Source organism: Chenopodium quinoa, unplaced genomic scaffold, assembly GCF_001683475.1.
Source record: "Chenopodium quinoa cultivar QQ74 unplaced genomic scaffold, ASM168347v1, whole genome shotgun sequence".
Lineage (NCBI taxonomy): Eukaryota > Viridiplantae > Streptophyta > Magnoliopsida > Caryophyllales > Amaranthaceae > Chenopodium > Chenopodium quinoa.
The window spans coordinates 156,961-301,139 of NW_018744504.1; the positions used below are offsets into that span (position 1 = coordinate 156,961).

The 144,179-nt window shown below is 33.5% G+C and overlaps 7 protein-coding genes and 1 long non-coding RNA gene across 12 annotated transcripts; 2 read left to right on the plus strand and 6 right to left on the minus strand.

The window, feature by feature from the left end:
- Positions 1-24,643: 24,643 nt before the first annotated feature.
- LOC110698285 (E3 ubiquitin-protein ligase XBAT32-like) lies at positions 24,644-32,894 on the plus strand. Of its 2 annotated transcripts, XM_021875686.1 has the most exons (13): positions 24,644-25,332; positions 25,419-25,501; positions 25,672-25,758; positions 25,970-26,167; positions 26,256-26,315; positions 26,581-26,652; positions 26,762-26,937; positions 27,030-27,190; positions 27,919-27,977; positions 28,318-28,364; positions 29,796-29,936; positions 31,337-31,428; positions 32,016-32,894. In XM_021875686.1, exons 4-13 carry the CDS (start codon positions 25,973-25,975, stop codon positions 32,543-32,545), a joined length of 1,533 nt encoding a protein of 510 aa, XP_021731378.1. In that variant the 5' UTR covers positions 24,644-25,332; positions 25,419-25,501; positions 25,672-25,758; positions 25,970-25,972; the 3' UTR covers positions 32,546-32,894. The 2 variants fall into 2 exon arrangements, with proteins under 2 accessions (XP_021731378.1, XP_021731376.1); XM_021875684.1 differs by having other exon boundaries at positions 24,644-25,501.
- Positions 32,895-39,794: 6,900 nt separating this feature from the next.
- LOC110698286 (nucleolar GTP-binding protein 1-like) lies at positions 39,795-43,115 on the minus strand. Its single transcript, XM_021875687.1, has 2 exons — positions 42,946-43,115; positions 39,795-42,002 (listed from the first exon to the last, which is right to left on the minus strand). Exon 2 carries the CDS (start codon positions 41,978-41,980, stop codon positions 39,959-39,961), a length of 2,022 nt encoding a protein of 673 aa, XP_021731379.1. The 5' UTR covers positions 41,981-42,002; positions 42,946-43,115; the 3' UTR covers positions 39,795-39,958.
- Positions 43,116-47,136: 4,021 nt separating this feature from the next.
- On the plus strand, positions 47,137-69,460 carry LOC110698288. 4 transcript variants are annotated; one of them, XM_021875690.1, is made up of 6 exons: positions 47,137-47,498; positions 48,397-48,552; positions 51,268-51,363; positions 53,242-53,362; positions 54,918-55,103; positions 69,206-69,460. In XM_021875690.1, the coding sequence occupies exons 1-5, from the start codon at positions 47,193-47,195 to the stop codon at positions 55,088-55,090; spliced, it is 852 nt and encodes a 283-aa protein (XP_021731382.1). In that variant the 5' UTR covers positions 47,137-47,192; the 3' UTR covers positions 55,091-55,103; positions 69,206-69,460. The 4 variants fall into 4 exon arrangements, with proteins under 4 accessions (XP_021731382.1, XP_021731383.1, XP_021731384.1 ...); XM_021875691.1 differs by lacking the exon at positions 69,206-69,460 and adding an exon at positions 56,827-59,121; XM_021875692.1 differs by lacking the exon at positions 69,206-69,460 and adding an exon at positions 55,288-55,504.
- LOC110698287 (VAN3-binding protein-like) lies at positions 65,167-71,018 on the minus strand. The gene is made up of 8 exons (XM_021875688.1): positions 70,627-71,018; positions 70,386-70,466; positions 68,458-68,523; positions 67,626-67,989; positions 67,314-67,487; positions 65,964-66,013; positions 65,744-65,801; positions 65,167-65,652 (listed from the first exon to the last, which is right to left on the minus strand). The coding sequence occupies exons 1-8, from the start codon at positions 70,801-70,803 to the stop codon at positions 65,435-65,437; spliced, it is 1,188 nt and encodes a 395-aa protein (XP_021731380.1). The 5' UTR covers positions 70,804-71,018; the 3' UTR covers positions 65,167-65,434.
- Positions 71,019-87,156: 16,138 nt separating this feature from the next.
- LOC110698321 (transcription factor IBH1-like 1) lies at positions 87,157-88,679 on the minus strand. Its single transcript, XM_021875734.1, has 2 exons — positions 88,539-88,679; positions 87,157-88,020 (listed from the first exon to the last, which is right to left on the minus strand). The coding sequence occupies exon 2, from the start codon at positions 88,017-88,019 to the stop codon at positions 87,384-87,386; it is 636 nt and encodes a 211-aa protein (XP_021731426.1). The 5' UTR covers position 88,020; positions 88,539-88,679; the 3' UTR covers positions 87,157-87,383.
- A 4,047-nt stretch (positions 88,680-92,726) lies between these two features.
- Positions 92,727-97,503, minus strand: LOC110698322. The gene is made up of 4 exons (XM_021875735.1): positions 97,065-97,503; positions 95,231-95,389; positions 94,268-94,489; positions 92,727-93,020 (listed from the first exon to the last, which is right to left on the minus strand). Exons 1-4 carry the CDS (start codon positions 97,291-97,293, stop codon positions 93,016-93,018), a joined length of 615 nt encoding a protein of 204 aa, XP_021731427.1. The 5' UTR covers positions 97,294-97,503; the 3' UTR covers positions 92,727-93,015.
- Positions 97,504-101,347: 3,844 nt separating this feature from the next.
- Positions 101,348-108,219, minus strand: LOC110698289 (protein ECERIFERUM 3-like). Its single transcript, XM_021875693.1, has 11 exons — positions 107,841-108,219; positions 107,364-107,584; positions 107,025-107,263; positions 106,371-106,590; positions 105,451-105,578; positions 104,603-104,859; positions 104,332-104,439; positions 103,982-104,188; positions 103,198-103,308; positions 102,667-102,840; positions 101,348-101,550 (listed from the first exon to the last, which is right to left on the minus strand). Exons 1-11 carry the CDS (start codon positions 107,889-107,891, stop codon positions 101,395-101,397), a joined length of 1,872 nt encoding a protein of 623 aa, XP_021731385.1. The 5' UTR covers positions 107,892-108,219; the 3' UTR covers positions 101,348-101,394.
- A 6,571-nt stretch (positions 108,220-114,790) lies between these two features.
- On the minus strand, positions 114,791-115,689 carry LOC110698323. Its single transcript, XR_002506696.1, has 2 exons — positions 115,544-115,689; positions 114,791-115,331 (listed from the first exon to the last, which is right to left on the minus strand). It is a non-coding gene; the product is annotated as an uncharacterized LOC110698323 (long non-coding RNA).
- Between the last annotated feature and the right edge of the window lie 28,490 nt (positions 115,690-144,179).

A 144,179-nucleotide genomic window follows, 5' to 3' on the forward strand; every position in this document is an offset into this window, starting at 1 on the left:
TCCTCAAAACAAAAATTAAACTAAACTAATCAGGTCTGATAAAAACACGCGCCCGATCGGGCTAGAGGCCGCCCGATCAAGCGCCTTTTTCTTCGTGCCCCTTCTCAACAGCGTCGCCCGATCGAGCTAGATGCTCGCACGATCGGGCGCGCCTTAGGCCACGCACCAGCACCATGCATGCCGCGCCCGATCGTGCTAGCTTGCCCGATTGGGCCCTTGCTTCTCTTCGAGGTTTGGACTTCGATTGGGCTTGATTCCTCGGCTCAATCCGGATTTCCTCTTTGGGTCTTGAATACTCGGTCCAAGTACCTCGGTATCCCAATTACTGTGCCCTTAATCACCGGCTCAATGACTCTAACCGTCCTTGGGCTTCAAAGATGGTCGTGCTCTTCTAAATTTTGTAGTCGCTCCATGAAAAACCCGAGAAAATGCTCCAAAGGTGCAATTTCCTACAAAACTCAACAAAGACTACGAAAACACTAGAAAACACCAATTAGCAATAAAAGTGGCTCGAAAGAGCCAAAAACACTACTAATTATGACTAAGGGACGGGGGTAAATTACTATATAAAATGGACATATCACTAACTCGACTCAAAATTAACACGACTTGTTATTGACGTGACCTAAATGCAACCCAAATTGTTCCTGACTCGATTTCAAATCACCGTAAACGCAATTTAGACACCTTATTATTGTTGATCAAAGCATTTTGTCTAGGGATATTAAGGCCATGTTCTTTAGAGTTTCTCTGTCCTGCTCTGCTCTACTCTTCCCTGCCCTGCTCTGCTGTGTTATACTCAGTTTGCTGAAATCTGCTCTGCTTTGTCCTGCTCTGTTCTGTCCTGCCCTGCTTTGCCTTGCTCCGCTCTGCTCTGTTCTGCCCAGAAGCTCAAAAGAACAGGGCCTAAGTTGATCCAGCCGTCCAGGCCAGCAAAAGAAAGGAGCATCATCCTTAAATTTAAGAGTTAAATATAGTATATATTTGTTGTATGGTCAAAGGAGATAATTATCTTCCTAAATTATAGACTATAGTTCCCTAATATATTGTCATATATATTATAGTCAAAGGAAATAATTAGCTTGATAAAAATGATAATTATCTATTTATAGTTAGTTGAACCCGAATATGACCTAACATGAAAATGACCTAACCTGATTGTAACTTGCAAATTATTGACTTGAACATAACCTGACTTGAATTCGAGAATGATCCGACTTGGAAATGACCCAATAACATGATTATAACCCACAAATTATTGACTTGAACTGAACCCGACTTGAACCCGAGAATGACCCGACCTGATTATAGTCCGCAAATTACTGACTTGATCCGAACCCGACTCAAACCCAAGAATGACCCAACCTGATTCTAACCCGCAAATTATTGAATTGAACCGAACCCGACTCGAACCCGAGAATTACCCTTACCCGTTTTAACCTCTGGAAACCCAAATTAAACCCAATCTATTGTTCACCCGACCCGAATGTAACCCGACTTGTTATTAACCCGACCTAAACCCGACCCAAACCCGATAAGAAGTATGACCCGACGTGACCCCACTCAAGCATGACCCAACCCAAACCTAACCCGCATAGGTTATGTAATTAATCCGAATTGATCCGACCCGAGTTGACCTGACCCACTCTTACCTGACCCAAACCCGACCCGTTTACCCGAATTGACAGCTCTACATCTAATGTAAGGGGCCGTTTGGTTGGGGGTAATAATCAAAGGGAAAGGGAATGAACATGCCCCATTTCCTTTGTTGTTGTTTGTTTGTTACTATCAATCATTCCCTTTACCCTCTTTCATTATTGACTTTACCCATTTTTCCTCTAAAGTGATTCCCCACCCCCCCTAGACTTTTCCATTCCCTTTCCCTAGCCACCATACCCACCACCATATCCAACGTAGCTAGCAACCTTCTACAGCAGAACCACCACCCAGCCACCACGTCGTCCCTCCGCCGGCAAGCGCCGCACCTCCCCCACCCTTTGCCTAAAAAACACGGCGCACCTCCCCCACCCACCCCTTCCCCCCGGAAACATCTCCCTTCCTCAAAAAAACGTCCCCCCACCCTCGAATAACCCTAAAAAACCCTCCCCCTCCCCTTAAAACCGTCGGCCGCCCCTCCCCCCACCCTCAAACCCTAGCGGCTAGGGTTTCGAGGGTGGGGGGAGGGGCGGGCGGCGGTTTTAAGGGGAGGGGGAAGGTTTTTAACGGTTATACGTGGGTGGGGGGGTAAGTTTTCCGGTAAATGAAGGTCAGAGAACGGAGGGTGAGGGGCAGCGAGGTCGGAGGAAGAAGGGTGAGGGGCGGCGAGGTCAAAGGAAGGAGGTTGAGGGGCGGCACGGTGGTGGTTGAACTGTAGGGTGGCTGGGAATTGAAGAAAAAGAGTGTTGCTATGGTGGATGTGGTGGTGCTATGGTGGAGGTGATTCCGCTGTATTTTTTTATAAAACAAACAACATGCTAAATGGAAAGGGATTCATTCCATTCTCTTTAATACCCTTTCTCTATTTCATTCTGATTCCACTGTGCAAACCAAACAACCCCTAACTATGTAAGTATAAAGGAAAGAAAGTTGACGATTATACTGTTTAGAAAAATGTATGTAACGTGGATTACATATTTACTACTCTGTAGTAACTACTACAAAACAATATTAAATTTCCTTTTTTTTTATTTGGGTGTCTTAGTAGTTAGTAATCTTAGGACATATTCTAATTTACTAAACTTGACTCAACTGAACTTAATTGATTGGAGCTGAACTAAACTGAACCGAAATGAATTGTTTATGAGAGAAGGAAATTAGAAACTGAACTGAATTGATTGGAGTTGAAATAAAATGAATTGAACTGAAATTAAGCTAAAGAGAACAAGCCCTTAAATCATATACGAAGTACCAAGTAAGGAGTACCACTACTATTGGAGATTTGGAGTACTGGTATAATGGGTCAATGGCACTAATGCACTATAAGAATGCATGAGCATTATGCATTTATGCCATTATGTACTTTTTTTTTTCTGATATTTGGATGAGCATATTGTAGTACGTGTGGTGTAATATATTAATCCTAGTAGTTTGTAATTTAATTTTACTGAATACTTGACTTTCTTCTGCCTCATTTTCTGCCGATCAATTCGAAAAACTAGCAGATCCCAACTCCCTTGTATTAAGACGCATGTTTTGGTATCAATGCATGCCATCAATTTCGCCAACCTTAAAAATAGCATGGGTAGAAATACTATAAGAGCCCTCACCTTCTATCTAACTTTTTTTTAGGTTGGTAAGAAGAAAAATCCTATTAGACTGGAACTTCTCACAGGTTCTCCCGCTTCAGGATAGTGGGCTAGCCACTTTGGGAATGAGGGGGAAGGGTTAGAGAATCCCCACCCCCTAAGTGTCTCTAATGAGGTTTGATCCTCCAATATCTTGATTGTCAGATACAAACTTACCCACTAGCAGACCAAGCTTGGCTTGGTGATCTACCCCTTTTTTTGTCATCCGATTATGATACATACTTTGTATGTACCAAATTCGTTACATTTATCTACCAGAGTAGTTGATACAATATTAATTTATGAATGCATAACAAAATTACACGCATAGTTCGTTGTAAACAATATACAATATTAATTTATGAATGCATAACAAAATTACACGACATAGTTCGTTGTAAACAATATATTGTATTTAAATTAACATAATATACATACATAGCATACACTTTTAGGCTCAACTCTAAAATATTATAAAACCCTAAATGTAATCTCTCTGACTCTTTTTGTTTTCCTAATTAATTTGACTTTTCATGCTTGAATTAATCTTCATTACGGAGTAGTATATATAAATAGTCATATAAGATATTGTTAAATTCATCTTGGTGTATACTTTTATAACAGTAATTTTGTATAATTTTGTTAAATACATAATAAACATAGTGATAATTTAAGGTAGGTTTTGAAAACCACACGAAGCTAAAACAGGAATTACAAAGAGAGACGAAGTGTACTCCGTATTTTTAAAATGTTAATAAATGCATGTAAGACATAGCAATGCATGTTATCAATTTTTGAATGTTTGTTTTATGTTTAATTGGGAAAAAAAAGGAGCTGAAATTTATATGAAAATTAAGTTACGTAGATAGCTAAAAGCCTAAGTATTACTCCGTATTGAAAAGATGATAGCTAATTTACTTTAGATGGATACATTTGGATAAACACCATGAAAGTTGAAATTTTTGACCTACCAACATGATTTTATCATTCAGTTTAATTTAATTAGCTTAATTAATTTTTTGGGTCATATTATTGTTTTCATACCTTTATTGTTTTTTTTCCTAATATGAATGGAGGAAGACTTTGACCCAAGAAATTTAATATTTTAGCTGTTCTTATAGTACATATGAACGATCGGAGAGTGTGCTTTAAGGTGGCTGCTAAATTGATCTTACAACTTAAGCATACCCTTGAGCAATAATCAGTTGTTTTGAATGGGGCTAAGTAAGTATGTCACCAACTTCTTTTTGACCAACTTTTAGTAATAGGTTTGCCAAGCTATCTAAGGAATTAATTAATATGCAAGAAAGCAATAATGCCCCAATATATCATCCATCCTCTCCCAAGTTAGGGCTAATTAATAGTGTAATATTCATAACACTGTGATAATGAAACGTCGTAATTTCAATATTATTATGAATTTTTCATATGAACTTGCCTAACCTAAGCTTATTTTGATTCAATTCAAGTCTTTATCTTTTTAGCTCAAGATTATTGTAAAAATAGTTGGATTGAAAGTGCGGATTTCTTTAATTAGTTATGATATTGCTAGACAAGTTTATCTTAAAAATACAAAATTTAGGATTATTAAAACTAACACATGACCATGTTGGCATGGCCTAGCAAGCTAGGTTTTCAATTGACCTAGTTAGCAGGTTGGTCTCACTCTAATTTCTATTAAATTGGGGACAAAACTGACCCAAAATACGGATTTTAACGATTGTGAGTTAATCTCCTATTGTCAAAACTAACTGGACTAAGTTTGATGGCTTATTTACTCTGATGTAGCCTAACATGTAATGTAAACACCTTTATTGGTTATAATAAAAGAAAATCGATTAATTTAATTGGTAGTCATGCTCGCTCATCAACATATATAGATTTTAGACATCATCTTTTGATTTTTATTTATATTTTGGTTTATAAAAGGAGTTAATTAATATAGTATAATATAGTAATATACGTAGTACTACTTTGAGTAATATCAATTGTTTGTTTACAATGGGAAAAGAGGATTTGTACTTGTAACCTAATTTATTCATCAATGGGTCAATATGCATTATTATTAATTTTCCACGTTTAAGGATTTGCTTCATAGTTACATCCTGTATGTAAGACTCAAGTTTAACGTAGAAAAAGAGTAGCACCAAAGTCAAGAAAATCCTAACACTAGAATGTCAAGCGAGTAAGCCATATTGAGATCTTCGATAAATAAGTAATTAATTAAGGAAAACGGAGATGTAACATCAAACCAAGACACTAATAAAGCCGTTAAGTAATATTTTAGTAACATTGGGCATAACAAAATGTGCATAAATTTTACTAAAATTTCGTAATTAGAGGTTTTGGATAAGCATTATTAATAATTTTTTTTTTATAATTACGAAAATTATAACAAAAAAAAAATACTAAAAAACCTCTAATTACAAAATTTTACTATTTTCCAGGATAAGCATTATTATAATAGCGCTTTTTCTGTGCCCCCTGCTGCACCGTACGGCAGGGTATCATATTAGTAACCCCTAAAGTAACCCCCCAAGTAACCCATTTTAGTAACCCCTCTAGTAACCCCCAAAGTAACCCCTGACCGTACAAAGTAACCCCCAAAGTAACCCCTAAAGTAACCCCTGACCGTACCAAGTAACCCCCAAAGTAACTCCTGACCGTACCAAGTAACCCCCAAAGTAACCCCTGACCGGACCTAGTATCCCCTTAAGTAACCCCTGACCGTGCCTAGTAACCCCCTAGTAACCCCTAACTAATCCTACAGCACCTCAAAGCCTTAAACTCCAACACACCATCACCACCTCTCGTACTCACTACCCCACGTCACTAGCCCCAACGCCACCAGCAACCACCAACCACCAGCAACCACACCCAACAACCCACACAACCAACCACCACGCGCAGCAACCCTAACCAACCACGCGCAACAACCCTAACCAACCACGCCCAGCAACCTAACCACCACTCGCAGCAACAAACCCAAATCCAACCCACCCTAACCACCACGCGCAGCAACAAACCCAAATCCAACCCACCCTAAATCCACCACGCGCAGCAACAAACCAAAATCCAACCAAAACACAACCTAACGGGGAAAAAAAAAAATTAAATCTAACAAATACCTTAATTATTAACAATGGCTTCAAATTTCACTTCAAATAGGCTAAAAAGGCCAAATTCGACCAAGAAAACACTAGATCTAGGGTTTTCATGGCTGAATTTGGCCTTAAAAACCTCTATCGGCGACGGAATACTACGAAGAGCTTCACGACGACCACGAGGGTGAGAAAACGGAGTACGAAGAGCTTCAAGGGTGAGAAAATGGAGGAGAAGAGGTCGACGACGATCTGAGTTTTCGGTGCTTCAAGGATGAGAAAATGGATCGGAGGAGATGAGAGGAGAGAGGAGAGAGAGAAGAGAGAGAAAATTATTTTTTAAAAAAAAAATTGCGGCTAGCCGTACGGTGCGGCCAGCCGCATATAAAACTTTGTGTTATTATAATTACGAAAATTATAACAAAAAAAATATTTACTAAGCATTATTTATTCATATATTTTCCAGGATAAGCATTATTATATTTTTTTTTTTTGAGGGGAGCATTATTATAATGAAGTATATAATTATAGTGATAAATCTGTTAATCACCCCTTAATTCGTTTAAAGTTACTTAGCACATTGTTCGGACGGATATTAGGAATATGACTTGAATAAAAATAATTGTGTCTTCCGAATTATCACTCAATTTTAATTAATTAGAAGCTAAGAATTTGTATAAGTTAACTTAATTTTTTTTTTCTATATATCTACGTAGAATTAATTCTCGATGGATGAAGTACAAAGTAAAAAAAATCAAATCCAAAGTACAAAAAAGTTTTAATAATTAAAACTTAAATCTATAATTGGTTAGTGCATTTTATTGCCATATCTTTGAACATGTTCATGAAATCATGAATAGTATGAAAACCAAGTGTCCTACTTAAACCTAAGAGTCCAAAAGTAAACGCAGCTATGATCTTATTTGACATTGCTTAATTTGCTGCAAATTATCAGTTATGTGTACCTAATCTAAACAACTCTACGTATACCAATATAAAATTTCAAAAGATAAGATTTGAAAATGAGTCAATAATCTTTGTATCGAGATCCAACCGCAAAATCGCTTTATCAAATTGATCATATACACGTTTATTTCAGACATTAATATATAATATTTGGTTTTACACTTAGCCAAAGAACTATTGTCAATTGTCAAATAAAAAATTTAAATTGTATGATAAATTGATAACCAAACATTTCAAAAGAGGACACATAAATTCATAATTCAAGCATATACATACCGTACATTCTGTAAAATCCATGCATATTTCCATTTGCATTTTACGCGATTATTTAAATTCATGTAGTGATTATAATTTCTTCAACTAAAATATGTTCTAACGTATAATGAAAAATCTAATTGAATCAAGATTAACAAGATTTCACATATAGTATTTTAACTCATACTCCACTATTTATATAAATTATCAAATATTGTATATTCAAGATTATTATGAATGAAAGGTGAGGAAAAAAAATCTATGAAAGGTGAGACGCGTACTGTGACCTAAGATGAGTATGAGAGGTTGTTGTAAGATGGCTTGACAAGTTTTAGTACGATACTTAATAAAATTGTGGAGGACGATACCAGGGATATATATGTGAAGTATATGATCAAATCTCATTTTTACTTTTTTAATTTAAAAGAAAGCTTTAGATAAAGTATACTCCATACTTCGTAATTAGAAGTATAATTGTACAGTATAGTATAATTTCAATCTAAGTAAAGACACACTTGAACAAATATAGTCCTCAAAGTCAGAGTAAGCATATGGTGTACGACGTAACAGTCTTAAATTTTGCAATCCCAACTTTAGAGACACACTCCTAGTGCTTTGTCAATTAATACTCTTTTTTAATACGAAGTATCTAATTATGCCCTGTTTGGTTTGACGTAAAATGTTTTCATGGAAAATGAATTTTCCATTTTTTTCCCATTTTCCTTTGTTTGGTTTGTTAAGGAGTGGAAAACAATTTTTCAAGGGTGAAAAATTTCATCCATAATGATGGAAAACATTTTCCTTCTAAAAACAAGGGAAGTCATATTTTCCTCTCTCCTCCTTACCTCTTTTTTTACTTCTCTCTCATTCATCCTTACATTTCCACTCTTATTTTTTATTTTTCTTGGACTTTTCTTGTATGCAACCAAACAAAGGAAAACTAATTTGCAATTGTGTTTTTCCTTGAAAATATGTTTTCCATGAAAATTAATTTTCCATTGAAAATGTTTTACATTAAACCAAACGGGGCCTAGTATTAGTCATTTGGGCGTCCCTATGTTTTTGGCCTTTTGCGTTTATAAGCATAATTTCATAATATTTCCACATTCTCCGGATCAGACCTATGCATTTTTCAACTCTACAGTATTTTTTAAAATAATAAATTTAGTGTTACAATCTTTATGATCTACAAACTTAATTATATGTTTATATAATTATATACTGTCTCCGTTTCTTATTATGTACAACAAAGGGGTATTATTTGTGAGACATAAAATATTCCTTTGTTGCACATAATAAGAAACGGAGGTAGTACATTTAAAAAAAAAAAAAAAAAAAAAAAAAAAAAAAAAAAAAAAAAACCTCCGTAAGAAACTAAAGAATTAGGCCCTAAGTAAAAATAATTTCAGTTCAGTAAAAATAAGTTCAGTTCAGTAAAATTAATTTCAGTTCAATAAAAATAATTTCAGTTCATTAAAAATAAGTTCAGTTCAGTAAAATTCAGTTTTCTTAAAGAAGAATTATAATAGAAAATCAGTAAAAATAATTTCAGTTCAATAAAAATAATTTAATTTCAGTAAAAATAATTTCAGTTCAATAACATTAAGTTCAGTTCAGTAAAAATAAATTCAATTCAGTAAAAATAATTTCAGTTCAGCAAAATTAAGGTGAATCAAATAGGACCTTAGTAGCAGCATTATTTATATGAAAAAGATATAAGTAAAGAAATATTTTTAAAATTACTTTTTGTAAAAAACCAATTAACATTAATAACATTTATATATGAGCGCAAATAAGTAAACAAAATATTCAGGGGTATAAAATGGTAAAGATTACACGTACAATTGTTGTATGTAGCCCACAAATACAACTTTAATTTGTCATGTTTTTATTGGCTAGAATAATGGATCCAAGTTTGATTAAAATTTAATTTATATTTAACTCCTACTTTTCTCCCTTCTGTTGATGTTGTGTCAAATTTCTAGTGGTGTTATATATAGGGACAACATACAAAAGTTATATGTGTATCAGCTTTTGGTAAAATCCACACACTATTACTGGTCCTATTTTTTTTAGCTGCTGTGATCTGCTCTGCTTTGCTAAAATCAACTTTTGCTGAGCCTTGCTCTGCTGAGTATTAGTAATCTGCCCTGTTTGTGCTGAAACCTACTTTGCTCTATTGATATATGTTATGATATGTTGAAATTTGTTTTGCTCTGTAACCTCTGTTTAGAAGCTCAAAAGAACAAGGCTTTTAACTTCTTAAAAGGGAAGGATATGAGCTATCATAAAAAATAATTAAAAAAAAAAACCGAATAGATGGTCCTTTAATTAGCTTCAAAAGTACTTTTTATAATAACTACAACTTATATAATTTGTTTGTCTAAGAACTGGGGAGTTGGGAGATAGCTTGATGTTAGTTAATGTAATTACTATATAGAATTTGTTTGTCTTGTTTGTGCGAAAATGATATGTCTATATAGACAATAATGGAAAATGTGACTTTTATGGAATACTTGGGAAGCTTTCTATTGTCAATTTATAATAATGAAATTTTAAGCACATTGACCCCCTTTTAATTTAATCATGATAATTGTAGACCCAAAACTTTTCAATATCATATTAGACATCCACTTATATAGTTTTATTTCAAACTATACTCCCTATTAGATTTTTATTAATAAGAGACGTCATATAACTATATTAGTTTAAGGAAAAATATAATTCATTTATTTATAGAATTTGTAATGATAGTTTAAGCCAAAAAAAAACCTCCAAATTTGAATACTACGAAAGTACGAAGTAGTATGTAACTTGAATAGTTGATAAACCTGGTCTATATATAAAGAGAGTTATGATGCTATAAGGCCCAACAGCCCAGGTTTGATGGCCAGTGGAGTTATGCAGATTGGCCCAATAACCTGGTAAACACAATTTATCTAACTTTCGCCTTTCGGTTCAGTTTTTTTTGAGAGAAAGCGGTTAGTGGTTTAGTGCATTAATTCATAGTAAGCGTATCCAAAAGTACATACGGGGCAATCTCATTTGGCACGAGATTTTCCCAACATTGTTCACCACACAACGGCACTAACCTAGCAAGATGGTGGGCTACGAAGTTCCCATCTCTCTTTACATGGGACCAAATAATGGAAGAAAAATAAGAAGCAACCATACTAATATCTTCAATGATGTTGTCAACGGTAGCAAAAGCAATTGAATTCTTCTTAAGCTTTGAGACAAGGAGCAAAGAGTCAGACACTCAGACTCTTGGATAATATCATGCAGCCCATAGTCTCGAGCTTTCCTCAAGCCAAACAAGGCAGCTCTCGAACTTTCGGTTCAGTTGAATACCCAATTATTGTGCCGCAATATTGTCATCTTGCATGTAATTGTAAAACCCAAATACTCGCAAATGATACATTGATACTAACACAGAGCTTTGATAATCACTCCTTTTAAATAAAAGAAAAAAAAAAATTGGTATAGAGGACCTAATCAGACCAAAGCTCTCACGATTTTTCGGCCTAATATTTGTAGACCAAACTATTGGGAGTAAAGGGGAGGGCAAAAGAATCCCTATCCCAAGTCCTACCACTTGGTATTCGAACCCCATACCTCTAACTAGAATTTGCTTACCAAGTGAATCAACAATGTGTTGGTGATAATTGATATAATACAAAACATGATCTTGTGCCTCAACCATTAGTTTAAGGTTTTAGTTTAGTTGGTCCTTTAACAATAATCACTCCTATAGTCCTACGTAGGGTTGTTCATCAACCCAAGATCGGACTGGACAACACCGGACCAGATCCAAGAACGAAAAATTAAAGTTTAAGAAGAAGACCAGACGAATTAAGCTAGGAGTACCGATCCCGGACTGAATCGAAAATATTGGTCCAAAACCAGGACCGGACCGGGTTGGGCCGATTTTAGAATTTTAAAAAAAAATCCTAAATTTTAAATAATTTATGGGAAATATGGAAAAAAAAATATAGGAAAAACAGTATTTTTAACGTCTTTTTTGCATGTTTAGTACAAAAAGGCTTATATGACTAAAGTTTTTCAAGCTTGTTAAGGATAATTTTAATCATTATTAATTTATTAAAGGTTTTATGTATATTTTTAAGCAAAAATATCGGCCCGGTCCAAGACCAATTTTTATAAGATTTTGGACCGGATTGAACCAATGATCAGAAAAATAAATTTCTCGACCTGGAGACCGGACCAATTAATTTAGTCCGATTTGGTCCTTTTTTTCGATGCAAACCAATTTTTGAACACCCGTACTCCTATAGTCCTATGTAGGAATAATCCTACGTGACTTTAAAACTTAAGAGAAAAGGAAGAAAGTACTTCATACTACAAATGAAAAGAAACTTAGTTTCTTAATTACAAACAATAATTTAAATGTATCTAGATCTATTTCTTTGTAATTGTTATTACGGTGAAATATATATTTAATGCTCAAAAGAGTATACACTACTTAAAGATAGTAATTATTTGTAACCAACTAAGCACGAAATTGATAGGGATAGGTACATGTTTGTGTTAAATTTGAAAGTGTAAGCAGAGCTACCTATCAAGGAGTCCAATATTTTGCATACATTTGACAAAGCAAATAGGTTAAACGTCATTAAAGGTGATCCTATATGTTAGATCTTAGAAAGTAATTGTCTTTAAATTATGTTTCATTCTGAAAGCAATTAATCCTCCTATATGCATCCTAAACATATAAGAGCTATGCGCCTAGTTGCACTTGAACTATTAGCCCCACGTCAATTAGAACGTTACCCCCAAGTACAATCACTTGCACTCTTTAAAAGATAATGACTTTACTAACTATTATTAGAACTAGAGTGTGGTAAAGTAATGGTTGACCACCATGGCCCACGGAGTGAACAAAATTAAGCATCTAAAAAAAGAAACTCAACATAGAATAATTAATAACAATAATGATAATTAATGCTACACTACTTGAACATAATATAAGGTCTAATCATTTCATAATGTCTAGCATTATCTATAATTTAATCAAGTTGGACCGAACAGTCTGATTTCTGATGTTTTAATGCTAAGTTGCTAACTGATCGTGAAAAAGCTCACGTACACTACTAAGGTGGCACTTAATCAGTGTCCTGCCCAAAAGTTTTTATATCCTTTGAAAAATGAATTCTTTCGCATTATAAATGATTATTTAACAACAAAACTTATCAGGTTAACATGTTTGGTACGTTTTAACTTTCATTTTTAATAAAAGGTTCAAGATATTCTATTATTCAATAGGCAGCGGTGATAGTACGGACTAATAAATTTAGACATATTTGTTTTAAAAAATTTATGTCAATGTTCATGATAATGTTTGTTCAATAAGAATTTGGGCCTAAACAACGAAATACATATATATTCATTATCGTTGTTATCTATGTGTATTAATTTTAACAAGACTACAAGAGTTCCTTTAATATACAAAATATTGAGTACTAGTCAAGTATTTGAAAAGATACTCTTTTTTTTTTTTTTTTTTGAAAACAATTTAAAAGATACTAATAAAGCAATAAGTGAGTTTTTGAGATTTGCAAAATGCAATCCAATTCATCTATTGTTCTCTATTTTTTGTTCTTGACATGAATCATGATATCATTTAGCACCTCTAAAAAAACTGACTAATTGGTATCTAGCTTATACTTGCAAATTAAATGAGTAACTCTTACTATTTTTTAAAAAACTACTGGGAGTATTTTATAAGATAATTCATTTAATTAATCATCAAAATGTACTACAAGTAGGGATTGTTGTGAGTTACAATTGTTAATAGTGACGCACAAGACCAAACTAATTTAGCATGGATTTGAAGTAAAGCGCAAATGAGAGCTTAGATTATGGGCCAAATTTAACGTTTAAATCTCAAAATGTTGTCAAAGGGTTGCGTTAATCAAACCATATAAAATAGGATAGCTATTTTAAAAATTAAAAGTTCTAAAAGATGTTTCTTTATAAATAGAATTATTGTATACAAATAGCATTTTCTCATAGTTTTACTTAATATAGTGAATTAGTGATGGGTGTCTAGGAGAAAAAGTGGATAGATACTGATATCCATATATAGTCCTATTCCTTTAATGTGGGTACTTAAATTATACTCTATACTTTTACGGAATAATAATTTTGTTATAAAGACATACCCTTTAAATTATATGTTTAATCCATATAAACTATTTAAATATACATTTGAAAATTGAACAAACTCAATGTTAAGTCTTGTTTAATTAACGAATACCAACTATCTTATTTAGGGCCTGTTCACTTTTACTTAATTTCAGTCCATTTTAGTTCAGCTCCAATCTGTTCAGTTCAGTTCATCTCCTAATTTCACTCTCTTATAAAATATTCACTTCAACTCAGTTTAGTTCGGTTCTGTTCAATTCAACTCCAATTAGTTCAGTTCAGTAAATATGAACAGACCCTTAGTCTAATTATTAAATGTTTTATTGCGGTAAGTACAAGATCACACTACTAGAAAACACCTTAATTGCGACGGAAAAAGTTCGTCGTAAATTATGTAAATTCCGTCGTAAAGTTGGTTTACGACGGAATTCCGTCATAAATGGTTGTCGGAAAACCCTTTGTAGGAAAATGGCCATTTTACGACGGAAATTCCGTCGTAAACCAACTTTACGACGGAAATAATATCGCCGGACTTGGAATTGGCCTTTGATGAAGTTCCGTCGCAAAGCTACATTACGACAGAATTTTCCCTCGCAAAATATAATTTGCGACGGAATTTTCCCTTGCAAAACACAATTTACGACGGCAAATTCCCTCGCAAAATATAATTTACGACGAAATTTTCCCTCGCAAAATATAATTTACGACGGAAAATTCCGTCGCAATGTATATTTGTACGATGGAAAATTCCGTCGTAAATCAAATTTTGCGAGGGAAAATTCCGTCGCAAATTATATTTTGCGAGGGAAAATTCCGTCGCAAATATGTAAATTACGACGAAATATTCAGTCGCAAATTGTATTTCCAGCCCAAAACAAATTTTTGTAATTTTCTGCATTTTCAAACCTGAATTTTTTTAATGATAAATTGACAAAAAAAAAACTAAATATTGGGTCCTAAAATTGTTGTTTTAAAAAAATTAATTACCGACCTACGAAATTAGGGTTATGTACATATATATATAATAATTATGTCCTAGTAAAAAAGATAGTCCACATTTTGGTATCTATACCAAACAAAGGCTAGGTTAGAGTGATTCTATGCTAGACTAAAGCTAAGCTACGCAATCGCCTGGAAACCCTGGCCTGCTCCACCACCACCCGGGTCGTTCCTAGGGTCTCGATGCTGAGGATGAATGGTGGAACATGAGTCGTTGTTGTTGAGACGACTCATCATCTCATCGAAACTCTCCTTGTATCTCCTCTCCATTTCAGCCATTCAGGCTTCCATTTGAGTTTGGAGAGTTTGCACCCTGTGTTCCATCTGGTCTTGCATTTGAGAAATGACAGACGGCGTGTATTGCTGTGAAGAACGGGAACCTCGACCCTGTTTGCCATAGTAGAGCTCTGCACTTTGGCCAAGTCCCTTCACACGCCCCTTCTTATTGCGCCCACCCACCGACTCCCAGTACAACTCATTGGGACTCTTCTGAATCCCCTGACTCATTGTTTCTTCGAGCTTCTTATGGTAGGTGTCCTACAAAATATTGAAGATAAAATAAAATATTGTTAAAAAAACAACCAACAATATGGAGTTATATCGCATACTTTTAGGTGCCTAAGGATAGAAAACCAAACCAAAGTAAACTAATATATCATATTAAACTAAACCAAACCAAACTACCGTTTTATATATTAAATTAAACTAACATATTTCTAAAAAAACTAAACTAAATTAAGATACTTTATATTAAAATAAATTAAACTACAACACATTATATTAACATAATATTAACTAAACTACATTATGTTAAACTAAACTAAACCAAACTAACATTGTTTATTTTAAAGATCAAGGGAGCAATTAATTAATTATAAGATTTATTTAAAAATATATATACTTAACTAACATACATAATATTAAACAAATATATCAAGATTAAACTAAACAAGAGAAACATATCATAACACCATACTATTAATATAAACCAAATCAAACCAAACCAAAGTAAACTAATATATTATATTAAACTAAACCAAACCAAACTACCGTTTTATATATTAAATTAAACTAACATATTTCTAAAAAAAAACTAAACTACAATAAGGTACTTTATATTAAAATAAATTAAACTAAAACACATTATATTAACATAAACTTAACTAAACTACATTATGTTAAACTAAACTAAACCAAACTAACATTATATTGTTTTTTTAAAGAGAAGGGAGCAATTAATTACTTATAAGAGATCACCAATGTCACTAAATTAACCAAACTAAAAGTTATTGAATATCTAACAACCAAAGTAAGATACACATATACATTATATTAGGGTTTGTAATGTAACTAACCTTTAGATCTGCACTTCTTTTTAACAATTAAACCAACAAAATTGTACAAATCCTACAACAAAATTAAAAAAAAAAAATAATTAAGGGTTTATAAGTAAACAAAAATAAATTGAAAAAAAAGGGAGAAAGCAAAGGCAACTTACTGTCAGGCGGAGGTGGGGCGTCGCTGGAAACAACCAAGGGCCGATGGGTTCAGTCACGGCTAGGGGACGGAGGTGCGGCTGCGTTGTGGGTTCAGCAAATTTTACCATGTTATTCCGGTAGTTTTTTTGCAAAAAAAAAAAAATTAATTGACAATTGCACACAGTTACCTAGACGCGGCGGCTCGCCGGAAACCTCCAGGGCTCGAAAGCTCGCCGGAAACCTTCCTCCCTTCCTCCTTATCTTTCTCTTTCCCGTTCTCTTTCTCCTCTCTCTTTCTTTCCCGTTCTTTTTCTCCTCTCTGTTTCCCGTTCTCTTTCTCGGCGGCTGATGTGCAGGCGTCGCCGGCGTAAAGAAATCACCACCGCCGCCGCGACTTTCTCCTCTCTCCTTCTCTCTCTCCTTCTCTTTCTCTCTCTCCTCGCGCTGCTTCACTTCTCTCTCTGATTTTCAATTATTTCCCCCTTTTTTTTAGGGCAAGGTCGCAATTTCAATTTTGAAAAAATGATAGTAGAATTTACGACGGAATTTATTTCCGTCGTAATTTAAAACTTACGACGGAATATTCCGTCGCAAAACACTTTACGACGGAATATTCCGTCGCAAGTTTTAAATTACGAGGGAAATAAATTCCGTCGTAAATTTTACGAGGGAAAAAGCGTCGTAATCGAAATTTTCCGTCGCTAAATTGCGACGAAATATTTTCCGTCGAAAATATCCACCTTTACGACGGAAAATCATATCCGTCGTAAGCATTCCGTCGCAATTTAGCCTATTTCTTGTAGTGTCAAATCACGGCCTCAATTTAATTTTCTACTCTGTATTTTTACTAGAAATTCTTGGTCTCAAGTAGGTAGAGACCAAGGTGGTCTCTAGTAAGGTCATTCTCGTAATTTATAAAAAATAAAAAAAATAAAAAAAAATAAAAAAAAAAAAGAGTACCTTATCTGTACATATCAACAATATACATAGACAATACCATCTTGAGTAGTATCAAAATACCATCCTATAACTCGTTGGTATCATCATAATACTGCGGTTGGTATCATAAAATAACAAGTATTGTTGTTGGTATAAGTAACTTTATAGTTGGTATCGTAATTAAAATTTTGTTGGTGTCTAGTAGCGTTCGATTGGTATCAGAGCCATACGGTTAAAAGCTAAATTAAGTTATTAATAATTAAGTAAAACTGGAGAATACTAGGCCATCCACTGAGTGTAAGAAACTTGATTTTAAGCATTATTATCATATTCTTGAAAATTACTGAAAAGTAGTAGATCAAATTGGCGAATTAAGATCGGAAGTTGATAACATACATGCTCGTTGTATTAATATCGAAAATAAGATATCAATAACCACAACAGATATTAATAAAAAGGTAAGCGATCTAAACGAACAGGTTAAACAAGTTCAACTTGTTTTAACAAACGAAGTTAGGCATCAATTTGGAAAAGGAGCATCACCTATATATTAAAGATAAAATCGTCCCATATAAATATAAATATCCTTTTCAAAACCTAGATAAAAATAAAAAGTTTATTGTAACACTCCCTAAAAGACCTACTAGTAACCAAGAAAAGAATAAAGAAACTAAACTTGAGCCTTCATCTTCAGGAGAAAACAATAAATAAATTACAAGTTCTATTCGACAAAGAAGAAGACCCTAATAAGCTTAACGAAATCATGAATTTAATTTCTAAAAAAGGGATTGCTTCTGATAATGAAATAGAGGGAAATAATTATGCTACTTTAGAGGAAGATTTATATCAACAAATGGGATTAATGAAGTTAAATGATCTAGACTTTCTACCCATAGAAGTTGTTCAACAAAAGATCGAAAATAAACTAGGTAAAAGAGTAATGAATAATAATGATGTTGATGAGGAAATTATTAATGAAAATATTAATGTAAACAATGTTATCCAAAGACCTAGGTACCAAGGAGAAGGAAGTTGCACCCGACCAAGATACATACCAGGGAAGACTACCCGGTTTAGTGTCAAGGTTATGCCTAATCATATACCTAAACAGGAAGAAGTGACTCTTGAACCTATAAGTCAAACTGGTTATAAACTTAAGTTAGACGGAGTAAGAGATAGACAAAATGTTCTAGATCAGTGGAAAAAGAGCATGAGTAGTGTACTCAACCTAAACATTGACTGGGCTTCTGAAAATTTCTTAAATTATATCGAGCATAGTTTTTATGGCTGTGTAGAAGATTGGTATGATGGTATAGATGAAGAAGTTAAAACTACATTAAGAGCTAGTGAATCACCTACTAGAATGTTTAGGCAGTTATGTCAATATACTGAGTTAGAGTTCATTGGTCCTAGAGCCGATCCTAATGAGAAACGAATGGAATATCAAAGAAAGTTAAGTAACTTGTCCATCTGTAATATGAGATATGTTGATGAATATATTATGGAATTTGAAACATACTATTATAAAATTGGTGAAAATGAAACAAATCTTGGAATGTTCTATGATAAATTACCAAGTCCCCTTAATGAAGAAATCAGTGAAAAATATCAAGAATGGAGAGAAAATTTTTTAGCTAGGGATGCCCTAGGTAACAGGATTGCTTTCCTTAGAAAGTGGATTGAAAAGAAGTGTAGAGAGGTTGCAGGAACTCAACAAATGAAGAGACAATTTCTCACTTGTTGGGATTTTCCAAATAACTATGGATGTGAAAGAAAAAACTATAATAAAAGAAAGAACTATAAGAAAAATAAATTTGACCGATCAAGAGGAGAAACCTATAAGAAGAAGTATTATAAACATAAATATAGAAAGCCAAGTAGGTTTTTCAGAAAGGCAACATATTGTCCTGAGAAAAAGAAAACGTGCAAGTGTTGGTCTTGTGGAGAATTAGGACATTATGCTAATGAATGTAAGAAATCTAATCATAAACTAATGGAAGCCTTAGGAAGTTGGGATTACATAGAAATACCAGAAGACGAGGCTTTAGAATTGGCTTTAAGTAATAATAAAGGAATAGTAGAAATCGTAGAAGAGGAAAATGAATATAATGAAGAACCTGAAGTTAGTGATGAGTTTGAAGATGAAAATTATGAAGAAATAAATCACATGATGGAAGGAGAAGAATTAGGAAATTCAGAGTCAGATGACAATGAGGAAGATAAAAGCAAAATGAAAATAGGTCAACTAAAAAGAGCTGAGTATTCATTTGAAGATAACGACCTAGATCAAGTAAACAAAGAAAGTTGGAATTTTCCCCAGATTACTAAAGATAAAATATTTAAAACTTCTTTCTTTAAAACTAGAACTAAATATGTATGTGAAGAAATGGAAGGAAGCATAGTAATCGAAGATTGTGAACAAAAGGCAGCCGAAATTAATATCATAAATTGCAAAAGTATTAAAAAAACATAAAGAAAAAAGAAATTATAGCTATATTTGTATTGGTGCAGTACAGGTATACATAACTCATTTGCAAGATTTTGGCAAGGATGTTAAATGCTTGAGTTTTATTTGTGATATTAGACATAAAGAATTTTATGATCAAATAATTAGTGGTATCACATGTAACTTAAGTCAAGGAACGGTAAGCTATATATGTGAACCTAGATATTATGTGAGCTTAGAGGATTCCTTTGTGAACAAGTTTTTAGCTATTAAGTTATTAACAGAAGGAGTGAAAATGCATAAAGGAACACGACCCATACAACTAAGATGGAAGGTGTTTTATAAGTTGGCAAACACTATAGACTCATCTTTTAAGAAACAAAGTCGATGCCCAGAAATATGAGCAAGGAGGAGTACCTAAGAAGAAAATTACACCTATAAAGGTAAATCCTAATGAAATTGAAATTGAAAAAACTTGGGAGGAATTCTTTATGGACCCTGCAGTTAGTAATAGATCAAGTAAGATGTTAATTGATGAATCAGGATTACTTCATATTGGAATGAATACAAAACCTAAAATACAGAGAAATTTGAGTCTTAGAACACCAAGTCTAAGTAGACAAAATTCAACAATAATAAGAATGAAAAAACAAGGTGATGAAAAGCCAGAAGAGGATGAAGAAGAAATATTAGTTCTACTAAAGAAACTAAATGAAAAATATGAAAGTAAAAAGGCCTTAAAACAACCAGCAAGACATAGCATTGATATGGGATCATGTTCTAGTTTCGAGTTAAATGAAGATCCAAATAATCATATTGATAAAAGGAAGGTAATTGGATATAAAATCAAAACTGTGAGTGAACCAGTATATGAAGATGAAGTTAATATGCAAATGGAAGCTCATAATGAAATATCCAGTAGTAATCCTAATAGCATTTATATTCCAATTGATATATGCATTGAGGATTAAAATAAATATAAATTATGTGCATATATTGATAGTGGTTGTTCTACATGTTTTGGAAAGAGATCATTATTTCCAGAATTCTTGTGGAAAAAAGCCAAAAATCCTATGCAAGTTAGAATTGCTAATAATAGTGTCATGATGCATACGGAGATAATTGAAGATTTAAAGATAGAAATTGGAGGAATTCAGTGTGTTATTCCTATTTTATGGGCAACTGATCAGCCTAGTCATGATATGATAATAGGAAATAATTTTCAAAGGTTATACTCTCCATGCACTCAAACTATTGATCAAATAATCTTTACTATTAATGGTCATTCTGTTCCCATACAGAAAATAACAAAGGCATATACTCATCAGACAATGGAATTTACGCACAGCCAGCGTGGTGATAGGGTTACTCCTACACAACGAGAGGTTGCACTTAGAAATTCTGAGTGTGATTCATCATTAATATATCAGATAAATAAGCAACAAGAAAAACTATGAGAAAAATTATATTCAACAAATCCTTTAGAACATTGGGAAAAGGATAAAGCATTTGCTAAGATAACTCTAACAAATCCCAACAAGATTATTAGAGTGAGACAAATGGTTTATACCTACCAAGATATTCAGGAGTTTGATGAACAAATAAAAGAACTACTTAATAAAGAGCTAATTAGGAATAGAAAAAGTCCTCATAATAGTCCAGCATTCATGGTAAGAAATCATGTAGAAGGAAAAAGAGGTAAAGCTAGAATGGTTATTAATTATAAACAACTAAATGATAATACTGTTTTTGATGGCTATTATATTCCTAATAAAACTGTGTTATTTAATAGAATACAAGGAGCCACATGGTTTTCTAAAATGGATTGTAAAAGTGGCTACTGGCAAATTAAAATGGAAGAAGAAAGCATTCCATTAACTGCATTTAGTGCCCCTCAAGGGCATTATGAATGGCTAGTAATGCCTTTTGGATTAAAAAATGCTCCACAAATATTTCAGAGAAGAATGGATAATATTTTTAGAGAACTTAATCATTGTTGTTTGGTCTATATAGATGATATTCTAATATTTTCAAAAGATTTAGAACAACATAAAAATGATCTTAAAGCAGTAACTCAAAAATGTGCAGAGCATGGTATAATCCTTGGAAAGGATAAATGTGTTTATGCTAAACAAGAAATTGAGTTTCTAGGATTAGAAATTAAAGCTGGACAAATAATACTACAAAAACATATTCTAGAAAAGATTGAAAAATTTCCCGATAAAATTGAAGATAGAAAACATCTAGAAAGGTTTCTAGGGTGTTTAACCTATGCTTCTGATTTTATAGAAAAACTTGCTTTATTAAGAAAGCCATTACAACAAAAACTCAAGAAAGAAATAACTTGGAACTGGAAGGAAAGTGATTCCAAAATTGTTCAAGATTTAAAAGCTATGTGTAAAGATCTTCCTGTACTAACACTACCTACTAGTGAAGATGATTTAATTCTTGAAACATATGCTAGTAATGAGCACTAGAGTGATGTGTTAAAAATAAAAGAAGGAGAAAGACTTTGCAGATATAGCAGTGGAAGTTTTAACAAAGCTGAGTTAAACTATCCTACAATGCAAAAGGAAATCCTTGCAGTTATTAGAGGGATCGAGAAGTTTCTAATCTTCTTAGCCCCTAAACGGTTCTCAATAAGAACAGATTGCAAAGGCATACTCGGTTTTGTTAAAAAGAATTTGTCTAATATGCAAGCGCAAGGGAGACTCCTGCGTTGGCAATTATGGCTTAACCAATTCTCTTTTAATGTTGAACATATACAGGGAACAAAGAATTATTTGGCAGACAGCTTGACCAAAGAATTAGCTAATGTCGTCCAAGAAGCTCAAAGACTACACAAAAACCTCCTGCATACCAACTTCAAAAGATGGATGTAGAGAGGAAAACTCTCATTGATGAGACCGAAAAGGCAATGGAGCGGGTTTCACCCTCCAGTTGGGCCTTAATGCAAGGCTTGATCATATCAGCAAAACAACATTCGCGAGATGGTTTAATTAAGGGTTGCCATCGGGCAGTCCAAAGGTTATTGATGTTCGAAATAACAATTATGTTATTTCAGCTCATTCCTGATGTATGAAATACAATATTAAACAAAATAAGAGATAACGATTTTAGGACATGGTACGAGTTGATGGCTACAAGGTCCAGTAAATTCTTTGATCGAGATATATGGGGAGAAAGAGTAGAGTTTCCCAAAAACTCTAAAGTTGCATCATTGCGAATCTACCCATATCCTCTTAATAAAAATGCTCCATTCATTAGTATACATTACAAGGCTTGGGATTATGGAATGGTACATGATTTCTACGAATTCCCTATGCCTAATGACTCTTTCTTTCCAAGACTTACAAAGTTCCAGCAGTACGCATTCAACAAGGTTCGAAAATATTGTGATGACAAAAAAGACGAATTTCGGTTAAGCGTAAAGGTACAATGTGCTAATATTGAAGTTAAAGAAGGAAAAGTTAGTCCCCCGCATTACTTAATAGTATTTGGGGGAGTGAGGTATTGCAAAGATCCCATACTAATTCGTCAGAAGACTGTTAGAAATCCAACTGAAGCAAGAGCATTGGGATTTTTCTACATTTCACAATATCTTAACGATTTTATAAAAAGAAAAGAAATTCCTCTTGTCATGTTTCATGTCGGTAACACTACAATTGTGGCGCCAAACGAGATGAAAGAATATTTAGTAGATGACATAAACAACACCGAGTCAATCTACAAATACTTAGAAGATATCGAAAGTGGAAAGTTTACGTCATTTGAAGGCTATGAGTATCTGTTTGAAGCATTCATGAGTTGGGATGAAGAATATTCAGCCAAATGTGTCGCAGACCTTTGTAGAGAGAATCCTATTTACGAAGACAGTAAAGATAGTGAGGGAGGCCTACAAGAAATGATGATGGATGAAATTATGAATGCTTGAGCCCACACCAGCAATAATGCAAGGAATCTTCATTGTAGCCACGTTTTATTAATTGTTTCTGTATCTTTGTAAAAAGCAATGGTGTAAAATTGCTTGCTGAGTCAGGATAAGGATCCTATGTAAGTTTGCTTCCCTATATAAAGGGACTTAGGCCAAGAAGTGAAGGCAGAGTTGGAAGAGTTAGCTAGAGAATTACTCTGAAATATTTAGAGAGTCCTCTAGAGAAAAAATACTCACCTTAAGAGAAAGATTGGTTCTCCATCTCTCTTAAAGTAGAGAAAACTCTAGTTCAGCTTATGTCTGTTTAAGCTTTCAGTTTGTGTGTGTGTGTGTGTTGTAATATATGAGTGTTATAATCTTTTCAATTTAAATAAAAACTTCGTTCAAGAAGGGAACGTTATCCCCTTGAACCTTATATATCAAATGAGTTATCTTTCCGTTTAAAAAAGTTCCATCATAAACACAGTAAGGATTGTTTAATTAGAGTTTACGGTCTAAGGTAGGAAACGAATTAGATCTGTGCTGAGCCTGATCTAAGGAAGACAAGGTTGGGGTTAGCTACCTTGATAAAGCTGGAAGCTCAGAACGCCGGAGGTTCCATTGTCGACTAAGTTCAGGTATTGGTCAAAACTCTCTAGTTAAAGAATTATTATTGCGAAGCATGGTGGACTATTAAACTGTTAAAAATAACTTATTTTGATGTATAAGTAGTAGAGTTGTGATAACTAGTATCGTTAAAAGTCATTAATCGAGAAACAAGTAAACATCAGTTGATATTAGTATATAAATAGGCTCGTTGGTATTGAAAAGGTGTTAGATAGTATCAAAAGTAATACCATCTAAGAGTTTGTAGGTATCAAAGAAGAATATCATCTAAACTTAACTTGGTTATTGTTGGTATACCATCCACGTTAAAATCAGTACCAAACCACTACAAACAAACGTGTCGGTTATAGTATATTTGGTCTCCACTTGGTAGAGACCAAAGTGGTATCAAGTAGGTAGAGATTTAGAAATCCTCGTATTTTTACACCAAAATCTGTTTTCATTATCCAATTGCTCAAAGTAAACTGAAGGATACGAAGAAGAAAGCAACATCCAAACTACCAACGTTGACTAAAACACAATGTGTGAAATTTAGGGATTTTTTTTTTCCAAATCCCAAAAATCCAATCATCAACACACGCTTTTCGGTGCAGGCGTTTGTTGGATTGATTATTACTTGTATTTCAGTAAAAAAAAATCGCACATCTTTGTTCATTCTCTCTCCTCAATTTCTTATGAACATTCCTTTTTTCTTGTCCAAATATATTTAACATGTTTTGCTTCTTTTGCAAAATTATAATAATTGATTTGATTAATCGTGTGAATGTTTTGTATTAATAATTAGTAGACAAAAGGCATCATTTTGCTTCAATTTTGTTTAGTGTTTCTTTTTTGTTTTTATTTTTTAGGGACAATTACACCTTATTTCCATTGGATTTGAGGTGGACGTCCTATCTTTGTAGAGTGTTGAATTTCCCCCTTTTTTCCGGGCTCTTTCTTCAAGAAAACAATAATCCATTTTGCAAAATTTGTTCTTTTCTTCTTTTTCTTAAAGAATTTATAAATGGGTACATAGTATATTCATCAATTTACAATTTTTTGTGGGTGTTTGAGGTGACAGTTGAGGTGATTATTTCTGGTTGGATATTGGGTGAATTATGATGATTGGGTTGTTGGGTATTAGGGTTCTAAGATTTTGATCCCTATACGAAGAATTGTGGTGGGTATTGCTCAGTTTTTGATATTTTGGAGGAGAATTGTGATGATTGGATTTTTGATTAATTTTATTTGGAAATTGAATACTAGGGTTCAAAGATTTTGATCCCAATATGAGGAATTTTGTTAGGTGTTACTCAATTCTGATGATTTGAAGGAGAATTCTAAAATTGGTATGTAATCTTTTACTTCATGAAATGAAACCATATGTTATACTTCGTATTTGTTTAATGATTTGGTTTGTTTGATTGTCAAAGAAATCTTCTATATTTGGGTAAGAATTTTGAGTTGCCTGTTATTTTTGGTTGTGAATTGTGATGCATCTATACATATTGTATTATAGGGATTCAAATTGAAGAGAGATCAGCAGTAATTTTTGGTCGTTACACCAAACAATCTCGTACCTTGATGTAAAAAAAACAGTTCGTTGGTGAGTTGTTAGTTGCTTGTAGAAAATAAGGAGGCAGAATTACTTACTTGTACTTTGTTTATGTTATCCAAATTCTGGGATTCTGGGATATTTTAATGATGAAGAACAAGAATAACAATAATACTTATTGTTGTTAGCAACCTAAGGTGAAAAAGGAGGAGAAATTGGTGGTTTGTGGAGTAATTTAGTTTATAATCTTCTCCTTCTACAGGCAATGAAGTTCTTAAGCATTGTTGGAAATTCTTTAGGCTGCTCTGCTTCAGGAGAACGCCTGGTTTCGGCTGCTAGAGATGGTGATTTACAGGAAGCCAAAGCGTTATTGGAGTACAATCCTCGTCTTGTGAGGTATTCGACTTTTGGTGTTAGGAACTCCCCTTTGCATTACTCTGCAGCTCAGGGCCACCATGAGGTAATTGATTGCCTCTCAAGAATTGTAAAATTCGTGTGTGCTTTTTAAATATGCAAGTGTTTGAGACTTTGATTGATTTGATGGTTAGATTGTTACTCTTCTGCTCGAGACTGGTGTTGATATCAATCTTAGGAATTATCGTGGCCAGGTAACTGCATTATCTATGATTATTATCATACTCTTTAATCAGTTGTAATTCTCAATAGTCGATAGATTGTATGGAATATCATTTCAACTTGCTTGTGAGGATCCTACATGCTAGTTCTGTAGGAAAGAATCCTGGTTATCATTCTTTTCATTATGTTAAAACTTGATAAAAATGGCAGTATATAGTTTTTACAATGCACAGTTATTCATGTTAGATTAGCTATTCAATCTTCTGTGCTGAAAAGAAAATACGATTTGATATACAGACTGCTCTGATGCAAGCATGTCAGCATGGTCATTGGGAGGTTGTACAGACTCTGGTTCTTTTCAAAGCCAATGTATGTTCACTTCTTCTGCTTTAGGTTTTGGGAACTAAAACAGAATTAACTACTTTTAGGAGTGGGTGTATGCAAGTTAATTAATGCTCTGTAGTTGTTTGAGATGTAGATTCACAGAGCAGATTATCTTAATGGGGGTACTGCTCTTCATCTAGCTGCTTTGAATGGGCATACTCGGTGTATTAGGCTCCTTCTTGCTGATTATATCCCTAGCATTTCTGTTACTTGGAATCTATTACAAAAGAAATCAAAAAATGAATATGGAAGCTCAGAGTTTAATGCAAGGTATTATGGCTCAATAGTGCCTTCATCTTCTTGTTAGTTTTCCAAACATGAATATACTTTATTGATTTCTGTGTTCTGCTTTCCTGGACCAGTGCCCTCCGCCAAGTAATTAACAAACCTGCGGATGGAGGGATCACAGTACTTCATATGGCTGCCTTGAATGGGCATTTTGAAACTGTCCATCTACTTTTGGATCTTGGAGCTTCTGTTAGTGAAATAACTGTGGAAGATGGGACTACAATTGATCTCATAGGTAAAGCTATCAGAACTCCTTTCTTTTTCTTCAACTATCGTTAAAATTTTTGTGCAATTTGTTACAATAGCCAAAGTCTGCAATTTGTTTGCTGAATTGGATCTTAAGATTGATGTGATCGCGGGGGTGAGGCAGGTGTAATAAACTGACCTTAGGAGGGACATTATGGCTAATCTAATATTATTATGTTAATAGTCTTCAGATTTATTATAAATAGAGATAGACGAGGAAGGAGGCCAGCAGAAAGTCACTATTTGGAGAGTGGTAGCATAAAGCTACCGTTGTAAAAAATCTTTTGGCTTAATCTTAATCAAAGATTCTATCTTTCTTTCTAACTCTTTTTGATAAATCTCAATTTGTGAGCTTGAATCCATTTCAGCAGGGGCCTTGGGTTCTGATATACATAATTGAGACTTCTTTCATTCTACCAACTCATGCCTTTGTTTCTTTGTTCAAGTGCCACAACTATATTTTTACTTAGAGTAGTCCTTAGGTGTGGCCTTCCACCTAAAAATACATGTATTCCGTGACAGGTTACTTAAAGTGCAACGATATGAAATTTCTGTCAGTCCTGCAGATCTTATGTAAAATGAAATAACATAAGTTATTTAGTTCTTAATTGTACAATCTGATGTCTTAATTGTGTATGCATAGCATCAGAGTTTAACCTGCATATGCTTTTCATAGTAGTTATGTTCTCAACAAGTTGGGTTCAATTTATTTTGCAGGTGCAGGAAGCACTCCTCTACATTATGCAGCTTGTGGTGGAAATCAACAGTGTTGTCAAGTAGGGTCCTTTATTCTAATTGAAATGTCTAATTTATGACATGTGCATCACACGGGTTGTATCAATAGAAAGAGTGGAGAAAGATGATAAATATAGTGAGGGAAAGGAGAAAAATAATTGAAGCCTTTGAATCGAATGAGATAAAATAGGAGAGAGATACAAAATAAACAACTAGTTATGGCTTGATATTCATTTTTTGATAGAAAAATTGGAAAATTTAAGAGAACGACACATTTACCTTTGGCCCTTTGGGTTTGTGTACTAGGTATAGTTTAGTTTTATATTGACCTTGGCCACTGTAATCTGACTGATCTTCCGAATTAAACTTTCCGTGTTTCAGCTTTTGATTGCGAGAGGTGCCAGTCTGACAGCTGAAAATGCAAAAGGGTATGCGTTTCCTTTGCCATCAATCTTCTCATTGGTCTTGTGTTTTTACTACTTAAATGCCTCAAAGCCACCTCTTTTTTCATCAAATAACAGTTATTGGTAATAAATTATAGCTAATTATACACGAATTATGAAGTAACTCCATTATCTATCTGTTATAAATGAAAACTTGTGTTGGTTGACCCCCCTCCCTCTCTTCTGAGGCTAGTATCATTACTCTATTATGATGGTTAACGTGGCTAATACTTGTGATCAGTGGCGGAGCTATTAAGGGGGCCTGGGTGGCACCGGCCCCCCCATTTTTTTTTTATTAATTTATTAAGTTAAAAGTTGTAAATTAATAGGTTTAATACAATTTTAATGCAATAAATAACATCAAATTAGCTTTGTCATAGTGGTAATGCATTAAGTTTGATGAAAAGTCTAGGGTTCAAGTCTTCATACAAGCAGTTTATTTATTTTTTTTATTTAGTGCCCCTCCACCTTAAATATTCTACATCCGCCACTGCTTGTGATACAAGGAGAAGATTTTTTTTTTAAAAAAAAGTACTGAGTTTGACAAAGTCTAAGGTTATACCAAGGACACTCAAAAGTTTTAAATGTATCAGAATGGAAAGCCAAACATCTGAAAGTTGTGACTTCAGAGTCACTGACTAGTGACTACCTGCTGCCACTAAAGTTATTTTGTATATACACTATACCATTATGGCTTGATTAGTAATGCAAAAATTGTTTCGTTGAATGTCTTATAAGCGATCAATGTCGTCTGGTTATCTAGAATTTGCTTGAACAGTAATAATAGCTGTCTGATCACCCATCTTTTTGGATAATGATCAATGACCATGTTTCCCTTAGTTAATGCTTCTATGCATCATATGGGATAATTCTGGCCGTAGATTTGTTGCCTTTATATCTTTAGGGAGACTACAACCTCTTATGTTGCTTCATCTCCTTGAGTACCTTCATTGATTTGCATAACTATGTGTACTTTTGATCTTAAGTTCTTAACAACTCTTTGTTTCAATGCTGTACACTTGAATCAAGATCTAAATAATGCTAATGGAATGAGGCTTGCATCTTATCTTTGTTGTCTCTATCTGTTGGTCTAATGGTTTGTATCAGAAATAGTCTTATGCTCTTTGACTTTAGTGACTATGAAAAATAATTAAAAAATAAAATTTTCTCTAGAGGCACAGTTTACAGCATAATGCAGGCTCTTATTTATTAATTTGGTGGCTCTATCTTGAAGCTACATTTTGGAGATCACATATCATATATTAAATACTTTTATTAACTTGATCTCTTGACTTGTTAGATGTTGCATATGCGTATTGTGAAAACCTTGTGAATGTGAGTCGGTTTTTGCACACAATCTTGTTTACTCAGTAAACTAATTTTTTGTAAAATATTCCATTTTTCTGCATGTTGTAGATGGATTCCATTGATGGTTGCTCGTTCATGGCATAGAGATTCAATTCTAGAAATTCTTTCAACACCTCAAGACATCCTATTACCATCTATTCCTTCCCCTTTTCTGTCTCTTCCCCTGATGAGCATTATCAAAATTGCAAGGTAAGCAAACTTCTGTTTTGGCTTGGGGGTGCATTTCTAACATTTAGGTCTGTGATTTGGTAATTCTTTCGGTCTGGTAGGATTCTAGAAAATCCTTATGGTACAAGGTCATATTTTTTGACTGTTAGCTTTGTACTTGCATTATCTTGATCTTGCCTTGTACAAGAGGGCTACGCAGGAAACAACCCGCATCACAAATTTAAACCCCCTATCCTGATTCAGGCATTAGTTTAGACTATTATGGCTGTTTCCAGATGCTTAGAAGTTTAGGGCATAGAGGGGCTAGAATGTGACTTGCTTCAAGGATATTTGAGTCATTTTTGTGAAACACGCTAGTCAATTTTGATAAAATAATTAGTAAATGAGGAATTAATAACATTTGTTGACCGCTTATGGACTTTTCAGCATCAGCTGTTCATTACAGTTACAGAAGATATGGTCTGGCGGAATTCATTGATTAATATTTTAATAAGAGGATTTTGTTGAGTTAGTAAATTAGTACTCTTAATCAATGTGTAGGTTACTTGAATATTTCTCTTCATAGGTTGGAGATTATCTCAATATCTTGCAAGTTGAATTTGTAAAACTTCCTTCATTAGTGAACATACCCAATTTATTGTCTTAATAAGTATTACATTGCCTCTTTCTTACTCCGTACATGACATGCATATCCCTCGTGTACGCTAATGTTGTATTTGAGTATTTCCAATGAACCATTTCTGTTTTTGGCCTGTTTGAATTGTTGGCGTGACATGCTTTATGTAATTTGAACAAGCAGAGCTGCAGAGGGATAGAATATATCGACTGTTCCTCAAACAATTGAGCTAACAGGGTAATTATTAGATACCACACTGTCTGTTGCCATTAACCAACTTGAAACCAATTAACTTTTCCCATAACCATTCTTAATCCTAATCAACCCTCACCCTTCCCCTTAGACTCTTCTGTGTCTTTGATAACTTCGGCTGATGGTAATTAGTGGAATTGATAGACTGGGGTTCAATTTTAGTGTCAAATATTGTTTACACATTTGAAACTAGATTTTAGTATGCATTAACTGTGAAAAGCAACATAAATAATAAAGAAAATGGAAGCAGAAGTAAATAGGAAAACAAATTTTATACGGAGTAATAATGTTATAACTACTGAAAAGGTAATGGAACCAAAAGTAAATCAAGAGAGTTTCAAATATTTGTTGCATTGAAATCCATAAAGATTCTAAGTGAGAGATCTTTTAACTACTACGTATTTCAACTTTTCAGATCTAGATACATGACCATGATTTCAGGCTAGTTCTGGATATATAAACCCTGAACTTGGAGAGTTTGTTCTCCTCTTCCTTAAAAGATAGTTTATCTGAGGGCTAACTCATTCCCTTTCTTTTTCTTTGTGGTTCACAGAGACTGTGGTTGGCGAAATCCAGACTTGGTACCAGCATGCCAAGATCCTTGTGTGGTCTGTCTTGAAGGGAGGTGCACTGTAGCTTCCGAAGGTATAGCATCAAGTTTTATTTGTCTTTGTTGTTTCCAAAAGTTTTTTACCATTTGTTTTTCATTATTATTTGTTAACAGCTCTTTGAATCTTTGACCTCCATTCTACCATTCTAAATTCAATCTTAAGTAAAATAAAATAAAATAGTCTTTATTTTCATCTTCATCTTAACCTGGCTTAAATACAATGAATTTAATGGATTGATTAATGACATTAATCCATATTATTTGGTGAGAGCAAAGTGTATGAATTACTGGACAGTTGAACATTGGTAAATGATTTGCATCTTAGAAAGCTAGAATAGTGATATGAGGATTTATGAGCTACATTAGACACAACTTTGATTGACACTTTGGTGAAAGTCACCACCTTGTACATGCTCTAAGAGCAATCGTGAATGACTGAACGTAGACAATCCATGTTTTATTTTCTGCTCATGGACTATCTTTTCTCTTTTGATTTTTTTGTGGGAGTTACATAAATTTTTGGATGACAAGCTTATATCTACATTTTAATAAATCGAATTTGCATTAGTTTTGTCCCTGGGAAAGAACCTGTGAACATCAATGTAATATATGTTCTGTACAGGTTGTGGTCATGAGTTTTGTGCTCGTTGTGCGTTATACCTTTGCACCATGAACTGCTCCTCGACTGTTGCCAAAGGTCCTCCAGGCTCAATCCCATGTCCACTATGCCGGCATGGCATTGTCTCATTTGTAAAACTACCCGGGACAAGATCCATACCCAAGGAGATTGGGAGGACGAGCTTGTCATTGTCTTTTTGTGGGTGCTCATGTGAGAAAAACGAGCGTGCCTCTCTGACAATGCCTCTTTGCATGCCACCTCCCGTCTCTTCCACCTCCAGCCGAGTCTCCCCTTTAAGTTCCTCATTCCGTTCTTTGAGCTGTCAAAGGTTTCCATCAATGAAACTCAACTCTGGTTGCTGTATGGGAGGATCAGAGACTAGTCCCTCTATCATTGGAGGGCCCGTGAACCAGAGTTTAAGGAATCAGTTGGGTAGGTGCGGAAGAGTGAGATTACGTCGATCATCATCTCATTCCGAAGGCCGCAAATCTTGGTTTTGTTCTCTCAACCAATATGCTGCTGCTAGTAATTGATTCATCCTTCTTTTTGCTATATTTAGAGCCAATCGACAAAGCACGGCCCGCTCATCTTAGCCTGACACGGCCCATTGTCAGCTCTAATCCTTTTTTATTCTTTCCTATTTCCTTACAGAGGCATGTCTTGTGCTCCTTTTTTTTCCAGGTTTCTTGTATTAGTTGTATAGAATTTGATATTGTAATCCCCAAAATTCTAGAAAAATAGAAGGGAAAATATAAAAGGTCATCTAATATATTCATATGTTGTAAATACTTGTATTGAATACTCCTTGTGTAAAACTTACAAGAGACATTGAGCTATATAAAAAAAGACGATTTTGCTGTGTACAAGGCAAAATTACTTCAATTTTTTTGGATATACCACAAAATCCCTCAAAAGTAGAAATATTGAACTTTTTCTGCTATAAATAATTAATTATTTCAGGAAATGTGTTAAAATAAGGAAATATCCCAAGTGAAAACTTTCAGTTTTTTAAGTTTACAAAAGATTGAACCTATTTTCTGAGTTCTGACAATCTCTTTCAATATTTTTTTTTGAGGGAAATCTCTTTCAATATAGCTGTATAGGATTTTGATGTTACATTATCAGTTTAAAGGGTTAAGGCGTTGGACTTGAGCCATGATTTCTGCCAGTCAAATTTATTACTATATTGGTGCAAATCATTTTTTTTATATATTTTTTTTATTTTTTTTTTGGCTACGAGTATTAAAAGTCAAAACCTACACATGCATTTGGGAGATAACACTTTCATTGAGCAATTTGTTTCACACATTCACGCCTATCACAAATGACTTGTTTCACCCCGTTTGTTGTAGCCCGATTTGTTGTTATCCAATTTGAATCATGTGATCTAAATTCTCTAAATTTATTTAACTAGATTATTGATTATGTTATCTGAAAGAGCTCATAATAGACGGGATATGACTTAAATAAAATCGAGCTAAACCAGATAGGTATGTTTGGATTGAATATGATCCAATTAAACTCAAACTTAATTAAATCGAACCGGAAAGCGACTCATCTTTGAGTACGACTAGAAACATACTTCCACCATTATTTCTACAAAGATCATGAATCAATACAAAGTGATTTGACTAAACCATCAAAATTTCTCAAAATTATTTATGACTTCCAAAAAAAAGATTAAATTAGTAAGTAAATTTTCCCATAATCATAAATCTTTCTTCTGGTGTGATTTGACAGTCGGATTTTAAAATACATTTGAAGTGATTTTCCTAACCAGAAAACATACATTCTCATTCAGTCATTCATTCCTTTATACTCTAAACCACTCAGTAACGCCATGCATCCTACTAAATGTACACCATATACCAGAATTAGATGTAAAAATTAGTTCTTTACCCCTGTGCTTTAATTTTTTCCGCTGAATTTGGATAAATTAGTTGATGGTTAGATATTACCAATACAATTTAACAAAAAAAAAAAAAAAAAAAAAAAAAAAAAGATATTACCAATACAATTGAAAATAACAATGGTGCTTGTCTGCTTGATTTAACAAGATTCAACCGATAATGTAAAATAAAAATATAAATCTCATTAATTCAATTTCGCATTTTTCTTATTTAATAAATGCCATGCATAGGATTACATAGGGTACAGTATAACAAAAGACCTAAATAGACAGTACATACTATCTTTCAAACGAAAGAGGGGAAAAATTATGAACATGTATATATATCTGCCTATGAAGAACTAAGTACAAGTTCGTGAATACGAAGCATATTACAACCTCAACTCTGCTTAAAAATTACATGTAATCTTACAATAACATCTCAAGAAGAAGCTCAGAAGGGACAGTCAGCCAAAATTAGTATGGGAGATTTGATTAAGATGGAGAGAAAGACAAACAAAAGGAGTGGAAAGAAAGGTGGTTATGTGGAAGAAAAAACATAGAAAAAGCCTTGCAAGGCCAAGAAAAACACGTGATAGTCAAAGAGTAAATGATTACCCTTCAACATGAATGTGCAGAATAAAAAGAAAATGCTGAGAGAAAAGAGATCACGACACTAAAATAAGTAAAATAAGAAAAACAAAGAAACGATATGTGTGGAAGGAAGCTCAGCAGCGATAGCGCCTGTAGATGGCTTATTCAATCTTCATTGGTGTGAACATAAACAATGTTGCTCTCTCTATTTTGGTGACAGCAAGGAGAAAGCATGGTAAGAGTAGTAGTTCAAAGGAACTATTAGTACCCTTAATAGGCATATGAAAATGAAGAGAAACTTGTATCATAATGTTGTGAAATGAAATGATAAAATAACTTAGTTGATGTAATATTGAAGAGACTGATACATAAATAGTTAAATTACTCGTATATATATAGGGAGAAAGTAAGATATGAAGGTAAATAAATAATTGTGAGCTACAATTGCTGACATATATTCCAAATAGGTGTAAAGGAGGTTTTTGCAATGTACTGACGAAAGCTGAAACAGTAAATAGATATAGTTAACCGTAGTAATTGAAAGCCAAATTTATGTAAATTTACTGTCTTTTGAACTAACTCTAATACGGTAAATAAAAACATTAATTGCTTGTTACTTATTTTATGTAAGAGTTTAATTTTTATCTTTCAATTCTATGGTTATAAATTTATGATGCATGTCTAATTTAATTTTATGGAGTAGTCTAGTTGTGGTTGCTTTAATTTTAGGGATAGATTCGTCTATTATCCTAATACCTTGTAGATTAACCATGTATGGGTGTGTTCGATAAGATTAAATATTATCTATTTTGATACTCGTAAGTTGTACATATTAGAGGTTGGATATTAAAAGTGTTTTAATATGGCTAATGGCTAGAATTAGATATTTTGATAGCAATTAGCCAATTATACTAAACCCTACTTAGATGTTTGATAGCAATTATACTAAACCCTACTTAGATGTTTGATAGCACTTATACTAAACCTTACCCTTGTTTATCCTCTATATCTGTCAACCTCTTTTATAATAATCGTTGAGTTGACATATCCAGTAGCATCGACATATAGTGTAACGTAAATTTATCCTCTTCACGTTGATAATCTCTTATTGACATTCAAATTAAGTCGTTAAAGTATTTGGAAATTGGTAACCAAATTGCATATGTACCCTTAGGGGAGAGCAAACCGGGTTTCCGGTCAAAATTTTAGGATCCAGACTTGGAATTGGTTGGAATCGGGTCCTAAAATTCGGATCATCGGGTATTGGAATTGGTTCAACCGGGTCCTAAAATTTAGGAATTGGTATTGGAACCACTGGATACCGGTTCCGGGTACCCACTTATGTATGTAATTGTTAAAATATAATACAAATTATAATTCTTATTTTAGTGTTCATTTTTAGCGTTAAATACTTATATTTATATTTGCATTAAGCTATTTGTATTTATGTTAGGTATTAATAATACTTTTTTAATTTACAAATTAAAACATATTTTTATCATTTAAAATTTGTTTAATTTAGCATATATTAGGTAACCGGGTACCCAACCGGTTTCGGTTCCAAACAGTTGAGAATTGGAATTGGTTATAACCGGGTCCTTAATTTATTACCCAGAATTGGAACCACCGGATCCAATTCCGGTTCCAGACCCACCGATTTCTAACCGGTTCCGGTTTCAATTCCGGGTATCCAGAATTTTTGCTCACTCCGGTACCATAATGGATATAAGTTCATAAAACATTTAATTTGAATCTACTAGTACCCCATATTATATTATAGTATTAAAGTGTATTAAGACATTGGAATAAATAAGATAAAATGATTTTTACAAAAATAAAAATGTAGTAGCATACTAGCATTACCAAAATTGTAGCAGAAGAATGAATGAGATGTCAATAGGATTATATAGGGAGAGTGATGTGTCCAGAGAAAAAAAAGGACAGAAGCAAATTAAAGGCAAAGTCTATAATGTGACTGAACGAATTAAAACAACAGGTCTGATCTGATAAATGATAAAATGGTGTATCTCTAATCTCTGTATCACATCTTTTGCCTTCTAACTCACGTTACATACTACTCGTAGAGAATAACTTAGCAGAGTAGTGTTTTAGACATGATGCATGATTCCCATCTACGGGAGTACAGTAGAAGAAAATAAGATCAAGGTTCCGGCAAATATATGCGATATGAATTAAACTTGACACAAAACGTTTAATTAAACAAATTGAATTAGTGTTGAGACTTTCAACACAAAAGTAACACAACTTAATAATCTGCAAAGGGAAAAATTACGGAGTACCATTATTGCCGAACATGATGATAAATCTTATGAACGAGCTAGAGGCTAGCAATTTTAATACGTACAATATGATAACATGACACAAACCGAACTACCAAACATGAATATAGTGAGTTAGCGCAACTGCGCAGGTGTTACCGACACATTTAATTCAATAGGTCAACTTGACTCTACACATTTAATTGTTTGTTAGTGTTGAGACTTGAGACTCCTATACCGATTTAGCTACGTACACGAACCCAACATGACCTGACAAAGTTTGTCAACTCTTCAAAATAATGAAGTACTATTACTTCATCCAGTTCATAAATAATTAGTTTGCATGCATAAAAATGTTATTAGTTCAAATCAATATCATCAATATCAATATATATTATTAAAACTCATGGCAAAACATGTTATTTTACCATATGTCACCAATTTTGCCATTTGGCATATGATGTGACGTAACATCATACCAGTCCATTAATGATTGAAAAACTCCATGCATTAACCTTCATATATTAATGTTTAACTTAATTGAAACATTCTTCATATGCATAACACCCTATTTAAATTTCTCGTGGAATGTAACTCCTTAATAATTACACAATAATAAATTTGAAAGAAATTAAACATTACTCTTTCTTTTTTTTTTTTTTTTGTGCGCATTATGGAGTAGTATATACGTACTGTAGTATATTGAGTTATTGACATCAAATTTATACATTGATTTATCACTTTTTATTTTCTTCACAGCTGATTGATTTATCATTTACACTATATTTATTAATGCAAAAAGTATTCTTATAGTCAAACCAGTTCATACAAGCAACAAACTAATTAAGTTGTCGTCTTTAAAAAAAACCACCACATAAAGCCCTCACTAAAATAAGCCAAAATATATATAGTTCGATTAAAATAATAAATTTATAATGACCCAAATTTATAATGACCCAAGACATCGCCCGGACCAATAACTAGTTATATAACAATTAGGCTTGGACAAAAATTAGAAAATGCACTTAATTATACATTAATATATATCTCACTTTAATTGGAGATGTAACAAATTTTATTAGTATAATATTGTATTTATTGAACTTTTTAAAGCTTTTGTGACGCTCAAAATGGTGCTTTTACAAAAACTTATATGATCAAATTCAATTTAATTTTAGGGTATGAGGTATATTTTGGTATTGACTAAGATTTTTTTTAGTATTTGTCAAGATTAATTGTCTCCTGTTTATGAGTTGGTTGAAATAAATCCTAAACAATGAAGCTTATTAATATCTTACTACCTTTGTTCTTTTATGTTCTACTCACTTAATTACTAATTACTTATAAATACGCAACTTTAGAAATTGAAAAAGGTGAATGAGTATAAGATAAAGAGAAATTGTAAGAAAGTCTGATTGCATAAGATAAATATAAATAAAATAAGAGAGTATGAGAAAAGGTGCAATTATGAAGTAGAAGAGGTAAGATGGTAAAAAATATACTACCTACGTTACAAGTTATGTGCAACGATTTGATATAAAGCAGAAAATGAAAATGTCTAATTGTTGCACATAACCTGCAACGGAGGTAGTAAAATAAAACACCTACCCAAGTCTGAAGTACGTGCTGCTTAACATTACGCTGCCTCCCATCAGGAATTGGGAAAAGAACCATTGGCTTAGATAACCCTTTCTCTCTAACTCTAAGAATTAGGTTAGTGCCTCAATCTTAAAAGACCTCTACACACCATCCCTTGGATAGTTGGCAGACGAGGATCATCCCATCCATCAACTCTTTCATTATTCACAAACCACAGAAGCTTAAGCCAGTTTAAAAGTGTATAGGCCATACTCAACCTGCACATTATGAGCATATCCTAAACCTAACCAGCAATTACAATTAAGGTTGAAGACAACAACTGAAGCTTTAAATTATAAACTGTAAAGTGAGAGAAGGAGCTCAGACCTCATCCAATAGAATGAAGAGAAAAATTAAAGCTAGAAAACTTAAAACCCCAAAAGAATTGGAGATCGAATGAACAAAAGTAAATTAAAATGGGTATAATTCAACAGCAGCAAAAGAAGTCATACATATTGAAATCAAACGAAAATAATCAAGCACAAAAACAGAAAACCAAGTAATAAACAAAATTTGGAATTACAGCACAACTTTACCTTACACAGCCTCCCATCTGGAATTGCAAAAGGAACTAAGTTAACCAAGTGAAAGCGGGAATTCAGCTGCAGAAGGTTCAACAAGTTACGAGAATGATAATCGTAGTTAAGATGTGAAAATTGTGTAAATCCACACAGATACACATCTCACAAAATCAATGAGTTATACCTAAATAAAATATGCTAATCACAGTCGAATATTTCTATTATCTGGACTACCAACAAACTAAAAGGCTACTGGCAAATCATTTCTACTTAGCAGTCCTATAATATCAGTTAGGAAATAACACAAATGTTCCTGATATTAGACACCCTTAAGAATTCTGCAACTTGCTACTTAGTCCTTGGCTCCTTGCAAGCACAATCAAACAAGTTGTACTCTTATATAAACTTAGAGGAATTTTCTGCATACCCAAGTCTGAAGGAGGTACTGCACAACATTACGCTGCCTTTCATCAGGAATTGCAAATAGAACAACTGGCTTTGAATGTTTCACAAACGGAACATCGTATCTGATGTAACCCATTCTCTTTAACTACATGAATTGGGTTAGTGCCTCAATCTTAAAAGACCTCTATGCACTATCCCTTTGTTAGTTGGCAGACGAGGATCATCCCATCTGTCAACTCTTCCATTATTCACAAATCACAGAAGCCTAAGCCATCTTAAAAGTGTATAGACAATACTCAATATCCACATTATGAGCATATCTAAACCTAACCACCAATTACAATGAAGGTTGAAAACAACTGCAGCATCAAATTATAAATTGTAAAACGAGAGAGGGAGCTCAGACCTCATCCAAAAGAATGAAGAGAAAAATTGAAGCTAGAAAACCCCAAAGAAGTGAAGATTGAATGAACAGGAGTAGATTAAAATGGGTATAATTTAACAGCAGCAAAAAAGAGTCATACATATTGAAATCAAATCAAACGAAAATAGTCAAGCACAAAAACAGAAAACCAAGTAATAAACAAAATTTGGAACGACTTTGTAAGAGCCAGAAAAGTCCTAACGCCGATCAGTTTTACCAATGGAGCGCTTCCCAGAGAAAAGATGTTTAGGTTTGAGATTAGGAATGACTCTATCTCCTTCTCCCTTACGAGCATCCTTGTTCCTTTTCTTGGCAGATTTTTTGGCAAGATTAATAGCTTTGCCCTTCTGGATTGAGTCCTTGAATCCTTCTCCTGGTACAAGTTCGCCAATTGGTGGTCGTGATCTCGACCTAGACCTGGATTGAGACGCAGAACGCATTTTCTTGTTGGATTGCTCAGTATCCATATCCATGGCATCTCCTCCCATATCTGGTGACCTCTGCCTCTTCCGACCCCTTGACTTGCTACGAGCTCTGTCGATTGCAGCAGACGGGTCGATGCCTAGTTTTGATAATTGCCTACCCATTCTCTCGGTTGTAAACTTCCTATCCTTGTCAAACTTCCTCGGCACAATAGGTCTGCTCCCAGCAGTGCTCTTTTTTAACCTGTGTTCTTGAATGAGCAAGCTTTTCTTTCTCCTGATTTCTGCCAGTGCCTCTTTCTCTTCTGCTGTCAATTCTTCACCATCCATCTCAAAGTCTTCCTCAGCCTCATCAGCAAGACGAAGCCCTTCTTCTCTCTCCAACTCTTCAAGTCTATGCAAGATATCAGGATCAACAAAATCATAAACATTGTGCCCATCAAGAAATTCTGGCATAATATCTTCTTTCCATTCATCATCTGCCAAGATATAATGCTTCTTCAAGCTAGCAGAGTATACACCAGCACCACCATTCTCATCCTCCAACTGCCTTTCAGTTATTCTTTGTTCCTTCTCCGCCTTTTCCATTGCTTCCTTGGCCTTGGCTTCAAGAGCCCCGGGAGGTATGCAAGGTGGTCTTTCCTTCTGGTCTCGAGGCTTTGGAACCGCCACATGGAAACGGTTCAAGCAGTCATTTATCTTCTTAGACTTCATCTTCAGTTCAACCCTCTGATCCAACAGCCTGTCACAGGCCGCATTCTTCACTGCAATAACCCCTTCTTCAGTCAGAGTACTCATGGTTAGAAGAACTCCCTCTTCAGTAGCCTCGCCTCCCTGGCCTACCACTGTTTTCAGAGCCTCAGCTTTCATTTCCATGACCAGCTTCTTATCTTCCTCAGGTATATTATCAAATGACTGCAAATCTGTCTTGTTGCACACTATGATCAATGGCTTATTCATGAAAAGAGATTTGATACTGTGGAAGAGGGCAGCTTGCTGGGCAATAGTATATCCACATGATCCTGAGATGTCCAAAAAGAAGAGCACTGCAGCTCGCAGATGTGCAAGAGCAGTGATACTGCACATCTCAATAATATTCCTATCTTCAAATGGTCGGTCCAGAATCCCAGGGGTATCAATCACTTGATACCTCAAATACTTGTAATCTGTATGACCCACAAAGAGTGATTTTGTTGTAAATGCATACGGTTGCACATCTACATCAGCCCTAGTAATCTTGTTCATGAACGAACTCTTCCCCACATTTGGGTAACCACAAATTAAAATTGTTCTTGTGTTTGGGTCAATGGAAGGCAACCTTGCCATATGTTGCCGAACTTGCTCAAGATAAGCCAAACTTTGGCTGATTCGTTTCATCACAGTGCACATTCGACCAAGAGCAGCAACTTTAAGGCACTTACATCTGTACAGTGAATCACCATACTTCAACAGCTTAACATAATCCTTGGAGATCTTTGAAATCAGATTTCTAGCAGTATTCACTTGCCCAAGAGCAAGCTTGTAATGATCCTTGTTGTAAAGAACATGGAGGAGATCACCATAAAAAGGATGGATATCGTCAAGCCTAGGGAACTCGTCAATAATAGCTGACAACTTTTCCTGAAAATTCTGTTGTGTGTATTTCACTTTCCGCATGTAAAACTGCCTAAGCCGAGAAATTGCATAACCTTTGTGGACAACTGTTGGGGTTTGTCGTTGAGTTCTAGATAGAACAATGTCTATCATTTCTTTCCCATTGGGAACCACAGTTATTTTCTTAAGATTATACTGCACCATTTTTACAAGCTTCTTATCAACCCTGAAGATAAAAAATAAAATCATATGATGGTTGAAATCAAAATGTTCACTATAGATTATAGAATAGAAAAATAAACAGAACACACATGAAAATCGAAAATCTGATTATTCCAGGTTTTTCACTATAGAATAGAAAAATACATTGAACACACATGAAAATAAAAAATCTGATCATTCCAGGTTTTTCAATATAGAATAGAAAATTAAACAAAACACACATGAAAATCGAATTTATCCAGGTTTTTCACTATAGCATAGAAAATTAAACAGAACACACATGAAAATCTAAAATCCGATTTCATTCGAGGTTTCTCACTATAGAATAGATAATTAAACAGAACAAACATGAAAATCGAAAAATCAATTTCAATTTAAGGTTACTCCTCAACCTCCACACTACGATTGACAAATCAAGAGCTCTGAAATCCATTTACCCCACAACTTGAACCATGGGATTAAAAATAAGGCAAATTTAGAATAAATTTGTACAAAGTAAAGCCTTACTTGAACAAATAATCTACTTGCAAACACAAAGATTAAAACTTTACCTAAAACCCTGAATATTTAGGGTTTAAGAGGGACAAATAATTTAACCAAAAATATAGTTTTAGCACTTAGACTATAACCATGTAACACTTTTTTTTCTTATCAGATTTCGGAGAAAAGTTCCATTTTCATAGCTCAGATGATATTACAGGAATAAAGGTTTATGTAAACAAATAATTGCAACCAAATTTGACTCAGTTTTCAAATTAAACTATTCTCACATAATAATATGAATAGCAATGAAATTCAAGCTATAATCCTTCTGTAATTACAACCAATTATTCAATAATCAATCCACCTTAATTAATTAAATTAACGATTAACAGTACTAGAGTGTAAAATTGATATTCAATTATTACAAAGAAGAAGGGGAAAAAAAAAAAGAAAGAAAAACATACCTCAGAAGTTGCTTCAATGGAGGGGAGAAAGCTTGGAGTGAATGGTAGAATCAAGAGCACAATGAAGAGGAAACGTTCTTCTGTATGTTGTGTGTATTGCCTAGCGGCTGCTCAAGTAGGTTAAACAAAGGCTGAGATTTTTTTCGGCAACCAACCTAAAATGATTTTTTTTTTTTTTTTTTTTTTTTTGAAAAATTTTTTTTTTTTAATAATAAAAAGTTAATTACTACTCCCTCCATCCCCAAGAAATTTAATTAAATAAATAATATTGTGTATGTATTGTAAATGATTTTAGTTCAGTAAAATAATTTCATATATCAATAAAAAAAGATCAATAAGTTTAAAAAAGAGATACGGAGTATAATATAAAATCAGTCAAAATAAATTTCAATTCACCAAAATAATTTTAGTTCATTTAAAATAATTTCAATTGAACAGAAATAAGTTGAAAAATTTAGCCTAAATATCAAAGTTAGGGGAGAAAATACAAATTTCTCACAGTGAAAATAATCTATGTTAATCAAGTGGCAACTTGTGTAAATAATTTGTGTTGGATACCGTGTCAAAACATTAAAATATTGCTACATATCCACTTGGAAATAAACCTTGGGTGAAAGGTTAACCAAGGGTATTGGTGATGAGTAAAAAGACATTGACATCTACATGTCAAACGTTATCAAGATGACGACTAAGCAAAAGAACTATGAACTTCGACCTTCGGCCACCAAGTTTGTAATTCGTTTGTGTGTAATTGAACTGTTTTCCCATTTTTGTTAGTGTTGTTGGATTTTGTTTTGGCAATTTTGGCAAATTGCAACATTAGCCACACTAAATAAAATAACCATTGATAAACAAACCTAATTCAAAAGCATAAATCAAACAAAATAACTTGACTATTTGCTAACAATGTCGAACCATCTAATTAATATCCAAAAAAGTTTAATCAATCAAAACCAATCTCGACTGCAATGGATAAACCACTGAACGAAGGAAAACTCAAAGGTTAACTATACCGTTATTTCTCCATATGTTATTAAGGTTTTTGTCTTACCGCCGAAACTGGTGGTGTTGGTGATGTCGAAGCAGCTTGAAGATGGGTTGGAGGAAGATGATGAAGATGGATGGAGGAAAGAGGAAGCAACTTATGTAATTATGTTTACTTGTTGAGTTAACACCAATAAATAACTAGAGTTGAACATAGTTAACTCAAGCATCCTACAAATTACATACGTAACCTTTAGTAAGTCGTTAAAGTTACTTATATTGCCCCTTGATAAACAACATAAGGTTCTCAACGTGAGCTGAGAACCCGAGCACAGCTCAAATTATAGTAAATATTGGGTTAAAAAAATAAAAATAAAAAAACTAGCTTATACATTTTGCACATGAAACGAGGCAAGCATTTGTGGCCATACAAGTACGTCCCATTGGACAATAATTAAGCTTCATGCCCTGTTTCTTCTACTCCTCAATTTGAGTGACGACATTTTTTTGCTAAAAAAATAAATTCGGGTTGTATCTCACAAAGTAAAGATTGCAAGAACTATATTAGTGTATTACAACTAGAGAAGTAAGAACTTTACTGCACTATTTTCACATAATTGTAGTGTCTGACACCATTCAAAATTGATTGTGTTTGTGTGTTAGGGTTGGTACTTAATGTGGTTATGATGTTGCATGATTTTGTGTAAGGTATGTTAAATTATGTTGAAGTTGCAATTTAATTTGTTGCGTGTTAAGTTCACTGACATCATAAAGAATATGTCAATTTGTAGTATAAAATTTTCAAGCTTCGAATTTGATTAGGGGTTGTGAAAGTATGAGTTTGAACCAAAATAGTAAATGGACAATACTTGACCTTATAATTTGAGTATTGATAATTTGGTTGTACTTTAGTTGCAAATCAACCCTGAGTCTCTGTCATTATAATACAATCAATTAATATTTTTTAGGGTTACAAATATGAACGACTGATAAGTGGTTTATTTGACCACTTACAGTGTTGATTTAAATCCAATTTTGTAATCTTTTCCCCTTTTTCTAACCCCTTTTTGAATGAAAATGTTGTATCTTGGCTTCGCCCTTTCTTTGCTTGTATCTGTCCATGTTTTGCAGGTACTATATCTCAATTTGACATGCACCCAAAGCATGGAGTAATGTTCAAAGCTTGAAGACAAAGAAGGGAGAGCCCGCTCTAAGGGGAGCGTGTGTGCACCTCTCCTGGAGCGGGCGCTCCTCAACTTCAGCAACAATCTGCCCAAATTCAGTGCCTGTGAGGAGCGGGCGTGCTCCTAACCAGGAGCGGGCGCTCCTACCTTTGAAGTTGAATTATGCCTATGCTGTGGAACAGGGGAGCGGGCGTGCACCCTGTGATGAGCGACCGCTCCTCCTTGACACTTTCAAATCTGACTTTTCACTGATGCAACTAGAGAAGGCGTGTAGTAGAAAGGAGAGAGCACTCCTCGCTGGTAATCCGTTTTATTTTGACGGATTTCCCTATGTCTTTCGGGGAGTATAAATACTTCCCCTTTAGCTCATTTGTAATGACTGAACAATAGCCTAGTTTTCAGAAATCTCTCTTAGTTTGAAACATTCCTTTTAGTTAATTTAGCTTAGTTTTCATCAAATCAAATCATTGTATTAGTGAAATTCAAGAATTATTCTCAAGGTTTGGCAATTTGTATTCAACATTTGAAGCTTCAATTAGTAATTTCTTCAACCTTCTTTTACTTAATTTCAGATTTTATTTGGTATTTATTGCATGTTACTTGAATCCTTTTAGTTTTTGATAATTCCTTGTTGGATGATAGTGAATTCGATTGTTCACCACTTTTCCCCAATCATTGAAGTAGTTAGAACCCTAATACTTGTTTGCATGTTGATGAATATGAGTTGTGAGTAGTCTTCTTGCTAGGGGTTGGGTGAAGCTCAACTTTTTAGGTTAATTATGCAAATGTGGGAGTAACATTGATGTTTGTATTGCAATTAAACTGATTGTATGAGATTGCTTGTTAGTTCTTCGTGATAGGATTAACTACCCTTGATCTAGGAGTTTGATAGCATGATATGCTTAGTTTGACATGGAAATGTGAATGAAGCATGACATTACTTATTGCAATTTGATTATGTATCTTCTATTGCTAAACTAATGAGGAATCTAAGTTTAGTAGTGTGAGTTGTTTCCTAATTGCACGAGGTTGATCTTACATATACTCCTTGCTATATCTTATCTATTTTACTCCCCGTTTGTCTAATTGCCTTGGTTGAGTGAATCCCATTCCCTAGTGTCTTTAATACATCGTTTTAGAACCATAATTTGTTTGTCTGCTTGACGAACCCCCAATTGACCAAAGACTTCGATTTAGCTGAAGTGTAAAGATCTTTAGCAACCATATCCCATTCCTTGTGGACCGAACTCTTACTTGTCATTATGCTTGGTTTGTAGGATGTTTGTTTATAAGTGAGTTTGATTGAGTGTTGAATGTCCGTCCGTTCTAACGCCCATCAACGACCTAAACCAAAACTAGTTATGGAGGGTTTGGAAGCTCATCCTATCTATTTTTACAAATCAAAATTTTGATGCTCGAGATCTTCCTGAAATTAGACTATGGTGGGGCAATCAATGTGACCAAAGTGTGCAGCTTTCAAAGAAGAATTTGGATGATTAGACCTGGATTCCAAGACGCGTAAGGAAATGTAACACTTATAAAAATACATCCGTAATTGAAATGTGTAACATTAAAAAAAAAACACTGAGCGAGTATGGAAGATGGTGGAAGACATATGGTATGGCGCAATGCCATTGACATCAATAACACATTAAGTTCATTAAAATATAGAGAAATTAACTAAAATCTCTTGATAATGAAGGGACCCTACTGATCTGATACATTTTATATTTAAGGCAATTCAGCTCCGCATATCAACACTTGTGAATAGAGGGCTTACCCTCTCAAACAACAAATATAATTAGAGGAGGCTCAAACTCGTAACCTCAAGTCCTCAAGGACATAAGGTAAGTTCCCCAGCTGTATTTAGAGCCTGTTGTAATTTACTACTACGTAAATTAAACTGATAAAAGAAGAAAATTAGAAACTGAATCAAAGAGAACAAGTCCTTAACAGGGGCCGCATTTGGTATCACCCTTTCCACTTATAAAGTTATAAACAAGGTTATAAACATGTGCACCAAGCCACCAACCCAATCTAAATCCATAGGACAAAAAGCTTGGTCGTTTAGAAAGAGGGATGAAAATGGCGACACTTCCACTCTCTTCCTCTTCCGTCAACTTTCTCTCCCCTCTCCTCTATTCCTTCACCTCATCACCACCACTGCCTTCATCCAACCTCACTTTTTCTCTCTCTTCTTCCCGACGCTTCACCAAGCTTTCGGTTTCGTCGTCAGAAGTTTGCGACGCTCCTCAACAGCCGTTAATCGTCGATCAGTCTGCACTCCTCGTCGAAGAAGCCGTCTCCGAGGATGCGCTTTGGGCTGCCGCTCGTCTCCGCATTCGAACTTTTAACGAATATAAGGAGGATTCTTTTGGCCTCGAGGTGAGCGTAATTTGTAATAATTATCATTGTTTTTTGAATTTTTGTTGTTAATTTACTGCATTTGGAACTGGAATTTAGTGTTGAGTAATATAAATTGATCAATTGTTCTGTATTTTCGTCTTGCAAATTGAATTTCATTAGAATTTGGAATGCTTTGTTTTGATTGAAATTGAAGTGTTTTGGTTGAATTTGTAATTGTGTGTTTGAATTTTTGTTTGAATTGTGTGATTCTATTTTATAAATTTTTAGTTGAAGTTGCAAAGTTTCTGTTTGATAGGATTCATAGGAATAGGAATTGCTTTGAATTATGCTAGTCACTTTCAAATGTTATGCTGCTTGTCACCACATTCGAACTTTTAACAAATTTTTAGAGGATTCTTTTGGCGTTGAGGTGAGCGTGATTTGCTATCGAGCTTTCGTCGCTAATTTAATGAATTTGGAATAGGAATTTAATGTTAGGTAACAAATTTTGGTCAATTGATTGGTGCGTTAGACTCTGGCTTCGAATTTTATTAGAATTTGATGTGCTTTGTTTCGATTGAAATTGAAGCTTTGGTGTTGAGTTAATTTTGTGTTTTAGATTTTGTTTGAATTGTGTGATTCTGCTATAAAAATTGTTTGTTGAAGCTATAAAATTAGCTTGAAGTTGTAAAATTACTACTTGATAGGAACTATAATTAGACTAAAATGAGGCCTAGGATCTGTTTCATACTGGTTAGTTGGTTGATAAGGAGTTAATTGGTGCCAGCCTTATTTTAAGTATGATGCGAAGGCTAGGGTTTTGAGCAAGCATCATATAAATGCTATCTATGTATGTTATTCATTATGATCCCCCATTTTTCGTTGTCAATGATACTATGTATTGCTCATATCATGTTTTATTTGTCAAGTTCTTTAGGATCATAAGAGGTACCTGGCTGAGCGAGAGTTCGAAGTATTAAAAGAACGTGTTGCAGGCAAAAGGGAGGGTTTCAGAAAGGTTTCTTGCATAAATGCCACTCTTCCTTTGTCGCATCTATCGGCCTTGTCCGGAGATCTTTGCACTTCGTGTAAGGTATGTTAGCCTTCTTTCTAATTGGATTTCTGTTTCAATTAGTGATATTACTCCATAAAAAAATTTCCTTTTCTGGCCCAATGGAACTTCTAGTGTCCATTATGGAATGTAATGAATTTTTTGAAGGCTGGCTGTAAATCAGTTGATACACTTTAAATAACTGTTAAAGCCCACTTCAGTTTTTCAATTGATGTAATTGACTTCTACATTTTTTTTCTTTTTATGACCGACATTAATGAACTATGGCTCTGCACAAAAAATATTTCGGAACTTGCCTTTCCTTTCTTTTGTACAGAAGCAATTTTTCTTGGCATAGTATGAATTATGGTCATAGTCAAGAAATTAGACCCTCCACACACATATTTGGTTCCTACTTCCTAGTGCATGTATATTTTCATTTTTTAGGAATGAAATAAAGTATGAGAAAGGCCATAGGAGAAAATTTTGCAGCACCTCTCAGTCTTAACATATGTGACTTATAAGTTCCAGCGTCTTATTTGGAGGCATATTTAATATAATAATTAGCTGAAATAGAAATATCAAGTGCAAGAAAAGGGGTGTGATTGGCTTACAAACCTTTTGTAACTTGTATCAATTTTGTTGGCACTTTGGACAGTTAAAACATTGTAATAAAATGGTTGGCTCCTGAGACTCATTCTTGTTAGCTTCCATTTCAGTTTATTAGCAAGCGAATAGTTGCAATTTGAGAAGATGATTATAGGAGAGCACTCAAGAATCTACTGTTTAAATTTTGAGAAGTCCACAACTACCACCTCTCATATCCTATTGGATCTAATCTTCCATCACAGATATTACATTTATATCTATATCAAGTAATAAGCTGAACCTGGCAACTACCCTTAGACCTAGCTCTTTTACAGCTAATTTCAAAGACGAAAATCCCTTGAACTCTCCCTCTTAATCCAAAGCAACAATGAGTTGCTCATTACTTCTCCAAGGTACATACTAGGCGTGCCTTAGCTTGGTTACCCTGAATACCAAATTGGAGAACCTTTTTTTTTAAAAAAAATTATGACTTACTAGTTGATAGGCTTAATATTCTCCATTGCTCTCTTGGAATTTTTTATCAGATACTTCTATTGAACCAAAAGCTAGTATGTCTAGTGTACCTCAGAGTCCAGTGCTAAGCTATCATCTCAATAGTGACAAATTAGGTTATTTTACCTCCTAAATGCATGTTGAGCACTGATCATTACACATGCCTTGAAATTTATTTGCTGGTGTTCTTGTTGTAACTCTGGCAGTTACCTAGTCTAGTTGAATCATCTCCATGTGTCCATTGTGGACATTGTGGTAAGTACTTAGATTTTATGAATTGAGTTGTTGAGTTTGGAGCTTATCAACTTAAACTGCTTTAGGATCGTAGGATTGTTTTTGAGCTTGAATTGCTTGCTTTGCTACAGTGTCATATGACTCTTGACTTCTTTGGATTTTGTAAACATAAGAAACCTATCCTCATATGTTAATTGAAGTCTTTAGTCTTCTTGCAGGGGTTGACTTATGCTTATTGATGGCCTTGGACACTTCTCTTATTTTAGTTTATGATTGAGTAGGGAGGGTCAATATTGTTTCCTTCTAATTGTGAATAGGATGAAATATGTTTGTTTGGATCGGGATCCCATGTTGGATTGGTGAGGGGAGTGACATCGAATCAATAAACTAGTTCGTAGAATCGTATGATCCTACAAAATTGATAAAAGGAGTAATAAAAAGGTTTCTACATAACTAGATAAACATTTTTAAAGCAATAAAAATGCTAAAAGTTATAGTTGAACTGGTTGGGTAGTAATTTTCTAGGCTTAAAGAAAAGATAGATTGCTTTGGGCTCATTTAATATGTAAAAATGTAGGATCAAATGATCCCGACTGATTTTATACTATTTTGACCGATCCTACATGATCCTTACAATCCAATAATAATCCAAGTGAAAAAACAGGATCCTATCGAATTGGACGATCCTACCCAATCTTCGATCCTATAACAATCCTGCTTGTTTTGCGATTCTTCATCCAATACGGATCGTTTGCCTAAATTTGGATGGTGGGTCGCACAATCTAACGATCCGGATTGCGTGTCTAACATTGTTGTTTGTAAATTTCTGCTAGATCTTGGGGAATTTAATTCAATTAACATGTTGTACAAAAGATATGGTTTGAACTACTCAGGGTGATGTGCTATATGCCTATATGTTTTCCATCTTCACCAAACATGGATGTGCTTATTCCTGTACATTATCATTACTCATTTGGTGAATTGAGGCTAGTAGCCTTACCCTTACAGTAATATAGAGATTGCCCAATACAATCATTATTTGCTACATCCTTGTCCCATAATTAGTAAGATATTGAAAATTCAAAGAAATAAGGGAACTTGTATGTACCGCTTTGACATTATAATTTTAACCTACATATATAATATGCCTGATTCCAATGCAATATTAACTATAATTAGGACAGCTAGTAATAAAAACTTTTACTAACTCTTAAGGATGGGAAAAAAAACTTCATCATCAAAATTTCTGTGCAGATAGTTAAATGAGACATCATATTTGGTCCATTAATTTTAACTGGTTATCACTTATGATCACACATGACATGCAGTGTTTAGCTTATGGTTTTCCCTGTCTTACTTTTCTCTCTTGGAAAACATGTAAAAAGGTATATTTTCATCTGATTTTGTGGTCAATGATAATAGTACTCTGATGATGGAGGATCTCGAATTGTGGTTGGGACGCTTGATCTTAATCAATGTCTGAGGTTACCTGATGAGATGACAGGGATGAAGCCACAGGTATCTTGAATTTGTAATTCTCTTTAGTGTTGTGATGAATTGATGATATATCTCCTGCTTATCTGAATAAACAATGCTTGTATATGGCTTGCCGTTTCCAACATTTTTTACTAAAATGAAATTGATTTTCTTATGTTTAATGGTTAGTTGTTTTTTACATTCATTTGTTGGTTACAGGTAAGCTATCCTCAAGTGTGCTGAATTTGTGGTTTTCTATTCTATGGGGTTGGTTTTCTGTGAATTTTCTTTCATTGTGGAGGCTGATTTTTGGGAATTGTTTGACTCTATACAGTACATGAAAGAAATAACCTTGTTATTTGGGGATTAAATCTTAGTTTGCTAGAGGGAAAAGCAAATTTTGATTTTTATGTTAATTCTTTTTACATTTTGGATACATGAAATTCTATGGCAATGAAAGAACTAAATTTGTTCTGATTTGCTGAAGGAATAAAGAATATTTTGCATAAAAAAGCAAATTGAAATGTGTGTTATTTGGTTCCAAAACTACAAAATTGAATAGTATAAGGAATCTGGAACACATTTAGATATAAAAGTTTGAATTAGGTAATTTTGACTTTCAAATTGCTACTATGCTAGGTGTTGAACTATGCAACTCTTTCTATCAAATAGTTAATGAAAAAGCTTACTTTATAGATGCATACTTAGAAATAACTCACCCAAAATGAATAACTAGTACTTGTATTGTAATTAGGCCTTCATCTCATTTGATGATCAAACTTTGTATTGTAACTTGCTTATCTTGTGCCCTAGTTACTGCTATTAAACGTATCAATTTACCAGTAGAAATTAGCACATTTCATATTATATCTAGGAATATATAAATCTATATAATGTTATGAAAAAATCTTGATTATTTCCCTTATGTGTGTAGATCAAATAGGATTTTAAATCTTTGCATAAATACTCCTTGTTTTTTTTAAGTGAAATGTTTTCCCAATAATATTTTTAATTATCTATAAGTAAAAATCATAACAATTGAATATTAATAGACTATTCATTGAGACAATTGCAATAAGTATTTACAAGAATATATTTTCTCTTATGTATAAATCACTAAAATTAGTCAAAGTGGATTAGGTTAATAGTGCAAAAAGTCTAAATGTTTCATTTGAAAAATTATGCAGGTTGCACAAACAGTTAATTTCTTTGAATAATTCTTCTTGAGTTGTCTTTGGAGGTTTATAAGAATTTTGAATCATTAATTACTCAACATTCTAATGTGAGTTTGTTGTATAACGTTCACACCACAAAAATATGAAAGACAATCATTTAGTGTTAATGGCTTTATGCAGCTCTTGAGTAATTAGTTAAACGCACACTAATTCTAGGCTCTTCATGATCATCCCATATCTGAAGTCTGAACTTATTTTACCTCACCTTCACTTTTTTTATTTTAGTTATGAATGGATTTTGTAGCCCTTATCCGAGCTTACCCAATTGTATATGAACTATTCCTCTTGAAACTTTTGCTTAAGGTGAAAAGGGATAGAGCCTAAATTTTGCATCCTGATTTCTCAACATCTATGGATGCTATTCAGTTTTTGATATGAGAAATTCCTTATTTTCATGCATTTGGATTTGGGAAAATTTGAAACTATATTTTGTCATTAAATAACAGTGGAAAGTTTTGACATGACTCACAGTCTCACATGGTCAACGCTCAGTTTTAATTGGAACATCTCGAAATTAAAAATTTCTAATTGGTCTCTTCTCCGTGGCATGGTCACATTGACTCACATATACAATTGTGGCTGCCATAGTGCCAAGTGGATCCTAATGTTAGTTGATGTGTATTTTTTATATTGAGTTATTTGATAGCAAACTTTGTGAAACCTAATCCAACTTTGCACTTGCCAGGGTATTGGTGCTGATTTTTTGAGGGCTTATTTGAGCAATGTTTGTGTAGCCAAGGAATTGCACAGGAATGGATTGGGTTATGCACTCGTCTCAAAAGCAAAGTGTGTTGCTGAAGAATGGGGTACCGTCTCTGTAACTGATGGTTCAAGTTTTAGACTTGATGGATGTTTGACAAAACGGGTCATATGTTAATATTTATTTAATTGATTTTAGTTGCTGAGATACCACTTTGCTTCCTTGTTTTCTTACATGGCTTCATCAAACTACCAAAAAGAATCAAGGGAAAATGAGAGAGGGATGAGAAAAGAAAACCTTTATCACCTGTTGATGTATTTCTATTTTGTGCCTGGCCTATCTGCAGCAGTGCAGCTGAAGAATTTCACTTTTGAGTTATTTGGGGTTTTGTTGGAGTTTGTAGTTTCATATGGATGTTAGAGTCTCTTGCACTTACTACAAGGCAGTACTCTGTTTAAGCTTTTACTGTACCATATAGCTCTTTGCTCATATTGTATGAGACTTGGAGGCTATCTCCTCCATGCTGTGACTGGGATAGTATCCTTATTACTTTTTCTGTTTTTCATAAATGGCTTAAGGGTGGAGCATTGGCTTCACAGGATCAAGTTTCCTTGGGTTTGCTGGGTAATAGAATTGAGTCATTGGGTAGGGTGGACATTGTGCTGCTGCTTAGAACTCAGAGGACATAAAAGGCTTCCTTTCTCCTGTTATGCAAGTATCTGACAGATACTTTCTGGTTCATATATTATTTCAGACTACCTTTTTCCTCCTTAAAATGCTGGTAGAGATTTGAACATGATGGTTTTGGATTCTATGTAGTGGTTTACTTGTAAATTTGTAATAGCGCCTAATAAAAATAAAATTAATATTAATTTTAATCCTCTCTTCTTCTGGCTACACTGCTACAGTAACCATAATTTCAGTTTCCAGCCTTCTTTTCTTGAAACTAGATAAATCAGAAGAAACTTATGTTATGTGACTAAGTTAGGCCTATGAAGCATGGGTATGCCATCCAATAGGTGTATGAAGCATGGGTATTGATTAATAGTTTACTGATGCATAGTATGTGACTAAGTTTATTGATATATAGGTGTAAGCTTCTCTAATTAATTGATATGTAGCTTATTGATGTATAGCTTTTGACTAAGTTAGGCTTATGAAGCACGGGTATGCTTCCTTCCCGGGACAGGTACTGGTGGTTTATGCCCAAAATACATACAATGGGTACAACACATGTGAAAATGGGGGCATCTTGGGAATTGGGATGGCTGGGCATTTTTTTTCCTATGTAACCCTTCACAAATTTAAATTTACAGCCCCAAATCCTACTCTCTTCTCTGAGTTTTCTCTCCTTAGCGGCTCAGTCACTTAGACATACATCAGCTTGCCATCCTTTCCCCTATGATCCTCATTTCTTTTCTTTGTCCCTTTGTTCCTCCTCCTTTTCTTTTTAGTTTTCGAGGAAGGTGGGACTCTGGGAGTTTAAACTTAAAATACGTGGTAGACTGGTACTCTGGTAGAGGTCCTAGAGGAAGGTGTAGGGCTGGAAAGCTAGTAGAGTGGTAGCCAAGTGATTTAAAATTGAAACTGTACTTACAATTTTGAAGAAGTGCAGCATGTGTTTTCATCTCAATTAACATAATGTTTTGATATATTCTCAGGCTTAACTGACTTATATGTTCATGTTGCGGTTGACAATGAATCGGCAAAAAAGCTGTATACGAAGAGTGGTTTCACCTATGAAAGTGATGAACCAGCATGGAAGGCTAGATTCGCAAACAGGCCAAGAAGAATCATTCTTTGGTTTGGTTTACCAAACTCTTACAACTTATAAACATCAAAGCCAGGTTACCTTCTTATGCCAATGTCTTTTTCACAATCCATTTCTCTTGTGTATATCTGAAAGGACCGGCAGTATTTATGTGGTTTAACTGTATAGTTTATATTTTATTTGATTGCTAAAGTATACGCAGTCTTCGTAAATCTTTGATTGCTGTATAGTGATTCTTGGATCATTATTATTAATTGCAGAATTCATGAAAGCATATTTATTGCAGATGGCTGATTAGGCTCACTTCGCTTGACTTATTACTTTACATTACATTCAAGTAAAGATCTAATGTTAGCGTGATTTAATCTTTGAATTGATCAATTTGTAGTGTGGCTTGCTTATTATTCCTGGCTTTTATATGATGAGGTCAGTGTAAAAAATTATAATTTACTTTGAAAAATACAATTTTTTTAATCAAGAAATAGTAAAAGGGAAGTGTAGACCTTACGGTTGTGTTTTTTATTTTACTTTGCCAAATTTATTGGGACTTTTTATTTTTATAAGGCTCTATAAGACATGCTGATGTGAGTATATTATATCGCCTAGAATAAGTAGAAGTTAATTCCCAGGGCTTTTGATCTCAAGAATTGGCTAAATTTGGGGTTGAAATTTTTTCAAAGAAGGGAAGGATGGGGTCCCCATGGGGAGCGAAGGGTATATTCATAAATAATTATCTTATGAAAACTTAAGAAAATAATACCACAAATTTCTTAAAAAATGGATTATAAAACCACATATTTTCAAACTTTTATTATAACACCACATAAAAATCTTGAATTTAGATTTTACTACCACTTAGCGGATTCTTGGATGGAATTCGTTAGTGGGGCCTACAACAAATACATGTCAATAGCCTATTAATTAATAAAAAGAAAAATAAACAAAAAACTAAAACTAAAAAACCCTAAACCAGCCAGCTCCACTATCGGCACCACCTGCTCTAGCCGCCGACAACCTTACCCCACCCATAGGCGCCTGTGCCCCCGCCAAAAACGGCAAAACCAGCCTTTACTCCTTTCCCCTTTGCCGAATTATACCCCCTCATGGACCCACAAACATCAACAACACCAACCACGAATGCGCACCGAGCAATTCTCGCAACCACCTCCACCATTGCATACAACCAATTTGCACCCCTTTGAACCGCCACAAATATCCACTGGTGGATTGTGGTTGATATTTGCGGTGGTTCGAAGGGGCTGTTCGAATTGGTTGAGATTTGCGGTGGTCAGCAACCAACAAATTATCAATTCCAGCCTTGATTAAGGGGGAAATGGGTGGTTTTCGGGAAGGGGGAAGAGGGTTAGGGGTAGTTGGGCTGGTTTCGTCGGTTTTTGTGGGGGAAGGGGTTGCCAGGGGCACGAGGCAGCTGGCTTGGTTAAGGTTTTTGGTTTTTTTTTTAATTTTTAATTTTTTATTTTATTGTAAATTTTCTCAACCAATACATTTATGACACATGTCTTTTGTAGGCCCCACTGACGGATTCCATTCAAGAATCCGTTAAGTGGTGATGAAATCCAATTTATAGGTTTTTATGTGGTGTTATAATAAAAGTTTGAAAATATATGGTGTTATAATTCATTTTTTGAGAAATTTGTGGCGTTATTTTCTAAAATTTCCTTATCTTATTAGACTTTTTAATGTTTGGGTTTGGAATTTTGGATTGTATTACAAGCCAATTTTGTATGGGGTATATATTATGGGGTTATTTTTGTTCATATAGGATTTATTTTATCTAGGTGTTTGCAAGAGATCGGCCCAGTCCAAGGGTGCGTTTTACTTATGCAAGGAGGAGGCCCAGGCAAGGGGTGGATAAGAAGGAGTGAGCTGGAAGATGTGAGCTGGAAGTTAGTTATGGGAAGGGGGTAAATCAGTAATTTGAGAAATAAGTTTGTTAGTCCTTGGGAGGGGGGATGAATCTGTTATGTCAGCTAGGTAGTTATTTTTGGGTATTTAAGGGAAGCTTGTAGAGGGGGAATGCATTCAGAATTTTGTAGTGGAAATTATTCCTTGGGAGAGCATCCTTTCCTCTCGAAAGAAAGGAGTTGTATTGGGGTTATCTTGACTTGCGATACAATCTATCTTGGCTGCTATTTTTCTTCTCTATTTCTCTTGCTTACTCTGTTTTTCTGAACTAATTCCCAGCAGTGTTTTTATAATTTTATTTTCTAGTAGAATATTCTAGATTATAGTAGGCTTAAACATAGTATTTTACAGCTTGATTGAAACATTGAAATAATTTGGGAAATTCTCTGAGGTAATCACCACAATTTTAATATTTTTTCAGTGGTAAAGTCTAAAACTTTTGATTATCGATGGTAATCACAACTTTATATTATTAAGCAAATGATAACTTAAATTAAACAATTTGTTAATTTCTTAACTATAGTTAGCTATTAGACTGCGAAAAGACACAATTACCCCTAAAATGACCCCCCTTTCCTTTCCCCCTAATTTTCTGCCTTTCTCTTTCCTCCTTCCAACACCAATGGCGAAAGACTTGTACAAATCCGTTATCTTCGAAAATCCTTCTCCCTTCCAGCATCAATGGCAGATACAAATCCCTTTCCCTTCCCTTTGATTTTCTTCCTTTCTCTTTCTTCCTTCCAACATCAATCGATTCCAAAACTTGACCTAGAATCAAACCCCCAAATTTGAAAATAGATTTAGAACGACGTACGTTCAGAAGCAAAAGTCAATGACGGTGATTAGGAGGACGACTTGGCGGCAATGACGGGAGAAGGAGAGAAAGCGTGAAGAAGAGTGTTCAAAGCAAAATAGGTGGAAACCGCCATTGGAGACCTTCAAAGGGAGGTTGAAATTGGGAGACCTAGGAGAGAGAAAATTGGCGTGTGGTGGGTAGTCTCAACGGCGGCAATTTAAGTGGGTGGTGTTGGTGGTAGTTGGGGCAGCAAGATGGAGAGTGAGAAATAAGGGGGAAAGAAAGAGGGAAAACAGGGGAAGGGGATTTCGCCTGGGTGTGCTGGCTATGGTGGTTGAATGTGTTTATCTCCGGCGGGGGAGGAGATTGAGACACCATCAGTCGGGGCCGACAAGGGGAGGGGGGCTGCTGGTTGGCTGGGGTGGGGTTTGGAGTTTTTTTTTTATAATTATTTGAAGGGTACTAATGTAAATTCATTGTCATTTATCCAAAATTAACCCTAGTTAATCATTTTACTTTGTTTTATTATTATTAATGTTACCATTTGCTTCGTAATATTAATTCGTGACTACCACTGATAATAAAAAATTTTAGACTTTACCATTGAGAAAAAAAATAAAGTTTATGATTACGAGAGAGAATTTCCCAATTATTTCTTTTGATAAACTTTTGCTATCATAGGTTTAGGGAGTTAAACCACTCACAAAACTGCAACTTTAGTGCATCTTTTTTTCTGCGACTAACTAAAAATTGAGTATTATCATTGTTATTTTCGTTAGGTCTACTAAGATCCACATCAACTTAGATCGCTGGAACCCGACAATTATTGTCAAAATCAATGATTTTTATTTTTCATTATACACACACACACACACACACACAAACAACCTCCGGATCGTATTATATGCAACTTTGGAATTTGTGGGGTATTATTTGTGAGATATAAAAAATTTCACGAGAGAAGCTAGGGCAGTAAGGATAGAATTGACAAGGAAAGCTTTCTTTTTTGGGAGAAAGATGGTTCAAGTTCATGATCATGGTAGAGATTTTATCTAAGAGAAACTGGAAGTGAGGGCCTTTCTTCTCTCCAAAGTCCACTGAAGAGCCGAAATACTGTTTATGTTTAACCTAGGTGTATAATATCTGGAATTTATGACTCTAGGATACTAAATCCAGCTATTAGAAAAGACTTCATCTTTTATTGGAGATAATGAAATTATTTGGGCTGAATTTCAAAAACGAGTTCAAACTGTCAACTTGCTTTGAGATAAAATTACCTAAATATAAATGTATTTAACCACCAGCTTCAATTCGGATTTCACTGTACTAAATTCCCAATTTTTTCATTTTATTATGTATAGCTCTAATCCTGCCCCCCCCCCCCCCCCCCCCCCTTTTCTGTCCTATGACTCCTATCCTCCTCGCCTTAAATATTGACCTCTTCTTGGAGATGATGCCACCAGTGTGGCTTTATCAACTGCCCTGGTAACTGGCAAGTTGTCACCATCAATCTTGGTTCCCCATCGGTGTCTGCTCTGTTTCAAGGGTTTAAGTTATGATTTCTCTCAGTTGTATTCTATCTCTTCATTGAGGGCTTTAATCCATCTTGGTAGTTCATTTTTTCTTAGAAGCTTTATTATAATTTGCTCTTTAATTAAATTGTAAGTTTATGACATTAATCAGGGCTTGGTGAGTAAATCTTGGGATAGTTGGGTATTTAATTCATCTTTTACTCATTGTTGCTAGTTTGAAAGAGGAAAGTAATCTCTTGTTTAAAGCTTGATAAGTCATTCATCACATATCATAAAACTGTAATATTGATATTGTGGTATGCCATTTTATTAGTGTGTAGCCTAGATTTTTGATTTGACTATACTTCTTAATTTGAATTCAGTATTTTGTGTGATTAAAGTTTAAACAATAAAATTTATTGAAAGTTAAGGAGCTTGATTTTTGGATTGAGAAAGGTGGAAGCCTACTATAGAAGGGTTAAACTGTTAAAGCTTCCATTAAGCTTAGCAGTTTCTTAGAGTCTTGTAGTGACCTTCCGAGCACCTTGCATTTGTAACTGAATAATAAAGAAAATAAGCTAAATAACACTTCATTGCTGATGGTTGCATAAACTTATCTCTTAATGAGATCAAGAGGTTTGGAGTTTTTCTAGTGAAACCAAAAGAATAGTGAACAACTTCTCCTGGTTTGAGAGATGAGGGAATGTTCAGAAGGGAAAGATGAGATTGATGGATTGAAGTAAACAGGTGATCGGACTGAAATGGGAGACTTGGTGCTTAATTTAATCCCGAGACAAATTATATGCTGTGTCATTGATGCTGAAAGATTTTCTCCTAAGAGGCTAAGAACATTATTTTGACGATGACATCTTAGGAAGCTGGTTTTTGAAATATAAGGTATATATGTTTTGTCTAAGTGGGTTTGAGGAGCACAACTTCAATTATTTGAATAAAAGAAACCCAAAGCCTACCCTGAAAGTTTTCATACCAAGGTGTTTCAAGGTCAGATCATGTTCTTTTAAGATCCGTGGTTTCCACTTGCTATTAAAGGTCTAGTTGGTTTTGTGATGAGTATGATGACAATGAAATCTTGTTGGCTGGATTGATATATTGATTGGGGGCATTTTCTTAATTTAATTTGGGTATTTAGTGTAACATTATCATCGGCTATTTGCCTATTTGGCAGTCAATTTCGATACCATTTAGAGGAGTGTGACAACTGTGTATTTGCATTTGCATTAGGCAGCTAGTTGATGGGCTTGTTTGGTAAATGGCTTTTCATTGGGTTTTTCATTGGCTTTTGGCTTTTTCATTTGGTCAAACATCCAAAATTTGTGTTTGGTAAATGGCTTTTTCGGCGAAAAACTGGCTTTTCAAAATGAAAAAGCTACTTGGAGTAGCTTTTGGCTACCTAAGTTACTGATAACATCCAACAACCAATTTTTTCAAACATGTTTTTAGACTAATAAAAAGTCAAACAACCAACAAAAAAGCCAATACAAACAACCAGCCGACAACCAACCTAATTGCCAAGGCTGATGCCTGATGGAAGTAGGGGCTTGAGTGCTGGTAGAAGCCATATAGCATAGGGATTAGGAATACCTAAATATAAAAAGGCATTGGCGTCATTGACTTTGTATCATATACAGGAAAGAACGTATGAGGACTGAAATGGTTGCCTAAACCATATGACCTGAACATTTGTGTGGATATTGTCCGTATAACTCTGATCATTTTCGTAAAAGGTAGGATTTGAGGTAGGTAGATAGCCTACTCAAGTTTATTGCTGATGTATATTCAGCTTGTATGTGAAAGTTTGGTAGCATTGAAGTGAAAATGATTCTATAATGGACATTGTTTCGTATGAACATTTATGAACTGATTAATATCACACAAATCTTAAAATTGACTCGAATTTAACACCTCAAATACGAGTTTTTGCTTTTGCTAACTCACAGTTTTGTTAAAAAGTAATGGCCTATTGATTTCTTAGATAGTAGCTCATTTTTTTATTACTGTATTACTTATTGCCAGGATAGAGTAAAGCTAGTCTTAAAAACGATATGTTATTATAAAATTATTGTAGTTTTAAAACAAATATGAACATCCCGTGTCTCTATGTATATTACTACCTCCACTTTTGTAAAAAATTCGTAAAACATTCCGTTTTCGTTCGTTTTTGCCAAGCCCTTATTACTATTTACCTCACACCCCACAATATTTACATCTTATCACATTTTTCTTACTTTATTGACCTTTCTCTTCCTCCCCCTAAATTTGTGCACATAGTATCTTACTTTTTCTTATATTACCTCCGTTATATATTATTTGCAACGATTAGACATTTTTCCTCTCTACTTTATATTAAATCGTTGCAAAAAATATGAAATGGAGGTAGTACAACTCTCATCACATCATCTCTCTTTTTAATTTCTTTAATTTGTGTATAAATAGTAGATGTTAAGACCTTTTGGGAACTCGTGTAAGGTGTTGGGGTTTATTACGCTTTATAATTTCATATTAAGCTTGGAATTGGCAATAAAATAATGTAAATGTCACATTTTGCGTGTCAAGAAGTAACTCAATTGACACGTAAAACAAGATTATTACATTATTTTACTGATTTCAAGCTCAATTTGGATTCAAAAGGGATAAAAGGACCCAAAAACTTTACTCTAGCAATTTCCGCGCTTAAAAATAATGACACGCTAATCAAGACATTTCTTGATATGCAAATCAAGACATTTGTTTTTTCTTTTTTTTTTTTTTTTTTTTTTTTTTTTTTTTGCAAATTCTAGCTCAATTTGGATTTTAAGGGTCAAAATGACTTCAAAAATCTTTAACAAAACATTTTCAGCATGCAAATTGAGAAAAAAAAAATATAAATATATGGAGTGGCCCCTATTAACGGTTATTGGATTAACGTGACGGAAACCGTTAACGGTAGGATAACGGCAAGACTATTGTTGATTTACTAATTGTACTATTAGGTCACAAAATGAGTAACTTTTAAAAAGTGGGGGCACAACTTGAAAATGTCAAAGGTAGAGGGTTATAAGAACTTTTTTACTGTAGTAATTATTGTTGCTTGTATTTTCATTTGTCTTCTCACTTGCCAAATAATCTTTCTAAATTGTATAGTACCTTGAATTTTTTAGGTCAGTTGGATGTTCCAACTTAAGAGATCTTGTTCACATATTCGTGTATTTTTGGCGAACTTGTGGACTAGATCTATTCTATAGAATGTACACCATACATAACCTTTTTTACAAATGAGACCACACTCTGCCAACAATAAATTCCAATTATATACAACCAAATTATTATTTGGTTAAAGATATATGTATAATTATCTGTGACTTTGTGTACAATGTGAAATCTATTCAAACCACTGATTACTATATGCGTGTTTGGCTTGAGTTCAGTATTGAAGATCTTCGTTATTTTCTTCTGCAGCTTCTAACCTTAGTCATTGTATCATATGTATGAGCTAAACTATCAAGAAACGTGTTTTTTCTGTAGCTTGTGCTACTAGCTTAATATTCCGTATAAATTATCAAATAAAAAGTTGTAGAAAGGTCATATACATACAAACAAATGTGATAATCAATGGTTATTATCTTCTGCAGCTTCGTAATCTTAGACTCTTAGTTATTTGTCTCATATGTATGAACTAATATCAAGAAGTGAGCTTTTCACCTAGCTAGTGCTATTATAAATTGTCGAATAAACAGTTCATAGGCTATATACATACAAACAACTCTCTAAATTGGCTAATTGTGATGAATGTTGAAAATGAAGTTTTAGATTTTGAAGCCTTTGTATTGGACATTTGGACCTATTGGCCAACTTTTTTCAGGAGATTCTTATGGTGAAGTTTATATGATGTATCTTTATCATATATTGTTTGACAGATACACGCAAATAAGTGGAGTGTCTGCACTGTGTTTGTGCATTTAGCATGAAATTGATTGTTGGGGTAGGAACTAAGGCTCCATTTGTTTTGACGGAAAACATTTTCCTAAAAAATAATTTACTCATTTTCTATTGTTTGATTAAGTGAAGTGATGAAAAACAATTTTCCCTTGGGTGGAAAGTAGTTCTCGAGTAAAAAAAATGTTTTTCTTTAAAAAAAAAAAAAAGGTATGTCACATTTTTCTCCCTACTCTTTACATCCCTTACCTCTCCTCCCGTACATTTTCTCCCCCCACTCCTACTTTCCCCTTCCTGTATAATTTTTCTTGTAAGGAAACAAACAAAAAAAAAAGTATTTTCGCAATTGTATTATCCATTAAAAGTTTTTTTTTTTCGTGGAGAATCATTTTCCCCAAAAGCTGTTATCCATTAAAACAATCAGAGCCTCAAGGATATTAGGGAAGGATTTATTTTATATTTTGGATTTTCTGAGTGAAAGATTTTTTTTTTTTTTTTTTTACATTCAATTGTAAGAATTGTTTAGAAAACTAAGAACTAGGTTGTAGAAATAAGAATGGAAAATTTGGTCAAGATAATATCAACTATCAATGGAGTATGCAAAATAATACAAACTCCACTATTTACTCTTAGCGGTACCACCTTTTGTACTATATGTGCAAAATAATATATCAGTCGCCGAAAAAGTATTTCGAGGAATATTCCGTCTATATTTATCATTATCCTATTTTTTGTTAATAATTTTTTGTTTTTCTTTTCAAAACACAAATTATGTTACTCCTTCCGTCCCTTTTTTACAATCCTGCTTTCCTTTTTGGGTATTTTAAAATTACATTCCTACTTTATTTTTTTAGTAAGTAAATTTTTACCAAATATTCCAAATTATTCCTATTTTTCTATTTTGTAATTAATGTTTTCTCTATTTCTCACTCTTTTAAAATCCACGTTCATCAATTTAGATGAATATGATTGGTCCTTTTTTTCCACCGAAAAATGTTATTAGTCCTTTTTCTTTTCAAAGGATTGATGACATGTGCAACATCGGATATTATTCTATCTTTGTTTTACTCAAAGACATCAATTTATGTCTTGTAATTCCCATTGTATTTTGTTTTATTGTTTTTTGTTGTATTTCAAGTTTTCCTTAATTCCCGTGTAATTTTACAAATAGGAATGTTAAAAAGAGTCGGAGGGAGTAACAATTTCTTTTACTATACAATCCAAATTAATTATGCCCCACCCCTAACAAAAGGTGGTGCTGTTAATAGCAATAGTTGAGTTCCTATTATATTGCACATACCGGTGATAGTTGGTATTATTTTGAGGTAATTTTTCAATACGAATTAGATTCATGAATTGTTTGGCAGTTTTGTTTATAGTATGAATCAGGTTCATGAATTGTTTGGCAGTTTTGTTTATAATATGATGAATAGGTTCATGAATTGTTTGGCAGTTTTGTTTATAATATGACAAATTTTTGTTCACAATTCAGATTGATAAAATCATAAGAGTCTGAAATAAGTATGAATTGAAGTAAATGTGGTTAACTTGCTAACTCATAAAAACTGCAAATCTGTAACTGTTTCTACATCATTATGCTTAAAAAGGCGTGGCTAGGTGCTAGCGATTAGGGTAGAGCATTGTTTTTGCTCTAGGCGAGGCGCATTAACAGAGGCGCTCCTAAGGCGTACTTGAGGCGCACATAGACAAATTTCTGTAATTGTTTGATATTGTGCGCCTCACTTCAAAGAGGCGCACTGAAGGTGCGCAGGACCTTCATCGCCTCATTGCGCCTTGAGCCTTTTTATACATTATTCTCTGGCTTAGACTATGCTAAATTTGCTTAGAGAAAGTATATTATGTAAGGTTGTAAGTGTAGCTTCCAACTTTTGGTAAAAGTGGGATGGATTCATTTTTACTGAAGGACGAAAGTACTATGTAAATGTGCTAGATAGTACAATAGTAACAGAGTGTAGGTGCATAATCGATATAGTTTTATATGATTGATACTGGTTGAAATGAAGTGAAAGTAGCAGTACAAAAGACATGGTTTTGTGGTAGAACCTCTTATATAGAGTTTCAAATGATTATACAGAAACATACTACAGACTACAGACTGGAGTACATAAAATTATACAGAAACATATTACAGACTACAGACTAGAGTACATAAAAATTATACAGAATCATATTATAGACTACAGACCTGAAATACATAAAAAAGAAATGTAGTATGAAATTTTAATATTTGCAGAACTGAAGTTCATATTTTGCAAGTGTTGGAGGCATTGTCAACATTCGATTGATGGTTGTCGCCCACATCTTGTAACGCTGGTAATCATCAGCCATGTCTATCTTTATAGGCCCCCTTGTCGTTGTTAACACGATTTGATAACAAGTATCAAATTCTTCTCCTCCTTCATCCTTGTAAAGCTCAGCATGCAGATCAAGAACTAGACCTGAATTTTTTTAACCAGTTTGTTCTTTTAGTTGTCTGAATTAAAAAGCTAGTTTCTTAGTGCAATTTAGTGATCGAAAGTTGTTACTTACAATCCTTCTTGTTTGTGATGACATTCAAAAAGTTGCGTTTCATTATCCTCAGAATCACCTGTGACAACAAAAACTGCATTCAGATTTATGCTATTTCATGATTCAGAAGTTTTTTTTTTTTTTTTTTTTTTTTTTTTTTTTTTTTTTTTTTTTTTTTTTTTTTGCTTTCTTTCCCTGTAATGCAGTAGTTGAGAGCAAAGAGAAGTGTTCTGTTTCTTACCTTTGCCTCGTTGCTTAGGTTAATAGCGACAATCCTCACCATGCTCTTTCCTGTTAATTCAACCCATATAATAGAAGATTAGAAAACTCAATTGAGAAATTCAGAACTTAAATATCTGAAATATAGTCTTGTTAATTGAGAAACTCAGAACTTGTGAAGATTCATTCATGTTGGACTGTTGATCTGTTGGTGATTTTTAAGTAAGGTATTCGATTATTCGATCCATTAATATGTATATAAATTATGTTTTTCTGTATTATACAAAGTATTTATTATCACTTATCAAACGAGCTGTAAGAACTTTTAGTGGGAAACATTTGCTTCAAAAAAGTGTACCTAATTGTACTATATGAACCTCTTATATGTGCCAAAAGGTCCCTCTCTTGACGTTATTCTAATTTCATATGGGCACACATCATAAAAAATTAGATTTGCCGACAAATTATTTATTTATTTACAAGGTATAATTTTATTTTCAAATATGTGACTTATTCAAATACTATTCGACTTTATGATGTTAGTGACGTTCATAATATTAGCTTGATTTTGTTTTTGAGTTGACATTATCTGATTTTTTTTTATTAAGAGACAAAATGTGTAAAGACAAAATTGCGTCTAATTATGGTTAATAATGCCCATTTAATGTCGGAAATTAGAATTGTAGGATAGCACAATATCTGGCCCCTTTCGTGCTTTTTGTTCTGACAAAGAACTATATTAGTTCTTATTATGTTGGATTGATGTGATTATTCTTTGTGATTTATAATTAACACTGTATAATAAGTTCGATTAGACTGGATTGAGTGGTATACAAAAAAAGAGGTTTGATTTGGATATATTTAGTAAATACTTAGTACTTTTGGAAACTACAATAAAAACAATTTGTTTATTAAGATTAATTATGAACCTTAGCTTACACTCAATTTCTAAGTTATGGTGGGAGTTCCTAACAACTGGATCATCATGCATTTGTCGTTATATTTTTCTTACCTTAATAATTCTATAGATGCATCTATGTCCACTTTTCTTTAGTAATATGTAAAGATAAATGTCATTATTTTAATTGTTATTAAATTAATTTCAATGTATATAGTTTATGAAAAATGTTTATGATCAAAATTAGCACAAATATATTGAATTTGTTTTTAAGTTATGCGTTTATCGAGAAACAGATGCAATTTAAAACTTCAGTGGTGTATCAAGAAGCTCACAAAATATTTTTCATGTTTTTTAGATTAGACTTCTTGCGACCGAAAACTCTATTTTAGCATTGGAGTTTTTTTTTTCTTTTTCTTTTTCTTTTTTTTTTTTTTTTAAAAAAAAAAAAAAGGGAAAGGCAAATGTTGGTACCATTAGCAGTCTCGATAGTTAGCTCAGCACCCTTGGATAAAGTAGCTCTGGATTTCACATAATCAAGATCTTCATCAAGCTTACAATTATCCACATCAATTGGCAGAACTGGCTCGCCATTTAACCTATTCTTGCATCCTGATCTTGCTTTTAGTGTAGCTGCTCCTCTTAATGCTGTAATATAACAACAGTTTAATTTAACTACTTAATAATTTAATTTAAATGTCGGTCAACAGATTTTATAAAATTCGCTTTGAATTATAAAAATGCTAAGTAAATAAAAAAAAAAGGGAGCACATATGATTAACGTACATGTAGTAGCGGCAGCAGTGAGAGTGAAGATATCACTTGTGCTAGTTCCACTCATTGCTGAGCTGATTATAGTACTGAGTTGTTCCCTCTTGGCTCCCATTGATTCAGCTACTTGGGCACATTGAGAAGCCACTACAGCTGCGGCTGAGGCAAGTGCCGCTTTCCTGGCTGGGCTCGACTCGTGCTCGAGTTGTCCTTTGGAGGACTCCTCGGCTATAGCTGCAAGCGCAGTTGCAAGCCCAGCTATGGATAAGGCTGCATGCACTTCTGCCCTTTGAAGTCTTTTACCTTCTTTCCTTTTTTCTTTCATCTCCTTTACCCATTTCTTAATTGACACATTCCCAAAGGGCATTTTCCAGTCAAACTGTTGATTTTTTTGTAAAGGCAAATAGAGAAAATGAAAAATAAATTAGGATAGAGGATATGATGGTGAACTATAAATTTAATTTTTCTTAAAAATGGTGGACATTATTGAATACTGATTATGCCGTGTGAAATTTGTTGTTATATGGTTTCAATTCATGATAACCAGGTGTGCTTTTTTCAACTGAATTGGACTTACATAGCTTATTTAAATTTATCTATCTTACCAATCTAATAAACTTATTTGTAACGTGTTTTTGTAACTGTGTTTATTTACTTATTTTTATCGAACTTGTTAAATATTTTGGAACTTAAGCCTGACCTTATAGCAACATTTTTTAATGTCTGTGAAAACCCTTTTTTTTCCCCTTTTTATAACCTCAAAATAGTATATGTGAAAACTGTACAAGTTAATGATAATATATGTTGGCTATCCTCATAAGCATGTGTTCTAAAAAAGAAGAATTACCCATTTCTTCCTATAGCCATTGTAGTTCAACTCCGGGTGCATTGCTTGTTGCATCCATATCCAAGACTGAAATGTAAAGAAACATCAAAGAGTAGTTAGAACATATATTTAAGTTAAATAATCAAAAGTGGTTGGATATATAAAGAATATAATTAACTTAATTAGGTACTAATTGTACTTTAATACAGTTAAGACTTGTCTTTTTAAACAACTTTTGAAGCTAAAGCACAGACAGTAATCACTACATATGGTGGCAGCTAGCTTTTTAGAATTACTTAATTTTTACTTACTCTTTCCTAATTTGGTTGCTTTAATGTGAAAATCTTAAAGATTAGTAATGGTACAACATAACAGATCAGTATCAATGAGTTGTTAACATAGTTAATCATGGCCTCATGAGTGGCCTGACCCGTGAGGCTTACCCCAATTTAGATCCAGAGCCCGACCCGAATTAATGCCTAAGATAAACTCAAAGAAGCAATTAATTACTTGTTAGTATATAGTATACGAAGTTATAACGAAGAATTTACCTAAGGTTTTTAGATCAAATCACATTTATGTTGCTGTTGTAAAATTACCATCATTTATATAAAAAGGATATTTTATATTAGCCTAATTTTTAGTCAATTTAAATTTAAATTTGAGGGATCAAATTTAACATAAACTTTGTGCATGAAATAATTGTAACACAACACTTAAACCTCATCTTTTTTCTCTCTTGGCCCCTTCACTCCAATAATATTTGTAGGTTATGTCATAGAGAGGGAGAAAGAACAGGAACATGGAGCAAATGGATAGCTTATTGTTTAGTAGTTTACACACCAGTTTAAGGGTAAGTTTTTTCATCTGAACTTGTCTTATTAGACCTAATTACCCCTGATTTGCATGTTATACATAAATAAAATCTATTAAGTAATAAGAGTACTTTGTAAGAAGCTACAACTGTATTTTTGCAATGTGTTTGTTAAGCCTCCCTTTTTATACCAATTAATTTAGCTATCAATTTGTTAGTTAAGCCTCCCTTTTCTACCAATTAATTTAGTGATTTGACCTTTTTTGGTTACGTTTGTATAAATCAACAAAAATTATAAATAACAATATATTTGTTTGAAAACTACAATTTTAGAAGAGATGAGATTCGAGACATGATAGTTTAGATTATTAGAGCCTTTTTGGAAAACCTTGGGTTTTCATAAAATTAGTAAACATGTACTTCGTTTTTATTTTTGTTCTACTCATGTACTAAGGCAAATAATAAACATTTGATCTTAGAATACTATACAATGAAACAAATTTAGTAAGATCACACATGTTGATTTTTGATTTGTACATATATAGCAATATACGTTAAAGTTTATATAGTTAAACTAAAGGAATGAATAGCAAGTGAGTAGATCAAAAAAAAAATGTCATTCGCACGTAGCATTAATTTGTAAATGATGTTATCTTTAGGAGTCCAACCTGCCTAACTAGCTACACATCTAAAAAACCTTGAAAATATTAGCTAATATAGGCTTTTTTTTTTTTTTTTTTTTTTTTTTTTTTTTTTTTTTGTAAGAACGGTATAAAATGTAAGCATATACACTCCTAAGAAGAATTTCATGTAAGAATATCTGCAAATATACTCATAATTAAGAAAAAAGTATACGGACTATTATTATAGGATCACACACCTTTTTTTTATATTCGATATTATGTATCACTTCAAAGATCATTATGTCATTAATTGCCAATTTATAAAACAATTATGTACTGTATTTTATACAATATGAGGTTGAAATATCATCGTAATAAATAACAATTTCCTTATTTTCCGTATACATAAGGTACAATAATTTAGGAATGGGAGTAATATCAAGTACAGAGTAATAATTATGGAGCGTACTTGTATTCCAGTGTCATTATAAAAAAAAAAAAACAATTATTACCTTGAGATCATTTGATTTCCATTGAGGTACTGAGTTCGTATAATCTGCATCCTCCATTCTTGTACTACACTTTTCCATCTTCTACAATCCCAAAAGAAGAAAAAAAAAACATCATATGTAAGTTTATAAGCATCATATGGCTCTTGAGGCCGAAGATGAACATGGCTAAGCGGTCTAACCACATACATCATGTGTATCAACTTGAATAGATGCATATATACTATATAATGTAGAAACTTACCAAATCGAATGACTTCATGGTGCTATCTCGGACAAGAATCGATGATCCAACGTCCGATGATAACTCGGGTTGTAAGGCTTGAACAGCAAAGTTGCACCAAGCATTAGAAAGGAAGTCCATAGTCTCAGGATGTGCTTCAGAAAGTGTTGACATACTGAGACTATGATCTGTATCCATTGTTATTATTATTGATATTATTGCTAGAATAACAATGAATGTTTTTAGTGTGAGTTCGTTGTAGTGAGGAATTGTGTTAGCTTTACAAGACCATATATATAGAAAAAAAAATAATTTCTATTTATTTTTAATATCTTAGAATAAAATCAACAAAATAAAATAAAACAGATGAGTATCTTAGAATGAGTACCATCGATAAAATAATATGTAGAATAAAGGTTGCATAGTTGATGTAATACATTATGTCGTTACATTAGTTGTTATTATATCCTTATATTAGCTAACAATATGGTCCATATAAATATACAGTATATTTCTTTGTTATAGACATCTAGAAAGTAGCTAAATTGGGTGCTTTATTACATTATTTGCTTGGAAAGTTGGTGCATAAGGGAACAGGACCTCGTCTTCTATATCATTAGGATAACTAGGACCACCGCAATTTTCTGTTCTCGATCTCTTTTTAATGAATAGGGAATGAGGAGGAAGCCAGGTAGGGAATTTGCCGGTTGATCGAGTCAGGTTAAATGACTAATTAACCGCCTAGCGTGCAAAGTAAATAAGATTACATGTGAGTGAATCGAACAGGAAGGGCATTGGAGGAGAGATGGCATGAAAGAGTAATTTTTGTTTTTTCAGCGTGTTTTCTATGTGGTTGACCACACCGTGTAGGTGGGGTCACTCGGTCGGTTAGAGTTACTTATTCAGGAGTTACGTGATCAAAATTTACTTGATTAAGGGTTATTCGGTCGGTCGGTCAGGATTACTTGGTCGGTCATGGTCGGTCAAGGGTTATTTATTCAATCAAGGGTTATTTGGTCGATCAAGAGTTACTTATTCAATGAAGAGTTATTTGGTCGGTTAGGGGTTACTTATTTAAGGGTTACCCAATTAATCAGGGGTTACCCCTAAATAAATAACCTTGGCCACACGGAGTGGTCAGTCACATATGAAAATTTGTATTGTTTTTTGGATAGGGGGAGAAATGTAAGTTAAATTACAAAAATTAAGAGCGTGGGTAAGTCTAACATCAAGATAGGTTTGATATGCTGACTCAACCCAATCCAGTGCAACTACATTTAAAAGCCTTGCCCTCCCTTTTCATATCCTAGTCTTGCCTTTACTAAAAATTCAAAATTAACCTTTAACTACATACAAAATCCTTGCATCCAAATTATATTTGATGTCATAGCTAGTTTTCTCTTCTTAACAGATTTGGGTAGTATATTACGGAGTAAAATTTACATTGATTTATACTAAGAATGCATAAATTATAATCACTAGCATTAAAAGTATAAAGATATTCATATAACATAGCTATAAGTAAAGCATGGTGTGCAAATCCTAACCAGGAGTCAAAGTCTAGTTGAGTGCCAACCAGAAAGAATTCAAACTTAGCTTGTTCTTTAAAATAAATGGGTAGTATTATCATTAACTTTGCTGTGGCTCATTAATAATGCCCTTTCTTTTTGAAAAAATCATCCAATCATGAACATGATATTTTCATATTAGAATAACCAATCACTTTTTATCACATATAGTAGTATATATATGTAAAGATGAGTTAGCTTGATTCTTCCAAGATTATATGTTGCACAAATAATTTTTAGTACTCGAATATTGTATATTTGTACATTAAAGATCCAATTGAAAATAGGAGAAATTTTAATGTCCAAACTATTCTCTACACCTATAATAAAAATTGATACTTTTCCCTTTTAAATTTACTCGTAACACGCCATTTTGACAAAATTTTAAAAGTGATATTAATTTAGATAAATGAACAAATTAATTGAAATAATTTTACCACCAATAAGAATAAAAGTGTTAAGTTGATACTATTTGAAATTTTTAGCTTAATTCGTCTGTTTCAAATCACTTTTTTTACATAACGTATAAAAAAAGTTTGTATATACTCCGTATTTCGCTTATTCGTTCTCCTATTGGCCGCATATACATACGATATTTACAAAATATCTTACACATCACCTTCAACACTTTTCTTTTTTTTTTTTTTTTTTTTTTTTTGTGTCAAAATGTCAAAAGTAATTATTATAGCATTATTTAATGTGAAAAAGACCTTACCTATTAGCCAGGCTAACAAAAAATGAAGGTTACACCATCCCAGGCAAGTTCTCTCGGATTGAATTTTTTACTCCGTAATATAAACACAATTTGATACCATTACTCTTACCTACTACAGTTGTGCTAAGTTGTGTAAGTCTATGTGCCATGTCAACATGTCTCGTATTTAGGCAGTCGTGTTTGAACCGAGCGGCCAAGGAAAATGTATGTTGTATTGAACTTATTCCAATCTTTTGAAAGCAAGGCCCATACACAAATCTAACCATGTGCCAAAATCAATGTCAAGATGAGTAGTGCCAATCTAGGCTTCTATTCTTCTATAACAAACCCCTTAATAATTTTTAGATATTTTGTTGATTGGTTAAGAATGAATAAGTTAGCATGTCCTGCTCTTGTCCGGTCAATTTCATGTCAATTTAATATAATCCATCAACGACCAATTCTACGTTTTACTCAGAATACTCTAGCAACTTAACAATTGACAATCTATAAGCAATGATCAATTATTACCAACAATAGAAACTTCATATTTTAAACAATTATAATGTAATAGAATTGGTAATGTAAGCATCAAATCCATAAACATATACTTCCACAAGAATAGTACTAAAAAAAAAAAAAAACTCTCAAGATCAGAAGTGATGATGAAATAATATATGTATATATCCTTTAATTTCTTTCTTAGGTTTATTGATAACATACATTGCACAATTCTCAATTATAGGTGACCACTTAGAAATTGGGGATGATGAATGTATCAAAAACTAGTATCATGTATGGGAGAGATCTCTGAGATAGGCTAAACCAATGGTTCGTGCAGTATGTTCTTGTCATTGCACATAAAATAGTATTATTAAAACACAAAAATTCCCTCAAAAGGAAAGAAAATAATATTGGGATTAGAGATTTGTATAGTTGGAAAGTGTAATGAGGAGGGGTCTTTTTGGGATTTTGGTATTATGGTTGGTTTAAAAGGACCCACTTGGCATGTTCAGCCCCCTTCCCAAGCCCGCTTGCCAAGGGCCAGGTGGGTGTGTGTTGCTCTTAATAATACTTTTTGCTTACGTATGCTAATTTCTTCAAATATTTCTCGAGTCAATCATCATATACAAGTACAACTGTACAAGTATATTTTCGCTCAATTTGCCTTATATATATTAGGTTATGTTTTTTTTGAGTTGTTGTGGTCTAATCTGTTGAAATCTACTATGTTCTGCTAAACTCAAATGTACTCTACTCCACTTAGCATAAATAAACTACTCGTACTCTGTTATATTGTACTGTTTGTTTTGTACAGAACTCGGAATAACAGGGTTTAACTTATATATGGTCAATTAATATAATTGTTTATAAAGTAATGCATTCAAGTATGTAGCTATCACTTGGATCAAAGAATGAAGTCACTCCATCGATAGTTTTATATGTTGTACCATGTGAGTAATATTTATTTGGTTTGTAGAAAGTTCACATTGTGTGTATATGTGTATCAAGGTATTTTACATCTAGCAGATTGACTTTGTGTCACTTAACATAGGTAATTATAATACATGGCTTCTATTAGAGATTGCTTATGACTTGTATCTTTAATTTGAAATGATGAATATATTGCATTTATTGTAGGAAGATCATATTATGTGTCGTGTGAACCTATGTGATTGTACAAAATAACTAGTTATAGTCTTTTGATTCTAGTATTACTTATAAGTTTCTAGTTCACTATGACCTAAAATCTTACAAAAAAAAAAAAAAAAGGGAATATATCGTTTGATCACTATATCATATATACATAGATAAAAAGAAAGAACAATCTGATTTCAAATAAACCCCATATTTACAAGTTACATTATTTAAAATTTCATGGAAATATATTTTTTTCATCCCAAAATGTATAGCTTATATTACGGCAATTGTACAATACAACTATAAGTCTGAAATGTACTAGTGTCGATTGTCAATTACGCCTAACAATCAGAGGTCAAAGGCCAGACCTAATACATGAGCACCAACTCCTACTACCTAGGTTGAATCGGTTGCCCTAACAATAGTAACATATACTCTAAACACCTTAATCTTTTGCTTTTGTACTCTCCCTTTTTCTTTTTTAAAAAAAAAACAACATATTTGACTTGATCGTTCAAGAGGCAATTAAAAGCTTTTCCTTAGGAGAATTAAATTTCATAGGTCTTGAACACCTGAATATCCAACGAGGTACTGTAAGTCTGTAAGGGTCATAGTTGTCTTCCTACCACGATCCGTTGAAATTCTCCCCTATGTCATTTTTATTCTTCCCTCCTCTCCACCTTGTTTCTTAAAAACACTGCTAAATTTTGCTATACAAAGGTAGCAATATAATAACCTTAAATAGATGCTAAAAGTTGCTAAGCACGAGATCAGATTGGGCTGTAGCACAATGCGTAAGTGTAGAGTGTTAAATGGTGCTTCCTAGCCAGACACAACCATGCCTAAGGATAAGGCGTAAAAGCACCAAGCTTTTATAAACAATTATTGTTGGCAATTGAGGTTAGCCCTTTTCTTTGCCTTATGGACAAAAACAAGGCAATGCAAGCGAATCCATGGCACCACAAGGCCAATCCAAGGCATCATAAGACATGGTAACATAGGATGGGAAAAGGCATAAACGAGATGATTCTGATCGAGCATCAAGTAGGCCCTCTCAAGGCGGCCTTCTTGGAATCTACGAATAACCTTGATGCCTAATCTTGTCCGTTAAAAAATGTATTGTTTTCTAGAAGCCAAATTTAAAGACTATATACACAAAATTGGACCAATTTTGAAGGTTTGAAGAATAGTGTTGAAAAATTTCCAGATTCTTGAAGATGCATCCTAAGGTCATATAATGTTGTTTGGAATGAACCACATAAGGTCATTAATTGATCACATAAAGCCATGTAGCGACTTTGAAACAATGAGAAAAGCATTATATTGTATACGTAAATGATTAAATAAATAATTTAAAAGAAAAGTGGACGGTTCAAATTACCCAAATGACTTCCCTGGGTTTCATGTGGTATATTATATTGGAAGCAATCCAACTTTTAGCATCTAAAACTAAATGCTATAAATCCACGTTTCTAGACTAGTAATATTTTGGAAGTTTTGGGGCTTGCTCGGTGTCAAAATTTCTTAGCGTGGTAGAAGATGCATCGAGTACTTATAATATTATTTGGAACCATGCATGAAAACTATTTAATCACATAAATGCTCATGGTGACCTTGACTTTATTAAGGAAGGCATGTACGTAAATGGTAAAATGGCAGGTTAGAGGCAAAGTCGATAATTCAAACCACCCAAATGGCCTACCGAGGTGTAGTAGGGTCTATGGGAAGAACCCCGTCCTCTTTTCTTGTAGAATATAGAAAAGTCAAAATTTGCTAAAAACTAAATGTTATAAATACACAAAATCGGATCAATTTTGGAGGTTTTGTGATGACTAGGGTCAAAACATTTAGGGATTGTAGGGGATGCAATCTAAGGTGATATAATACTATTTGGGCATATATTTGACCACTAGTTGGTCATATACTGTCCCATACTAGCCTTGATTAAGATGTCTGAGCTGTAAACGGGTAAATTGACAATTTAATGGAAAGTTAGTTAATTTCAATTACCTAAATGGACTCCCAAAGTTGTGTGTGGTTCATGGGAAGTACAACCACCCGTTTTCTTTTTAGGTCCAAAAAGGTTGAATCTATCCAAAACTAAAGGCATCCATGCACATTTAAAGACAAAGTGGATGGTTCAAAACTTCAAACCACCTAAATGGCTTCCTAACATGTCTTGAGATCCATGGGAATAACCATGACCCCTTTCTTCTTTTCGAATTTGGTAACTTAAAAATCGATCAATTTTAAAGACTATAACACATGAAATCAGACTAATATTGAAGGTTCTATGACTTTGTGTCAAAAATACTTTGGATTGGGGGATGCTTCCTAGGGTAATATAATATTATTTGTAATCATATTTGATCACTAGCTAGACATATGATGACTTTGTTGTAAAGAAAGGGCGTGTGTAAGTAAACGTTTAAAATGGTGGTGTATAGGGAAAGTGGACAATTCAAACCATCTAAATGCACCCTTGAGGTGTCGTGGGGTTCATGGGAAGCACTTTGACCTATTTTCTTTCCACATCAGAAAATGCTGAAGATTCATGTTGTCCAAACTAAAGGTTATATAATTCATGTTTTCGGGTCAGCTTTGGGAAATTTTTTTAGAAAATTGAAGTGATTGCCTACGGTTGTCCTCCTTACAGCTATATAAATTGGTTCATCTATTTATATGGCTAAATGAAAATTATGTTGCACTGGTAGTAAAGAGTTACAAGAGATGATTATTTACAATACAAACCTCCATTTCAATTTATTTGCAATATTTACCTTAAATAGAATGGAAACTACAAAATATTTGCAACAATTATTTTCTTTTCTTTTTTGTTTTTCATTTTTTTCTCTCTCCTTATCACATGCTACGTTATTTCTCTCTTCATTTATTACTCATAAACAAATTTTATCTAGATGTTGTTGAATGTTTCATCGTTGCAAATCAAATGAAACAGAGGTATAGTATAATTCATGTTTGGAACCATAACAAGACTATTAATAGATGTATAAAATCTTAAAAATAATGAGATTGGTTCATGTGTGTGGCTATTTCGGAAATATGCGGCATTGGTAGTCAAGAGTTGCAAGAGATGATTATTTATATACTACCTTCGTTAACTATTATTTGCAACAAATGAATATTTTATATCTCACAAATAATACCCCTTTGTTGTAAATAACAGTTAACGAAGCTAGTACTTCGTATAACCAAATTGATATCCCAAGGTCCTATTGAGCTGAGGTGTATGTACCCTTGGACCCATCAGAGGATATCCCACATATGTTATATCGACACCTAGCTAGCTAGTCACATCAATAAAACACCCTAAAACCCTCAATCATGAATAATTGAATGTCTTGTTCCAAAAACAAGAAGCTTAATAATAAGGAAGATTCTAATTAGAAAACATATGATAGCCATGCATGTATTTGGATAGAGAGGAAATTAGTCGACATGAATTATTGTGATTAACTCAACCGTCCTTTAAAAGTCTTATGATTAGTTATATCGATCATGACCTTAATTTTTTCTTAAATTAAGAGTAAGGCAGCCTTAACTTTTCCTAGGATTAGCCTTTAATTACACCCCTTGATTCCAATTAAGAAGGATCATGGAAGTTGCTTTTGGTAGGTTCTTTTAATGACATTCTTTCTCAAGAAACTTAGGTGTGATTAATGGAGTGATGATTACACTCGTGAAGATCAATTTAAAGTTTATAACTTTTGTTAATTAATTTAATTATTGCTTTTTTTTTTTTTTTTTTTTTTTTAAGAGTAATGGTGGGCGTGTGACAAGTAGGACCACTTGTAATAGCAAGGAAACAACACAATTATCAACTTGTACATTATTATTTTCTCCGGTTAGTTAAATCTAACTAGCCTTTTGCCCCGTTCGATGCACGGATTCTTATCTAGGTTATTTCATATGTAGGTATATTTTTCAATAATTGAAACTTTTGATATGAAATACGAAGTAATTGTTTCATTGCTAAAACTTAAAAGGAAAAAAAAAAATGAGGGTAGAACCGTGGAATTTAGATACGTATATATACATGATATGAAATGACATATTGGTTTAAGTTATATTTTATGTTTATTAGTTGAAAAAACAATTTTTATATAATCCAATTTATATGTTTATGTAATGTATATTAATTGGTTCCACTTTATTTTATTATGATGGAAATGAAACACTTCATTTTCTTAATTGAATTTGCAAGTTATAGAATGTATAAAGACTTAAACAAAAAGATCAAAAGGGGTGACATGTGTCATATGTGGTAGTGAGTGACTTGTGATGATATGTGTCAAACGAAAAATTATGATTTGTGTTTTTAAATACTAAGTATAGATTTGATTAAGATAATTTGCTTTATACTCGGGTAAAAAAAAAAAGATAATTTGCTTTATTGTAAGGCTTCACAAATCACAAGTTTACATAATCTCTTATCTATCTTATATTCATGAATATTTAATAAAATACTATCACTTCTTGAGAATATCCACCTAAAAAATTCCATTTGTGAGAATATATGTTATTTGAAAGAGAAAATTTTCAAAAGTATAAGGAGTGCCTCGTAAGTATGCTATACTAGTTGGATGTGAAGCTCTAGTGTTGCTTTAAGTTTTTTTTTCCTCCACCCTCTAATACACATTAATCATTCTTTTTCGTATTGAAAAATAAAACATTCTTTTCTACGTAATTGATGTTTTTGTATACAATAGTCAATATGCGTGTCGGCATATACTCAATTAGATATATGTTTGTATCTATTATTGTATGACTGCCTTTGTTCGTTAATATTCTTCACGGTTACTATTTGCACAAAATTTAAGGCAAGTCGAGCAACAAACCAACAACCAACAAAAGAATGAATTTGGGCATCAATTAAAGACTAGTAATTCAACAAGTGTTTTTGTGTGTGTGTGTGTGAGGGAATGAGGGGTAGAGCTGTCAAAAGTTGACCCAACTCGAAATACCGACTCAAACCTGATTATTAACCGATCCATCTGAACCCGAAAAAATGGTGACCCAAACCTGCCCTGAAACCAACCCTAGACCCAAGTTGACCCGAATATGGGAGACCCAAACCCGAATATGAACTGACCTGGAGATGACTCGACCCGAATGTAACCCGTAAATTATTGACCTGAATCAAACCCAACTTGAACCGAAATTGACCCAAACCCATTTTAACCCGTCAAAACTCGAATTTAACCCGACTTGTTCCTAACCTGACCTGAATTCAACCCGACCCGAATTTAACCTAACTTGTTACAAACGCGACCCGAAATCAACTCGACTTGTTATTGGCCTGTTCCAAATTCAACCCAACTTGTTATTGACCCAACCTGAATTTTACCAGACCTATTACTAACTCGACCCAAAAATTCAACCTGATCTGTTACTAACCCGACTCGAAATCAACACGACTTGTTATTGACCTGATCTAAATTCAACCCAAATTATTCCAGATCCGATTTCAAATCACCTTAAATGCAATTTAGACCACCTTATTTTTTTTTGAAGAAATTTAGACCACCTTATTATTGTTGAGCAAAGCATTTTGTCTAGGAAGACCAAATCGGTCCAGGCCAGCAAAAGAAAGGAGCATCATGCTCAAATTTAAGAGCTAAATATAGTATATATTTGTTGTATGGTCAAAGGAGATAATTATCTTCCTAAATTATAAACTACAGTTTCCTAGTATTTTGTCATATATATTATAGTTTAAGGAAATAATAGCTTGATAAAAATGAAAATTATCTATTTATAGTTAGTTGAACTCAAATATGACCTGACTCGCAAATGACCCGACCTAATTGTAACCTGCAAATTATTGACTTGAACATAACTCAACTTGATTCCGAGAATAATCCGACTTGGAAATGACCCAACCTGATTATAACCCGCAAATTATTGACTTGAACCGAACCCGACTTGAACCCGAGAATAACCCGGCTTGAAAATGACCCGACTTGATTATAACCTGCAAATTATAGACTTGAACCGAACTCGACTCAAACCCGAGAATGACCCGACCTGATTCCCTAACCCGCAAATTATTGACTTGAACTGAATCTGACTCGAACCTGAGAATTACCCTAACCCGTTTTAACCTGTAAAAACCCGACCTATTGTTCACCCAACTCGAATATAACACAACCTATTATTAACCCGACACAAACCCGATAAGAAGTTTGACCCGACGTGTCCCGACTCAAACATGACCCGAGTCGCATAGGTTATGAAATTAATCCGAATTGACCCGATTCGAGTTGACCCGACCTACTCTTACCGACCCGTTTACCCGAATTGACAGCTCTACCCAAAACCTCCAAAAATTCTCATAAAGCATGGATATTAGCATTCAATTTTGGAATTTTTTGACTTTTTTTTTCACATGGAAATAAAAATTGCCGAAATGTTTACCATGGTCCCTAATACTGTCCGGGAGTCCCATTGGGTGGGTGGAACCATTAAATTTTCTTTTAAACGACCAATTTACCGGTTTACAACTTGCATCAATTTCATCAATTCAAGCCTACCACGAACATTTATGACAACAAATAATGATCATATATGGTTCCAAACAGCATTATATGACCCCGAGATGTATCCCCTAAAATTTCAAGACTTTTCGACACCGGGCCCCGAATCCTCAGATATTTCTCAAAAAGCGTGGATTTTGGAATTTTTTGACTTTTTTCGCCCGAAAATAAAAATTTTCGAAATCTTTACCATGGTCCCTAATACCCTCCAGGAGTCCAATTGGGTGTGTGGAACCAATTAATTTCCTTTTAAACCGCCATTTTACCGATTTACAACTTGTACTTATTTAACGGTTTACAATGGCCAATTTAATTAATTTGCACCGAACCCGACTTGAATCAAAATTGACCAAACTCCGTTTTAACCCGTTAAAACCCGAATTTAACCTGACTTGTTACTAACCTGACCTGAATTCAATCCATCCCGTTCCTAACCCGACCTGAATTTAACCCAACCTATTACAAATCCGACCTGAAATCAACCCGACTTGTTATTGACCTGACCCAAATTCAACTCGACTTGTTATTGACTTGAACTGAATTTTACCATACCTATTACTTACCCAACCCAAAAATTCAACTCGGTCTGTTATTAACCTGACTTGAAATTAACACGACTTGTTATTGACCCGACCTAAATTCAACTCATATTGTTCTTGACCCGATTTTAAATCATCTTAAATGCAATTTAGATTGCCTTATTATTTTTTAGCAAAGCATTTTGTCTTGGGAGACCAAGTCGGTCCAGGCCAGCAAAAGAAAGGAGCATCATCCTCAAATTTAAGAGTTAAATATAGTATATATTTGTTGTATGGTCAAAGGAGATAATTATCTTCCTAAATTATAGACTATAGTTCCCTAGTATATTGCCATATATATTATAGTCTAAGGAAATAGTTAGCTTGATAAAAATGATAATTATCTATTTATATTTAGTTGAACCCGAATATGACATGACCTGATAGTAACCTGCAAATTATTGACTTGAACATAACCCGACTTGAATCCGAGAATGACCCAACATGGAAATGACCCAACTTGATTATAACCTGCAAATTATTGACTTGAACCTGAGAATGACCCGACTTGAAAATGACCCGACCTGAATATAATCCGCAAATTATTGACTTGAATCTAACTCGACTCAAACCCGAGAATGACTCGACTTGATTCTAACCCTCAAATTATTGACTTGAACCGAACCCGAGAATTACCCTAATCTGTTTTAACACGTGAAACCCGAATTAAACCCGACCTATTGTTCACCCGACCCGAATGTAACCCAACCTAAACTCGACCCAAACCCGATAACAAGTATAACCCGACGTGACCCGACTCAAACATGATCCGACCCAAACTCGACCCGCTTAGGTTATGGAATTAATACTACGTCAAAAAATGAATTTGGCACTGGTTCAAACCCAGCCTAAGGCACCGGTTTGAACCGGGCCAATGTGGGGGGTGCCAAAAAGTGGTTTAAAAAGGCACCGGTTCAAACCGGTGCCAAAAATGGGTTAAAAAAAAATTATGGAATTGTTTTTGGTACCGGTTAACCGGTGCCAAAAGTGCCAAAAATTTTTATATATATATATATATATATATATATATATATATATATATATTAGAACATCAAACAATTAAAAATCGACTTAAATTATTTAGAACATCAAAATATAGATCGAATTTCAATCAACATAATAAAAAATTTACAATATATAATCAAAACAATTTTACAATATAGATCAATACATTAGTAGTTCAATTACAACATATAAAATAAAAATTACAATATAAATAAAAAAAATAAACTCAATATTCTTGCATCTTGATTCTTCCATTTAAGATCTAACTCAAGATACCTGCACCAATTAAAGCAAAAAAAAAACGATTAATATAATTAAGCTTCGAAAAAAAACCAACTAAGATTCAAACCCAGAAAAAAAATTTGAAATCGCAAAAAAATTAAACCAAAAAAAAAACTAAATCGAAAAATACCCAGAAATGGAAATAAATTGAAATCGAAAAACAAATTTAAATCGAAAAAACCTAGATAAAAATTAAAAAAACCCAGAAATCAAAAAACAAAATATCAAAATTGAAAACAAAATATATTAAAATCGAATAAACAAAAACAAAAAATCGAAAAAAAAAATTCAAAATCAAACATAAGAAAAAATATAATCCAGAAATTGAAAAATAAAAAATCAAAATCGAAAACAAAATATATTAAAATCGAATAAACAAAAATCGGAAAAAAAAATCAAAATTGAAATTGGAAAAAAAATAACGAAGAAATCCGAAAAACAAAAAATGAAAATCGTAAACAAAATGTATTAAAATCGAATAAACAAGAAACAAAAATCAGAAAAAAAAAAAATCAAAATTGAATTCGGAAACAAAATAACCCAGAAATCGAAAACAAAAAAATCGAAATTGCTATCGAAATAAAAACCCAGAAATCAAAAATCAAATAAAAATCAAAAAAAATAAATTTATTAAAATTGAGTTAAAAAAAACCAAAATTCGAAAAAAAAATCGATTAAAATAAAAGAAAATTCAAAAATCAGTTAACAACCCAGAAAAAAAAGATCGAATTAAAATCAAGAAATTATACCTTAACCTTGCTCATGCATGTGTTCGTGGTGGATTAAACCAAATTTTTTTTGATGAAACCCATAAAAAATTAAAGAGAAGATATGGTGGTGGCGGCTTTGCGGTGTTGTTGTTGTTGTTGCGGTGGTGTTGTTGTTGTTGCGGTGGTGTTGTTGTTGCGGTGGTGTTGGTGTTGTTGTTGTTGTTGCGGAGATGCTCGAAGAGAAAGAGAAGAGATTGGGAATGAAGGAGAGCTAGAGGAAAGAGAAGGGAGAGCAGAGGAGAAGGGAGAGCAGAGGAGAAAGAAGAGGTGGAGGGAGAGGAGATAGAAGAGGCAGAGTGATTTAGGGTTATAAGTAATAAGTAAAGAATGGCCGTTTTTTTTTTAAATAATTAAAGCCCCGGTTCACAAAGGCACCGGTGGCCTTTATGATTTTGGCACCGGCCGGTTTGAAGTAAACCGGTGCCTTTTACTCTGATTCAGCTTCCCACCAATTTTGTAGGCCATTTTTGGCACCGGTTTGGACTGAACCGGTGCCAATGAGGGGGTGCCTTTTTGATATTTTCTACTAGTGTAATCTAAATTGACCCGACCCGAGTTGACCCGACCCAAACCCGACCCGTTTACCCGAATTGACAGCTCTACTGAGGGGTGGTGGGGGGTAAATTGTAAAGAATCATTACCAAAAATGAAGTCAGTAAAAGTGTAAATAACATAAAGTAATGGAAATAATAAATTGGTACATTAAGAAATAAAATAAAAATAATAATGAATAGTATGACTATGGTTTTCAAAAAGGGTAAAGTATGAAGTACAAGTAATATATATTGTAGCCGTGGCGGATTTAGAAAATTTGACCTAAATATTTACACTATCTCTTTCGTCTTCCTAAAAACCGTGTTTCCCACCCATGTTGTAAATTTAAGGGAACGGGAAGGCAGTACTATAATCCTATCACAAAGTTTTATATGCGGCTGGCCGCACCGTACGACCAGCCACAATATATATATATTTTTAATTCTTCTTCTTTCTCTTTTCTCTTTCCTCTTTCTTTCTCCTCTTTTCTTCTTCTCCTCTAAGATCTGTTCTCTCTCTCTCCTCTCCTCTCAGATATCTCCTTACATTTTCTCTTTCAAACTTTCTCTCTCTAACGTGGTTCATCCATCGGTAGTTCGTTCGTCGGTTGTGGTGGTTTTTGGTGGTTTCATGGGCGGTGATTTATGGACAAATTCAGCCATAAAACTCTAGATCTAGAGTTTTCATGATATAATTTGGCCTTTATAGCCATATTTGTTTGTGAGTTCAGTAAATTTGTGGGATTGGAGGGGTTACTAGGTCGGAGGGGTTACTTAGTCAGGGGTTACCAGGGGTTACTAGGTGGGTTATTAGAGAGATTACTAGGTCAGACGGGTTACTTGGTCAGGAATTACTTAATCGGTCAGGGGTTACTAGGTCGGTGGGGTTACTTTGCCATTTCTTTGCTAACTTGACACCCTGTCGCACCTTGTGACCAGAAACTTACTGTAATCCTATTCATACAACAATATATACGTAGTATTTGTCTTGGTAACATTATGGTCAATTTAAAAGGCTCTCACAAAATTCAGTAAAAGGAGCAAGTGAAATAAAGTAAAAGGAGTGGAGTAATAAAATCTCACTATTTATTTAGCAAATGAACTTCTTTTCAGAAATTAATACGGAGTATATAAGAAGCATCACGTAGACGTAACTAATACGAGTAAAATTTTAGGACTGTCGACTAATGTACGGCAAGGAGCCAAGGACTAAGGAGTAAGGATATCACTTGCACAGTTGCACTCCCTGATTTATAAGGCCCAATAAATATGTGGTCCATTATTTTAGCCCACTGCATCTTGAGAAAAAAAGAGAAAGGCAAATGCTCTTCGTTCTCATTTTTTTTTTGGTTGATAAGGCGAAGAACCTTATCAGAGTGGAACCTTTCACAGGTTCTCTCGATTTGAAATAGCAGACTAGGCACTTTAGAAATGAGGAAAAGAATAAGGAAAACCCTATCCCCAAAGTGCCTCTAATAGAGTTTGATCTCACAACCTCTTAACTGTGAGATACAAACTTACCCACTAGATCAAGCTTAACTTGGTTTTTTTCGTTCTCACTCAGTCACTCTCACAACCCCCACATACATACATGTTACATAGAACATTGTATTGCCTTGCATCTCAAGTTCTAATTTGTAACCTTAGATATTTCATTTCTCAAACATTTTCTCCGTTTATAAATCTCTACAAATTTAAACCATGTAGGCACTGTATACACAAGATTAACGGATATTACTACAAAGTATAAGATTGTACTAGATTGTACGTGCTACGAACTACTTTTAGGATTATAATTTTGTAATAGTTTTAGATTTTTTATAGGTATAATATATATATATATATATATATATATATATATATATATATATATATATATATATATATATATATATATATATATATATATATATATATATATATATATATATAAACTTCAGTTACACATTGTTCTTAAAATATGTTTTGATGATCTATTTATTATATTATTTTTGTAATGTGGTGTTTACATGCATGAGACAACTCTATATATTAATTTTGTTTAGCATTACATATATGTATTTATGTTTCACTTGATTTTCAAGGTAGGTGTATTATATTTTTAAGGAAGTTGTAAAAAAAAAATGAAAAATTAAATGACAACAAAACTTAAAGTTGTATGATAAGATTTGAATGAACCTTAGACCATCTAACCAACAACTACAAATTATAATGTACATCCTAACCATACATAATTTTCATAAACTGTAAAATGTAATAATGTATAAGCGATTTGATTATAATATAATTACTCAAGTGGGTGCATGTAATCCCCAACGATTATGTTGGATCCTTCTTTGTCAATTACTATACACTATCACTATATGTGTAATATCCTTCCTTACCTCTTAAAATGCAAGTTTCCCTAAATGTTTATATATTGGAATATTGGATTATAAGAATTCAATTGTACAACTATTATTTAGTAAAGGGGTTTCAAAACATCGTTTAAGACAATCACAAAGAATCGGAAATGGAAAAGGGCCAACGAGTCCAATTTACAACGCTGTGAGCAACAAGCTTGTTGAGCCATTCGAGTTCATTTAAGGCTTGAAAACAACGGTTAAACATGTTTTCGAATTTTAACTTATTTTCGTATTAGGGCTTTGTTTAGACTATTTAAACGTTTTAGTTGTCTTTAATATGCGGTTTTTGAAAATTTTAATAATATTCTCGAGAGTTTTATTCTTTTCTGGTGGATTATGGTGTTGTACCGATTTATCGCTTGTAAATCTGTTTTTCGTATTAGAAATAATTGCGCTTGCTTTTCCTCCATTAATTCTGACTGCGTCAATTAAAGATTGATAAAAGCATAAAACTTATGCCTAAAACTAAGCTAGTAGTCGAGTCTAAGAAATCAAAAATCAAATTGTTAAAAGAGAAATTGGACAATAAAGCTAGCCTTTATATTAGTTCCTATTGAACTACCATATGATTCACCATTTATACAAGACAAATCTTTCATTCTTTTTAGTCCTTAATAATTAAGCATATATATATAGTAGGCTAATTAAACAATAAGCTACAAAATATAACCCCCAAATTACTAAATATATATTATCTCTAAAAACCATATAAATATATACTATATATATAATTTTTTTTTTCTTCCTAAATATGAATGAAGAGTTGAGGAGAATTAGCAAGATATTGCATCACATCAACTTGAGCTCGAAGTGAGACAACATAGTCAAGTGTTTCCTTGACCAAAGAGTATTCATCCATGTATTCTCCCCCAGGAATTAACCCTTTTAGTATTTGTGTTCTTTTCTCAACCAATCTCTTTGCCATTGCCCTAGCTTTTTTCACCTTATTACTATTTGACACACCACATTTCTTTGGATCACATTTCCTAAACTTGCGTATGTTCCTTGAACAAGTAGGCTTCTTCTTATTGCTTTGAACAAAAATTGTTCGCGATTTAGGCTTTGTTGTTGTTGTTGTTGTTGTTGTTGTTAATGTTGTTGCATTGAGGTCATCTTGTGAAAAACACTTATAAGTTGTTTTGTCACCCAAGATTTGCTTAGCTAAATTTCCGGTTTCTCTATCTTTAGAAGCCTTGATGATGAGGGCACGACTCCAAGATCGTTTACCATTTCGAGTGGAAGCCATGGCTAGGTCAGCTGATAGTTTTATGGCTTTCTTCCTTTCCAACAAGTTCATGTTCTCTTTTGAAGAGCTGCATATTTGAAGGCTTGTTATCCATTTCTTCAAGAATTCTTTCTTGAGAGATTTATGAGTATGCATTCTGCTTAAAAAGAAGCTTGTAATTAATATGGTTCAATATAATGGTGTACATGTTTATACATGACTAGCAAGTATTATGTACAAGTTATGTATGTGTTGAAGAAAAGGTAACAACCCATTACATTAAAGAGAAAATTGAAGAAGAATGTTTGAAAGAGGAACCAATATTAAATCTTTCATATGTATGCATGTGAAAATTTGTTGGCTATATACTTTTTTCTTTTGGTTTTTTCAATACAAGGTACGACCAGCTTGACAACTAACTATTCACTGCAAATGACCGAATGTTTCAATTTTGAAAAATGTGTAATGTTGTTGAAACTTAAAGATGAGCAAATGTACATAAATTATCATGTGAAGCAAGCATATGAAAAAAGTAAGAACTACGCACCAAACTGAAGAATATATGTATATTATATTATATCATATCATACTGAAAATTCATTATTATTGTTCTTATATATAAAAAAAAAGAGGAAAAGGTGCTGATGAAGAAATAATAGGGATGAAAATACATACCTTGGAATAAAAAATCTTCACTAGGATTGATTATTAAACAAAGAAGAAGAAAGGATGCACATGAGAAGGAGAAGAAAGGTGTTGAAAACACACCATTTATTTTGTTAAGAAGAAAAAGGTATGAAAGAGAAATGGTGGGCCTTGAATAAGAAAGACACAGCACATGCAGGCACATGGGTGGGCTATGGCCCACCACCCCAAGCCCTGGAAGACATGCCAAATTTTTTTCAAAATTTAGTCATCAAGAATAAAGGGGGGGGGGGGGGGGGGGGTTTCCCTAATGTTGTGCAATCCCAACTTTTGTTACTTGTTACAAGAACAGATAAAATTTAGTAAATATATAAATAATTCTTTAAATTTATACGTCATTTATGTCATGAATTGGCATTTTTCTTGATTTTGGTTGATACCCATATGGTTGGTGATAAATTTGTCAAACCCTTTTATAAGAAGAATTAAAGTGGAATGTTCATTTGGTATGTAAGCTAATAAATTTTGTGGGTAAAGTTTTTTTTGGGATGGTTATATAGTCTTTGATGTGTTAGTTATTGTGAGTCTATAGAGAATTTAATGTTTGGGAGCGAAAAAAAATCTAAAGTGTAATTTAGGGATTGTGTGTGTGGGAGTATATGTTTCTGTTTGTTTGCGCATTTTATATATCAGATGGTTGACACTCTTAGAAGCTTGAAAATAATAAGAAATTGCAAAAACGGTTATATCATGATGACTTCAAACCAAGCTATTTATAAGAAAACAAACATGCATTACAAATTTACAATAATTGAATAAGTCTAAATTACCACATACCTTAATACCTTTCTTGATAATAAGCTTATACGGTTTTTAAAGTCATTCTAGAAAACAAAGTTTTATGGTATGTACAGAATAAGTTTTCTAATCAACCAAAACTTTTAACTGAAAATTGTTTAATGCAATATGTAAGAAGAATTAAGAACACTTATCACATGCAAATAAAGTACTCGTTATGCATAATAGTCAAATTAAATGACTATCTATCTTTAAAAAATTAATTTAGAGAAATGATTAAAAAGTGAAATTTTGTCAAGCCAAATTTTTATGATGTCTAGGCCAATACAAAGGACCAATATATTTCTTACAAAGAACAATTTTTTTTTTTTTTTTTTTTTTTTGAAAATGATATACTACGTACTAGCATACTGTGACCTTTTGTATTATTTACCTATTAAGTTTGACTATACATATAAAAAGATAAAAGAAAATATCCTCTCAAAAAAAATTATTATCATTTATTATCTAATGATTATACATCAAGTTTTTTTAAAAATAATTTTAACTAATGTCTCATTATATAGCGCCTTCGTTGATTTAACATAAAATGTGTAATTACTGCAAATAATATGAAACCGAGGTAGAATATATTTCATACTTCGTATATTGAGATCAAACTAATGCATTGACAATAATTGTTTCAAGTATAACTATACTATAATATATAAGATATTAAAAGCCGAGGTAGTATTTGTCTTGGATGTAATAATTAATTAGTTGTAGAAAATCTCTCAACTATCCGTACAAATTGCTCAACTAAACTATGTCCTTCAAATCTCTTTATCCAATGATAGCAAAGACACCATGTGAGTGCTAAGAAATATTGCGTAGATTACTGATAATGCACGATGCAAATTGAATCAAATCAACCAATAATTAAGCCAAAAATCAAAAATTAGAAATGTGGTTAAGATAAAAATTGAGGAAGAAATCAATATTATTTGACCACCACAATTCATACTATGACGACTGATAGAGAACACAAGTGAGAGAGACCTTGTTGGTCTTATTATTGACACACATAAAAGTCACTACCATGCATTAAATAACCACATTTAGTAAGCTATTTTTTCTCCTTTTTTGCTATATTAGATGCATGTTGTATACATGTAATTGAGGTACTATACAAAAAGCTAACTCAAAGATAACTGACAATTGATAAATGTATGTGTGTGTGAGAGAGAGAGAGAGAAGAGAGAAGAGAGTGCATTTAAAGGCTGGAAATTAGGTGTATAATGTATTAAGGTTTTATAAAATTTACCTTGATTTTTATTATCATAAGTGTGAGGCTTTGAATTTAAATATATTCTATAGAAATTAATTATATGAGGTAGTAGAGTAGAAAGCTTCATAGTACTACAAAAATCATCATAGTACAAATTTTTAGTTTTTAACTATTATCTTCGATTTATTTATTTGGTCTTAAAATTTATTATAGAGTATGTACACCGATATTAAGAATATAGCTGAGTGGATGGGCGGATTTAAGAAAAATGTGATTAAGTAATAGAGAAGGTATTAAAAAGAGTGAGTGTGGAAAACAATAGATAAAGTAAGAGATATTGAGTGGAAAGGTGAATTTTGTGGGATAATAGTTTTAAAGCAAAGGGATTTACAAAAATGAAACACGGTAAAATTGTTAACAATTTGATATTTTGGGAGGTTGAGAAAAGTTTCATAACCATTTATAAATTAGGGTGAGATGATACCTTTAATCAAACACTAACTTACATCATTGCTAAAAATTCAAAATAGCTTATGAAATCTAATCACTGCGTCTGTTTAAAGTTGAGGAAATACTCAGCCAACACTATTTGAACTAATACGCTTTTCCAATCAATTTAAAATTAAAGGTGATAAATAGGTCATATTTGGGTGATGAGTCATTCGAGCCAAGTCATTATGACCCATTAGGAATTAACTCTTTATGGAACAAAGGTCAATCTATTCTTATTAAGTTTTAAGCCCGGATTGACTCAAATCAATCTCATTTTGGTCGATATTGTACATTTGGGTTTGGACACATTTGAATTTCTAATTTAAAAATTCAATTAGGATATATTACCATGAGTCCATGACAATACTAACTTAGTTCTTGCTAGATACGTCCATAGAAAGCCAAAATATTTCGGTTTGCACATTGATTAGTACATGTTACCTCTGTTTCACATTATTTGAAACGGTTTGACATAAAATGTGAGTAGAAAGTATCTAATCGTTATTAATAATATAAAACGGAACCAACTACATACTACATCAATTTGCACATATTGATAGCAACGTACTAATTTCATAACTATCACACCCATAAGAAAAAGGTTGTCAACAACGGAAAATTGGCGGGATTGAGGAAACAAGTCGAAAAAAAGGGGAAGAAGTGGGACCAAAAGCCAGAAAAATATAAGAGCAAGCTCAAAATTGTTGGTTTAAATTGGCTTGGCTTTGGCTTTGGCTTTGGCTTTGGCTTTGGCAAAGAGTTAACTTGCTTATCTTCCACATGGTCACCACATGGGTGCATTTCCTTTCTTGAGAGTGTAGTCCCTCTTTCTCCCTTCATCTAGTACACTTCTTTTCTTGCTTACATTTTGTGTCAATTAGTATCACTAATAATGTCATCCACTCATTTTGCTATTGTTTAGAGTATGACTTTTAATTTTAACACCTTCTTTAATTTTGGATTTTATGGACTAAATTAGGCTAAAGAAAACTATTGAGGGAGATTAAAAATGACAGGGAAAATACATGTAGTCCGTGCAATAAAATATGACCGAATAACAATATCCACGTATATATTAAGTGATTTGTTTTTATCTAACTCGTTGGAGAATAGTCTTCTTTTTGTACCGAATAACAGTATCCACGTATATATTAAGCGATTTGTTTTTATCTAACTCGTTGGAGAATAGTCTTCTTTTTGTACCAATATGGAATTAGGTTTAATGTCACGAGAAGAGCTTGTTTGAAATTTGAAATCATGATCTTATCACGTTGGTTCTTGAGACTATGTTGGATGAGCTCATGGTTGAAACATAGGATTTGTTTTCATTCTCAATAAACAATCTATACCTCCTTGTTCAAGAGTAAAATGGCTAGGTCCGCTCAACACAACCTGCTGTTGTATATAAGTCTCCGGACATGACCAGCCAAACACGGCCATGACAATCTAAACTTGAGTTCACTAAACGACTCAACCCTCAAATTTACACTAGTCTTGCCTCTTTGATTTCTATCTAGTTATACCTGCAGGGTAACCGGTAAGTTTGTTCCTGGTTGGTGTCGTAAATCAAAATCAGAATGTCTATGAAACTGTGATTTCAACCAACACTTCAGCATTTGGAATTATAGCACTCCCAGATGAACATAAAGAACATGGAAGAAGTTTATAAATTGAAGATGCTCAAAACTTAAAAGAGCTATATATTACTTTTAATTTCGACAAAAAGCAATTTCCTTTTGGTGATTCTAGACTTCATCGAAAGAACATTCGACATATTACTCGCTACAAACTGTCCTGAGATGTCAAGAGCTAACCAAAGTATTTAGTTGTAGATAATACAGTTATAAGTATTAAGCACATATACAAAATGAAATCAGTCTAAGTTTCTATGCCCTAGCTGCTTATGGCAATGTAGTCTTAAAGACTTGTTTACGTTACTATTCCAGTACTTTAACCTGCACAAAGAACATATACAATCTTCAGTCTCAAAACTGGAGCACAGAAAAATACGGAGTCACATTTACATCTAACATACGCAAAACAATTCACCTTTATATATGTAGGTAACTACACGTTCGTTGATAACAAAAATTTCTTATAGCATTCTGTATTATTGCATGCAGGTAAACTGTATCAAGTACAGGTGGAATATGAAAATTAAAATAGTTACGCATCTTGGGAAATTAAAGACCACATCATTGTTTGAATTGAAAAATAACAGGCAAGGCCAATCTCGCTCTGAGATAGTGATTAGCTCAATGACGACTTTTCTTGTGATTACCATAACTTGATCAAGGAGAGGGGATTTGGAGAATTGTTGATTACAAGAGGGACATTTTTATATAGTTGGGGTGAAATTTGTACTTGTACATACTATTCACAAATCTCGGAGATCATTACGCATACTCTCTTGTCATTTAAGCTTTGTATCTTTAATCACAACTAACTAAGCTTATATTAAACTATATTGACTTTTGTTGGAAAATAGCCTATACAGAAAATTCCTTTTCCTTGAGTGGATAATGTTATGACACCAAATTGTAGTGTCATAAACAATTCAACCTTTTCCAATTTCCATCAAATATATCCAAAACAATTCAATAATGAAAATATAACCTATCCAGTAGTACTAACTAATTACAGCGACTTGGAATTTTATCTACAACAAACTTTTTTTTTCTCGAATCGTCTTCCAAATGCCACGATGCATTTGTAAAGACCATGGAATCAATTAGAGGGATCCATACGACCATACATCATAGCCTAGGGCCATAAGCTACACATGTAGCTTACCAATTTTTTCGACATTTCATAATTCATCACATGGAATTAAGTGCTTCTTGCATCCTTCTATTTAAAACTTCTGTGCAAGGCTTGTATATCACTATAAGCTTAGTAGGGATCCCACCCTCAACTCCCGTACATACAACCAACAACATTTATCGTGAACATAGAACACATATATAGCACACAAAAGCCAGAGCTCAATCATAACCTAGCCCTTATTAGTGAATATTTTTCACAGCTGAAGGCTGACCACACTTTATTTACAGCACACTAATTGAGTTTTAAGCATATATATATATACTAACTTCTAAGCAGGTATAACTTTCTGTGCATCTCGAAAAGCATATTTGAATAACATCATGAAAGATGCTTATTTTTTTTTAGCAAAAGCATACTGCAATCGAGTGAGAAGAACCTGAGAATGTTGATAATCGACTACTCCTGCGAGCTGCTTGCTTCTTTACTTCCTGGAGCGCTGGAGTTTTAGGGAATAAGATACTTTCATCATGAGGCATACCATTTGAGCCATGATCCCCATGCTTTTCAACCACAGAATTTTCAGCTATTTCTTTTGTCTGCCAGGCAATCTTATCCGATAATACTGTACTAGTTACTCTTGTGAATCGCAACTCCTGTCCTGCAAGCAACAGGAGATCAGAACAAACAGAATAAATTAAGTTTGCATACGCAACATTAATTAACCAAACATAACAAATGATATACTTGAAAGAGTGTTGTAAATCCAACTAAATCATTGCTGGACCAAGAAATCCATGTATGGATTGCAATCTTATATAAAAATCGACCAAACATAAAAATAATCTTTGACTCTTGAGATACTATAGGTATGTTATTGATCTTTAGTCTCTAAACCTACTTAAAGTGTTGTTGTTTAGATTAAGACCAAGTAAGCATCAGGTAAAAAGCCTCGAGGTAGCTGTCCTAGGCTTTCAAAAAATTCCATAATCAACTTGAACTCAATAAGTGAATGAGAGGTTGTAGCCTAAAATATGTTACTCATACAAATTCATGCCCATGAAATTTTGATTGGCTAAAATTCTTTACTAAAATAAGTTACCAAGCCTAAAATAATAGCATGAACTAATAAGAAAAATCGCCACAAATGTGAATAACAAAATCAAAGACAGAAGATTTGGATTCAAGGTATAATGCCATACTATTGTTTTTCCTTGTTGAAGCATAGACTCTTAGTATGGGTATGAGACAAAGCAGAGTAGGAAAGCCCCACCTTAAAAGTTGTTCTTTAGGGTCCAGTACAATCCAATGTCGTACAAAAGTTCTGGGAACACTTTCAAACACTCGAATCCATCATCAACTAACGTTCAAAAATTTCTAATTAAAGCAAAAGGAACCGTACCTCTTGGGGAAGAAATGACAGATTTCTCCGCAATATTATCACAATGTCGAGTACTTTCCAAAGGAGTGTACAGATACGTATCAGATTTAAGGTATTCCACTAGCCTCTCCTTCATTTGCCCTTTATTTGCCAAAATAGATTCACCGGTATGGGCTGCATCTAATCACACACACAGAGAAATTGTTTCAACAAACCAGCCATCTTTAATGTAAATTCTTATCCAAATAGGACTGTTGCGGAACATTACAATGTACTCCGTCATTAACAAATTCCATTAACCTCGTTTTTCTTTTGAGTAAGAAGAGGATTATAGCTAACATGACAAGTCAAATTGATCCATACTAAACAAGAAGTTACTAAGAGAAATGAAGCTTGATAAGACACAGGACAATTGAAAGTTGTCCAATGACAAGAAAATCTGATAATTAAACCCATTTTGTTATATTCAATGATTATCTTACATTTCTTTGTTTGTAATTTTTAGTAAAATTTGGGCACAGCATACAATTAAAGAAAAACAAAAGGCAAACCGCACCGAAATCTCCAGGGCATGACCAATGCTGATAACACTTCTTCTACAAGTAGAATGAACAAAACAGAAGTTTCATGGATTTTCTCAAATTTGACCATTCATTCATAGCGAATCAGCATATGGCTATAACATGCAAAGTACTGGATTTGGGTTATTGTATACCTTAAGTTTTCTCAAACAGACTATTGACTAGGGAGCATATTTTCACACTACTTTCCCCATATGGTCCATAACCATATATCTATAAGCTGATAAGCAACCATCCCTACCTTTGAGCAATGACTAATTACTTTTTTCGAGCTATAACTAAAGATGGCACTGAGCTGGGCCAATGGCACAACACTAAAATTGCAAAGCGCATGACTCAACTATTAGGCCTAACTCGAGGCATGGCCAATTGGCCATAGTCATCTTTAGGTACAATCATAGCATACTACACCAATTCATGTAACAATGTTACACCAACATCATCATTTGAAGCAAAATCGTAATACATACTACCACCGCCATATGAAGTGCCACCACATTTGTGTTTCACCATAAGGTCCATAACCATATGGGCTGCCTAAATTTATCCAATACACCTTGTACAATACTTTCAATGGGTGAATAAATTATTTGGCAACACTTTCATACACCTATTTAAAGTGTTACCGTAGTACCATTATCACCCTACCTACCTACCTAGTAAAAGAAACTACTAGGCAGGCCGAAGCACGAAAAAAAAAAAAAACCGGCATAAGGCCAGCACGACATGGCAGTGGGCTATGCGAGGACAACATTTTTTGATAGAAAAAAGCACATCATAGATTCATAGCCCAACTACCGGTGTCAATTCAGATGTTCGAATTAGTTCTAATGAGGTTGGGTCGGGTAAATTTTTAAATCCAAGTCAATGTTAAATTATTATGTCCACAGAGTTGAAATTTGAATCCTATATTTTTCGAGTCAGTTTTGAATTGGGTCAGGTGTGATTTTGACACTTTTAAGGTCAACCCGTCACAAACTCACAATAGTAGACAAAAGCACGATAAAATAATTGAAATTTGGCCTAGGCATGGCACAATTTGCCTATAGGGCCTATACCCTTTAGACATTTACAGTGTTACACTTACACAATAACATAACATATAATACCATACTAAATTACTAATCTATCATTTAAAGGATTATATTGGGATGTAATTAACACAAAAGATGAAATGCACATATTTATTATCAATAAAATATTTATATTACCCAAAAATAAATAAATAAAGACAAGAAATTAAAAAGTACTGTAATAAAGATGAAATAAGTTACCTCTAAAAGAGAGAAAAGCATCAAATGGAGCTGAATTATGAGACGGGTGAGAAGAAGAGATGAAGTGGGAGTAAAAATAAGAATCAGATTTAAGATAATTAGCAAAATCTGGAAAAATATTGCTAAAATTAATACTACTAATTCTGTTTTTCTTCTTAATCTTGTTCTTATTGGTAATACGCTTCAAAAGCCTTTTTGTTTGCACTCCCAAATCTTTCCTTCCTTCCATTTCTAATCAATTGTTTGATTTTATACTCAGTAATTTTGATAATAATGAAATACTATTTCAGATTTTGTGTTGAGTTTGAGTTTGAGTTTTTGTTTACAAAGCTATTTTGTGTTGAGGGTTTTGTGAGCAAGGTTTAGGCGGTTGACAGGTTTAACTCTTATCATGCTTATTTAACACGTGTAACTTTCACACCATTTCACGTGTCATCAAATTTATTTTCTTTTTATCACTTTATTTTCTTTGAAAAAAAATAATTGAATGTATATCATTTTGCCCATTGCAAGGAATTTGGGCCTGTAGTTCTTTCAAAAAAAAGGAATTTGGGCCTGTAGCCCAGTAGTCCAATTAATACGAACCTGGTAAAATAAGTGTACACGGTCTATAACTAGCCCATAACTAAAAAAGAGAGAAATGATTTTAATTTTTCATTTGATCAAAAGATGATTGAAATCCTTCACTAAATTGAATTATACTAAGGGCTTGTTCTAATTTACTGAACATAATTGAATTGAATTGAAATTAAGCTGAAGAGAGCAGGGCCTGAATGTAAGTGATAGATATTTGAATATTTCTACACCATAAGATCATCTAATATCATTAATTATTTTGGAAGTGAATATTTAGACAAATCAAGGTCTTTGGTATGTGATTTTTTTTCTGAATCAAAATATTTTTCAGTGTCGTATTGATTAAAACTAAATATTGTTGATTAAATTGATTGATTGGAATAGTTAGTTTTTAAATTGAATATTGTTGATTGGAAGTTCATTTTTAGACACGATAACCAAGGCTATTGAAATCCATTGTAGCCCACTTGTGGCTGTCCCACATTAGAGAAAAAGGAGAGGTGGTTCCACTTTATAAGATAGAGGAGTTACTCCTACTATTGTCAATTGGTTTTGGTATGGAAACTCCTTGACCTTGTTTGTGGACCTAACTCTCCTCCTCTTTGTTCGGGTTGCCCAGACCCGTTTCATATTGTTTCGAAATTTAACATGGTATCAGAGCCAGGTTTGTAGGGCCGTTTAAAATTGGGTATTTGTCAAGCCACTGGTTAAGGGGCCTCTATTAAATCTTCATTCCCAAAGAGGATTTATATTGTACCTTATGGTGTGCTCTAAGTTCTAAGGACACTCACAAGTGAGGGGGAGTGGAAGCTCCTTGACCTTGTTTGTGGACCTAACTCTCCTCCAAACCCGTTTCATATTGTTTTCGAAATTTATATTGCTGATTAGAAATGATTGATCACTATTTATAACTGGTTCTTACTAATTATACAACTATTGCTTGTTGTTTAAAAATTAATATAGCTAGTAAGCGAAAGTATAAATTGCTAGTGGTTGTAGTAAATACTGTAAATTTAAAGGTGATGCTAATTAGATGAATTCCATTGATCTATTCATTTTAGTAATTTATGTACACTAATCCATCCAATGTATTCTTTTAGTTCTTTTCACTTTTTTTTTTTTTTTTTTTTTTGAGGGGGTTGTTCCTTTCACTTGATATTATTGTAAAATAGAAAAATCAAAATGAATCAAACAAAAGAGGATCTCAACTCATATAGTATTTAGGGGTGTTCGCGCGGTGTGGTTTGTAATTTTTTCAAACCGCACCAAACCGTACTTTTAAAAAAACCGCACCAAACCGCACTGCAAAATGCGGTTTGGTGCAGTGCGATTTGCGATTTAACCATATTTTATTAAAATTGTAATTATTCTTTTAAAAATAAAACTTTTATTTTATTTTATAATTATTAGTTTATGATTCAAATATTAAACTCTTTTAATTAATCTTTAATTAACTAATATTTAAAGATTAGCTCATATAATTTAGTTCTTTTATATAATATTAATGAAAATATAGTATAAAAATCATAAACCGCATTAAAGTGCGGTTTGCGGTGCGGTTTGGTCTCAATATTTTTTGAAATCGCAAACCGCGATTGGTCATTTTTAAAAACCGCACCGCAAATTTCAAACCGCAAACCGCACCAAACCGCAAAATTGCGGTTTGGTGCGGTCTAAACCGCAAAATTGCGGTTTGGTGCGGTCTAAACCGCACTCTGTACAACCCCTAGTAATATTAAAACTTTTGGTTAAAGATTAAGGATTTGTTATCTTCAGCTTATTTTCAGTTCAATTCAGCTCCAATAAGTCCAGTTCAGTTCAGCTCCAATAAGTTCAGTTCAGTTCTTAATTTCCTTCTATCATAAAATATTCAATTCAGTTCAGCTCCAATCAGTTCCGTTTAGTTAATCAGATCATGCTCTAAGTGATTAAAGCTTCTCTTTTAATTTCAGAAAATATTGGGATCGATTCTCACCCTACCGCTGTGGCACAATCTATAAACAACAAAGAAAAAAAAATACATTAGAGCTTTTGGCATATATGGAATAGCCACTTGTTATGCTAATCTCCTTGATCAGTCCATGAAGGGTGACAACTCATCACAAGGGGCGGTGCAATTGAGATACTTTGTGACAAACATTGACATTGTAATAATCCAACATAGACACGTGTATTTTATTTGACTTCTGATCTGAAATTGTAAACGAGTTACGTTGTTGAGACAACGAATTTAATTGATGACCCTTTTTATTGGTGGAAGCTTGGAAGGTATGTAGCAATTACGTAAGGGAGAGTTATATCCAAGCTCTTTTAATGTGGTTGCTGTATTCATTTTCTAATCAATAGTTGAGAAAACTATTAATATCCATGTTATTTATGTGAACCAAATAGATCAGAGCTTATAACATGTCCTATCCATCTACTATGTATTAGACTATTGGGAAAAATTACGGACTACTTTTAATTACATCATATATGATTTACTATACCGTGCATTATCTTATGAATAATTATTATATAGATTTTTTTTTTGTGAAAAACTACGTACCTTTTAAATTCCAGATTTTGCGAAAAACTACCCTAAAGACAAAATGTTATAATTAACTACCTTATAAAATATAAAATGTTGTAATTGACTACCTTCTACCGAAATGACATATTTGACTTTTATTTCTCGACGTTGACCATGTCACGTGACCCTTTAATGACTTTAATCCCCCACTTTTCCCCAAATTTCCCCGCTTTACACCAATTCAGCCCATATAATTATCAAAGAGGTTGCAAATAAACAATCTAAAATATGATTAATTGTATTGTTAAGGAAAAGAGTTGGTATAAAGCGGGAAAATTTGGGAGAAAGGGGGGAATTAAGTCATTAAAGGGTCATGTGACCCTCACATGACATGTTCAACACTTGAAAATAAAAATCAAATGTGTTATTACGGTGGGAGGTAGTCAATTACAACATTTTATATAATATAAGGTAGTTAATTACAACATTTTATACTTTATCAGGTAGCTTAGTTAATTACAACATTTTGTTTTTAGGGTAGTTTTTCGCAAAATTCAAAATTTAAAAGGTAGTTTTTCATAAAATATCCTATTATATATATGGAGTACAAAGAATTACAGTTTAAACATTTAACTTTGTAAAATATGTGTACTTATTATTAATTATACTCCAATGATGTGCGTCGTACAATAAATCTAAATCATACCCGGTACAACATAGTACTATATATATATCAAGCATAATATAATTAACTTGATTGATTGAAGTGCTAGAAAACCACTTGATAGATTTTTCTCAATGGTGTATAGGAGACTAGCTAGTATTCAACTATCAAAATTTCTAATCAAGGTATTATTAGCTACTGCTTGGATACCCTAAATTTGAGCATTCCCATTGATAACTATGTAGTAGAATTGAATCGTAAAAGCATATAGCAATAATTATTATTTATATCATAAATGAATACAATGCTATATATAAATATATATAGTAGTGTTATTATATAACAATTTTCTTTTTTGTTTTCATATTAACTACATACATGGAATGAATAATACAAGCTAAAAATGAAATAGACCTATTCTCTAATATTGAAGCAATTACAAAAAGAAATTAATCAAAGCGATTTTGCAAGAAGAAAATTGGAGACTTGCAAATTACAAGAATCATTAAAATTTAGGGGTTTTAATTTGGATTACCCCCTTTTTAAGTTCTTAATTATTATAAGTAATTATCCAAACTTTAAACAGGTTTTAAACCGTACTTCATTGCAGATTTCCACACCACATCAATTCTATCCACATCAATTGCACCAACCTCGTGATGTGTCCACCCTTCTAGTGAATGAACCACTCCTCCTGCATGACATGCATGTACTACTCCTCTTTCCATTGTATACTGCAACAATTATTCATCCCAAATATTTAATAAGCATATATATTATGATTTAATATTATATATGTTTCTTTGAAATAATGTTTGTATGTCTAAGGATGTGTCAACATATATGCCATATATGTGTACTCAATCCATTCACAAATAAAAGACGTTTTTAAAGTTAGAATATTCAATTCATTTGACGAGAGATTTTGGTTATGACTTATGACTTTATGAGTATTCATCGATACTGGTGATAAAAAACATTGCATGCTTAAATAATTAAATAAAACCGTGCAATAAAAAAAAGGCAGAAAGAAACATTTCATGATTTTTTTCCTTCTAGATTTAGTAAGTTTATATACCGTCTCAAGCCTTTAGCGTTTTTATCTATGTTGCTACAATCATGCAGTTAACAGATAAAATTAGTCTTCTCTTGAATTAAGCTTACAAAATTCAACTAATTTTTATAAATATGTAGACATCAACTACATACATTTATAACTAGTAGGTGCATCATTATTGTATGAGCAAGGAAGCTACGGAAACTTAAGTTGAATAATGAAAGCCATCATTGGCCGGCCATAGTTAATGAATCTTTGGAATTGGAAGAAATTCACACGTTATAGATTGGATGCAATCAACTACTACTAGTAGTAATTAAGATTTTTATAAATATATGTTACTTCACTAAGATATTGTCTTATTTAGTCATTGATCGTGATATATGTAATCACCTATCATTAATATACATCATGACTAATGCATCATATACATGGTAGTGTGACGATGTATATTTCTTAGAAGGGTCATCTTTTGAACTACGTAATGGTGGCCCTGATTAACACCATCGATATCAATGACAAGTGGCCGAACTAGTGGATCTAGTTCAAGACCAAATCAAAATCACTTAATCGTTTAAAAGATTTAGATACTAGATCGTGTCTGAATTATGAGCCCTTAACAACTAACCCGTCTATTTCACTAGTCCAAGTTGTTTTCAACCTGGCCTGATCTGCTGGTCAAATTTTAAATAAGAATTACAAGAAGCATGCGACGATGACATAATTAAACACAAAGTAAAGTATATTTTTATATATCATTTTAACGTGTGAAATAAAAGGCGCTTAAAATTACCTCGCAACTGCCAAGACCTTGGGCATCCTCAGGCAGCTTCATGGCAGCAAGATCACCATAAGTACAATCTCTTCTAAAATGCAAGATAGGTGGAACCACAAATTGATGAAAATGGGCCCCGGTTGGTGCCCAATTTTGCTCACTTGGTGTGATCCATTTTCCTACTATCCATGTCTGTAATATACATTGCAAATGAGTTTCATGTGTTATGTTATGGTCCCAATTATCCAAAATTGTAAGTAATAGTAATTGCACTTTCATATAGAGATACTTTTGAATGTTTGTTTGTGCTTGTTGTACGGATAGATATTTTCATTCCAATTAAACATTCACAAACCTATATATGTACAGTTTTACGTATAACACGATTTAACTTATGATATATGTGTTTAAGGAAAACTATTGCTTTTACTTCAAGGCGCCAGTTTAAAATTTTGGTTGTTTGGTGTCCATTTAAAGTATATGTCTTCGATATAGTCATATGTATTATAGTGAACTTTAAAATATCATATATTTAGTACAATAAATTACCTTGCAATTCTTGGCTGCTTGGTACTTGGTCACTTGTACCAAGTATTTTTGACATTCTACTGGTGCTTCCTTTTGAATTTTTTGAAACCTCTCAGTTGATAGAGTCAACATCTGCAATATTATTGTACAATAATTATAAGTAAAATTTAAATGAATAATAATTCTGTCAACTTCAAAAAATCAAGATGGTAAATATAGTTCTACTTAGAATAAAAGTGTAACAATTTTTTTAATTTTTAAATGATCCAGCACCATCTGATTATCTATGTTATTACAAGATTTCAGACATATCCAATGAATGAATTAAAAGGTCTAAATGTTAGGTAAAAAGTGAAGACAACTTGAATGCACATGTACCAATATATAAAAAAATGTACATATATGTTCATTATTAGGGGGCCGATCGGCCAGCTTAGGAGTTAACCAAGAGGGATAAAACCAACCTTCAACCCAGTAAATGTTTGGTTGGTCATAGTGGTTCAAGGTCACAAAATTTCTAATTCACATGTTAAATCACCTTATTTGCAAATACTTGTACACAATTCTAAATTGAATCATCCATTGTACTACGTTTTCTTTTCAACTTGCTAGTTTAGTTGATAAAACTTCTGACATTGAGCTATATTATCTTAATAGTGACGTATGTTGGTTAAAAACAACTCATTATATATTACATGCAATAACTTGGACAACGTGAATTTTTTGGTCACGTTGTACAGTTGTTGCGTCTGATGATATTTTAATTAGGGTGCTTTTGAGTTAGAAGAATGAAGGTAAAACTCACCAAAACTCGCACTTGTTTACGACTGAGATAAAGGGCGATGGCTCTTCCGAGCTTAGAGGTTGCACCGGTTAGGAAGACCTCCTCGACATTGTTAGGAAGTTCGTGAAGAATAACTGCGGCGGTCAATGTATTGCCATGAACCACACGTACTTTTAGGTTTGGATGCTTGTTAACAAACAATGTTCCTCCCCCATTCAATGCTTCATTCTGTAAATTAAACAAATTTCGATTCCAAATTAGGAAATACATCAAATTAAATTAAACATTGAACTAAAAAATATACTTAGTATTAGATTTGTTCAAAAAAATAATATATGTAATTAGAAAAAAAAAAAAACAAAAAATCACACCTTGTTGAGGGCCGCTAGGCTAAGAACCTTGACACCCATTTTATCTGCCTTAAGTATAGCATGCTCTATTTGCTTGTTGATGCCTTTTGTTGCAAATGGCAAGAAATACTGTCCAATAAAAAATAGATATTTACAAATGTTAAAGCTGGGTAATTTTTTTTTACTAAAGTTAAATATCTTTGTAGGTATACTTGTTTGTTTTACACGTGCAATATAAAATGACATAAGTAATATTTTTATTAAGAGATAAAGGGAGTATGATGTAACGTACCTGGAAACCGAACCTAGGAACAACCCAGGTATGGTGCAACTTGCCGCGGAGGTTGTAGAAGGAGACGGTGAAGGGCTTGGCCCATGCCCACATCATGAACATAACCAAGAAAACAATAGGCCAACAAGGCAAGAGGAACCACCGCACGGAGAAGGGTAGGGCTGCATATGCTCGGAACAACCACGGGACATGCAAGGCCGATGATATGTCCACTACATGTGCTAAGAACACAAAGTCTGGCACCTTCACATTTTTCTCTGTATATTAAGACTTTATGTTAATTACTAATTAACAGTTAATAATATGCGTAATTTTACTATTTAATACCCATATCTAATGTATATTTCATTAGAATTTCGTAATTACAAATTTTTATGATTAGAGTTATTATGCACTAAAAACATCGAATGTATATATAAAATAATCTATCCGTCACAATATTACAAGACCAATGTTATCATCATATCATGTATATTATTACAAGTCAATGTTATCATGTTTTTTCTTTGATCATAAAAGACCAAGAAATTTGTACTAATATCAATAATTATGTAGGGTATAAGGTAAAATGGGGTAGTACAAGTGCACATGTAATGACCCCATGCCTTAATAAAAATAAAAATGTAACACATAATTTTTTTTTCTATGAATGAACCAATGATAGGGTAATATATTGCGGTATTGCCCTTTCTCCTAGCATATCTATTTATGTGAGAAATCATTTAATATAAGAAAAGGACAAATAACACATGAAAAATAAAAAACAAAAAAAGTTAACCAAACTTTTCACATTTTAGGAAAGATTTGTTCAGTAAGATGTGAAAAAAAGTTCTTGAATATTTCCAAACCTGAATTTAGACTTATTTGCTTTTGCATCTCCCACGATTTACCGTTAAGAGTATTTCCCAATAAGTCGTAAATTGGCATAAATAGACAGAAATTACAATCTTTCTCTGAATGATGTATGCTGTGATATCTGCAAAATTTAGTAATAAATTTCAACATTAATTTCTTTGCTTTCTTTGTTCACAAGTGCAACATTAACCTTTCGAATAGTTTTGGACTCAATTAGGTAACAAGTTAACATTACTGATTGATAAGCAAAAGCTAACATATGCGTTTAGTTTAAACTTTTCTGAATTGTGTCGAACATAAATTTTCCACGCGGTATAATATTAGAGTTGTTGATAAGAAGTTAAGTTAAACATCATAATAAAGTACTTGAAAACACTTAAACATTGATGACATTTTTTTTTTGGACATTGATGACAGTAAAGTTATCAACTTTATAGATTACATATTTTGAAATTAAACAATCAATCACGTACATCTGTCATGGTAAGTAAGGATGGTTTTTTTTTTTTTTTTTTTTTTTTTTTTTTTGTTTTCTACTCTTAACTAGCAAGCATGCATTTGACAACACCACATGAATCCTTTGGAAGTTAGATCACATTAATGGTTACTTGTTACAACGAACTCTTTTTAAGTTATTAAAACAGGCCTAGTGGCATGAGAAATAAAACTAGTTCTATAGTACAAAAGGACCCGTAAATAATTTGAAGTAACATATTTATTACTCTTCCATTCTTCTGTGGTGCCCATATAGTTGGAATGAGGTGTTCCATCAATTACTTTCCTACCATTATTTTTAACTTAAAAATCGTTCTTATGGAGAAGTACCTTATACATTTAATTTCGAAACTACCCGTATTTTTGTTTAAGATTTAAATTTAACTAAGCCAATAGAAGTAAAGATTGAGATACTTACGTAGGAGTGTATAGAAGGTATCTAAGGATAGGCAAAACTTCAAAAATTTGATGTGGGAAAATTTCAACATTGGAGTGTCCCAAGCATCTTAAGAAATCAAATGCCAAAACATAGGTGTAAATCAAGCCAATTGAACCGTATCCCATCAAAGCTGCTCCAACCAATGGAATTCCCATGATTCCCAACAAGAGGATGTGCTCTAAGAATGTTGCATTTCCCGCTGTAAAAGTTCATACCAAAAGTGTTAATTAGACTATGTCATTTTTTTTTACCTGATTTTCACTTATTTGAACTTATTTGAACTGTAAATTAAATATGGTATCAGGAGGTACCTAACTTATCCATATTTTATTAAACCGACCACTTTGTTTTCACTTTAATAAATAAATTAAATAAAAGTTTTGAATAATTTCCTTAGTAAAAAATGGTGGAAATTTCTAAGATTTAAGCCTAATACATACATAACAAATTACACATGTTAATTAAATTATTGGTCTAATTATACTAGCTAGTTAAGCTACGTTCTAGTCATATCAATCTTTTTTAATACAATAAATTATATTATTACTTGACCCAACCATATACAAATTAATGATTTTAGGTAGCATAAACCAAAATTATACGCAAAATAAATAAGTTAGTTGCAAAACTTACCTGTATAAGGCTGAAGTACAGGAGATAAATGATGTAGTGAATGATAATTGTTGAATAATTTTGGTTGGTTATGAAATAACCTATGTATCATATAATACAACGGCTCCGAAACTACCATATGAATCAACAAAGCTGCAATTAATCCTCTTACGTTCCATAACACGTTCCAATTTGTTAAGGATGGGAACATATACAACATTAAGCTTCCAACTAATGCTTGAAGAATTATGAAATTATCCCTGTAATTAAATTAAATCATATAAAATAAGAATCATATGATTAAACTAATTTTAATTATATGTTGTATGAGAATCATAATGTATAAATAATAGGGCATACCAATTCCATTCGTGATCGATTTGCTTAAAATCGATTCCTTTGTGATTAATTCGGCGCTTAAGGCTAAGGAAGAGCATGTTGCAATAAGTATGCCAAAGTTGATGGAGAAAACCTCTAAGACTACATAGCAATAGAATATGGAAGCTCCATGTATTGCTTATTGTTTCTCCTTTCCACCATAGTTGTGCTACTTGTGCAATAAACGGGCCGTATAGAAAATACTACAAGATAAAATCCATGGTTAATTCGTGACTCATATAATCTTGTATTGTAAGATATATAAATTAGGATTCAACTTTCACAGAAAACGCGTTGATTCTATCTAAAATTGTTGATTTGATGTAATATTTCAAGATAAAAAAAATTATGCACAATTACTATTTTTTTTTTATTTATAAAAAAGATAATGATTACCTAATAATCAATTTATAAACCGAAATTTCCAAAAAAAAAAAAACAAGGGTAGAGAATTAGTACCTTGTGAGAGCCTAAGTTTTCCCATGGCCAATTAGCAAGAAGGGCACCCATGTTTTTGTTCTTCCCTTTTTTTTCTTTCCAAAATCCAAAACTTTTCTTAATCCTTTAATTTACCTAGATCAAAAGAATATTATGCCCAATCTTGCTCTTTTTGTGAGTAGGGTTCCAATAAAAAAGGAGGGTAGCTAAAAGAAAATGGAAAAAGTGAGACAAAGATTGTAAATGGTAATAAAATAAAAATTGAGTAGTTGATAAGATAGAATTATTAATTAAGGAGTATATTAGCTAGAGAGAAGAAGATGAGATATTTTTTCCAATTTAGTTTCTCAAAGAGGAAAAAATGTCTTAGAAAATAAAATGTATGTGATACTTAGATCTGAAGGATTGAAACCAAAGAAATACTAGTTTATAAAGGGCACCAAGTAACCTGCCCTAATTTAATGCACTAGTAGTACCATAAGATTACAGTTAGAGGAAATATGTCCCAATCAATTTTGGTTTTCTTTTGGTTGGAAGTGGGGTACTATTTTGCTACTTCTTCTGTTCTTTTGATTTTTATTATTTTCCTGAGAATAGAAATTTCTCGGTAAGTTGTCGACTTTAAGGGCTAATGAATCATTCTCACAACTAGTAAGTTGTCGACTACTAGACTTTAAGGACTAATGAATTATTCTCGCAACTAGTAAGTTGTTGATTTTAAGGGTTGATGAATTATTCCTAAGCACACAAAATACCGAGTATGAAACGAGTTTTAAAATATTTAATTACAATAAGAAGATTCAAAAGTTGTGTTCTAAATATGGTGTTTAAAGGTGGGAGAGGAATGAGCTAAAACAAGGAGGTGATGTGCCTTCAATTAATGCTCATATTTTAAAAAAAAATAAATAAATAAATAAAATGTATGATTGATTAACAATAATGATATTGGTGAGAAAAGTCTTAAACGTGTTTCTTTGATTTACTAACGGAGTAGTAAAACTAAAAACCTTAGGTATGTGAATTTAGGCTATAAATAAGGATTCAATTAGAAATTTAATTTTACTTTTAGTTTTGGAAGTTAATTAAGGAAGAATAATAAGATAATTAATTACGAGCACGATTATTTGAGAAGAGGGGAAGAAGGTTTCCTTGTGGATAATGTTTGCATTGTTTGGGTTCAAAGGGAGAGAAATTCCGAGGGTGAAATATTTATTATGTGACCATGGTTTGGTTACAATTTGAGAAAAAGTAGCTGAGTTTAAGGGCAACACTAATTAAGTAATGATTTAGTTTACTTTTAGTAATCAAAATTATTATCCTTACGAAATCAAGGTTATTAAGGAAAATTATTGCCATAAAGTATCTTTTTTTTTCACACTTTTTTGTGAGATTATACCCTTTAATTATTTATTGGACTTTTTGTGAAAAACTACCTTATATACTTCAATTTTTGTGAAAAACTACCTTATAAAAACTAAATGTTGTAAGTTACTACCATGTGCTTAATTTAACAATGAAAGAGAAGGGGAATTAGGGGTTATAAGGAGGCTATGGAGAAATTGGGTGGAAAAGGAGAAAAAATGATTGAAAATGGGTCATTAAACGTATTTTTTTCAATGCAATAATTCAGCAAAAAGTAGCTTATTACAACATTAATTGTTTTATAAGGTAGTTTCTTACAACATCTACTCTTTAAAAGGTAGTTTCTTACAACATTTTTTTAATAAGGTAGTTTTTCACAAAAAATGACTTGTATAAGGTAGTTTTTCACAAAAGTCCTTATTTATTATTAATCATTAAAAATAGTACCCAAATAAATCAAATTCTTGTGCATAAAATTTAATTTCTACAAGGAGTTCTTTTTTTTTTTTCAGCATCACAAGGGTCGTGTGATCGATGAGAATCGATTTTAAAATCTCTTGAGATCGAGAGGGAAGCTCTGACCACTTAATCTATCCCTCACTTTCCTACAAGGAGGTTTATGGGGTTATGAGAAGTATATTGTCTCTTAGCATTCAATTAATTGCTTGGGGTGTGATTTTCTTCAAAAAAAAAAAAAAAAAAAAAAATTTGCTTGGGGTGTGATCTTGCCTTGTATTAAATCATGCTAAACGTGATTAATGGGGACAGAGCAAGAGCTTGGTTCTACCTCCTAAGGCTCTATCCATCTAATTTATGGTGATGTTCGTAAAGATAGCTGCCATTTGATTTTTGTAACTTTTCTCATGTTTAATGGGCTTTATTAGTAGCAAAGTGGGATATTAGTAACTTTTTTTTTTTTTTTTTTTTTTTTTTAAAGAGAAGTGGGATATTAGTAACTTATTCGAACATGTTTGCATCTGTTTCTCCCCTCAGAGTATTTTTAGTTTGACCGAAATTGATTTGACTTAATAGCAAGTCCGTGCTATGTTTAATTATTTGATTTTTTTTTTCCTTTAAATTTGTAATAGATTTGAATCATATTGAGTTAGCTAATAATTATTTCTCTGTTTTTAGTGTTTACTTGCAATACTTCTCTTTTCACATTCATCAATCTACTATTTCATATTATCAATATGCAAAAATTATACTGTAAAATTTTAATAGTATGAAAGTATAAATCAAGACAAATTTAACAAGATACCATATAACTAAAATTATCTTTAATAATATAAAACTCAAAATATTACAAGGAAAATAAAAAATAAAAAATATAAATAAATAAATAAATAATAATAATAATAATAATAATAATAATAATAATAATAATAATAATATTCTTGGACGGGTTGTGGCTGATGCAGCTCATCGGAAGCGGGTTAAGTATGAGGCTCGTTGTCAGGCGATTGGATATGGGTTCATTCCCTTCTCCTTTTCTTCGTTTGGTGAATTAGAGAAGGAGGCCGTTGCGTTGCTTAAGCGAGTTCAGAGGTTCTTGATGACGCAAGACATTGGAGCACGTGCTGCAACTCATATTTTTACTAGGGTAGGCTTTGCTATATTATAGCTAGTGGAATGGGGGCCTAGATTGTATCTCGGCTTCCCACTAGTTTATTGTAGGTTGTATGACTTTTTGTTTTTGAGATATAATAATAATAATAATAATAATAATAATAATAATAATAATAATAATAATAATAATAATAATAATAAATAAGGAAGTATTATTCATAGCAACCCAATTATTAAGCCACTTCCTTTGTGGGATTAACCTTTATTTAACCCGGTACGTACATTATTAAGAGGATAAGCTAGGTTTTGTATTTTTTTATTATAAGTGTACAAACACCTGTAAAATAATCTCGTACGTCATTGCTAAGGACTAACAATGTTTGGATTAGTTATTTTATTAATATTTGAAAAGCTTTTGATTTAGTTACATGCACACTCGATATGAATTACTTCTTGTTGACATGGGATATCAAAGTCAAAGTTACTGTACATTTAAGCAAGGAAGTAGAATCATGAGACTGACAATGAATGTTATAAATTTTGAACTGAAACCACATTAATATATTTTACTTCATTAAAACATTATCATAGTCATATTTTATTTCTATTCAAAAAAAAAAAATAATCATATTTTATTTTACCGTTAAATTTTTTAATGATTCATAGCCTCCCAATGATTTTGTTACGAGCGATATTGTTGTTTTCTTGAAGAAAAGTGACACCATATTTCATAAATCTATGAGACAGCGCAAAAGAGTAGCAAAGAGTTGCATGTGATCGAAAGTTTGATACAAGGGAGAAATTGGTTGGTTAGTGTCTTCCTAGCTAGTGAAATTCTTGGTCAAGAAAAGACTCCACGCTAAGATTACAAGATCTTTTACTAAAATGGCTAATTTAACAAAAATGTTTTCCAAAACGGCTATTATAAATTTTGATTCCAAAACGAGCTAAAGACTTGAAAGACAATCATTTATTTTTTTTATTTTCCTTTAAACTAGAAAGGTTCCTTTTTTGGGGTTTTTCTTTTTTATAATTTTTTTTGGGTTTATTTTAAATTTTCCTTTTTAAATAAAAAAATTATTTTAGTTGGAAAATTTAAAAGCCAGTAATTTTGTACTTGCCTTTAAATTCCATCTTATCTACATTTCCTTTTTTTTGGTTTTTTTTTTCAAAATTTTGTTTTTTGTTACTATTTTTGTTTTTTGTTTTGTTTTGTTTGGAATATTCTAAAGCTGTAGTTTAAAATATCCATTAATTTGGAAAATAACATTCACCCTAATATATTTGCAACAATTTTCAAATTTTTTTTTTTAATAAAGTTACAAAAAAAAATCACTTAAAAAATTGTTCCAAACTTACAATTAACAAAAATTTGCCGACATTAGCGGAGAGCATACAATTAACAAACATAAAAAAGATGAATAATACCTTAAAATCTCTTATCGCCGTATAAATTTGCAGTTGTGTTGATAGAACAATACTACTTCAAATTCCTTTTTTTTTTGTGATACAATCAAGACAAAACAAAATGTTTTTTTTTTTCTTTTTTCTGGTAATCTTGAATTGAAATTAGGGTTTCTTATGAGTGAATTTTTTTGAATAGCTTATGAGTGAATTTATGTATGTTTGTATACAGCTTTAAAAATTTCCAACTAAAAAGCCTAAAAATAAATTAAAATAAAGCCAACAATCCAAAAAAAAAAAAGTTCAAGGGATATTAAGAAATAAATAATTTCCTTCCTAGTCAGTATTTTAGCTAGTTTTGTAATTAAATTTTACAACTAGCCGTTTTGGTAAATACCTTTGTAAAACTAGCTATTTTGTTGGTAAAAGATCCAAGATTACACAATCTTTACCACAACAAAATCTATTAATTAAGCTAAGATTTTTTTTTTTCCAGCCAATGATAACTATCATCTAAGTGGTTAGAACAACATTAAGAAATAAGAAGAGAGGTAAATATGATGTTGATGCTATCACAATATATGTTGGATAGTCTGTCGTGCACAGGCATTATCTACAAATTCGCGTCGATTGATATTGATTTGGATCATCTATAGCAACCTCATGTCAAATTTATGGAGGGTAAGGTCATACTATATTGTGAATAGATGTCAAATTAATTAATTGATGTAACAAAGATCGATGGGATAGAAGACATTTAAACATGACAATGCCCTTTACTATGTACTTCAAGTCTCCAATCAAAAGTGGCTATATTTTAGTCGGTAAGATATGACTATCACAGGAGGAGTGGGGGTGAGGATCAATCTCATGCCACACAGGGAGAGATGGAGGGGCTAACCATCCCTCTACTCCTTGAGCCTGAAAAAAAAAATAATAAATAAATAAAAATAAGCGACAATATTATCCTTACTCTAATGCAAACAATCACGAATTTTAACAAAAATAATTAAGATAAACCACCCTGAACAACTTCAACATGCTAGATTTCAATCTAGGTCATACATTTCCTTGCAAAGATCAATTATTTATCAGGGTAGGAGTTCTTCTTTGCATAGTTGAGCTAATGGTAAAAGCTAGCTTATGTTTTTAATATTTAATTAATAATTGAAAATTTTAATTTTCCATGATTTAATTGCAATGGTTATTAAATAGTTCAATTTACTCATCATCGTCATTTGTTTGTTATTTACTAGTAATAGTCTAAGGTCCTGTCTTTATTATTTTGAGCTTTTGAGCAGAGTTATCAGAGTTTAGCAAAGTTGTGCGAACTAGGTGTTAGTAGAGCAGAGCATATTATTAATATTCAGCAAAACAAAACATAACAGACCACAACAGCTCAAAGAACAAGGTCTAAGTCAACTTAGCATTATCAAATTTAATTTTGTGCTAGCTTTTGATAATTTGACCCTTGATTGCCCGAATACACAAGTTAACTTTCATTTATGCTTAATTTGCAACGTGCTTATTGAAGCTATTTGTAAATTAATACTTCCTTCATTTTTAAGTACTTGCTACACACAGTTATTCACAATATTTAAGAAAAATAGGGTTCACATGATTTAATACAATTTAAAATGGAGTGAAAATTTGTTAGGAGTATAATTTAGTGGGTCATGAGCTTTAAATAAGCAAACAATTTCCTCCCAAAATAACTTTCCAATTATAGTGTGTTGCAAATATTTTGACATTTTCATTTTATAGAAGTGTTGAAAATATATTAAAAAAAAAATGGAGGAAGTATGCAATAAGTTTCAAATTGGAGACATCACTAGTAATTGTTAACCAGCTTGATCATAGAAATTAGTTGAAGGAAACATAGTATATATTATTTATATTTATTTGTAATTAGCATTATTAGATTAGTTTTAATAGATTAGATTTTTGTTTAATCAGTTATAATATATAATTTTAATTTCATGAACACAAAGTTTTATGTATGGTTGACCACAATAACGTATGGCTGACCTTACTTGGTCAGGGATCACACGGTCGGTTAGGGATTACTCGATCTAGGATTGTTTGGTCAATGGTTACTCGATCGGTCATGGGTTACTCAGTCGGTAAGTTAGAGGTCGCTAAAAGTCAGCTAGGGGTTATCCGGTTAGTGTTTTGGTGTGTTTCAGCTGGCCACATGATTACTTATTCCATTTTAAATAATATTGCATTATCTATTCATGCTATTATGTTGTAAAAAAAAAATGATTGGCTAAAAAAGTTTGTTTCCATAGTATCAATTTTTCATAACTTCACTATTTTATTTGTGTTCTCGAGTATTCTACTTGGTTGGGTTAATAGGTGCCTAGTTCAGTACTTACCACGTCCTAATTAACTAATTAATGAAATATATATAGGGTAATAAATAGGGTTATTCTCCATAGAAATCAATAAAGCATAAACTTCAAATAATCCACTAGGTAATGAAATGGTATTTGATGAACAATCTAATACTAAGGTAGGCTAGGGTTATGAATTTCCCACTAGATAATCAAAACAAGTCATCATTCCAACATAAAATCATACAACACAAGTAAGTATAATTGGTATATGCCTCCTTTTTTTAATTCCACTTTGAGTTATTGCCGGCGAAGATTTCAATTCACAACCTCTATTCAAAATTCAACTTTCGTCAACCCTTGAGGTACAATATCGATTTTGTCATACAAAGATCGTAAATGTCTACTATCTAGATAGGTACTCCTCTAATCTTAGGCATAACAATCCTCTTTTACAACACACAAGACATCAAATCTGGCCATACGTACTAACCTCTCTCGAGGATCGTTACCTCTTTCAAGATCTCACAATCGAGCATAGGTTAACTAGCTAGGTAACAACAACCATACCATAAAAGCCCCGTTGGTCCATTTCCAACGAGGCTTTTTTATAGTTCATTTGGATTTTATAAGGGCATTGATCGAATTGATGGCTTGCTTCATTTTTTCCTCTCCTTTTCTTCTTTTCTCTTTCTCTTCTTTTATTCTTCAATTCTCCTTCTCTTTGGTAAAGAAGTAATGGTGATGATAAAGTTGCTTCCATTCCTCTAATCCTCCTTTTCTCTTTGATGCTTCAATTCAATGTCGTCTACTCTTTTCGACTTCTCCATTGCACATAAACCTACAAAAGGAGGAACATTTACTCCAATAACACAAATGCATCAAGGGTAAACAAGGCAAGGAGAGAAAAACGAGTATGCAAAAAAATCCCTAATGAAAGGCAAGCTAAAGTGCTCTAGACTAGGTGATTATTACTTATCCTAAATAAACCTAAGAAGCTAATAAATGAGTATAAAACTCATTTCACATGCATAGTTGCATACTACTACTCACTTTTCATTGTTATTATCCCTTCTTCAATTTTTTGTGAAAGATCTATAATGACTTTTCTGCGTTACAAATGCTCCGTGCATTATTATCACTGATTTAGTATTTATATAATTGAGGAAATTGAGCTTATCATTCATTTAGTTATTAAGGGTGCTATAGTTTTGGGGTACAATGCAAGTTGCATTTTTTTTTTAATGAACTACAATGACTTGTTTAATTTGATTGATATCTACATCATATTAATTACAATGAACCTCATAATTTACAAAAATAAAATAAAATAAAATAAACTTGTGTACACTATAAAAATTAAGTTATTAATGGAGTATAAAATATATCTTTGCATTCTACTACCGGTATCCCTTTGCTTGAGATGGTCCTCTAATATGATATTAGAGCCAACGTAATACAAAAAGGTCACACGTTCAAATTTTTCATACTCCCCTCATTTCATAGTGGAATATTAAGCGTTGGGTATGATGAGACCAATTTTATTACTAATATTTGATAATTATTTTGTTTTCTAATCTAAGTCCCTCTATATAAGGAATTAGAGAGGACCACTTCAGGGGTTTTATGAGACTCGAATGGAATAAGTCACAATGGCCTCATCTTCTTCCTAGTACCAAATATTATAGGTAAATAGTATGGAATAAGCCGATAAGACCCTGTAATATAAACAAGTTAAGTATCAAAACTCTAACTCTAGAATCAAGAAATTTACGAGAATTATCATCCCACAAATTATTAATAAAAAAAATTGTTTTCTTATATTTTCTTCCCTCTTAATTTATTTGTATATTGTATATGTTTGAATTTCAATGGATTACAAATTGGCACTCTCGGTGGGAAAGTTTTCGCTCTTCATTTCCACTCTTCCAAGTCTCAAAATAAATGTGAAGAATCGACGGCCAGGGGAATAATGTGAAGTTTGCTTTCAAATTCTATAAGAAAATTTTGAGACCAGGATGCATTTGATCTGATGTCAAACCACGCAACAGGTTTCGAGGGGCAATTTATTGACACTGGAATTTTGTTAATTTTTTTTAGGTGTCAAATATATATAAATAAGGAGACAATATCATAAATATATATATATATATTTATATATATATATATATATATTTATATATATATATATATAAGATTTTATATTCAAAATCTCATTGATTATTATAAATATCTTGTTCTCTGATCTAAGTCCTGCTATATAAAAAAAATAAAAAAATAAAAAAATAAACATGGATCACTTTTAGGGTTTAATAAGCTAGGCTCAAATGGAATAGTCACAAAGACCCAATTTCCTTCCTACTATCAAACATTGTAGTTTGTAGGTTCATAACATGAAATAAGCCGGGCAAGACCCCACATTATAAACAAGTATATCACAACCTAATTCTCCGGAAAGAGAAATCAAGAGATCTAGAAGAGTTGTAATTTCACAAATTATCAATAAAAATATTATTTTCGTGTATTTTCTTCCTTCTTAATTTATTTTTGTATTGCAGGTTTGAAATTTTAATGGATTGCATGTACATACTCTTTAAGCCTATCAGGCTCACATATGAGGGGGTGTGTTGAGATTATCTTCTAACAATTACCCTTTGCAAATATAATTAACAAGTTTTACTCTACAACTAGGTTAGGTCTCGTACCATGCACGGTATTTTAAATATTAATTATTATTTTAACACTATATTAATTATGAAAAGTATCTAATTGCAAAATAAGATGAAAAATTCGTAATAACAAAAATAAAAATAAAATTATATCATACAGTAGAAAATAATTGTTGCACAATGTGTGTGTATAAATGGAATCGAATTGGCAAATAGTAAGAAAACATTATTAAATAGTATTAAATAATATCTAAGAAGTTTTGGCAAAAAAAGGGATTTTTGATGCAATATAACGTAAAGATGGTTTTTTTAATTCATTTCGTACTGTAAATTAAATCCATTTGATAAATCCATTTGATAAATCCATTTGATTGTAATAAATCGAGAGAAAAAAAAAATCATTTTAAGCAAATAATATTAAACTTATTACTAAGAATCTTGAATTACTATTATAAATTTATAATATATAAATTAAATATGTATCATTTTATTATTTAAAATAAGTTGTCAATAAAAAAGAAATAAAGAGAAAAATAAAATTAGAATATACTACGTATTTATTTTTGGAAATTGGTTATTGGAAGGAAAAAAACAACATTAGGATGGAAGTGACATGTGTTATTTCCGATGTATATTTTATTACTCCGTATTATGTTATTGATCGATTGAAAGAGAAAATTAAAACTTAAAATAATTAAGTAATTAATTAACCCAAAGTCCTTTCTCCTCCTCTTCCTTCAGTTTACATCCCAAATAATGAATCTACATATTACTTCCTTTAATAGATGCTAATCGGACATCAAAAATTCTCTAAGCTTAAGGCCTGTTCACATTTACTTAATTTCAGTTCAGTTCAGTTCAGCTCCAATCAGTTCAGTTCAGTTCAGCTCCAATCAGTTCAGTTCAGTTCAGTTCAGCTCCAATCAGTTCAGTTCAGTTCAATTCAGCTCAATTCAGTAAATGTGAACATGCCCTTAGTGCATGCATTAATTTGAATCATTTGATTGATTATTAGTTTGATTTTTTTTTATTAATTTTTTTTATTTTTATTTCCTGATCTGTTAATGGCATTCACTCATTTGTTTGTCTTTCAAGTATTATTGTATTGCCCTATATAGTTGTTTTTTAATGATATTTTTTTGGGGTGTTTAGAGAGTCTCGTACAAGGACAAGCGATGAGAATTGATCCCAAATAACTACAACCGAGAGGGAGGTCTAACCACTTAAATTATTCTTTACTCTGATAATAATTATTTAGTGAGTTTTTTTTTGTTTAATTGCTCAGTTTGGGTTAGAATACTAATAATATCGGGAGTACACATATATATACATGGTGAAATTAACGATATTATTAGTATTCTAACATGCATGAGCTTTAGCATAGATTGGTAATTTATCTACAAGTCACGTGCAAGCCTACAACTATACAAGGTATGACTCAATAAAATTGTTCTTAAAATTTTCTTTCTTTTTAGTCCTAAATCAATCAATATTCTATATTATACATATTTGAAGGACACCTATTTTATCAATGTGATAGTTATTTGATAGGCATCTATTACAATTTGCAAAGTATAATTTGTAAATGATTGTAAATATAGCAACAATGAAAAATAAACATACATTAGCTGTAACGACATCATATCAAATTTACACAGTGGTAGCACCCCCATAGGCAAGAAGCTACGTAAAATACTACTCGTACAAAGTAACATTAATATTTATTGCTTGCTAAAGTTTACTACTGATCAGTACTTTTTTTTTTTTTAAGGCAACTACTAATCAGTACTAGTCTACTTGATAATTAATGAACTTCCAAAAACAAAAGGCTAAAGTTAATTTATTATTATTTTTTTCCTTCTTTTGTTTTAATTTTTTTCACAAGAAATGTAAAATGCATGCGATTTGTAAAAATAAAAATAAAATAAAATAAAAAAATAATTTAAAAAAAAAACCTCTGACTATTAAACTATTACCCATTGGCATATATAACTATATGGTGCACCCTTTTTTCGACATAGCTCATAGACTAAGAATCTAATACAACCTCCGATTTTTTTTTAATTACAACTTTGGAATATTTTATATCTTACAAATAATATCCCAAAGTTGCAACTAAAAAAAATCGGAGATAGTATGATTCACAACAAGCAAACAAAATTAGTGTTCGAGGCCGGAATTGAGGGTACTCATATAATGGTTACTAGAAATAAGCTTATCATGTATGTTACTCATATGTGTACATTTACAAGTCCGCGTTGTGGAGACTAAAAGTCTTATTACTTCATAATTGTTAACTATAATTGATTTAAGCAAATGTGTACTGTTACCACTTTTGCTTCTATATATATATATATATGCACTTCAATTTGAATTGTAATTTTTTGTTTGAAGTTTACGATGTGTTTATTGTTTATGTATTCATTAATGCTTGAGTCTCTTAATTGTACGCTTGTCTCATATAAAGGTCTCGACCCTTCCACATATCCTCTCGAGTCTCTAAAAACTCCAAAAAAATATCGAACACTAACCATAACCGAGGGAATAAATAATTAATAATATAGTATTATTATTGAAGTGAAGATTTCACCACCTCGACCAAGAACTAACCATAAATCATGATTCCATTCTAGATGACTCTTCACATTTTTGTTTCTTTCCTTTTTTTTAATATTAGCTCGTGGAGAGGTCCATCTAACGAACAAATTAAATAGAATTTTAACAAAATTTAATTGTTTGTTGATATAAAATGATAGATACCTAACAATAATATCACCTACTATAATTAGTAACGTTAGAATATTTTGCATGCATATCTACGTGCAAGTTTCCGTCAACATATTCAATTGTATAATGACAACCCCCTATATATTAGCTACATATAATATTCTCGACTTTTATTTAATTTATGAAAATAAAATTTGTGTGCATCTATAAGTCTGCAATCACATCATAACCACCTTCTGTATTTCCATTGATGACTGATATATATATTTTGCTTAACATTAAGTTGCAATGTCACTCATAGGGCCATAATTCGTCATAAAAATCATAAATAATAGTGATTATTTCCTCAAGAAATCTGCCATGTGGCAATATATTTTGAAAATTTTAAATTTCAAACATGAAAATTAGTGGCTCTTTGTGAACAAGGAATATATTTTTGGGACATTTCGTCGGCAGAGGTGATATAACAATGTTTTCATACATTAATATGCTATTTAAATGTTAAATTGGAGTGTGTATCGTGTCTTGTATAAGAAGAGCCACGACACGTACGGTTCATTTATGTGTAGACAAGATTCAATTGTAGCCTTAGCAACTAGCTAGTTAACTGGGTACTTATGTAGTAGTGTAAATGTGTAATACTGTTAAGACTTTACTAACCAGTAACCACAGTAGATGACATCCATATATTTATATTATTCTAGATGAAATTGATTAGTTGTAACCATTGCGTAAATAGATTGATACATGCATGGCATGCATGTCAAGACTAGTTAAGAATCTATACAATCAAGCAAGTAGAATAATTAAAGCACAAATGATAAGTAGATCATGCACGCACGTATTCACTTAGATTTAATTAGGTTTAATTTTAATTTCTTTTAATTTTTTTATATAGATAAATAAATGGTCTCTAAAGTGAGGACAGGGCACTAAGAACTCGTACCTTTTAGGCAATTGATTGAGTTGGCTGACTTGCATTAACCCTTCCATCACCTTGTTTAATACCCTGAAATTAAATAGACAGCTAGTCTAACTATATAATATGCTTTGAATACTCAAGAAACACATTGAAGAGATTGCATGCCACGATGTTAGTGTGCAACGCAATAGATCTGAGGATATTTATGGAACCGATTGTTTTACTCGTATATTGTTAAGAAATTTGACACTCACAAATATGAAATAAAATATAATAGTGCAAAATTGGAGGGAAAAAAAGGAATAGAAAATCAATTGTATGAAATTTATGCACGAAAATATAACTAAAAAACCTGAGATCCAAGCTAATTAAATAGTACTTGAATGTAATGTCGTGCTAGGAGTACAAGTTTGAATAAAAATATGAGATCGATGAAGATACTTGAATTGACTCTTAACATCTCTCAATCTGAGCCTAAATTTCGTTTAGTCCTAAGATACACCAGTTCTCCATATGACTACGTCTATGACATCCCTTCTCTACTCAATAGACTCTGACTTATGTTGTTCTGCGACCACAACTACACGATGTATTTATACTAGTACTAGGGTAAGTGTAAGCATCATAAAAGAGTCAATTTTCTTGTCATAATTTGCTCACGAACACGACACCATTATATCCCAATCTTTCGTTCTTGATTCAACAAAAAAGACGCCATGTTTCAATTCAATTGGCGCTACTACTCAACCCTAGTGTGTTTCATTCCATCTTCAATTCATGCTATGTATCATCTCTAGTATGCATACCCAACACTATACTAAGCTTTGACTTTTATACATGTTGTCCCTTGACTCATTGACCTATTATGGTTAGCTAGAGATTTTTCAAGGGCCATCTATAGTCTTAATCAAAATAACTAGAAATGTTGGCAACTTTTTTGTAATTATGAAGGTCAACAAAGTAGTGTAAGGGCATAAATAATTGTATTTAGATCTTTGTTTTTAGTAACCTTATTTCATTGTCACTTCTATCAAATCAGGCTAGAAAAAGTAAAATAGCTTAAATAAAATCAAATTAAAATAAAATAAAATTAATTAAGATATAAAAAACTTAAATTACAAATTACATTATTGAGTTGTTGATTTTATTAATAATATTATTTGTTATTATATTTTTGTAGTGTTATTGTTGTTTATTTACAAATATGAAAAATCATCTTCACAAAAAAAGAAAAAAAAGTTGAATATGAAAGTCAGATATCATTAACAAAAGTTATACTACATATTGTATTTATTTGTTTATATTTTTGGAAAATGGGTTAGTTCTTGTACTTTGTTAGGAATGAAGTTACCATTTTACTTTTGAATGTAATTTTTTTGCTGATATGCTCATTTGATGGATCTCTAAAGTACAATGAGCATAAATTGAGCCTGAGTAAAATGCGTGCATGACATTTGATATATACTTCGTAATTATTATGGGATGTCTTCTTACGGTTTAACCACTTGTTAGGGTGTTTAAGTGTTTGGGTATTAACTTAATTAATTTTTTTTATTTGCTATTTTGATGTGTTGTCTATCATATTATTGTGCAATATAATTATAATTTTATGTTTAGGGTGAGTTTCAATTGATTCTTTTTTTATAAAATTTGAAGAACTATATACTACCCCCATTAAATGTTATGTGCAACTTTGGAATATTTAACATCTCACAAATAATACCCCAAAAATGGAGTATTACTTACGTTTTGTATTAATAATAGTAGTAATAATGTGACAATAAACGTATAACGTTTTGTAGTAATAATGTTACAATAAACGTATAATAAAAAATAAAAAAAAAACGTTTTGTATTACTTTATTACATTCTTTACATTTTTTTTTCACAATCTTCAATATACATCTTTTACTTGTGATTTGTACAAGTAAATATTATGAAATTTTGATATATTTTATTGTAAATTTATTTGAAATAGATTAAACAAGATCTTACTATATACAGATATATAGTAATATTTGTTCTATAATATGTAAGTCACCACATACGATCAAAGTTATCTTATATCGATCACATGTATGATGAATAGTAAATGTAATAAAGAACGACTTGACACAAAGATAGTAGAATTCTTGGTAAAATTCTTATTATTCAATATTTCAATCTACTATAAATTAGTTATATACAAGTATTAATTATATCATGATAATCATCACATTAGACTAGAAAAGGTAAATTCAGATAAAAACTAACAATTTGGTAAAAAATGAACAAGATCAAATTAGAAAATTACAGAGTAATTTAAGATTAGTATGTTGAATAAGGTAAATTTAATGAAGCCAGATAAAGTATATATATTTTGTGAGTCCATAGTCAAGGTGAGACAAATATATAATTTATGGGACATTTAATATGATATAATAAGTTATTGAAAATCTTAACTTTTAAATGATTTTTTTTTTAACATATCATATAATTGTTTGAAAATTTCATACAAGTTATATGACATACAGAGTATATATTAGTTTTTGAGTGGACTTACCATGAAACGAACTCACTCAATACTTTTTGTTTAATGAACATTATTGGCTATTTAATTGAACATAAGAAGTGCTACAGAGTATTTCCTAGAAATTAAAGTGTACCATTGTCAACCATACAATCACTAGTAAGAGTGATAACCAAGCAAACTTTCAGAAACACAAAGCTCTTACGTAAATTAATAGTCATCGATGTCTCAAAATGAGGTCAGCCAGAACTTTAAATGTATATATACTTTTTTTTGAAGGAAAATGTAAATATACTTTATCTATCCCCTTAATATGACAACAACTATCATTTTAAAAAGTTTCACAAGTACTAAAATATTTCCTTATATATTTGCGCATGTTTTTTTATCTATCTTTTTCTCTATTTCTCTCATCATCTTAATCCCATGTTGCAATATTAGAGGATCGGAATTGAGGAAATATGAGTAAAATTATAAATTAACGAGTTTAATTAACTATATATATCAATATCGATGAGATAAATTTGGAAAAAGACATGTATGTATATATAGTAGCCCCAAATAATTAAAACACAAGTTAATGTTATAGCGTGTTACAACTTATTAATAACAACATACACAAATATACAAGTTACAAGTAGAGAAGCCTCATTGCTTAATAAGGGCCTTGCAGTTAAGGGTATACAGTTAAGGGTCGGTAGTCATACAGCTGCCCTTAAAAAATAAGACTACACCTTAATTCACAACTACTTGTATATATACATGTACTGTTACTGTATACATCTTCGCCAGTACGACGTCGTCACCGCAACTTGACCCAATTTATTAGTACATCTCATTAATTATGAGCAATTTTGAATACATCTCATTAATTATCAACAAATTTTTTCAGCTGTTACGTACCCAATTGCCTGCCTTATACATGTGCATTGGTTTTATATTTTTGTTATGTTTATTATACCTGAAATTCAATCTCTCAACTTGTTTGACTCATTTGTAGTGACGTGTAGTGTAGGGATCGACAACAACAATTATGTCGATTTGATTCAACTCCATGCCAGTAGTTTATAAAATTATATTGATATTGTAATTGTATTATATAATATCTGTCTCAAACAATTATGTCAATTTGATTCAACTCCATACTAATAGTTTATAAAATTATATTGATATTGTATTATATAATATCCGTCTCAAAATAATAATGTCTACATTATATTTGAACTTGTCCGCGATAAATTGAAATTTATTATTGTTAGACCTATGTGACAAACTTGGTTAGAATTAATTACGGTAAAGAATATCTGAAAGCATCGGAATAGCTAGTCTTCTTATTCCAAATGAATTGAATGTTGTACGTACTATTCTGTTAATATTGTGGATATTTATAGTCTAATGGGCTAATGACGTACTTCAGCTGACAAAAGTTAAAAGTTTGGATTTCATTTACCGTACCATAGATCACCTTAAAGCGATCGAGAAAAAGGATTATTTACAATTAATGTTCAAATTCTATATTGTAAATAATAAATATCACTATCATTATAGTGTAAATATGATCTGATATAAATACAAGTTGAAGCATCCATCTATATTGAATGAAATACTGGTTACATAATGGCTTGATGAAGAAAAAAAAGTATAAATTTCAACAAAAGATGTCAATAAATACCAAGGGTTTTAGGTCAGTAGAAATTAAATAATGATCATTCGTTCTTTCATAATTACAAGTACAAAGTTACAATGCATAAAAAATGGCATAAAATAATATCAAATATTAACAATGTGCGCAAAATAATACGAACTATACTATTTGCTATTATCGGTGTCACCTTTCGTACTATATGTTTAAAATAGTACGTCGTTCACCAGAAAAGTATCAAGAAAAATAGTTGAGTTCGTATTATTTAATATAATTTTCTAGAAAGGAAAAAAACTTGTGCATTTTTGCTTAGCTACTTTTTTGGGTTAGAAGAGATTGAAATCAAAATTAAAGTTGTTATTTTGTATTTCATTGTAGATTTGTAGTATGCATGCCATTATAAATCAAATTTTGTAAGTTGAGAGATACAAATCATACAATCCTGAACTCATAATAATTAGAGGAGATTGAGTGGTCCATTTATGAGTAATTTGCAATGCAAAATGAATGGCCCAAAGGTTTAGAAGAGTTGAACCACATATAAATTATACGAAGTAGTTGTTATTATTGTTCTCTTACGTCTATGGAGATATTATTAATTAATTCTTGCTATCGCTATACAAGTAGTACTTTACTTGGCAAATTTTTTTAATACATGTCACTTTTTTAATCAAGACGAAATAATCCAAAATTTTAAAAACGTCTCTTTTAAAATTATGGACAAAATTAAACTTTATTTAGTTTTCGTTGTCAGATAGACACATTTTTATGTGAACTTACCCTACTCTTTTTTGTTTGCTTGGAAAAACACCAAAACATTCTTTAAAATTTTTTATAATAAGAAAAAAAACCCATTATATTCATATTTGTACAAAACATTCCTTACAGTATTGTACAACAATACTCTAGCAACAACTATGAATTTATGTAATTATGTTCCCTCAAAATTATTAAGATTAGAATTAATGGATCAGAGAAAATAAAAAAGGCTTGAAACATTCGGATTTAATATGAAAATATCTCTTACAAATCACGAAACAGGATATTGTGGCCGGGTCTGCATGTCTCGAATGATCACCTTCTACCCAATCAACAACACATCGATCCATGACTCGTGATTATTATCTACGGAGTATATTTGATCACCAACAATAATTAAATTGCAATGCACTCTCTTCAAATTTAATTTTTTTTCCCCCTTAAGTTTAATACGTAGTAGTATTTGTGAACAATTATTTCCTCTGTTCGGAATAATTGGCACAATCAAATATGATGATATACATGAGAATCTACTAATTTGGCATTAAATATATATAATTAATTATTGGGTAATATTATACATAACCTTTAGGTTAAGGGTTATGTATAAGCACTAAAAACACTCTTGAAAATTGTATAAAATTAGGAATTCATGACAAAGACACGCGTAAATCAGTGTAATTAGTGTGTTTTAATCATAATTTTTCAAATTTAAACAATTTTCAAGTGTGTTTTTAATGCTTATATGTAGCCCTAGACAAACTTTTAAATAAAACGGATGTTCAGTAAATTACTGAACATCCGTTATAAAGTGACAATAAAATGTGCAAAATTAAAGTTACACTAAAACGCACAAAAGTTACCCTGACATATATAAAAGTTATTTATGCTTTATTGATAAATTTGACAAAAGTGACACTAAATCTGACAAAAGTGTACCCGATGTACAGTAAATTACTGAAAACCGGATGTTTACAAAAGTTCCCTAATGGCTATGTGTATAGAATTTTCTTTAATTATTAGTCAAAAAATATTATTGTAAAAAAAGTTGGTATTATAAAACCTTGTACCAGAGTATTAATAATTAATAGTACCTAATTAACAAATTTAATCATTACATAATTTAATTTTAATATGTTACTAAAATAACTATGGTCAAAATTAGTATTCATATGTGAGTAATGTTAAAAAAAATAATAATAAAAAATTTCAAACGTGTCAATATTTTGAAACCGAAGAAGTATCCATTCAGTAAATGAACTTTTCAAAACACAATTAAAGGAGTTGCGAGTTAAGTTTTGGAAGCATAATTTTATATGACTTATTTATAGGATAAATTTTTAGAGGAAACCTACTTATAGGATACATACTAGCTAGTGAAAATGTCTTTTGGCAGCATTTCAAATATAAAAATTATTAATTAACTATACCTTAATACTCTTTTAGCTCACTATACCTTAATACTCTTTTAGCTCACACTTAAGAAGTATGAAGGCATCCATATAACCATACACCATACTGATACTAGTAACTACAGAGTATTACCTTCTCTATTTTACTTAGCATTAATTTTTTATAAAAATAAAATAAGGTGGTATGTCCGAAAGCAAAACAGGTCGTATAATACGGAGTAGTAGGATACGTGTCGAAGTTTTCGAATCTATATAAAATAATTAAGAACGCACGTATTATTTTTAGGTTTATGTGTACAAGACATATCGTCACTTGTCCAATGTGAGTATGTGGAAGACACTGCGTCTAATACGGACATGGGTATTGAGTGAAGTGTCCATGTATCATAGCTTATATATTATCCATTTGATCTATATATATATATCCTTCTTCGAACCATTTTGTTAGTATCTCGATCTTTAACCACTTATCAATCTTGACCAACGACCATCTAAAAATATACAAGTATAGTAGATTGTTCATTTGACTAATCAACGCTTATATTGATATTTTTTTTCTAGGGCTAGTCATCCTTTTTGAGAAATATTTTTGCAATGTCCAAGGTTCCTCCATAAGGTTCATCCACGACGTGTTTTTAATTCAGAGTACTTATTTTGCCCTAGGCACAATAAACCTAGAAAAAATGTGATCCAAATTTAAGCTAGTTAGGGTAAAAGAAAATTGACCCAAAAGGTTGATCCAACCCCTTGGCCTGTCTTACAATTCTATCTGACCCATAATCACCTCTATTTCGAAACTTTTATTCTTTGAGACAATTATTTTTTTGGTGTTTAAAGAGCCACAAACACGGAGATAGTGAGAATCGATCTCAAGATCTCCTAGAGTCGAAAGAGAAGCTTTAACCACTTGGGTTATTTTTTGAGACAATTATATTATAAGTTACTAACCTTCCTTACCACCAACGCGCGAGCACGTTGTCACTCCTAGCACAAGTATCACTATCAATGCGGCTCCCAACTACTCCCTCTGTACCAGTTTACTTGCAACATTTTGACTGAACACGCTTGCCGATGCACATGTGTGACCGTTGATATCTTTTATTATATATTTATATAAGTTATAAAAAGTTTATATTAAGAAACTGTACATTAAAATAGACCCAACAACATTTTACATGATTACATTGACTTTCATATAATAGTTAAGAAAGATGGTCAAAGGAAGATGTGTGAATAGTGTAAAAAGTCAAACTGTTGCGAGTAATTTGGGACAGAGGGAGTAGCTAATAAGGGGTCATAAAATTCTAGAAACCAGCTTGCATCTTTGCGATTTTGCCTAGTAGCTTAATAGCTGCCTCTAGCTTGCACATCACACGTCCGATCAACTTCCCTAAAAACGGTTCCCAACCACTTGAGATTTAAATTGTCATTTTCATGCAAAATTGAATGAAATTATTACGAAACCTAATAATCAATTAGTACAATTCAAAATGGTGTCATATCATGGGGAAATTGAAGAATTGATGTATTTCAGCAAAACTTATAAAAGTTCTTTTGTGTGGGTGGAATATAGAATTAACACTTTATTTGGTTGGACACATTTTTGCACTCTCTTTGTCATTAACGTGAAATAGAAAGAATGAGGCAACTGTTAAGGGACAAGAAAATCTAGCTAAAAGGAAATTAGCTAAAACCAGATGGCAATAGGAGGAGTAGCCCCTTAGCCTTATAAAATAGTGATTTTTAACTACGAATTAGTGATCTTTGATTATTTATTGATTATTTATTACTATACATATGTGTATATACAAATGTACATATTAATAATAATAATAATAATAATATTTTTATTATTTTTATTATTTATTGATTATTATTATTAGTATTGTTATTATTATTATTATTATTATTATTAAATTTCATAATTTCATGGGTCTGGCTCTGATACCATATTACACGTGGGTCTGGGCCACACCCGCAAACCAAGAGAGAAAGTCCACTTCACAAGTCCAAGGAGGTTCCATTCCAAAACCATATGGCAATAGGAGAAGCAGCCCCTTAGCCTTATAAAGTGTTTAATTCTCTCTTTTTCAACCAATGTGGGACATTTACATGTGGTGACACTTGAGAAGTTTATTCTTCAACATTAAATAAGATGAAAAATGAAAAGGATTTGATCATTATATTATACTTATACAATAACCTGATAAGACATCATCCGGATTCAAAAATTAGTTATTTATTAATATAAGAGTCACTTAACTTGATTTAGAAATAGAAACTAAATTCGGTTTTATAATATGACAATCATTATGCGCTTTGAGTTATATAATCCTTACTAAGAATTTCAGGCCATATGTCAATTTATTGCCGTGTATCAACCAGGGATGATGAATAATCATTGTATACAAAACTAAAAAGGAAACGAAAATGATTATTAAATCAATATAGATACATTTGTACAAGTAATATAAAATTCTACTGAGTATGTGCAATTTTTTTTATTTCATTATTTGTTTTACGAAAAGTATGTGTATTAATTAGTAAATAATGTTACCATGTTAAATATAATGGCTAAGACATTAAATCTTAAAGGTAATATCAAATAGGAACCTATCAAATAGTAACATGAACTGTACTATCATCATAATAAAGCTCAAGCAGCTCAACTAACATCATTTACTCATCTTCCTATGTACGAGTAATTACTAAGCTAGGCGTCTAAGCTAGTTAGTACAGTATTCTTCAAAAGAAAGTGATAGTAAATTGATTATTGACGATTCTAAGACAATATTATTCACTGCTTACAAAGTAATTGTGTATAATTTGTATTAGATATTTAGGGAAAAATTAAAAATTGGTGCCATGAAATAATCCTTGAGCTAAATGTCTTTTCTTTTTTTTTTTTTTTTTTTTTTGGTTCTTCTATTTAGGTTAAAAGAGCTAGAAACAAATAAAATAACGGAAGTAGAAAATAAAATTAAAACAACGAAACAAAGGAAAAACTAACTAGCCATGGAGACCTTTTCGGCACTAGTCTTGGCCAGTTGGCCACATCACCCCACTTAGAAGTCGTTCGGAATGGGTTAGAATAAAATTAGAATCCATTCTATTTAATTTTTTATTATTTGGTATATAGAGTTTTTTTAGAAATGGAATCTCATATTCATTGGGTCCTATCTTTCCCTCATACCCATGGAATTCCATACCCATCTGTCCCCCAAAGATTCACAATCCATTCTATTTAATTCATAGAATTCATTTCAACAATAAAAATAAACAACTTTGGACTAATATGAATTTGAAAATCCATACCTTTCTAGCATGAGATTCCATACCAGTCCATTTTAATTTGATGTACCAAACACCCCGTTAATCCTAAACTTAACTCAAGATTAGACTTGCTTGCTAGCCCCCACTTATCCAATAATCTCACCTATATATATATATATAAGTAAAATATCAATTTTCTAATGGTTTAATTTCTTTCAAACAAAAAAAAATATTCTAACAAATCGTTGAAAATAAAGAAATATCATTGAAAATTCGAAATAGTACAAAAACATATCAATTTGCTCATTAAAGAGTTCACATTATATGATCACTATCAATTAGATCGAACATATATACAGCTTCTGATTAATTGGCTACTCCTAATGTATAGTCAACTAAAGCTGCTGTTTAATTTTACAAATAAATTTAATTTAAAGGGGATGCAAAGATATTATTCTATTAAGCCTGGAAAATTAATACTACGGCTTAGGTTTTTGAGTCATTCAGTGTATATGGCCATGGATTATCTGTGTAAAGATCATAGAAGATATATATATATAAACAAAGTTTCATGTGTGGCTGTCCCAAATTCTTCTTTAATTTTTAATGATTTTAATCAATGTAAGAAAGTAATCCCTTGCCATTCTCATTGCTTGGCAGAGTATATATACGATAGTTTCTAGGTAAATGCTATCTTGGGAAATAATATACAACCTGGGGAAGACTATACAATCATCAATGTAGCAACATAGGGAATAATGTATGCATTGTATCTAAAATATACATTGTATCTAATACACCCCCGTAGTCGCAGCGGGAGGTAATCGAACGCTGAGGCTATCACGAAAGTCTTCGAATAGAATCTGTGGTAGCCCTTTGGTGAAAATATCAGCGACTTGGTAACGAGAGGGAATGTGAAGGACGCGGACTTAACCCCGAGTTACTTTTTCACGAACGAAGTGGATATCCATTTCAATGTGTTTAGTGCGTTGGTGTTGAACGGGATTGCCGGTGAGATAAACCGCACTCACATTATCACAATAGACCACCGTGGCTTTCTTGATGGGGCATCGAAGTTCAAGAAGGAGGTTGCGGAGCCAGCAAGACTCGACAACAACGTTGGCTACCCCTCGATATTCGGCTTCGGAACTTGAACGTGACAATGTGGGCTGTCGTTTTGCTGACCACGAGATTAAATTGTCGCCAAGGAAGACGCAATAGCTTGAGGTGGAGCGCCTTGTATCCGGGCAGCCACCCTAGTCGGCGTCGGTGTAGGACAGCAGCCCCGAGAGAGAAGAGGGGTACAAGTGTAGGCCGAGCTGCAAAGTGCCTTGTATGTATCTCAAAATGCGGCGAAGGGCTTGCATATGTTCCTTGCGTGGGTCATGCATGAAGAGGCACACTTGTTGGACTGCATAGGAAATATCGGGGCGGGTGAAGGTTAAGTATTGTAAAGCTCCTGCCAAACTACGATAAAGAGTTGGGTCCTCGGTGGGTGGACCGGAAGTTGCACTTAGCTTAGCCTTGGTGTCGACCGGGGTGGAAGAGGGTTTGCAGGAAGACATATTGGCTCGAGCTATGATGTCTTTAGCATAAGCTTGTTGAGATAAAAATAAGCCGGTGCAATGGTGAGTGACTGAAATACCAAGAAAGGAGCTGAGATTGCCGAGGTCCTTCATTGCAAACTCCGAATTTAATTTACCCATTATAGACTTGCGGAGAGTGTCGGAGGAAGCTTAGAGGATGATGTCATCAACATAGAGAAGGATGTATGCAACCTGTTTTCCATGACTATAGATAAATAGAGAGTGGTCGGATTTGCTATGAATGAACCCAAGAGTTGACACAAAAGTAGCAAATCGGTGGTACCATGCCCGTGGAGCTTGCTTGAGACCATAGAGGGCCTTGTTGAGGAGGCAAACATGACCCGGTTTATTTTTATCACGACAACCGGGTGGTTGATGCATGTAGACGGTCTCTTCAATATCACCATTCAAGAATGCATTTTTGACGTCCATTTGATGAATGGACCATGATTTGGAGAGGGAAATGCTAAGGACGGTGCGAATGGTTGCCGGTTTGACCACCGGACTAAAAGTTTCATCACAGTCAACTCCAACCTGTTGGTTCCTGCCATTAACAACAAGTCGGGCTTTGTGCCTCTCAAAAACACCGTTAGCATCTTTCTTGTGGCGATAAAGCCACATACAAGGAATAATATTTGCATCAAGAGGAAGGGGGACCAACTCCCACGTCTTATATTTAATTAGAGCAGTGTATTCCTCAAGCATGGCATTTTTCCAATTAGTGTCATCAAGTGCTTTAATGGGGTTACGGGGAAGAGGAGAGGGTGTGATAGAAGTATGGAGATTAAATAAACTCTTTGGTTTAAATATCCCGTGGGAGCTCCTTGTAGCCATTTGAGGGGAAGTTGGTGGATTTATTTGTGGAGTGGGCTGATTTGTGTAAGTGGGCCGTGGGTTTGGAATTGTGGTGGCAGTGATGGGAGAAGTGGGCTGGGCTTCATTTGGAGAAGGAGAAGGGAGGCGTGTGGGAGAGGGAGGAGTAGTGGGATAGTGGGTTTGTGTGGGAGGGGTCACGGTTTGGGCCGTGGGAGTGGACTGGCCCGTAGAGGAAGGCTGGGAGCATAATTGTTGCAGTAATGTTGGAGAAATGCCATGGTCCAAGAATTCATAGGTGGTGGCAGTTGGAGTATGGACTTTTGAGAAAGGGAATTGAGGCTCATCAAATAGGACATGACGGGAGACGAAGATTTTGTTGGTGGACGTGTCATAGCATTTGTATCCTCTATGATTGGCGGGGTACCCTAAAAAGACACATGGAGTGGAACGGGGTTGTAGTTTATTGATGGATGTAGAGGGGAAAAGAGGGTAACAAAGACAACCGAAGACACGAAGGTGTGAGTATGATGAATCTTTTTGGTAGAGAATTTGTGTGGGAGAGTTGAGACCAATGGTTTTTGATGGTAGGATGTTGTGTAAATATGTGGCCATTTGTAGAGCATGGTGCCAAAAGGAGGGAGGCATGGAGGAGTGAGCTAGAAGGGTACGAACCATGTTATTGATGGTGCGAATTTTTCTTTCCGCCTTACCATTTTGAGAAGAAGTGTGAGGACAAGAGAAGCGAAAGACCATGCCATTTTGTTCACAAAAGAGTCGAAATGGGCCATTATCATATTCTTTACCATTGTCACATTGAAAACATTTAACACCTCTTTCAAATTGAGTTTTAGCATAAGTATGAAATTGGAAAAAATAGGAGTGAACTTGAGATTTTTTGCATATGGGGAAAGTCCACAAAAAATTACTAAAATCATCCAAAAATAATACATAATAAAGATGTCCGGCCGAGCTCATTTTAGGTGATGTCCAAAGGTCACTATGGATAATGTCAAATGGCATACAAGTACTTGAAAGGGAAGGGGAAAAGGGGAGTTTAACATGCTTTCCAAGAGGACAAGAAGCACAAATACTAGCAGTAGAAATCTTATTACAATCCACAAAATTATTGCCCTTTAGAGAATGCAAAATATTTATGCCGGGGTGACCTAGTCTATCATGCCAAAGGGAGGAGGATAGGGCAGCAAAAGTTGATGGAGCTTGAGAGATGGCGGTGGTGAGGGGATAGAGGTCGTCGGAGCTATCACATCGCATAAGAGTTGTCCCCGTCGGAAGGTCCTTCACAGAAAAACCAAACGGGTCAAACTCAATAGAAACCCAATTGTCATTAGTGAATTTTCTAACCGAAATCAGATTTTTGATTAATTTGGGGGCATGAAGAACATCATTAAGGGAAAAGGGAGGGTGGGGAGGTGGAAGGGAAGCACTACCGACACCATTAATTGGAATACCATGCCCATTACCAACAATAATATTGCGTTGAGTGCTCAAATTAAAATAAGACGAGAGAGTACCTTGGTGAGATGTCATGTGGGAAGTGGCGCCGGTGTCCATGTGCCATCCATCATCCGGTGGTGTGAGGGAGAGAGTATGCAATGCGACATCGATATCGGTAGGCGCATAATTGACTATTGATGGTGTTTGGGCTGAGAATGCTTGTTGTTGAGGTCGTGGGCCGAGAATCCCTTGCTGACGGGGCCCAAAGGAGCGTGGCCATGAGGTGGGGTATGGGCAAGGGGGAATGGGCCATTGTGGCTGCTGTTGGGCCCAGGGGTTTGGATATTGAGGCCACGGAGCCCAAGGACCCCAAGGCTGCCATTGTTGATTGCGGTAGCCCTGCTGCTGGTGGTTGCCACCGTTGGTTCCTCCACGGTGCTGGCCATGGTTGTTGTTGTGGCGGCCCCTGTCGCGGCCACAACCACCGCGGTTGCGACCGCCGCGGTTGTTGCTTCCTCTGTTTTGGCGATGGTGAGTGCGTGAAGCATCGTGAGAAGAGTGTGCTTCATCAAGGTAAGTATCAGGTTCGCTTCCGGCGGTGAGTATGGTTGTGCCGGCGGCGATTGATTCGGAGGCTGCTTGGTGAGCGAGGCGGGATTCCTCAAGAACGAGCATAGAACGTGCCTTGTGAAAAGAGGGGAGAGGGTCGGTTTGTTGTAAAATTGCAGCAACTCCATCAAAGGATTTTGGGAGGCCTCGAATAAGAGTGAGGACGAGGCGTTCATTTGATACCGGAGCATCAACGTTTGCTAGTTGATCGGCCACCATTTTGACGTTTTGACAGTAGGCAGAGACGTCGGAGAATTTTTTCATCTCGAGGCTTGAAAATTGACCTTCCAATTGCACAGCTCGTGTACTCTTGTTGTCCTGGAAAATGTCACGCAAGCGATCCCATGCTTGCTGTGCTGTGGATTTTGGTTCGAGAATGGTGGTGAGGAGGTCACGAGAGATAGTGCCATATATCCATTGGAGGACAAGTGCATCTAGGCGAGCCCAGATTGCGGCATCAGCGGTGGTGTTGGGTTCCTCTGGTGGGATTATGTGGTGAATAAGGTCGTAAGCACGGACGTGGACTTTGAAGAGCTCTGCCCAAGAAGAGTATAATGGAGTTTTGCTCATCTCCAAGGTTATAGGTATGAGACTTTTGATATTGTTGACAGCGATAGCGGGATGGAAAGCCGGAGCTTTTGGTGGGTCAGAGGACATGGCGGCTGATTGGAGGAAGAAGAAGAAGAGAAGAAGAAGAGACAGAGGGAAGGCAGAGGATTCGATTTTAGCCTGATACCATGTAAGAAAGTAATCCCTTGCCATTCTCATTGCTTGGCAGAGTATATATACGATAGTTTCTAGGTAAATGCTATCTTGGGAAATAGTATACAACCTGGGGAAGATTATACAATCATCAATGTAGCAACATAGGGAATAATGTATGCATTGTATCTAAAATATACATTGTATCTAATAATCAATAAAGATCATCATCAATAGTATGACGATTATACTTAGTCCCTCTATGCAGGGTTTAGTCAATTCCCTACTGGTGGGATTGTTAGTATTGTTCGTTTGTTTGTTTTTCGTGTGTGCAGAGATACAAGTTTGAAAGATTCGTCTTGCAAATTTGTTGAATTGTTGGCCTATTGGTTTAGGGGTGCACATGTAGAAGATTATTCTTGCAAATTTAATTTGCTAATCTTGATGATCAATCAAGTTTTATCGCTTTCGCAACTAGTGTATATCAATGGAGCTCCATCAAGAACGATGTAAATACATCTAAAACTATTCATGAACAGTTCAAAAGCAATGTCATTAGTTTAAAGGTGTTAAATACTTGTATTGAGAATTTAGATCTCTTAAGAAATGATAGTAAGTGCCGAATGACTATTATTAATTTGATGAAATCACCCCCTCCCTATTCCATTAAAGAAAAAAAGAAGTTTCATATTTGGCCGAGGTAACTTGGTCAAGGACCTCGGCCAAGGGTTAGTTGGTCAGGGATTACTCGATCGGTCAAGGATTACTCGGTCAATTAGGGGTTACACGATCAATGTTTAAATGTTTTGGTGTGTGTCAGTCAAAACACGATGTAGAAGATATGCTAATGTTGAAATATTTGTAACCATCCTTATAAATGATTAAGAGGTTGTACTCTCTATAAGATAACATGATAGAAATCATTACCCTATGTAAATATGTAATGGTAAATGTCAATCAAACCTTCTAATCAAGCACTTATTATTTTCAACCCACAAAACACTCTCCAAACATGTTCTAATTATTTTGCACAAAACATTTACTTATTCTACTTTTAAAAAAGGCTTAAGCATAACATAGGCCCGTTCATGTATTGTTTTCCCCTTTCCAAAATCTACTAGTTTTCCTTGTCTTTTGTGTAGCACTTTGATTGTCTTTTGTCTTTTATGTAGTAGTACTTGTTTTTCGTTGCTCGTTTTCCAATAATTGGGCCGTCAAATCAAATTAGCCTATTCTACTGGAATGCCATAGACTGATATTGGGCTATTAAGTTGCAAGTGATGGTACTTTGCGCCCGGCAATTTGTTGACCTGGTAGAATCAAGACATTCACTTTTAATAGCAATAGGTACTACTGTAGTATCTTGTACAATGTCTAATTGTTAAATATACCTTTTTTTTACAGGAATATTAAATATAATTTGACAAAAAAGTATAAAATATAATAAATCGATTCACTCGGGATTAAAAAGTAAAACTCTATATCTCATTCAAACTCATAAAGTGAATATATAAAAGACTCTCGATAGAAAAAAACTCTCTCAACCAAGCCCCTTCCTCTGAAGAACAGGATCTGATCAATCGTTCTTCTAAGAAATATAAAAGAAAAATTAATCACATAATCCTCAACAATGATATCAATCAGCAACAGGCTCCTGCTATTAATCCTCAATTTTCCCATCCTGCCCACCATTCCATCTCCTTTCGTGACTTGCTGGCTAATGAGGGGCGTATGGAGCAGGATAAGAACAATTTGATTGACATGGATGAAGATGAAATTTCTGATGATGATGAACCACCAGATGGTATCCAAGATGACCCGAAATGTCCTGTAATTCTACTGACTAAGGAGGAGAAGCGCAGACTGAGGGAACCTTGGAAGCACACCCTCATTATCAAGATGTTCGATAGCAAAATCGGATACATGGCTCTTATGAAGCGTTTGAAGAAAAAATGGGAATTGAAAGGAGGTCTGGTGCTTACAGACATTGGTCATGAGTATTTCATCGCAAGGTTTTCAAACCTAGGTGATTACAACCATGTTTAAACACAAGGCCCTTGGATGCTTGATGACAATTACCTCACCATTCGCAAATGGCAACCTAACTTCATACCTGACAATGCTCCTTTGCGCTTTTTGATAGCTTGGGTTAGAATACCTCACCTAACTGTTGAATATTTCGACAAGGAGTTTCTGAACAATATTGGGGGGAAAATAGGCAAGGTGATCAGAATTGATAACAATACGGAATTGGCGCAGCGTGGTCAGTTTACTAGGCTGAGTGTGGAACTTGATCTCTCCAAACCTCTCTTGTCAAAATTCTGGTTGAAGGGTAGATTTTGGAAGATTCAATATCAAGGGTTGCGTATGATATGCTTCAACTGTGGTAAAATTGGCCATCAGGGGGATAACTATCCAATTAAAGAGAAGCAAGGGTTTGAGGAAACAGGGGAAACAGGGGAAGTCTCGATATCCACTCAGGATGTTAACAAGGAGAAGCCGAATTCTACAGTCGAACAACAGGATTATGGCTCGCGGATGATGGTGAAAAAACCACCACCACGGCGCCGTGGTGTTAGGGTGGAGAAGGCGGCTAACGTCCAGATACAACAGGGGCAACAGAATGTCCAAGTTCAAGGTCAAGTTCATGAAGTCAACGGTCCTCAAAATAAGGCTAGTGGTTCGCGTTTTGCTATCTTAGAGGAACAAAATATGGAAACTGAAGATAATAATGGGGAGGGAAATTTGGGAATTGCTAATTCTCAAAGCCTTAATTCAAGGGATTCTTTTAACAAAATTATCAATTTGGGTGATAATTCCCAAAAAGATAATATCAAGGAAAAAGATTTGCCGTTTAATTTGGGTAAATCTTCTCAAAATCCATCGAATAGTGGTCAGTTTTTGGGTAATGCTAAGCAATGGAAAGTAATAAGGAAAAAAGATAATCTTAAGAAAAAAAAACTATCGTAACTGATTCCACTAATATTCCTACTGTTAACAATTCAATTATTCCTTCCCATATTAATCCAGTTGGCAAAGAAAATACCTCAGTAACCTTCCAAGCTAACAACGAAGCATCGAACATTGTCACAGAACAAGCCACAGTCGAGCTAGGTATCAAGTCACAAAATTCCTTATCCTTGACCCATGTCTCACCTACCCCCGAACCCAATCCAAGTTCGAATTCCACCGGAGAAGATCTTGTGTGTCACCTCTCCGATGACAGAACCTTATTTGGGAACGGTAGACCCCCTGATTCACAAGATGGAAATGGAATACATTCATGGTCAGTGACGGAGCAGATGTCCCCGGAGTTAATCATAACTCTGAAGTTGCCTTGGAAGGTTAACCAAGCCTTCCGAGCAATATCTCATGCAAACCAAGCTAAGTTCCCTAATTCCATGGGTCTTATGAATCGTGATCATAATATTGTTGTTGATTCCTTTCCTATCACGTGTATGGTTTGGAATGTTCAAGGAGCTGGGAGTCGTGAATTTCTTATTACTCTTAAGGAAGTGGTGAGAATTCACAAACCAATTGTTCTTGCTTTAGTCGAAACCCACATGGGTGGAGATCATGCAGTGAAAGTAGGCACCACTTTAGGCTACTCCGGTCATACTAGGATGGATGCTCAAGGGTTCAGTGGAGGGATTTGGGTCTATTGGAAAACTGATTTAGTAACCATTGATCCTATCGAACAATCAAATCAGTACATTACTATGGTAGTTAATAAGAGAGGGGAGGAGCCTTGGTATTTCTCATCTGTGTATGCAAGCCCAAACCCTTCCAACCGTCGTGATTTATGGCGTGACTTGTCTGATTTTGCTCAAAGGAACAATAAACCGTGGTTACTCATGGGTGATTTTAATGATACACGGTTTGATTGGGAGCGTAGTTCAAGCTGCTCGGAGACTTCTAGACGTAGCCAACGTTTCAATCATTGGGTACAAGATAATCAAATCATAGAAGTTGAATTTTCAGGGCCTTCACACACGTGGGCTCGTGGTAATTCTATAGAAACAAGGAAGAGTGCTCGATTGGATAGAACCCTATGTAATGCTGAATGGGGTTTGCGGTTTAGTCAAGCTCGGGTGAAGCATATGCCAGCACTTCACTCGGTCCATTGTCCATTACTGATTTCCTCGAATGGTTTCGCTCCTTTGGATGCCTTGGATCGTCCATTCAGGTTTCAAGCTGCGTGGTTGTCACATGAAAAATTTGCGGATTTTATGGTTGATAAACGGGACAAGTCTGCTCCATTAATTCCTCTCCTCCATTCTCTATCCAATGATCTGCAAAATTGGAATAAACAGGTCTTTTATAATATTTTTAGAGAGAAAAGATCACTCATGGCTCGTATTTTGGGGGTGCAAACCAAGCTTGCTAAAGGCCGTGACTCGGGTTTGATCAAACTTGAAGCTCGTTTGAGAAGGGAATTAGACATAGTCCTTTGATCAAGAGGAGTTGTTGTGGTATCAAAAAGCCCGAGTAGATTGGGTTCAAGATGGAGACCGAAACACCTCTTTTTTCCATCTTAACACTGTCATTCGAAGATGGTGCAATAAAATCACTGCAATTAAAGATAGTGCTGATCATTGGGTTCATGATAAAGCCCAAGTCAAGCAGTTGGTGGTCGAATATTTTGCAAAATTGTTTACTGATGAAGGTGAGGGTGGCGCTTATAATATTCCCACTGGTATATGCGAGCAGTTTTCTGATGAGGATTGGAGCAAATTGAGCAGACCGTATTCAAAGAGTGATATTGATTTCGTGGTCAATAACATGGGAGCTCTAAAAGCACCAGGCCCCGATGGTTTTCAGGCTCTCTTTTACCAGAAAAATTGGGACTTGGTTGCACCGAATGTATATGCCATGGTCCTTGATGCTCTTGAAGGGAAGGGACTGCCAGAAACTCTTAATGAAACCTTCCTGGTACTTTTGCCGAAATTAGACAACCCCGAGCTTCCTTCACAATTTCGCCCAATCGGCCTCTGTAATGTAACTTATAAAATCATTACAAAGGCAATTGTCAACCGCATCAAAATTGTCCTTCCGAAAATCATTGCCCAATCACAATCAAGCTTTGTCCTGGGCCGTCAAATCACCGATAATATTGTGATTGTTCAAGAAGTTCTCCATACCATGAAGCGTAAACAAGGAGTAAAAGGGTATATGACCATCAAAATTGACTTTGAAAAGGCCTACGATAGGCTTAAATGGTCGTTCATTCGGGATACGCTTCTTGAAATGCATTTTCCTCAAATTATGATTGAGGTGATCATGGAATGTGTTTCATCGCCCTCAATGCGGGTTCTTCTTTGGAATGGGGAAAAATCTGATGTCTTCTATCCTTCTAGAGGAATACGCCAAGGCGATCCCCTCTCTCCATATTTATTTGTTCTTTGCATGGAGAGACTTAATCAAGTCATTGAGGAGGCCATCTTTAAAGAGCAGTGGAAACCTATCCATGCTAGTAGGGGTGGTCCGTTACTCTCGAACCTATTTTTCGCGGATGATCTGATTCTTTTCGCGGAGGCCTCGGTTCAGCAAGCTCTAGTGATCAAAGATTGCCTTGATCGGTTTTGTTTGGCTTCAGGACAAAAAATCAGTCTTTCCAAGTCCCAGGTTTATTTTTCTCGAAATATAAGCCTCGAACAGCAAGCTTCCATCAGTGAGAAGTTGGAGACGCAAACGACAGATGACCTTGGTTTTTATTTGGGAATGCCGACACTTACTAGCAGGGTGACGCGTGAGACATTTGCACATCTTTGTGAAAAAATTGATCGTCGTCTTACTGGATGGAAAACCAAATTCCTTTCCCTTGCGGGGAGAATCACATTAGCCAAATCGACGCTTACTACTCTCTCGAACTACTAAGCTCCCTCGCTCAATTTGTGATGAGATAGACAAGAAAGCTCGTCGTTTTATTTGGGGTAGTTCGGATGAAAAACAGAGAATCCACCTTCTCTCTTGGGAAACTTTACAACTCCCTAGGGGAAAAGGAGGGATAGGCATCCGATCCACAAGGCAAGCTAATTCAGCATTTCTCACTAAATTAGGCTGGAGAGTGATTAGGGGATTTTTCCCCACCAATCACCATCTGACAAGTGGACCAATCACGTTCCGCCATGTGTCCGTCACATGGGCCAATAGGAGCCTGCCACGTGTCAAGCAATGATCCGTCCACCATGGACCAATTACGACACGACACGTGTCCTTCCCATGACACCTGGGATAACCGGTCACTTAGGCCCAACTTCCGAGGGAAGCCCAATCAGCCCAAGGTTAACCTAAACCTAGACTGACACGTTTCCCGAGGTTATAAATACCTCCCTTAATCCTCATTAAGGGAGATTACACGCTAAAAAGCAGATTACACACATTAAACACTCTCACCTAGAGAGACCCAATTACTTTAATTTCCGCATTAATTACTCCTTAATCAAGTACTAACTTGACCGTCGGAGGCGGATCTCCAATCATCCGGAGCATCCGTTTGTTTTGCAGGTACAGGCGTCCGGTTCCAGTCTCGAAATTGTAACTCTCCCGCAGGACATCAGAAATCCCCGAAACATTTTGGCGCCGTCTGTGGGGAGAGTACTTCTGAGATGGCATCCACGTTTGTACCGACTCCTGAAAAGAGGCGTCCCCTAGACGACCCTCAAGTTCAGTCGGACCACGATACTGAGAATGAATTTGAAGTTGAAGCTCACATAGCTTCAGACGGGACCCTAAGGGCCCGACGTACCCGTCATACCGAAAGGAGGGAACAGGAACATCTTCAAACTGGAAGTGAGCCAGCAGGCGCACCGCCTGTTCGGCAGCAGCCGACTGATGGGTCTGCTCCCATCACAAGGAACGAACTCATGACGTTCATGAGGGACTTCAAGGGAGAAATTCAAGAGTTGATCAACAAGAAGCCGCCTGCTCTGGACAAGGAGCAGTCGGCTAAGAAACCCTCCACTTCACTGAAGAGGAAACCAGTTCAAGGGCGAGAGGCGACCCCTCATCTTAAATCTAGGAAGTGGGAGCCACCTGCCCTTGATTTCACAAAATACCGTTTTCCTACTCCAGGAAATAGGAAACCTGTTCGTCATATTCAGGCGGACGGGTCGAGGAAAACATACACAGACGCTCGGCTACTGCTAGAGCAGAAGAAGAGTAGCCGATTGTCAGAGTCGGCCTCTACTTCAAACTTCCAAGACAGTCTGCGAAATACCTCGATGAGGCATACTCAGTCGTACCATGAGAGTCAGTCAGGCGGCACCTCCCGTCAGTCCGGCATTCATAGTGACCATCTGATGGCATTCACCAACCTGATGTACCTTCAAGGGTTGGATGATCCCACTTGGTGCAAGTGTTTCCCAACGACTCTCAAAGGAATCGCACAACAATGGTTCGGCAACCTGCCGACTGGTTGTGTAAATAACTTCAAGATGCTTGCTTACTTATTCACCTCCAACTTCGCCATGAACATCCCTGCGAAGAAGACGACCCTTGATTTAGGAACAATTCAGCAGGGCGAGAAAGAGGGGCTTCGTTCTTACATCAGGCGGTATAACCTAATGAGAATACAGATTCAAGGGTTACCGGATGAAGTAGCCTATACTGACTTTTTCAGAGGTCTCAAAGACGGGTCGACCTTCAAATTTGATTTGGTCCGAAAGAGGGTGGCGACTCTTCAAGAGGCCTTGATTGAAGCGGAAGCCTATATACAGGCGACTGATCTTTGTGGTACGGTAAAACAGTCAGACGGGAAAAGGTCCGACAAAAGAGAAAAACGACAGAAACAGTCGTCAAACAAAGACAAGAAGAGAAAAGAGGTCTGGGCGGCTGATTCCTCTAAACAGCCGGCCTAGAAAAAGAAAAAAGAATTCAAACCATACTTCCCAAAGTATGTGTTTAACAAGGATAGCCAATTTATCCTAAAGGAAATCAAGGGACGGATCTCAATTGAGAAGCCGGTCCCCATGAAGGGTTCTGCAAACAACCGGAACCAAGAAAAATTCTGTGATTATCATGAAGATGTTGGTCATCACACCAATGAATGCATCAGTCTCATGCGGTATCTGGACCGCCTGGCTGATCAAGGTGATCTTGACACTTATGTCAAGAAATCTACGGGGAACACTTCCTCAAAAAAGCAGTTGACCAAAAAGAATCAACAGGCCGACAACTCCGATACAGATGATGCAGTCGTCTACACCATTGCAGGCGGCTTCTCAGGAGGCGGCCCCACTATTAGGGGCAACAAAGACAATATCAGGCGACTAGACGTAAATTCCGTTCACCAAGAACGACCCTCCAAATATTCATTTCCTGAGATTGTCATCATTGAAGAAGATCTAGGAGGGGTAAGAGGGCCGCATGACGACCCTATCGTTATTGAATGTAAAGTGGCCAACCAGAGAGTTGGCCGAATCCTCATAGATACCGGAAGCTCCTCAGATCTCATCAGTAGCAAATGTCTGTCGAAACTAAAATATCAGACAGATTGCATACATCCGGCATCCCACCCTTTAGTAGGGTTTGGAGGAGGAGTCGTCCACCCAGTGGGACGAGTGGATTTACCCATCCGCCTGGGCGAAAAAGGGGAAGGACGACACATG

Bases quoted from the DNA above. Each gene is read 5' to 3' on its own strand.
- LOC110698285 (XM_021875684.1), top strand. From the start codon at position 25,973: ATGAAGTTCTTAAGCATTGTTGGAAATTCTTTAGGCTGCTCTGCTTCA. The intron at 26,938-27,029 runs GTATTATGGCTC...TTCCTGGACCAG, and splicing joins AGCTCAGAGTTTAATGCAAG to TGCCCTCCGCCAAGTAATTA. The intron at 27,191-27,918 runs GTAAAGCTATCA...TTTATTTTGCAG, and splicing joins GACTACAATTGATCTCATAG to GTGCAGGAAGCACTCCTCTA.
- LOC110698289 (XM_021875693.1), bottom strand. From the start codon at position 107,891: ATGGGTGCCCTTCTTGCTAATTGGCCATGGGAAAACTTAGGCTCTCAC. The intron at 106,591-107,024 runs GTAAGTTTTGCA...GAACTTTTACAG, and splicing joins TGTACTTCAGCCTTATACAG to CGGGAAATGCAACATTCTTA. The intron at 105,579-106,370 runs GTAAGTATCTCA...TAAATTTTGCAG, and splicing joins TACCTTCTATACACTCCTAC to ATATCACAGCATACATCATT.
- LOC110698288 (XM_021875690.1), top strand. From the start codon at position 47,193: ATGAAAATGGCGACACTTCCACTCTCTTCCTCTTCCGTCAACTTTCTC. The intron at 47,499-48,396 runs GTGAGCGTAATT...CAAGTTCTTTAG, and splicing joins AGGATTCTTTTGGCCTCGAG to GATCATAAGAGGTACCTGGC. The intron at 48,553-51,267 runs GTATGTTAGCCT...CAATGATAATAG, and splicing joins ATCTTTGCACTTCGTGTAAG to TACTCTGATGATGGAGGATC.
- LOC110698322 (XM_021875735.1), bottom strand. From the start codon at position 97,293: ATGGAAGGAAGGAAAGATTTGGGAGTGCAAACAAAAAGGCTTTTGAAG. The intron at 95,390-97,064 runs GTAACTTATTTC...GTGTGTGATTAG, and splicing joins TGCTTTTCTCTCTTTTAGAG to ATGCAGCCCATACCGGTGAA. The intron at 94,490-95,230 runs GTACGGTTCCTT...TGTTGCTTGCAG, and splicing joins TGTCATTTCTTCCCCAAGAG to GACAGGAGTTGCGATTCACA.
- LOC110698321 (XM_021875734.1), bottom strand. From the start codon at position 88,019: ATGCATACTCATAAATCTCTCAAGAAAGAATTCTTGAAGAAATGGATA.
- LOC110698287 (XM_021875688.1), bottom strand. From the start codon at position 70,803: ATGGATACAGATCATAGTCTCAGTATGTCAACACTTTCTGAAGCACAT. The intron at 67,488-67,625 runs GTACGTTAATCA...GTTATATTACAG, and splicing joins CACTGCTGCCGCTACTACAT to CATTAAGAGGAGCAGCTACA. The intron at 66,014-67,313 runs GTACCAACATTT...TTGAATTAACAG, and splicing joins AACTATCGAGACTGCTAATG to GAAAGAGCATGGTGAGGATT.
- LOC110698286 (XM_021875687.1), bottom strand. From the start codon at position 41,980: ATGGTGCAGTATAATCTTAAGAAAATAACTGTGGTTCCCAATGGGAAA.